Source organism: Manis pentadactyla, chromosome 6, assembly GCF_030020395.1.
Source record: "Manis pentadactyla isolate mManPen7 chromosome 6, mManPen7.hap1, whole genome shotgun sequence".
In the NCBI taxonomy this organism is placed as follows: Eukaryota; Metazoa; Chordata; class Mammalia; order Pholidota; family Manidae; genus Manis; species Manis pentadactyla.
This window is the reverse complement of record NC_080024.1, coordinates 53,437,570-53,581,748: the sequence shown is the minus strand read 5'-3', so window position 1 is coordinate 53,581,748 and position 144,179 is coordinate 53,437,570. Positions and strand designations below refer to the sequence as shown.

General features: G+C 35.7%; 1 protein-coding gene and 1 long non-coding RNA gene across 3 annotated transcripts; one reads left to right on the top strand and one right to left on the bottom strand.

The window, feature by feature from the left end:
• Window positions 1-24,185: 24,185 nt before the first annotated feature.
• NCKAP1 (NCK associated protein 1) lies at window positions 24,186-143,087 on the bottom strand. 2 transcript variants are annotated; one of them, XM_036879382.2, is made up of 32 exons: window positions 142,608-143,087; window positions 130,046-130,063; window positions 128,885-128,995; window positions 101,859-101,951; window positions 101,610-101,666; window positions 100,755-100,897; window positions 100,581-100,671; window positions 97,833-97,970; window positions 96,996-97,044; window positions 85,052-85,208; window positions 82,559-82,615; window positions 81,158-81,254; window positions 80,684-80,790; window positions 79,816-79,948; window positions 77,230-77,311; window positions 75,687-75,745; window positions 70,815-70,960; window positions 68,935-69,067; window positions 64,773-64,892; window positions 63,993-64,132; window positions 63,011-63,142; window positions 59,297-59,515; window positions 58,953-59,083; window positions 58,590-58,687; window positions 44,693-44,786; window positions 38,381-38,463; window positions 37,857-37,937; window positions 28,850-28,943; window positions 27,728-27,844; window positions 27,031-27,140; window positions 26,083-26,172; window positions 24,186-25,094 (listed from the first exon to the last, which is right to left on the bottom strand). In XM_036879382.2, exons 1-32 carry the CDS (start codon window positions 142,713-142,715, stop codon window positions 24,978-24,980), a joined length of 3,405 nt encoding a protein of 1,134 aa, XP_036735277.1. In that variant the 5' UTR covers window positions 142,716-143,087; the 3' UTR covers window positions 24,186-24,977. The 2 variants fall into 2 exon arrangements, with proteins under 2 accessions (XP_036735277.1, XP_036735279.1); XM_036879384.2 differs by lacking the exon at window positions 130,046-130,063 and having other exon boundaries at window positions 142,608-143,086.
• On the top strand, window positions 131,068-136,740 carry LOC130684103 (uncharacterized). Its single transcript, XR_008998245.1, has 2 exons — window positions 131,068-134,117; window positions 135,896-136,740. It is a non-coding gene; the product is annotated as an uncharacterized LOC130684103 (long non-coding RNA).
• Window positions 143,088-144,179: the final 1,092 nt, after the last annotated feature.

Genomic DNA, 144,179 nt, shown 5'->3' with positions numbered 1-144,179 from the left:
GTCACCTTGGGGAAAAGGCCTGGAAGCTGGCCTCCTGTATATTCCTGGAATAACAGCAAAGTGAGGCCACAAAATCATGGTTATTTGCTTCTACAGTCCTTGTGTCCTGGATGCATCCTGCTGGCTGCAGCTGCCATGTGATGGCTGGGATGGACAAGTTTTGGACTTAGTCTGCATGGTACTTTGAACCTAGCTGAATCCTCTGGCTTGAAAATTATCATGATTGTGTTGCCGTTGTCAAGAAAAAAAATGCTTAAAGAGAGGCTTGACTTTGTCTAATGTTTGGTAAAAGTTTTGTGAGCAATGTAGCATGGTTGTTAAGAATGAGTAAACAAGTGTAGAAACATATTTTGTGCTTAGTAAGAGATTGTGCTGTAAAGTATATTTACTTAATCTGCATAGAATGAATCCTCTGGCTTGAGGATTATCACGATTTTATTGCTGTTGCTATTGTATGTCATTAGTTTGGTTGGAAGAGGGGAAACGAGTAAATTGTAAGGCAAGATTTCTGGAGGGGTGGCCTGTGGGTAAAATTGTAGTATTTCCAGAATATCTCGCCTTGTTTTAATATATCTGCATAACAATAGGTGTTAAGAGGTAGAAAGAAGTATGGCTTTAGTGCATTTGCATCATCCCTGAGGGGTGGAGAGAAGTTCATCTCTGTATCAGTGGGTATTTGCCTGGGCAACAGAGGGCTTATCTGTACCTGAGAGGTGAGGGGGAGGGCCTGTTTTGCTTCTGCTGGAGCAGGAAAGAGAGACAGCCTGGGACTGCAGTTTGTAAGCAATAAATGGGTTTTAAAACTTTATTTCTCCCTTTGACTGATTTCAGCTTTTAGAGGTATTTTGCCCTGGGATTTCCTCTCCCCGGACTTAGAGATGCTCTCTTTCTGGAGCATGTCCTCCATCTAAATTATTTTTATGCAGTTGTAGGGTCGGAGGTCAAAGTTTATTTCTGAGTCTTTTGGGCCTTTATTGATCTCAACTCTGAAATAATCTGTGCCCTTGGTTCCTACCCAAGAATGGCAGCCACCACTCAAGGGCAGCAGACCCTTGGGATGCCTACCTCTGCCCAGACCATGTCTGTCTCTATCACTATCTACTTTCTTTCCATATAGCATTTTCATGTGTTTTGTTGATATTCTACATCACTCCAATGCAGATTATTCCATTTTACAGTAACTCCTGGAGCAAATCTATCCTGAGTGTGCAGCACTGGTGTCATACAGTATATCTACACAGCAGTCTCTTAGTGCGGCTTCCTCTTCATTGCAGGTAGTTTGTGAAGATGCCAATAAATACCACAGGTCATTATTTTAAAATGTAACAAAAATTAGTGTTGAGTAAATTCTGGAATATGGTAGAGTTAGCAGAAACTTCAAACTATTTTTCAAATGTTTTGTGTATAGCAAAGTGCATTTTTCAACCAGTACAATTCCCTTAAGTCAATGATTACTGTCAGAAATTTAATCTGTATGTTCTTATTAGTTTTGTTAGGCAGAAAGACAGATATGAGAGGGATGAAAAGAGAGGGGCCCACCAAGAACTCAGGGAGTTAATCAGATAAGGCCAGAGAGCCAGAGATAACTCAGAGGATTAAATGAAGCTACAGTGACTGAGAGTGACGTGAAGGACACAGGCACTCCCCAGATGACAAACATTCCCCAGGTAAAGGTGTCAGTGCGCAGCCCATGTCTTCAATCCTCCAACCAGCTCAAGCTCCCAAGGCCAAAGAATGTCAGTCAAGGACTTCTCTGCCTTGCCAAAAACCCCATAAAAAGAACCCTCACAGTAAGCATCCTGCCTCTGTCTATCTTGACTCTGGCCCACTCTTTCCTTGCAGTATAATCAAGTAAACCTGCTTTTATCCTTGGCTCAAGCCAGCTCCTCCTTTAGAGTGTATTCAAATAAAACTTTCATTCTGCTTCACTACTGTGTCTCTGCTTTTCAATTCATTGTTGCAGTGGGGACAAGACAGAGGAGAACAAACTCAACCCCCAACAGTCTGTACTTGACTCACCAAAATATTTAATAGATATTTTGATATCCAGGAATTTTAGTTGCTTTTTACAGGTTCTCTTTAAAACCTATTTTGTCCTGGTGACAGGAAGTTGCCCTTCCCTAAACTCTCATATACTAGAATTTGTTTTGAAACCATAAACTGAAGAATTTTCTGAATATTATAAAACGAACCATGCTACTCTTAATTAAAACAGCAGCTCTTTTAATTATAGTTAAATGAAATTTTTGCAATATAGCTAAAAGAAACATAACTGGGAAGTTAGCTGGCCAGCAGTCTTACTCTTAGTTTTTGCTTAACCTAATCTTAGTTTCCTGTTTTAGCCAAATATTGAATATTCTTCACTAAACCAAGCATAACAACCCTTTTCACTCCCCTGCCTAATGCAGAAGCTATTGTTAAGTGGATGTCTGTGTGGAATGTCAAGCTGTTTAGATAAAGAACAGCCTGTGGAAACTTAAAGTAATATTTGGTAATGAGGCAGGGAAGCAGGGCCTCTCAAACCCTCCTGGTGGAAGTGGAAATAGGAACAACACCTGGAAGACTGTGACATTGAATAGCAGAAGCCTTACAATTTGGACTCATACTTTCACTTCTGTGAATCTATCCAAATAAACCATAGGGGATTGTAAAAATTATGCTGTATGAAAACTATTATTAAATCACTAAAAATGATTTTATAGACTATACAGTAGTAGAAGAAAATGACATGGAAAAATGTTCAGATGTTAAGTTTTAAAAAGTTATCAAATGGTACTGCATGATCTCACATAAGTGTACACAGATGTATCAATAGATCAACAGATCAGTAAATTGATGTCTATAAGTAGATATAGATATATTTGTAGATGTAAATGTAGACATCAAAAATACACATAACCCTAGAATGTATATATGTATGTGAGAATATCTTTATAACTAGATAAAATGTTAATAAAGATGGGATTTGAGATGATTTAACATGTTTTTTCTTCACTGTATTTTTCCTTAATAAACATGGAAATTCTTCAATAAATACATGTGTTCCCTTCAATAAACAAGTTTTACTTTATAATATGGAAAAATTAGTGGATGACACTAGGTGAAAAAGACATACAAGCCAATTAATAGACAATACCATACTCACTGAAAAAGAAAAAATTATTGTTCATATTTTTATGTGTTTAGACTTCTCAAGCCTAAATCCTATGAATGTAGTCTCCTGCCCTTTGGCCTTTGTTGCAGGCAGAGCTGTATCTCCGGTGCCATACAGCCCCATGGTCTGGGAATGGAGTTACACCTGCCATCCCAGGCCTCACGTCGGGAGCAATTGCACTGGCAGCTTCTGATCTCCTCGGACCTCTTGAGGTGTATCTGACTTCCCACACAAATTCTAGCACACTGAGCTACCCATCCTTTGGAACATAATAAAAAGGCATTCAATGGTTTGCTTTAATGTACTCTAAATTCGTCTGGGAAACATCTTCAGATTTTTGAAGTGAAGATGAGCCTGATTCCATAAGCAAAATGGCAAGTAAAACGGGAGCTAAGCTGTCAGCCCAATACTCATGCCCGGGTAGCACAGGGAATAGGAAATTTGTTCTGGCATCTGATTCCTTCTTGTTTTATCCATTTAGGACTGCCTCCCCAGTTTAATAATAAAGGAGGAAATGTGGTTACTCCATTAGGGAATATCACCTTAAAGACATGTATTTCTGGTATAATATCCTCTCTGTAGAATGTTAGCTCTCAGGAAGAATGCTTAAAGAAATAAACATGGAAGTGTTCTTTTTCAGTTACAGCAGCATGGGATTTAGCCTGATAATGACAGAAGGCTGGATATTGTGCATGAAAAATATGAGACAATTACTGAATCCATTTTTTTGTGTTATTATTTAGCCTAGAGTATACCCTAAGTTCAGCATAAAGTTCTCATGGAAGGACATTCTTTTTAATTCTTTAATTTTCTTGAATTTGGTTTGTGGGTTTTTTCCCCTACTTTTATGAGACTCTCCCTAACTTACGCTTGATGCATATAGTCATGAGGCAGCATTTCCTTCTGAACTCGGGAGAAAGCTAAACCTTTTGTTAATAGTCTTGCAGCTTCTGATATTTGTTGTCTGTTTGCTGTTCATAAACCACCTCACTATGACTGTAGCCACAATCACAACGTTCAGAGCACGGACGATAAATGAAAGTAAATGCAGGCTGTTGAAAGGTTGATTCTGAGTTTCTTCTGCATGTATTTGATACTGAAATCCTGAATTTCTATTTGCACTTCAATTTTTTTTTTTAGTGTAATGCCCCCATGATGGAACTAGTCTTCCATTTTTATGAAGAAATGTCCCTTTTCCTTCTCAAGAAACAGACTTGTTTGCAGCAAGACTGACAATTACTACTATCACATATCAAAATCTTACACTGGAGATGCACAGAGCCCAGGCTTCTCTGCAATTTAAAGACAGTAAACTGGAATCTTCCATAGTGTCCACATAAGGGATACAGTTTATAAGTCTCATCTTGATAACCATTCACTCTTAATTAGGTCATAGCTCAGCAATGCAAAGGCATAAGTAGGAGAGGCAGTACAGGTATCAAGAAACATGACCAAATTTGGCTCTGAGATGCATAGACTGACTTAAGCAAAAAGAGTTTGGTTCAAATACACATAGTATGGTGACTCCAATATAGGTTTTTCAAATGAATTGGATTAAAAAATTAATTATTTCTTCTTTCTTTTTTAAATGTTAATTTTCTGGTGGCAATTGAAGAATAATTATAGGGAAGTTCTCTTGAATGGGTAAAAGAAAGATGGTGTGGGCATGATTTAGATCATTGAATATACTTTCCCCTAATCCCCAGGTTCAAAAAGACTCCTTGAAAAAAATATTGAGCCAATAAACCATATTCTTGAAATATTTCTTAGTGTTTAAGTCACCTATTTTCTATTCAAACTAGTAAAATGCAATAAATCATTCATTGTTGGTTTAATTTGCTAACAGAAAATCCTATTACATATGACCTTTTTCACAAACTCAATGTCAAATGCCTCTTTTCTCCTTCTGTCAATATCACAGTTAATCATATGCTAGCTACAGTGCAGACACAAGCTACTATTACAGAGAGGTGGCAAAGATACAAAGCAGGTTATTATTCAGCAGAGTCTATTTAGTAATACATAACTTACAATGTAATTTACTTGTTTCCCCAGTTACATGACTACTGCAAACACCATAAAACAGGTTCACCTCCAGTCATAAAAGGGAGATTTATTTTATATTTCCTGTTTCAGCTGAGATCTTATAGATCCTACAGGTAGACAAAACAAAGGGGAATTTTAACTTCCTTTAGTAATTGCTCTGACTTGAATGTAGCTAACTGAGAAGGAAATAAGAACAGGCTATGAGTATATTGTACCCACTGGGTGTTTGGGAATCTCTGGTTTGTATTTCTAAGTTGATATTTAATCACTTTGTCTTTTTTAAAAAAATTATTAATTGTGGGGTTTCTTATCCTAAGAAAAAAATGAACTAACTTATTAAATTTTACATAATACATTGAACTATATCACCAAAGCTAGATTTCCTAAGCCATGTTTTAGGTCCTTTTCTTAGCAATATATACTTGCTTCTTAAACAAATAATAAATAATAATAAGAACCACTTTCCCAAGCACCTCAGTCTAAAATTACAGCTGTATTTGGTTATTTGGATGGGAAATAGGCCGGTTGCTTTTCTTCTAGGCCTCCAAACCTTGCTCCTGAATCCTTTCCATGCACACTACTCATATTTCAAAGAGAAACCCCACTGGGAAGCTAGAAGACCTAACTGTGAGAGAAGGAAGCTATGCTAATTTCCCACCCCCAAAGACACCGGCGACTGTCTGAAATACTTGCAGTTTAGGAGAAAAAAGTCTTCAGTCTAGGGCATTTCAAAGTTCTGTTATTACACTTGGAAGTTTTCAGGCTCTGCTGTCTCACCCCTTCTTTCCCTCTCACCAGTGCCTTGCTTAGCCAAAAAAATAGTGTTGCTGCCTGAGGAGCACAGCCAGGCTGAACGGGACCCACAGTGTCCCTGTGGGAGGCTGGGCGCCGTGTAACTGAGGCGTGGATGGCTGTGGTTCTGGCCGCAGTGCAGCCTGGCCCTCGTCTGGGGGACCAATGGCCCCTGGAGTGTTCAGGCCACCATTCTGTGTAGTTTTCTGACATTTAGGTGTATTTTACCTCTTGAACTTGAAAGATTACAGAAAAAGGGAGCTGGAAGCTCTGGAAAAAGGAAACAATGTTTTAAATGTTTATACATTCATTTGCTGATGGCAAAATAAAAAACTCTTACCTCTGTTAGTTGAGGAGCTTCTAATGGAGAAGTCTTACAAGAAGAAAAGGTATGTATTACAAAAAGTCTTTCAGGAAGAAATACAGTACAATGCAACCATCCATTCAACAAATACTTTATGTCATACAGTGCAGTAATTCTTAACTTCTTTACCAGCTTTGAAAATCTGATGAACAATGTGAACTACTTCCCCGGGAAAAACCACATACATATATATATACAAAACTTATGTCACAAACCTCTGCAGTGGCATCCACAGCCCTTGGCTGCTGCTCCCGAGCTGAGAGCCATGGTTTCAATTCCAAGGTGAGAGTTATGATCTCCCCACTTCACTTACAGCCTTAAACAGCATGACAGGACCACCAAGTAAACGCTCACAATCCTGAAGGTACAATTACCAAGCAGCATGATGGAGAAATGTCTTGTTCATCCTTTTGTGCATAACTAGGAACACCAAAGAATAAAGTTTTTGGAAGAAAAATATTTTATTGGGATGGGGCTCAGGATTTCTGACAGGTGGGCAATCTTCAAAGAAGGTCACCAATAAGAAGGTGTTTGCTATGTATTTATAAATCCAAGACTTAATCTGTATTCATGTTCTGCAGGCCCAACGTTACTTCCAACATGCCAGGCCAAGGAAAACCTATCTGTAGTTTGGTTCAAGCAGAACTCTATCACAAAAATATGTTGATGCTGTCACACTGAAAATCACTACTGAATACTTGCATTATAGTCATCCATCTTACAATACTTCTATAAAATAAAATTTGTAGTATTTGTGAATGAGAATTTCACCAAAATGAATAAATTAAGCAGTATATGAAACTTGACCATTTTCACACACAGAAGGTAGACCAACATTACCTGCTATATTTATTTGTGTAATATTTAACCACGTCCAAAGGAACTGTATATATACTTTTATATTGTGTATTGGAAAGCTCAAATTTGGAGTTCAAATGATTGCCTCTCCTCTAATGAGCCTTGTAACCTCTTCCTGTGGACTCCTGGGCAGCAAGTATACATCTGTTTACATGTAACACTGCAGTGGCACAACTTATATCAGTGAGTCCAATGTAGTGGAACATAGACCCCCATCCACCATAAATGTGTAGAGAGCTTATTTAACCAATATATGTGTTTATTAGTCACAATCTTAAGGATTGTCACCATCCTCAAGATGGCAAGAAAAACAGACAACTTTGATTTAGAAAAAGACGAATTTAGTGAAAGGATATTAATCAGCATATCACTGAACAGCCAGAAGGCCAGAAAACCAGACTTGGACAATGGGCTGTCAGAAGCAGTCAAAATCAATGGAATGGTCCAGAGAAAACCCCACTGATACCCTCTAAAACATTAGACAACACGGCTTGCCAGTCCTGGACTCTGGAAACCACGGTTAACAACGCTGCTTTCTCCTGCCCTGGGAAATTGGATGAGGTTAGCCTCCTAGCTGCCTGTAAGGATTCTTTGGGTCCTTACCTTCTTGCATCACTTAGTTCCCCATTCAAAACCTGGGTTCCATCCGATGGGCCTGAGTTGAGTGCCCCACAAAAAGCTCAAGGGGGGAAAAAAAAAAAAAGCTCAAGGGAAGCTAGGAAAGTAGACTTCTAGAGTAGAAAGTAGCCTTTCATCCACCAAGCCTTAATGGGGAATTCAAATACATAGAAATGGGTTAATTCATAAGACTGCTTAAATTTATAAATGAAATTAAAAAATGGCAGTTAAGTTCATGATCATTCACTTATAGTTGATGTTACAACATAATATTTATAAACAGACTAAAAAACCTGACGCCTAACATCTGAAATCATGAAAACATATATGAAGTCAGTGTTGTGAATTTTTAAGTCACCAATCAATGGCCATCATCCTGACTTGGCAGTAACAAAGTCAGATCAATTAGTTTTGTAATTTTCTTTTTCTTCTCTTCCTCAGCTGTTTTAGCTTTTATGCTGAACAACACCTATTTTTTCATTTGGAGAAAAGACCGCTTCTGGTGGGGATTTTGTTTTCAAATGGCAGACATGACATCACCAAAATGGCAACATAGGAAGCCCCGAGTCTCCATCACCCCACAAAGATCCACAATTAGCTATTCAAGAACAAAAGCAACTCTGGAGTACATTTAAGAAACAAGCAACACAGTGGAACAAAAAATCTGAGAATATTCACAGAAAGAGAAGGAAGAACAGCTCATTATACCTACATCAAACCATACCCAAGCCAGCACTGCTTGCTGCTAAGAGGGAACTCCCCACCAAGAAAACATTCCCCTCCTGAGGAAAGGAGTTGTGTAGTGAGTGACAAGCTTCCCCAGCCCCGGGGGCACCACAGGAAGGTGTCACTTCAGTTTCACCCCACCTAGAGACTGGCAAAGCTGAGACGTATAGAGATAGATAAGAAGAAGGAAGAAGAGCAAGGGCTGCCAATAGCAGCCACGCAGTGGAAATGATTGACAGTGGTTCACAGTGACCTGCTATGTAGACACAATCAGTGGATTTCACCACTGAAAAAATTAATGCCAGAAGAGCCGCTGCAGACCCCCTGCAGATTTCACCAACTTTCAACCCACAGGTATTTGCAATTGCTAACACCAGGTGCCTGAGTCCTTCCTTGCTACCTCCTCCCTCACCAACTGGGAGCTGAGGAGCCATAGTGACAGCCGGCCCAGGACTCGCAGCTGCATGAGCACAGGATGCCCATCTAGACCCCTATAGCTGACCTCCACTATCTAGTGTGCACAGGGGCATGCCCCTCCCCAGCTGTGTACTCACACACTGCTAGCCAGAAGCCTGTCACCAGCCACCAGGGCAGGGCATACACCCAGGGCAGACTATGCAGCCTCAGAGGAGCATAATGACAGCCAGGGCCCCTGCAGATGCTTGTGGGCTCGCATTAGACCTTGACTTCAGGCACTGCCCCGCACCGCTGGCACAAACTGCAGCGCACCTCCAGCTGCGCACTTGCATGTCCCTGGCCTAGCCCTCATCACTGACCTCCGCTACTGAACACAGACTTCAGAGGAGACTGTGCACCACAGGAAAACACACCAACAGCCAGGAATTCCACGAGGCCATTGTACCCATTCTTGGCCCAGCCCTTGCTGCCTGATCTGGCCCCACCACCACACAGGTGTCCTCATCTGGTCCCAGCCACTACACAAGCACCTGCAGCTGGCCCTACAGCCAAGTGTATGCACACAGGGGCCCCAGCCACCATCACTGCCTGCCCTGGTCACTAGCTGCTGGACCTAGAGGTGCCACTAAGGACCCCAAGAGCCCTTACAGCCACTACAGACCCCCCACACTGCTCACCAATGACCATGCAGGTGCTGATACTGTGGGCCCCAGAAGCCTGAGCCAGAGAGGCATCATGCATGCCTGGATCCGGTGCTGTTACACACCCCCACACTTTGTGAATTCTACCAAACATTTAAAGAAAAATTAATGCCAATCCTTCTCTTCTCAAACCCCAGAACACTGAAGAGTAGGGAACACTCCCAAACTCATTTTACAAGGTCAGCATTACATTGATACCAAAGCCACAAAAGGACAAAAAAACTACAAATCAAATTCCTGATGAATATTGCCACAAAAATTCCCAACAATCAGCAAGCTGAATTCAACAGCACTATAGAAGGTTCATACACTCTGATCAGGAGGGATTTATCTCTAGGATGCAAGGATGGTTCAATATATGCAAACCAAGAAATGTGATACACTCATTTAATAGAATGGAAGAAACCATATGATCATCTTAATAGATGCAGAAAAAACATTTTACAAAATATATCCTTTTGTGATAAAAATGCTCAACAAATTGGGTATAGAAGTAACATACCTCAACATAATAAAGGCTACAGGTAGCATCATACTCAATGGTGCAAGGTTGAAAACTTTTCCTCTAACATCTGGAACAAGACAAGAGTGCCCACTCTTTCGACTCCTATTCAACACAGTAGTTAAACAATCAAGCAGGAAAAAATAAAACTAAAAGGCATACAAATTAGAAAGAAAGAAGTAAAATTGTCTCTGCAGATGATATGATCTTACATATAGAAAATTCTAAAGACTTTACCGAGAAACTAGTAGAAATAATCAACAAATCCAATACAGGTGCAGGATACAAAATCAACATACAGAAATCAGTTGTGTTTCTATACACTAACAGCAAAAAATCTGAAAAAATAAAGAAAATCCCATTATCAGTAGAATCAAAAACAAAAAATACTAGCAATAAATTTAACCTAGGAGGCAAAAGATCTATATACACTGAGAACAGTAAGTCACTGATGAAAGAAATTGAAGAAAACACAAATAAATGGGAATATGCCCTGTATTCATGGATTGTAAAAATTTGTATTGTTAAAATGTCCATACTACCAAAAGGAATATGTAAATTCAATGCAATTCCTATCCAATGGCATTTATCCAGTGGCAATCCAAATTCCAATGGCACTTTTCACAGAAATAGAAAAAAACAATCCTAAAATTTGTATGGAACCACCAAAGACCCCCAAATAGCCAAACCAATGCTGAGAAAGAGCACAGCGAAGTGCATTAAACTTCCTGATTTCAAACTATCCTAGTAAGTTATAGCAATAAAAATAGTATAGTTGTAGCTTAACAATAGACATAAACCAATGGAGCAGAATCAAGATCCCAGAAATAAACTCTCACATATATGGTCAACTAACATTTGACAAGGGAACCAAGAATACTCAATGGGGAAAGGATAGTCTCTTCCATTCAGGGCATTGGGAAAACTGGGTAAGAACATGAAGAAGAATGGAATTGGATGCCTATCCTAATATCATTCAAAATAATTAACTTGAAATGGATTAAAGACTTAAACATAAGACCTGGAACTGTAAAACTCCTAGAAGAAAACAGAGAAAAAGCTCCTTCATGATGGTCTGGGCAATGATTTTTTGCAATATGACACCAAGAGAAAAAGGAAAAAAAGCAAAAACTAATAGGTGGGACCACATCAAATGAAAAAGCTTCTGCACAGCAAAATAAAAAAATCAACAAAATGAAAGGCAACCTATGGCATGACAGAAAATATTTGGAAATCTTATTATCTGATAAAGCATTAATATCCAAAATATATAAAGAAGTCAAACAACTCAATAGTAAAAAAAATATATATATATCAATTTAAAAACGGGCAGAGTAACTGAATAGACATCTTTCTAAAGAAGACATACAAATGGCCAACAGTTACATGAAAAGGCTCTCAACTTCACTAATCAGGGAACTGCAAATCAAAACCACAATGAGGTATCACCTCACACCAGTCCAAGTGGCTACTGCCAGAAAGATGAGAGAAGTGTTGGTAAGGATGTAGAGAAAAGGGAAACCTTGTGCGTTGTTGGTAGAATGTGACAGCCACTATGGAAGCTGGTATGAAGAGTCAAAATATGAAAAAAGAACTTGCGTATGATCCAGCAATCCTATTTCTGGGCATATAGCTAAAGGAAATTAAAATAGGTTCTTGAAGCAGTCTGTACCCCCATAGTTATTACAGCATTATCCATAATAGCCAAGATAGGGAAACAACCTAAGTGTCTATTAACAGATGAATGGATATGTGGTACATATATACAATGGAATATTATTCAGCCCCGAGAAAGAAATTCTAACATTTACAACATCAATGAAACTTGCGGGCATTATGTTAAGTGAAATATGTCAAAGAAAGACAAATACTCTATGACTGTCACTTATACGTGGAATCTAAAAGAGTCAAAGTCATAGAAACAGAGCAGAAGAGTGGTTTCCAGGAAATGGGGGGAAGGGTGTGAGAGAAATGAGGAGATATTGGTCAAAAGGTACAAAATTCCAGTCATAAGATGAATAAGTTCTGGGGATCTAATGTACAGTAGAGTGATTATAGTAAATAACACTGTATTAGATATTTGAAAGTTGCTCAGAGAGTAGATCTTAAGTGTTTTCACCACAAAAATGAAATGGTAATTATGGGACATAATGGATGGAAATATCAGCTAAAGCTATGGTAGTAATCATTTTGCAATATTTAAGTATATCAAACCAATGTGTGTACACCTTAAACTTGCATAACGTTTTATGTCAAATCTCAATAAAGCTGTGGTAGGGGGAGACTTTGCTGGGGAAAAGATGTATTTCAGGGGAAACCTTTCCTCATGTACTTATAACTGCCTCAACCTATTTGAGATGTTTATACTTTTTTTCAGATAAGTTTTTCATGATTTTATTAGAGACCCATAAGTGTAGTGGTAGCATTTCTGATAGTCCACTTGAGAATTCTGCATTATTCATGCATTTTTCACAATAGACTCTTCATCTATTTGGGTTCTTTTAGTTGGGGTAGGAAATGCAAAGAAATCTGCAAATGGATCTAGCCCTTGGAAGCTTATGTCCAGCTGAGTAGTTATGATATCAATTATATCATGAAAAACCCCCTTTACCTAAAAAACCACTGTAGCTTGGAGGATTACAGTACTTTTTGCAGCACAGGACAGACTGGAAGAGAAAATGTAGGCTCCTTTAAAATAACTTTGGATGTTGCCAAATTATTTGGGGAGCTCTTTGATATGAAAAAAATATGCATTTGCCTTTAAGGCAACATGTTGCCCATTATGTACTAATAAACTGGCTTCAACAAAGACTTTCTTATCCATTGCTAAAAATTGAGCACCACAGTTCTGTTTTTGCCAGTGCCAAAAAGACTTCCAATCCTTTCAGATAAAAAGCCAGCAAAGATCAAAAGTTTTCACAAGAACTCTACATGCCAGTGAGATACAAGTGCTATCCTTTAGCCCATTACAATAATCCTATTGTGCAATAATGTACTCTTTTCCAATGGCCTATAAAAATTATGTATTTGAGAAGGTTTTTTTCCCCCCAGCTCAAGAGAGACAGTATGAATTAGGAAAAGTACATTTAACAAGTTCAATGACCCATAGTCATAAGTTAATACACTTTTTTCTCTTTCTGTAGAGTTCAGAAATGTAAATGCTTGGTTTATTACCCATAATAGAGACAGAACTTAAATGTTACATGCAACTTAACAAAATTACATTACTCCTTAGTAATTGGAATAGAATCCTCTAACATTTACAGCTTTTCACTTATTTTGTTATGCACATTCTGCACCAAATTAAACATGTGCACTAGCACAGTATTGTAGCCTGATTTCAAAAGGAAAGAAAGGCAGGCAGGCAGGCAGGAAGGAGAGGGAGGGAAGGAAAAAAATCTAGCCGAAGTTGAATTCTAGTTAAGTTTACTTATTAATTATTTGCCAATCATATCACATTACTTTTCTAGTGCGTTCATATATCCATTGGCCATGACCAATAGCACTGAATGAACTAAATGGCTCACTGGCGCCCGTTTAGTTCTGACACTACAACACTGATCAGTCATTGTTTTACCATCTGCTTCATGTGTTAGATGGTGAGTGCCAACACTTGTTCTTTGGTCAAGATAGAATAGGTAAAATCTGTTCCCTCCACCATAATGGTAACTCTGTGGTGTCAGGGAGCACATCTGCTTCTTGTACACACCAAGCATTAGGACACAATGCCCTGTGTATCCATTCTTTCAAAAATATTGACTGAGGACCTTCTCTGCACAGGAAAGGTTATAAGAAATATAAATCTATTAATTAAAGTGAAAAAGAGTCTGGATGTTATATCATCCTCATCCTTTCATGGTTCTTTGCTTTTCTCTGTGCACCCACGTATTAAGATCAGAGTGTATGATTAATCACAGAAGGAACCCCCGTTAGGAGTATTCCCCTTAGATGAAGCTGTGCATAGGGCATGTAACCACAGACAAGTCTAAGTACTCTGTTTTAGTTTAGTTATTATTATTTTTTTACTATTCTGTCCCAGGTATCTGACACATAGTAAGTATTAAAAAGATACTTATTGAACTTATGCTAGGAATATGACAAACTATATTAATGGAGTATATCCAGAGTTTTGGCTTTCTGTGGTTTCAGTCATGCAGGGTCAACTGAGGTCTGCAAGCAGATGATCCTTCCTCTGACCTGTCATAAGGTTCAGTAGTAGCCCAATGCTACAATCACAATGCCTATATCATTCACCTCACTTCATCTCATCACACAGGCATATTGCCATCTCACATCATCACAGGAAAGGTGAGTATTGTACAATATTTTGGAAGAGAGAAAAAAAAATGTTTTTTTATAAATAAATTAAATTAAATAAATTTAAAAAAAATAAATTAAAATAAAACTTTTATTACAGTATGCTTTTAAAATTGTCCTATTTTATTATTAGTTATTATTGTTCATTATTGTACCAATTCATAAATTAAACTTTATCATACTTATGTATAGGACAGAACATAGTATACATAGGGTTTGGTACTACACACAATTTCAGGCATCCACTGAGGGTCTTGGAACCTATCTCCCAAGGATAAGGGAGACTACTGTATTTCTTTTAAGATTTGTAATTATCTGGGATGAGGAAGGAAAGTAGAGAAAGATGGAGTAACAGTTGCTAAAGTTTTGGACTCTGGAAAGATACATAATGCTCCCAAGGATAAGTAGAATTAAAGTTGCAAATTTCTGTTTATCTTTCCTACTCAAATGAAATGAAAACTCTCATCAAATCAATCTTTTAAAAATCAGAACAGAAAATGGAGACTCTAGTATATAAGTTCTCAGAAACTCATTGTCCACTATAACCATCTTTGAAGACACTCCATATTTTAAAAGTGCTACAATGCTGTTTCCTCCTTTTCTGATTCCCTTTAGAATTTAACTTATTTAGAAAACTTGAAAGGTTCTATTATCAATTTCAAGATTAAAAAAGGAAACAAATCCCCTTCTAGTAAATTTCCCACCCTTGTGAGATGAAAAGGCTGATGGCTAGACAAATGTTACAGAAATCCGGTACAGAGATGCCCTTTGCTTTATAGTGGAAGCAAGTAATTATTTTTCTCTTTGTTCTTAGAGGGGCCCTTCTAGTGCCCAGAAGAGCATGTCTTAGTCTTTCCCTCCCTTCCTTGCAAATAAATCAAATTTGTAAAGGGTGATAAAACCAAGACCAGATGTGATCACTTAAGCTGAGAATCTAACCCGCCAGTCATCAGAGCATGTTGTGAGCACCTTGCCCAGGGTGCCCCCTGCCAGGAATACAGGTATACTCAAGGCCTCCCTCCCACACAGAGGCAGGGGAACTCAATCTGAAGACTCACTCTCCATGAACACTTTTAGGAACCTCAACATCAAAAAGTACAATGAGGTTGATGTATGAAGCAAAGCAGAATTCCTACTATAGGTTTTACACAGGATGGCTTAGGGGATTCAGAAGCTGTTCTCGATACACATCTATCTTCCAACTGTAGCATTTTGTATAAAACTCAAATGTTCAAACTGCTTTTCTAGAAGGTGGCATGGCTCACAGCTGAGAAGAGTGTAGTTGAGTTGTGTGATCTGTCCTTCAGTCTGGAGTTACGAAACTAGTGTACTCGGCCAGCAATCCTTGGACTTGGGATTGGATGCGACAGGAATAGCAGAACTTAACAGAAGCCATCAGCTGCTTGTCCGATCGCTTTCTGGGTGCTGTGACCTCCAGCAGCAGAGGCATTTATTCTCCAGGGATGTTCTGCCATCTTGAAAGTCCATGAGCCTTGCCGGTTCTCCCTGTGTGATCAGCTGCCAAGGGAACTGACAGTGCAGTCTCGGGAACAGATGAGAAGTTATACTGATAGGATAACATTTCAAGGCCTACTAATCCTTGTGCCCAGTGACACGAGAAGATCACCAGATTGGCTTGAGTATGGGGAGTATTTTTGCAAAGGGATAAGATTACGGTTAAGTGTCTCAAAGCTCATGCTTTTTTTTTTTAATGATATACTGACTCTAGAGGTCAATCACCAGATTGAAAGGATCATTTCTCTATTTCAGGACAGTGACCTGAGCAGCCACTTTGTAATTTCTCTAACGGCCCCCTCCTTAGCCCTTGACATTTCACTTACATTTCCAGATTTTTAAAAAATTATTTTCCTGTAACACAGGACATTAATTTTTTAAATCTTCCACCAATGCTCCTACCCTTATGCCTATTTATATAAAGAGCTCAGATTCCATATATTCTCCTTCAAATACTTCAGATGTGTGAATCATTTTGAGAAATCACAGAAATCACTTCCTGGCACACTGAGCTACCTCCATTACAGGTGCTGGAAATCCCCATGTCTCTGTACCTCATAATGATCTGTCTGGTCTTCCACAAAAACAAAAACAAAAACAAAAACAAAAACAACCACTTGCTCCCAACATGAAGCAAAGGGCATCTTTATCAATGGAGTTCTGTAGCATCTGTTTAAGCCATCAGCCTTTTCCACTTTACAGAGTATTTTCTGAGAGCTGCATATGGTTAGGGGTTTGATTAAACAGAAAGATGGAATAAACATGGATCCTGACACCTCAGGGCATTCCCAGAATCAAAGAAGACACAGATATGTAACAATTATACTATGATTCAATTAATACTATAATAAAGACATTGTGGATAATGTGAAGGTTCCTATAGCAAGGAGTCTCACCTGGCCCTGGTAGACAAGCTCACTACACGTGTGGGCAATAGTCATTGACTATATAAAAGAGCTCCACCCAGTGCTCTGGGCAACAAGGTGGCACGGCTGCAAGGCTGCAAGGGAGCAGCACTGAGGACAGAGACTGAGACAGCTGCAGGGACAGAGAGGCCCAGATGCAGAGACCTGCTTACTGCATACAGACTCACTGTGAGTGGATGGAATTCTAGTGGAGTAAAGTTGGGTATAACCATTTCAGAACGTCCATTGTCACTCTTTGGTCTTACTGAATCCACAGTGAACTTGCCTGGGGCTGAAATCCATTGGAAAGACAGACATCTACAAGATTGAAGAAGAAACAAAGGATGAAGTATTGTGGTAAAAGGTGATGTTTGAGCTCCCTGTTTACAGTACGATCAGGAGTTTGCCAATCAGAATATAAGAGAACATTCCTTTCCAGAGGCAGGTAACATGAGGAAAAGCACAGAGGCTCCCAAAGAGAACAGAAACATTCTTTTACATCAGTTGTGTATGGTAGACACAGAACAGTATTAAGTATATATAGTACAATCTTAAAATTAACTTTAGCATTTGTGGATAAAATGAGAGGTCCTGTGGCCAGGATTCTCACCTGGCCCTGGTTGGCTAGCTCACTGCACACCTGTGGGCAATACATGGTTGTTGACTCTATATAAAGAGCTCTGCCCACTGCTCTGGGTGTGACACGGTGGCCGGGCTGCAAGGCTGCAGGAGAGCAGAACAGAGGCTGGAGTGGTGGCAGCACTGAAGACAAAGGCCCAGAGGATGGCTGTGCAGGACGACTGTGCAGACAGAGGGGCCCGGAGGACGGCTGTGTGGGTGGGCAGAGGGACCCAGAGGCAGAGATGGCTTGCTGCATGCAGACTTGTTCTGAGTGAATGGGATTCTAGTGACTGACCTGCCACGGTGGAAGTAAAGCTGGGTATAACCCTTTCACCCCAAGAACGTTTTGCTGTCAATTTCTTTGGTCACATTGAATCCACAGTGAACTTGCCTGGGGCTGAAACCCGTTGGCAAGACAGCATTACTTTATGTTAAAGTTACATGAAGGAAAAAAGAAGAGCAACTGTCAAATCAAGAATGTCATAATGTGAATTAAATCTTAGAATGTTATGACAGCTGGTGATAAAAATATGCAAAAGTCCATAGAGTTTGAGAAACAGGATGAAGAAACATGTGGATATTTGAGGAGACTTTACTGGGTCCAGCCACATTCCTTTGATACCATATAAAGCTACCTTTAGGAACAGAAATAGCTGGCATGGGAAGACCAGTCGGGGCTTGTTCTCGCTAAGTGGAGCTTTTATAATATCCATTCCAAAGCCATTTACTTAGTGTGTGTTCACATCACACTCTCACTGCACAGTACACACCTCTGCAAAACGGAGCTGGGAAGTCCCACGTTGCACCGTTCTCGGGGCTCACGATGCAGGTCAGAACCGCATGCCCCTCCAAGATTTGGCCGGAGAGACAGCTATACCGGATTTTGTCTCCTATATTGAATCTTGTTCCATGGAGAACTCCCTTCAGTATTTTCCCAGGATTTCCACACGTGTGACTAGGTAAAACTATTAGAAACAGAAAAGAAAGGAGAAAGAAAGAAAAGTTAAAGAGAGATATTCTATTAAGATCAACTTATGACAAAAAATATGTACCGCATTTGAACTATTAAAATGAGCAAACCTAGCACAAAAATGTATTTTCAGTTTGCCTACAAATTAAACTGAGAAAATGTATTTGGGTTTTCTAATACCTGATTTAATATCTTATAAAGACTCTTTGGGATGTATACATAAATGCAGTTTAAGAGGGGAATTTTTGCTCTGCTTAGACTCAGTGTTTAGATGATGTCTAGATTATTTTTCTAATTATGAGCTTCTACAGTCTCAGAGATTAAGCAGCCAGATAACAGTAAGATGTAGACACAGGAAAAAGTGGTATAAGAAATACAGCATGAATGTTCGTGGCATATTTATTCTTCATTCCTCTAGGACCAGGCCTGTCTGACATATCACTGATCAATCCTGGAAGAATAAACAACTGAATTAAAGACTTAAAAAAAAAAAGTTACGTGAAGGATAAAAACCTCTTTCCCATTTAAGATATTCTAAAGATTTACAGACTAGAGCTGGAATATAGGCTGACACAAAAATGTCCCATTCTCATGAATGCCAAATTGTGATGTTATACTACTCATACAAATCATGACGGATTTTTGGAAGGCAATTTTATGATGCAAAACCAAAGTGCCTAATAATATCAGAAAAAAAAACCCATTAACTGAATGCCAACTATGTGGCAGGTCCCAATTTCACCAATTTTTTATATAATCCCATTTAATCCTCACAATAGCCCTTTGAGGTTCATATTTATCCTATTATACACTTGGAAAAACAAACTCAGAAAAATCAAATAATTCATCCATAAGTGATGGGATTGAGAACACAGGTTTTTGATGCCATGGATTCATACCTCACATCCACCCCTAAATCCTACCAGGAACAAGCAAATGTTCATTATGATTAAGACTTTATGACTTCTTAGCTATAAGCACATATATGGCAGCATGGCATAGATTACTATACCAAGAATCAAGAAGACAATATTCTACTCCTCACATGACTTCTTCTATATGACTTAAGACAAATTACTTAACCCTTGAGTAGGTTGAACTCAATTTATTGCTAAAGCTGTATCCACTTGTGTAGAAAATGAAAGTTCCTGTGGCCAGGATTCTCACCTGGCCCTGGTTGGCTAGCTCACTACCCCCACGTGGGCAATATGCCATTATTGACTCTATATATAAAGAGCTCTGCCCAGTGCTCTCAGTGACAAGGTGGCATGGCTGCAAGGCTGCAGGAGAGCAGAGCAGAGGCTGTAGTGGTGACAGTGCTGAGGACAGAGGCCCAGAGGATGGCTGTGTGGGCAGAGAGGCCCAGAGGCAGAGACCAGCTTGCTGCATTCAGACTCACTCTGAGTGAACGAGATTTTAGTGATTGACCTGCCACTGTGCAAATAAAGTTGGGTATAACCCTTTCACCCCAAGAACATTCTACTGTCATTTCTTTGGTCACATTGAATCCAAAGTGAACTTGCCTGGGGGTTTAAACCCATTGGCAAGATACCACTATGACTAAAGTGTTACATCATTACAATCATTGCTGCAAAATGGGTTGTCCATTCAAGGAACAGCTATTATTCTGAAAATAAGCTCATCTCTGTCTTGCCAATGAGTTTCAGCCCCAGGCAAGTTCACTATGGACTCAATGTGACCAAAGAAAATGACAGTAAAACGTACTTGGGGTGAAAGGGTTACAGCCTACTCTTATTTCCACAGTGGCAGATCCATCGCTAAAATCCTGTTCACTCAGTCTGCATGCAGCAATCAAGTCTCTGCCTCTAGGCCCCTCTGACCTCACAGCCGTCTTCCGAACCTCTGTCCTCGAACCACAGCCTCTGCTCTGCTTGCTGGCAGCCCTATGGCTGTGCTACCATGTCGCCCAGAGCACTGGTCGGAGCTCCTTATAGTCAGTCAATGCAACATATTGCCCACATGTGTGCAGTGAGCTAGCCAACCAGAGCCAGGTGAGAATCCTGGCCACAGGAACTCTCACTTTATCCACACTCTCATAAAGGCATAATTGTTCAGTCAGTCACATTTGGAGCTCCCTACAGTAAGTCTAATGCTAGGCCAGGCATTGCATATTCCAAAGTGAGATATTAAACAGCTAGGTTTTTTCCTACTGCATGGGGCATCAGCACCCCTAACCCCTGCATTGTCCAAAGGTCAACCATATAAGCAAAGAACAGATGAAGAATGCAGGCAGACCAGAAAGGTAAAGGGCTACCTAGATGTCTTGCCTGAGGGCTTCAGCCCAGGGGTGATTCACTATGGATTTGGTGAAACCGAGAAATGACAACGGAATGTTCTTGGGGGTAAAAGGGTTTATATCCAGCTTTATTCTCATGGCAGTAGGTTGAGCACTAGAATCATGCCTTGTGGGGAAGTTGGGGTTCCTATGACCAGGATCCTCACTGAACTTAAGCCACCTGATGATGTAACTGGCCTGTTGCTAGGCTACTGCTTCCACACCTTTAGGCAATAAGCTACTATTGCCCTATAGAGCTCAGCCCAGTGCTCTGGGTGGAGGCAGAGACGCTAGTGCTTGACCTACCGCTGGGAGAACAAGCCAGGTAATAAACCCTTTCACCCCAAAGAACATTTTGCTGTCAATTTCTTTGGTTACATTGAATCCATAGCGAACTTGCCCAGGGCTGAAAACCCATTTGCAAGGCACACCTACATCCAGCAGTTTGCAGGTCCATAATCCACCTGACTCTGCCTCCTCCCAGAGCACTGGGTGGAGCTCTTTATAGTGACTCAGTCAGTAAACTCATTGCCTACAGGTGTGGAAGCATTTGCTGAGCAGAAGGTCAATTATAACATCAAGTAGTTTAGGGTCAGGTGAGGATCCTGGCCCCAGGAACTTCCCTATACTAGCCCAGTGAAGCTTCTAGAGGAGTCTCAAGTGTTCCTGGTGACACAAATGCTAACTAGTACACTTCTACTTCACATACATACCAAGTTTGTCCTTGCCTCCTGGGCCTTTGTTTTCTGCCCATTTTTGGTTCCTTCTCATTCTTCCCATACCAGCCCAAATGTTTCCCCTATGGAGGCCTTCCCTGATGACACATTCTAAGGTAGTGACTCTCTCCCCCACCTCCCAGCCCATCAGCTTATATATTTCCCTATCATAGCTATCAGAAATTTGCTCCTTTACTGTCCACCATCATTGAAATGCAAATGTAACTGTAAAAGGGGACCTTCTCTATTTCGCTCACCATTGTATCAAGGCATCCAGCAATAACTGCTGAAAATATGAATGGAAAACTGGTAGAAAATGATTAGAAGAGTGCCAATGACTAAGGTAATCCAGAGTGGGAAGTACACATGCCAAGATCCATGATTATCTGTGGAAAAGAGAAGGGAAAATTGTGAGGCAAGTTGGAGAAAAGAAAAAAAAAGAATAAATGAGTCTAATTGAAAAGGAGGGAATCCCTAATTTTAACTGAGGCACTGTTTTACTAACTGGGGAAATAAAAAGACTAGGTAGGGGTATTGCTGGCTTAACTAAATTTACCTTATCCAGCCAGTACTGCTCAACTGCACACACACACACACTTGCAGGTGTTAAAACTGATACAATCTTATTGGAGGAAAATCAATGTGTACCAAAGTTTAAACGTATACATCCTTCCATCACCCAATCTTAATTTTGAGAAATTATCCTAAAGAGATAATAGGACAAGTTCACCAAGGTACAGTTACAACATATTTATGATGAAATATTAATGAAAAAAAGCCTAAATATTCATCCAAATGAAATTATTAAAATAGTTAATGGCATATATGGAGGCATTAAAAAGAATACAAAGAACTTTTCTACTACTGAGTGAAATAAGCAAATTACAGGCAAACATACATGATATGATCACATCATTGTAAAGAATACAACAAAACCAGTATGTTAAGTTCAGAAGATAAAATGTTAAAAAGAGTAGTCAATTCACTTTTTACCTTTAATTTTCCAAGTTGGCATTGTCTTTTTTTTTTTTAGTAGAAAGATTGTCTGTAAAGAATAATCAAACAGTACACCAATCAGTCAGTCTGTATGGTGTGAGAAAAAAATTGGGGCAAGAAAAACTTCACATGACTATGAAAGAGTATTCTTTTCTTGGCCTGAATAGGGGTAAATAATGGCTTATGTACAATCTGTGCCTTTCTATGTATTACCCAAATCAAAGTACACATACTCAAATGCCTATCTGACCTCTCAGAGTCTCATTATCAACAATTACTACCACTCTAGGATCCCAGTATTTCAAAACAAATAGCATTTGATCTATTCAACTGTTCACTGTGTCATTAGGCTATATGAAGTCTAAAACTATCCCATTTAAAAATTCCTTCCCTTTTAAAAAACTGCCACAGAATCCACTGACATTTTTCAATAGGTAGTGACAATTATTTCCTGGGGAAATCATACACAAAATAGCAAAATGATAATATTGTGGCACATCAGTTTCATTTCACTCCGTATCTGAACAAGAAAAACATTACTGATTTCATAGCAGCTTTGTCTTAGCGCAAGCTGACAGCGTATACGTAAGAAGCCATGATCAACAGAAACTCTATATGATATCTAGATACAAAGTTGAGAAACAGTACAATGCAAAAGAGCAAAACATTTGGTTAGTTTTCAAACCTGCCCTGCTATCCACTAAGCAAGAAGCCCTTTACGCCTTTCCCTTTCATTACTATTATTGCTCAACACTTTCACTCATTCCATGACCATTCAATTTTTTCCCATTCTTTCAAGTAACTGTCAGATACAATAAACAAGCTGAGGAGAATTTAATAATGTGGGTAACTGTTGAACCATCTTTGTAAACTTGAAACCAATTTAAGATTGTGTATTGACTATACTTCAATTAAAAAAAAAGCAAGCTGATGACATATGTTTGCTATAGTTTTTAATTTTTAAAAAATGTTATGTAATAGCATAAAGGATAAAGGGATATGAACTTCCAATTATAAAAAATAAGTCATAAGGCTAGTGGTTACCAAAGGGAAGCGGATGGGGAGGATGGGTGGGGAGGGAGGGTGAAGGGGATTAAGGGGCACTATGATTAGCACTCAATATAGGTAGGTCATGGGGAAGGCAGTATAGCACAGAGAAGACGGGTAATGACTATAGCATCTTACTATGTTGATGGACAGTGATTTGAGGGGGAGACTTGATAATATGGGTGAATGTTGAAACCATAATGTTACTCATGTGAAACCTTCATAAGATTATATATCAATGAAACCTTAATTTAAAAAAAAGTCATAAGGATGTAATGTATAGCATAGGGAATATAGTCAGTCATATTGTAATAACTTTGTATGGTGACAAATGCTAACTACACTTACCGTGGTGAGCATTTTGTAATGTAGGATCACTACGTTGAACACCTGACACTAATATGATATGTCACAACTATATTTCAAAAAACGTTATTTGTAATTTTATTATTTTTTACATGGGAATGTTTTTCAAAATAAATAATCTTGTAATAGCTGAACTGATATCAAATGCTATACTTAGACATTCCTAAATTAAAGTTTATTTTGAACTAAGCTTAAGCTGAACTTTTCATATTATTGAATAAATTTCTGAGGATCTCAAAGAAATCATTCAAAATGTGATCCAGTCTAGTGTTTATTTTATGTTATGGCAGATACACTTGAATTTCAAAAATTTAAACATATAAAAAGTGGTTAAGGACTAACATTTGTATCAACAGTTGATAAATGTCTAAGATTGTTTATTATACAGCAGGGTACAATGGTAGTGCTAATGCCAACAGGGCACCATGGAAGTTAGTCTAAAAATTATCACTAGGCTTTATACAAGCAACAACATATGCTGCTGTTTCAGAATTTTGGAACACAGTCTGCTTCTAATGCTAAGCAGTCCTTTAACATTTTTAATGTTATACAGTGTTATAGTATTTAGTTTGGCAAATGTTTCAAAATAAAGTAGAAATGTATTCATAACATCACAGAAATGCACATCCAGTTTTTGTTTTCAATAAGAACCATAGGTACAGATCAGAACTCTTCCCTATATGAAATAATTTACACACAGATGAATGCTGTAATACCACTATCTAAAATAATCACTAAATACAACTTTTTTCAGAAATAAACAAGCAAAGGGTTTTTTTCATTATCAAATATCAAAAACATAGAGATAACATTTTCCAAACAAATGATACTCTAAAATTATAGGAATAATTTCAGTGAATGTGCAACCTAAATCAATCAAATACTGTAATACAACCATATTACTAAACCAATGATCACAAAATACAACCGTGTGAAAGAAATTTATAATGCACAAAACTGTTTTTCAGGCCTTAAGGTAAAAGAGATCCACAGTTTACAGGTAAAACCTAGGTGACAAAAATGCGTGCTTGTCTTCAATAAGGAGATACTTTATGCAGAAGATGTAACACTTTGCTTGTAGACAGCATGGTATGCATTTCTCAGCAAGACGTAAGGAAAACAAGACTCCAAAAGATCCATTGTCAGAAACGGGGATTCTTGCACAATCTGAAAAATGCCAAAAACACAACAGAATTCACTATTTTCAATGGGAACATTTACTGACAACTAGCAAACCATATTTTCTGCACTGTTCTTATTAGAAATAGACACAAGTTATATTCCTTTTACTTTAAAATCTGAAATGTAAATATGCCATGTGTATGCTATCAAAATGTTTAAAATCACTACTTTTCAATTAAATGAATTAATCAACAGGAACATATTGAACACTTTCATTGCCCTCAACAATATACTAAACATAAAAGACAAGTTTAAATACAATCATGTAAAATATGGTCCGTATCATCAAGTTTAATGTGGGAACCTAGCTCTAATAAGCTAGAAAGCCAAATCAAACATAAGGTCAACTACAATTAAGTGGGAAGCTATAACTTGTAGGGAAGTTCAAAGAGGGAGGAAAGATTAATGTAGGCCACAGTAATCAGGAAAGTCTACCTGAAAAAAGGTCTGAGCTATGGAGTATGCGGAGTCATCAGGATAGACACAGATCTCTGCAGGTAAACGAAATTATTCTAAGTGATGGAAAAGGCACAGGGTAGAAATAAGCACGGCTGGTTCATGGTGAAAAGGAGGAACTGACTAGGCATCGGGAATTACAGGAAATTACATAAGATGGGCAGAACAGAGTCAGAATATAGGATATTTGGAAAACTTGAAGAGTTGAAACTGACACACTGGGAAAATATAAGATCAAAGTGTTTCCCAACAGGTTAAAAAGCTATTCATAAAAGAGTGCCCAATAGTAATGCTAACCTTTTATTTTGTTTTTTGATATGATTACCATACAGTAAAATACAAATGGTATCAGTTTTTCAACAATTTTCGGAAAGTGTGCAACTTGGGTGGAATGAACAGAAGGGATCAAAAAAGTACTTCAGCTCTTATTGTTTACTTAATCACTAAAATGCCAAGAAAGACTATCAGGAATGACTGGAACTTTATTGTTGTTAAAAAAAATTAAAATGAGACTTACCATATCTAGCAGTAAATAAACAGATTCTCTATTTCTTGTTGTTGTTTTATCTGTCTCCTGGCCAATTTTCAGTAGACTGGAGGATGCAAGCTTAAAAGCATATATACTTTGGGTAAGTTTTTTTAATGAATGTTTACGAGTTACTTGTTTATTTTCGGTATGTTCAACTTGCAATACATTTCAATAATTCAATGGCTATTTATGTTAATGAGCAATTATGAGCTTAGATTCTTTATTTTCAAGCAATAATTTAAAGAGCTATTAAGATATTAAAAAGATAATCAAATATTCTTATTGGTCTTTAAAACTGATTTTTTTCATAACAAGTCTTGAAAAATATATCCTTTAGTACTATATTTATTTAAATTAAAAAAATAAAAAATTTACAAAAGCTAACAGGATTTTACCTGAACTTGACAAGAATTATTCAAGTATTCAAGCATTCATTATAGCGTGGTGCATCTTCCTTCAATAAACTATGGAAAAGGTACACTAATAAGGAAAGACTAACAGACCACACTAACAGTGCAACTAAGAGCCATATTTCATGAGGCTAGAGTCAGTACTACTACCTACTTTTGGCAGTGAGCAGTACTCTTATTTATGAGCTTGTCACTGATAACAGCTTTTCTCTAAATAAATGGAAATAAGTAAAATATTATTTTCTCCCTTTGCTTGTTTCATTTTTTTCCCCTCAAACCCTAGGCTAAATTCTAGGGCAGTACAAACATCAGCTTAGAAAAAAGGTCATATTGCAGAGCTCCAGAAATGAGAGACTTCTAAGTCAAAGGGAAAAAATGGTGAACTATGTCCTGATTTTAATGCTCTGCCTTTACCTGTTGTTCCTTCCAAAAAAATTAAGAGAATTTATTCTGTGACATCTCACTGTTAGGATGCTAAATTTTCCTTATAAAAGTTTTATGAGCTTTGTTATTTGACTATACATACCGCTAGAAATTCTTTAAGACGGTCTTCAATGCTTCCTTTGTGGATTGTAAACAAAGCTGCAGCGATCTGGTTGATGGCTTTGGCCAAGCAATGTATGTTGTTGCAGTGCCCTGAGAAAGTAAAAACAGGGTTTGTGGTTTCTGTGTGACCCCAAAATACCAAATAATACATAGAATGCAAATCTTCAGTTACGTCACCATCTACATAAGTAGTGGCATGATCAAAAACAGAGTTGAGGCACAACCTGCCTTGCTCTCCTTTCACTCTCCTAAGAACTAGTGCTTTTAAAATCAGTGTAGAAGATACTAACAATTATGTCTGTGTCACACAAACTATAAAAACCCCTAAAGGAAATCACACATCAGTTTTACATTGTCTTGAAACTAAAAAGGAAGTTCTTAGCTGCTTTACAAACATCTTTTCATATTCAATCCTTAAAATAATTCCAGGAGTTGGCCTTTCCCTCACTGTCCCCTGCCATGCACACATTCAGGCGCCACAGGCTCACATACACACATTTCCTTCATCAAGAAACGGGGGCTCAGAAAAATAAAAAATCAACTGTTCAAGGTTAAACAGCTAGTAAGTGGCATAACTTAGCTTACATTTATTATAAATGAACACCAACTGTTTGAAAACTATCATCATCAAAACTCATGACTTTTCCATTGCCAAAACAATTTTAAACTACTAGTACCTTCTATAGCAGGGCTATACTGAGACATCACATTACTGGCCAGTGTTGGCAAAGAAACTGCCACAAAGACCATGAGGAGGCAAGCAATCTTATATTCTTCTTCTGGACTTATGTTTTCTAAGGGAGAAAAATTAAAAATAAAACCAAGGTATTTCTTCAAGATTAGTTAAGAACAAGCAAATTTTAATTTCTGTATAAAGTATTTTACTGAGCTTCCACAGAACTGACCACAATTTGGTTACATGAAATAGAAAATAGAAAAATGTAATTACTAATGTCTACTACTCAGGCATTATTTCAAGGAACGCTAATAAAATAATTAGGCAAAAACAAATTTTTTTAACTGTAAACATCATGGGCAGAAAAGTGATTAGGATAGTTGGAATCCTAAAATTTCCTACTGAAATGGTAACAAATAATTATTTAAAAAATTCTGTTCACCACAGTTTTGAAAATTTACTATATCATAAATTATTCTTCAAAATCATCAAAAAAATCTTTACTTTTCCTAAAACGGGTATGAATGTGATTGGAAATTTATTATTTAAAAGATGCAGATATGGAAAGTCAACTGAATTTCCACCTCTCCATTTTAGAAGACAGAAAGAGACTGTCATAAATGAAAATAACTAACAATGCCCAAAGACTTTTAAGATATAATTATTTCCAAAGTACTTATAATACATACTGAAATAACTGGTACCTGGGATTCTAGTTATACTCCTATTTACCACAATATTAACTAAGAATTTGAACATAAGAGAAAAACCAGGATATGTTTTGAAAATTTGGTTGATTATGAAAAACATAGCTCAAGAAAATTAATAGTAAGTATCCATGTGACTATAACCAACACACTGTATGAATGATGACAAAACAGCGATGTTAAGTAAAAAAAAGAACTGATGATTCAGTCAAACACCACACTACATGCAAAAAGGTAGGGGAGGACATTTTAGTATGAAAAACAGATAAAATGTTATTCCTTTGTAGATAAATCTAGAAATATCTATAGCATTCTGGTGGCATACTACATAGAGCAGACATCTGAATTAATAGATAAGCACCACACCTATATATATATTTCTCTACTAAAAACTAAATATTTATGATGCATTTTACCTGATTTCTGTGAGGAGAGAGCTACCACCAAGGCAGGATCAATCTCACAAGGTAATCCAGCAGCTGAAGATAATTCATACACATTCATTGCAACCTGATTTTAAAAAAAAGAATCACGAAGTAAGAAATACTCAAACAAATTTCTGAGAAATCTCACTTTGGGTAAAACTACAACATTTCCAGAATCTCTCACCTGGCCTTAGTGCATCTCCATATCAATAGGTAATTACAAGGGAGAGTGAGGGCTTATCTGGACCTGAGAGGTTGGGTGGGGTCCCCTTTTGCAGCCAGGTGGCAAGGCATGGGTGAGCAGAAGTGGACTGCTTGGAAGCAATAAACGGCTTTCTCCCACTTTATTTCTCCCTTTGACTGATTTCGGTTCAAAGGTGTTTAGCCCCGGGATGGAAAAATATTTTCCCCCCAGCGTTTACACTCACTTTAGTAAGGAGAGATAAAACTGTTTAAGTTAGATTCTGCCTACACAACTGCCTACACAACAACACTCAAGAATCTCAGAAACTGGGCTAAAGCAGGAACTACAGCACAACTAACCTATATTGAACAGCTGAGTTAATACTTTGGGATGTGCTGCTGATTTTAACTTCCTACTATTAGACCAAACAAAACTTTTGTACCCTCTACAGCAAATTCCCACAGAATCATTCTAAAGGTACTATTTTTCTTGAAGCATAGATGTAAAATATCAAGCCAAAAAAATGATCAAAAGTAAATCAAAATTACTGGACTTATGTTTACATCTGTACTTCCTTAATGAAAAATTTTAAGTGCTTCAATGACTAATCATATCTATGAATATGGTAAATTACTTTTTATAATATATTTTCTAAGGAGTACTCATTTAAAAATCTGATAAATGAATTTCTAATGACCAAATTTTGTCTGGTAACACAGATTTCAAGTATTTAAGATATTCTGACTGCTGAATACCTCAGTTTGAAAACCACCTAATTTGTAAACTAACTGGTTCCTTGTGATATTGTTACAAAAAAAAAACCTCTCAAGGTATAAAATACAGAGTAAAACTGTGTATCTTAAAGTAAATGGAAATTGGCATAAATTAAGCTCTAGATGAACATCTGTGATCCATTACTCCAAACACAAATATTAACTCAAAATGGATCACAGACCTAAATTTAAGAGCTAAAAAACTATGAAATTCCTATAAGAAAATATGGGTATAAGTCTTTATGACTTTGGATTAGGCAACTGTTTCTTAGATGACAAAAAACACAGAGGCAACAAAAGAAAAAAACAGATAAATTGGACTTGATTGATACTAAAAATTTCTGTGCTTCAGAGGATACTATGAAGAAAATGAAAAAACAATGCTCATGAGGAAAGATTTGCAAATCATGTATCTGCTAATGGACTTGTATCTATAATATATAATGAACTCTCAATTGCAAAGTAAAAAGGCAAACAACCCAACTGAGGAATAAGCAAAGGATCTGAATAGACACATTTCTCCAAATAGACATAAACAGCCAATAAACGCATGAAAAGATGCTCAGCATCATTTGCCATAAGGAAAATGCAAATCAAAACAATGAGATGCATTTCACAGACACCAAAATGGCTATAGTTCAGACAAATAACAACAAGTACTGATAAGGATATAGAGAAATAGAAACCCTGATACAGTGCTGGTGGGAGTAGCCACTTTGAAACCAATCTGGCAGTTTCTCAAAAATTTAAACATTGAGTTTCCGCATGACCCAGTAATTACAGTCTTGGGATATACCCAAGAGAAATGAAAGTATATGTACACACAAAAAATTGTGAAAAACTAAAAACAATCCAAATGTCCATCAATTGATGAATGAATAAATAAAATGATATATCCATACAATATTGTTCAGCTATAAAAAAAAATGAATTACTGATGCATAAACTTTGAAAAAAATGCTAAGTTAAAGAAGTCAGTGTCAGAAGACTACCTATACTATAATGATTGGCATAAAGTGTCAACAATAGGCAAAACTAAATATTGAGAAAGTAGATTGGTGATTGCTTAGGTCTGGAGACTGGGGGAAAATGGGGAATTGGGGAATGACTGCTAATGGAGACAAGATTTCCTTTGGGGTGATAAAATGTTCTGCAACTAACCATGGTTATAATTGCACAACTCTGTGACTATACTAAGATCCACTGAATTCTACACTTTAAAAGTAAATTTACTGGGTGGAGCCAAGATGGTGGCGTGAGTAGAGCAGCGGAAATCTCCTCCAAAAACCACATATATTTATGAAAATATAACAAAGACAACTCTTCCTAGAAAAGAGACCAGAGGACACAGAACAACATCCAGACCACATCGACACCTGCGAGAACCCAGCACCTCGCGAAGGGGGTAAGATACAAGCACCGGCCCGGCGGGACCCGAGCACTCCTAACCCCAGCTCCCAGCAGGAGGTATCATCATGAAAAGACAAAATTACAGGCAAACCAAGATCACAGAGACAACACCAGAGAAGGAGACAGACCTAACCAGTCTTCCTGAAAAAGAATTCAAAATAAAAATCATAAACATGCTGATGGAGATGCAGGATAATATACAAGAGCTAAGGGATGAAGTCCGGAGAGAGATTACAGAAGTGAAACAAACTCTGGAAGGATTTATGAGCAGAATGGATAAGATGCAAGAGTCCATTGATGGAATAGAAACCAGAGAACAGGAAAGCATAGAACCTGACCCAGAGAGAGAGATAAAAGGATCTCCAGGAATGAAACAATATTAAGAGAACTGTGTGACCAATCCAAAAGGAACGATATCCATATTATAGGGGTACCAGAAGAAGAAGAAGAGAGAAAAAGGGATAGAAAGTGTCTTTGAAGAAATAATTGCTGAAAACTTCCCCAAACTGGGGGAGGAAATAATCGAACAGACCACGGAAATACACAGAACTCCCAAAAGAAAGGACCCAAGGAGGACAACACCAAGACACCTAATATTTAAATGGCAAAGATCAAGGACAAGGGAAGAGTTTTAAAGGCACCTAGATTTACCTCGGAATTTTATCAGACACGCAGAGAAGACATAATACACCTTCTCCTTAAAGTTTACCAAAAAATAGAAGAAGAGGGAATACTCCCAAACTCATTCTATGAAGCCAATATCACCCTAATACCAAAACCAGGCAAAGATGCCACCAAAAAAGAAAATTACAGATCAATATCCCTGATGAATGTAGATGCAAAAATACTCAATAAAATATTAGCAAACTGAATTCAGAAATATATCAAAAGGATCATACACCATGACCAAGTGGGATTCATCCCAGGGATGCAAGGATGGTACAACATTCGAAAGTCCATCAACATCATCCACCACATCAACAAGAAGAAAGACAAAAACCACATGATCATCTCCATAGATGCTGAAAAAGCATTTGACAAAGTTCAACATCCATTCATGTTAAAAACTCTCAGCAAAATGGGAATAGAGGGCAAGTACCTCAACATAATAAAGGCCATCTATGATAAACCCACAGCCAACATTATATTGAACAGCGAGAAGCTGAAAGCATTTCCTCTGAGATCGGGAACTAGACAGGGATGCCCACTCTCTCCACTGTTATTTAACATAGTACTGGAGGTCCTAGCCACGGCAATCAGACAAAATAAAGAAATACAAGGAATCCAGATTGGTAAAGAAGAAGTTAAACTGTCACTATTTGCAGATGACATGATACTGTACATAAAAAACCCTAAAGACTCCACCCCAAAACTACTAGAACTGATATCGGAATACAGCAAAGTTGGAGGATACAAAATCAACACACAGAAATCTGTGGCTTTCCTATATACTAACAATGAACCAACAGAGAGAGAAATCAGGAAAACAACTCCATTCACAATTGCATCAAAAAAAATAAAATACCTAGGAATAAACCTAACCAAAGAAGTGAAAGACTTATACTCTGAAAACTACAAGTCACTCTTAAGAGAAATTAAAGGGGACACTAACAGATGGAAACTCATCCCATGCTCGTGGCTAGGAAGAATTAATATCGTTAAAATGGCCATCCTGCCCAAAGCAATATACAGATTTGATGCAATCCCTATGAAACTACCAGCAACATTCTTCAGTGAACTGGAACAAATAATTCAAAAATTCATATGGAAACACCAAAGACCCCGAATAGCCAAAGCAATCCTGAGAAAGAAGAATAAAGTAGGGGGGATCTCACTCCCCAACTTCAAGCTCTACTATAAAGCCATAGTAATCAAGACAATTTGGTACTGGCACAAGAGCAGAGCCACAGACCAATGGAACAGACTAGAGAATCCAGACATTAACCCAGACATATATGGTCAATTAATATTTGATAAAGGAGCCATGGACATACAATGGCGAAATGACAGTCTCTTCAACAGGTGGTGCTGGCAAAACTGGACAGCTACATGTAGGAGAATGAAACTGGACCATTGTCTAACCCCATATACAAAAGTAAACTCAAAATGGATCAAAGACCTGAATGTAAGCCATGAAACCATTAAACTCCTGGAAGAAAACATAGGCGAAAACCTCTTAGACATAAACATGAGTGACCTCTTCTTGAACATATCTCCCCGGGCAAGGAAAACAACAGCAAAAATGAGTAAGTGGGACTATATTAAGCTGAAAAGCTTCTGTACAGCAAAAGACACCATCAATAGAACAAGAAGGATCCCTACAGTATGGGAGAATATATTTGAAAATGACACATCCGATAAAGGCTTGACGTCCAGAATATATAAGGAGCTCTCACGCCTCAACAAACAAAACACAAATAATCCAATTAAAAAATGGGCAGAGGAACTGAACAGACAGTTCTCCAAAAAAGAAATACAGATGGCCAACAGACACTTGAAAAGATGCTCCACATCGCTAATTATCAGAGAAATGCAAATTAAAACCACAATGAGGTATCACCTCACACCAGTAAGGATGGCTACCATCCAAAAGACAAACAACAACAAATGTTGGCGAGATTGTGGAGAAAGGGGAACCCTCCTACACTATTGGTGGGAATGTAAACTAGTTCAACCATTGGGGAAAGCAGTATGGAGGTTGCTCAAAATAGACTTACTATTTGACCCAGGAATTCCACTCCTAGGAATTTACCCTAAGAATGCAGCACACAAGTTTGAAAAAGACAGATGCACCCCTATGTTTATCGCAGCACTATTTACAATAGCCAAGAATTGGAAGCAACCTAAGTGTCCATCAGTAGATGAATGGATAAAGAAGATGTGGTACATATACACAATGGAATACTATTCAGCCATAAGAAGAAAACAAATCCTACCATTTGCAACAACATGGATGGAGCTAGAGGGTATTATGCTCAGTGAAACAAGCCAAGCGGAGAAAGAGAAATACCAAATGATTTCACTCATCTGTGGAGTATAAAAACAAAGGAAAAACTGAAGGAACAAAACAGCAGCAGACTCACAGAACCCAAGAATGGACTAACAGGTACCAAAGGGAAAGGGACCGTGGTGGATGGGTGGGTAGGGAGGGATAAGGGGGGGAAGAAGAAAGGGGGTATTATGATTAGCATGTATAATGGGGGGGTGGGAGAAAGGGGAGGGCTGTACAACACAGAGAAGACAAGTAGGGATTCTACAACATTTTGCTATGCTGATGGACAGTGACTGTAAAGGGGTTTGTGGGGGAGGACTTGGTACAGGGGAGAGCCTAGTAAACATAATATTCTTCATGTAATTGTAGATTAATGATAACAAAAAAAAAAGAAAAAGAAAGAAAAGGGGGTTACTCCCTGATAGGATAAAACTAACTGCAAATCACCCATTAATGCATGCTTTAAATATCCTTAATTTTGATCATTTAAAGGGTGCCAGATGATCAGCTATGGAAGTACATTTTTCTGATAATATTCCTTTCTCTTAGGAAAAAAAAAAAAAAAAAAAGCAGTTCCTGTGTGGTGATCTCCAATAAGTTCTTCACAATGGTATAAAGGGCATAACAAAGTGTGGGCAAAGGGTTTGTTTGTGTTTATACAGAGGATAAAAGCCTAATTTGGCTATCCAGAAAACGAATTAAGATATGATATGAAGAAGAACTTCCAACATCAACATTCTCTGGAAGAGTCATTCCAGAAGATGATCATCAAAAAACTTCAACAAAGATCCTGGCGCTGTTGCAGTTGTAGCTGCATTCATCCCACCGGTTCCTGGACTTGCCATGGGAATGAAGAAGGAGATATCTAAGCTGGCCTGTGCATACAGTAAAACAACAAATTTGACTGGAGCTATACTGTCGGAACTCAACCAACAATTAGGAGAAGTGCAAGTAGCAGTGCTCCAAAATCTTGCGACTATAGACTATCTACTGTTAAAGGAACATATGGGATGTGAACAGTTCCCAGGAATGGGTTGTTTTAATTTGTCTGATTTTTCTCAAACTATTCAAATTCAGTTAGACAATATCCATCATATCATTGATAAGTTTTCACAAATGCCTAGGGTGCCTAACTGGTTTTCTTGGTTTCACTGGAGATGGCTGGTAACTGTAGGTCTGCTTTGGTTATGTAGCTGTATTCCTATTATGTTAATGTGTGTACGCAATTTAGTTAGTAGTTTAAAACCTATACATGCTTATGTTACTCTACAAGAAGATATGTCAAAGAAATAATCAATCTTCCCATGTTTTCTTCCGTCTGCTACTTCTATAGCTTTTCTTCTTCCTTCCTAATTACAATCCTTAAGTAGAATTCATGCTTCATATCGAAATTACCGAGTATCATAATTCTTCCAAGTGGTAAAGATACCTCAAGACAAATGCTGGGCATAGAAGCCACAGGGCATAAATCTGCAAAGAAGTAAAAAGCTAACCTTTTCAAACAATATGGCTTCTCTCTCACTTACCAACTTTACCTTTCCCTGTATGGCCCCAGAAGATGACTGGTTAGCCAGAGACAGGTAAGATTCCTCAAGGGAGGAACAACCTAAGACAGGCACAGTCGCAGGGGGGCGATCAGGTGAGAAATTGGGGATCAACAGAGGTGAGGCTTAGAACCTCACCCCCCCTGTTTTGAGAGAAATCTTCTGCATCTGTGGATGTTTTGTTGCCCTTGTCTAGCTTGGATTAATACTTCTATATAGGCACACACCTGATCATCTACATTTGCCCTCTTACAGCACTAAACTATGTTTTCTACCTTTATCTTGCGTCTACCTACCAATTCAGCATTTTATTTAAAAAAATAATAATAATGATAATAATAAGAGAGAAATGTGGGATTCACATATAAATCAAGTATAAAAATCAAACGAATAATCATATTTGACCTGATTGGTCATAGTTCATGATGCGTGATCAAAACCGAAAGTTTCTGTGATGACTGCCCTTGCACTGTTCACCATGTAAGAACTTATTCACTATGTAAGAACTGGTTCACCATGTAAGAACTTGTTCATTATGCTTCAGAAGATTGGAGACTGTTGAGAATCAGGCTTGGGGTTGATTAATGATTGTGCATTGAGTTCCCTATACAGAATTTTATTGTTGTTAACAACCATTTGATCAATAAACATGAGAGATGCCCTCTCAAAGAAAAAAAACAAAAAAAAAGTAAATTTACTGTACATTAGTTTTATCTCAATAAAACTATTACAAATATATATCTGATTACAAAAGTAAAATTCTGTTGAAAATTTGCTGAAAACTACAATTATGTCAAGCACTAAGAAAATTGGATGGTTGCTTAATATAGTTGAGGAATTATAGTATTCTCATAATCTACACACCAGTGTCTTCTCAAGGACTGACTACTTCTTTAATGTTTTCTTAACTTTTTTTCCTATTATTTCTACTTAATAATTTTGTGCTATTCATACACAGTTTTTAATCATAAAATCATAGGACAATCATTGATCTCAAATATTTATTCTGTGTAAAGCACTCTGAAATAAAAATAAAGAAAACAAGGTCTTGGTCTTAAGAATATTTACAACCTATTTTAATTTAAGTGGAAAAATGCAACTACGATATAAGACAGAATGTATTTAATTCCACAATGAAAAAACAAAAAGTTCTCTGATAACACTAAAAAAGAAATACTTTATCATTTGGGGATCAAGGAATATTTCTTATAAGATGTCAACTGAACCAGGTATTAAAAGATAGGCAGGATTTCAATGGGCAGGGAGTGAAAAAGGCAGGATTTTCAGGTAGAATAAATTAGAGGACAAAACAGAGAGATGTGAGAATGCACAAAGATATAGTTAGTTCAAAGGGAATATGAAGAGAGTGACAGTAAGAAAGTGAAGAGTGTGGGAGAAGGATGAAACAATGTACGGAAGCTTCAACAAGTGAGTGGCATCAATCTAAGAGACTTCAGTGTCATACAAACAAGTTTAGACATAACTTTTCTCAGTCAGTGCTTTTCAAAATTTGAGAAAGAAAATAATCTTTCCCAGAAGAATGAAAGCTTAGAAACATAAATATGAGTGTCCCAATATGTCACTTACTAGATATGTAACAATGATACATACATGATTTACAAGGCTACCAACTCTGTCTTATATTTATTAAAAAGTATTTATTAAAAAACGAGATAGTAAAAAATTTTCAATTATAGCTTACAATTTACATCCTTTTGTAAGACTTTTAACATCAATTTTTAAAAACTGAATTTATTTTTATTTTAAACAAAACAGTTGTTATTTCGCTGGCTTATCTTTCTCATTCTGCGTATGGCCACATATAAACAACTATTAGTTTAAAGTAAAAAATATCAGTATCAACCCATGTATCAATCATACATTGCTATAGGTATCAAGGATGACTGACTTTCAAAATACCTACAAGCATTTTGGTGCTGAGTCCTTAAAGATGCATTTTCAAAGGCAAGTATGTTAACTGATCATTCTAAAATTGAAACTTTAGAGTAGCTTAGGATTTATTAAGTTGTATTTCATACATAACTTAAATATTTCATTTCAGAAACTGTTAAAACCCAAGTAGAAGTTTTGTTACCTTCATATCCGTTTCCCTTGGAATGTGATCCTTGAAATCTTCAATTGAACTTACAAGAAAAGGAATGTGGTAGGATAAGACCTAAGCAGGACAACAAATAAGAATGTAGAATTATTTTTAAGTGGTGACCCCTAACTTTATGAAATATTGCCTTTCAATTTCTTATAGTTTTCATAAAATTTTACTTTTTCTATTTTCACGTGACCTTCTAAAGTATTTGGATATGGAGAAAGGCAATGTATTTGATGCCAAACTGAGTATATAGTCAAAATGTGAAATGCTTTATTTAATGAAAAGTTGAAAAAGTGGTGCAATATGCAGGCAAATTATACCTCCTGGATTTCAATACCAAAGCAAAAATTAGTTTAAATAACTTAATCTCTGTATACTTTATTATATATTACTATGAAAACTAGACTTAATTATATCACTACCAATTGTAAATTTAAAGAGTAACTCTTAATTTCCAGGAAATTAACAAGGATTATTTGGATATAGTATACGTGCTTATAATGGTTTCTTACATCTCTAAGCGCTTCTTGTGCCAATGATCTGAAGGATAAAATTACACCAATTATTGTCATCCTCTTCAAGACACTGTCAACAGCTGAATTTGAAAGAAGGGGAAGAGAAGAAAGGAATGTGAATTGGATTCTTTCTTAACCTTGGCAAAAACTCTTAGTCATAAAATCCCCACAAAAAAAGGCACAATTAACAGCAATTTGACTATGACAAATAATAAAAGGGCAAAGGTATTGAAAGCTGATATATTAAAATTAAGGAAATTATAGTTTTTTCAAATTAAGTACACTCTTTTCTTTAAAATGGTTTAGATAGTTCAGCAGAATCTTGAAATAGTCATGTAAGTAGCCACCTCAGAAATGGCACAGTTAAGGAGGTAGGAGAGAGAGACCAGGGGAGAAAGAAGAAGCTTATCAGAATGGATATGAGTTAAATCCTCAAATGCCCTGGAACTTAAAGACATTTAAATTCTTAAGCTGTTGAGGTCTAGGAGTCAAGAAAACAAAAATGACTACTGAGATCACCAACACTGTGTGCAAGACCAGGTTGCTGAAGACTGTGAGTGGATTTGATCACTTACGCTTTGGTTAGGGAACACTGTTCTGAAAGTTATTATATATTCAATATTATATATCCAATATTAAAACTTGGTTTACAAAATCAAGGAAGATTAGGACTGGAAGGATCAATACCTTTATATTTTGAAAAGCCAACAAACATTTACTGATTTATTCCCCATAAACAAGGCACTGTACTATGTAATAAGAATAAAAATATAAACAGAATAGTGAGCTATACCTTAATAACAGTCTAAATGGACTGTCAAAAAAACTAAGAAAATATTATTCTATTTATGTGAGAGAAAAGCTACACACATACATATATATGTATATACAACACATTTCTAGAAACATATATAGAAAATTGTTAAATGTAGTTACCTTCGAGATGTGAAAATGGAGAGAATTGTTTTTGAGTTTCTACCTCCTGTGTGGTTTTAAACCTTTACTACAAACATCTTTTATTAAAACACATAATAAGACACAATATAAGCCAAAATGTGATGAATTAAAATAGTAGTATTACAAAATGATGTAAGGAACAAATAAGGTTATAAATTCCACAAGAGCAGGAACATAAATTAATTTATAATTAATCTTTTTATCTATCTCTAGCACTCAGTAGAACATCTCCTACTTACTAGTAGAAGACCAGAAGATACTAAATAGAATGGTTATTCAAGAAATGAGACCAGGAAATTGTTACTGTCCAGAAAAGGAGAGAAGAAATAAAGGTGAAAAGAAAGATTTCCCTGAGAAAATGTCATCCAAGAAGGGCAGAGGAGTAAAGAGAAGGGTATTCCAGCTCAGAAAACAAAATTACAAACAGAAAAGGAATAGCAGGGAATATGGTGAATAATCAGAAAATAAGTAGTGTGGTATAATCATGTATTATCCAAAGGATGTTACCCAGAATTTAATCAAATAAGTTCGCAAAAATTATATCCTTTAACCTTCTCTTGAATATGTATGTACGACAACGATGATACATTAAAATTTCTGAGAAATTTCAAAGTAAGAAATCTTACTTATCTTATTGTTTAATAGATTATTTGCCAAACCTATTTGACCACCGGCACCTCCTCGCATCTCCCATGATTTCGATTAACATTGTGCTAAGGTCTGAATGCTTGTGTCCCTACAAAATTCCTATATTGAAATCCTAAGCCCTCTACAGCTGATGGTATTAGGAGATAGGGCCTTTGGAAGGCACTCAAGCACCTTAAGGATGGAATTCTCATGAATTCAGTTAGTGTCTTACAGAGGCTCCAGTGAGATCTCTGGTCTTTGGGTCATGTAAGAATACAACGAGAAGTCAGCTGCCCCTACCCCGAAGAGGGCCCTTATGATGAAGCCGGCACTATCAGCTCAGATTTCTACCCTCCAGAACCGTAAGAGATAAATTTCTGTTGTTTATAAACACCCAATCTGTGGCATTTTGTTGTAGCAGCCCAGACTAAGATACACCTCAAGGAACTAATAATATTCGAGCAGTGGCTATGTGGGTTTCAGACCTGGCAAGGAGAAGGCAGTGGGGGAAAGAATGGCTGGGTATGAGATTAACCCAAATAATGGTTTTTCAATGCCATGCTCACAAGTTTAAGCAATGAGGGAGTTGCTCTGGGTTTCTGAAATATGAGGAATGATACATAAAGAAATCATTATAAATATGACCCTCTATGTGGGAGATAGGTTAGAAAGGGAAAAATGGACATACATTAGGAAGCCATGACTGTAGTTCATGAAACAGTGAAAAAGCCTTAAAGAGAACCACAGGAATAGAAAGGAATAGATTTGGGGCATTACACTTAAAAGGTAAGATCTGTAGTAGGAGTTACAAGCTCACATACCAACAGCAGATAACATAAAATATTGAAGTAAACTAGGTATAAGACTAATGAGTGGGAGAGAATGAAGAAAAAATTTAAGGGTGCAAATGCTACTTAGCTCCAGCCTATCATTGTCATGTAGGGAGATGCTCAGTATTTGGGGGGAAGGCAGAAGTTTGGATTTTTATGTGAAATCTCCCATTTTAAAAATAATAAGCAAAAAACATTATTTTAATTTAATGTAGTATAGGGTCAAAGACAGTCTTTGGGTCAAATGTGACCCATCAATTTTCAAACTCTCATCTGCAAGATACATCTGTTGGATGTGGAATGTGATTATAGGAAAAATCAGGGACAATACCCAAGTTTCCTTGTGCAACTCACTGAGTGGATGGCATGGGAGGTAATAAAATGGTTAATAAAGAAAGAATATCAGGCTTTTTTTTCCTCCCTATCCATTTGCACCACTCATGAGGGGATGATCCTTCCCATTCTAGAAATGTTGTGAAATATCTGTGGGTTAAATATAGCTGAAGATTTCTAACAATGTTTCTCAAACTTTAGTTTGATTCAGTTGGTCTGGGGTGGGACCCAATAATTTACATTCTTAACAGACTCCAATGTGGTGGTGTTGCTTGTTGTTTCTAGTCCACAGACCACAGTTTGAGAAGCCCTGGGTCAAACGAACACTTGGTATTAAACTCCTGGAGCTCATAAGGAGAAGTCAAGGCTGGAATGAATATTTAAGACTCACTGATAAATAAGACTGGATAAGTTTTCCCAGTAGCATTACAGAACAATACTAAAAAAAGGTAGTGATAAAAACCAACAAATGAAGAGAATAAAGTTTCAATGAAAAGCAGGATAAAAGAGATAAACACTATAGAGAAATCAAGTAAAACAAAAGAAGGGAAAGAGGACCAGATTTTGCAAATGGGTAGTCACTATGACTTGTTTCCGAGAGGTTTCAGGAAAGTAGCCATATTACATTATACTGAGAGTAGAGAACTGAGACAATGAAACAGTGAATGTAAGCTAGTCAAAAAGCTTAGCAATGTGAAGAGGGTGGGATGAGCAAGAGGTAAGTTATAGACTTGAGAAGTGTTATTTCACAAGCAGTGCCTGGCTTCAAGGAGCAAGAGGCTTCTCCAGAATCAGGGAAATTGTGTGGGATGATGAATGTAGCAGAAAGTCAAGGATGTAACAGCAGAGAGAAAAATGCAACTAAAGTAACTAACAAAATTTTACTTAGTTCAGAATGGCTAAGGAAGTAAAGGCAAGAAGAAACTGATTGGAAAATTAGAGACATCAAAGTTTCTATGAGCAAAAAGTAACAGGAGCAACGAAATGGGAGAGCTGGATGCCATGCCTATAGTCTGAGAGTCTGAGTGTCAAATTCAAGATTTTACTGGTACAACAGTTTTAGGTAATAATAATATCCAAAGTACTGCTGAAGTAAAGGTCTTTGGAGGCAACTTATAGGTTTATAGATGGTGGCACGGTCAGGGTAAAAGTGAATGGAATGAGTTTTAAAAAGGAAAAATTACTACAGGGAAACTAAAAAAGAAAGTCTGGAATAAGGAAGCCAGTGAAGTGATAAACTTAACCCTAAAACAGTGTCAGAGAACAGAAAGTAAGGAATAGGGACATTATTAGATTTGCTCAGTCACATAGTTAAGTTCCAAAACTGAAAATTAATTCCAGATTGCCTCCTGATTTAGAGCCACTTTTAATAAATCATACTGCTTTTTCTTTGTAAGAGTATTTAGAAGAATGTGTTTGTTGACTGAAAATCATACTACTACAAAAGTACATCAACTTCTGGATATAGGGTTAAGGAAGCACAATGGCATGAATCAGAGACCAAAAAGAGTATTCTGGAAAACAGTTCAACTGAAAGAGCAGCTTTCTCTATTCCCCTAAATAAGCCACTCTCAAGCAGATCTTTTTCCAAATCACAAAAAAAGATTTAATAAATTCTCTTTAAAGACAAATTTGATATATACGGATCATTGTGACTCAACAATTCAATTTTTATTTTGGCCAATTCTACAAGCCGTGAATGATAATTATATACAATGTTCAAGTAAATAGAATCTAGATAAAGAACTTATGGTTTTATTTTGAAAACTTGCAAATTATGTTAGGAATTTTAACGTTTTGCTTCAATTCCACAAATAGGAGAGCTGAAGTAAACAGGCATTGAACACTGAAGTGGATTAGTTGCTTCTAACCAGATGATACAGTCAAAACGTTACTTATTAGTAGGAGGGCAAGTTGGGTTATGGATAGGCGGTCAGTCAAATGAGTATTAAAAAATGGCAGAAGCATGAAAAAACAATAAAAATAAAGGAAAAAGGACCAGAAAACATAAGCATATAGTAAAATAATGAGATCCAGTAGAGACTTAAAAAATGATTTCCTACTAAGTATTTATTCACACTCCTCCTCCCTATAATGCTACCAAGCCAATCTTTCATTTTTCATTTTTTTACCTTCATTTTTAAAGCACCATATAGTAAACTTGGCCTTTTTTTCCTTGTTGGTTTGCAGCTGTAGGAAAACAATTTTAACACATGCAGATTCATGTTATCACTATCACCATACATGTGCAGATTCATGTTATCACCATCACCATGCTGATGAACAGTTTCATCACCCCAAAGGACTCCCTCATTGCTTTCCCTTTATGATGCTGGCAATGCCATTGAGCTGTTCTTTAAAGCAAACTGTACTGTAGTTTACTTTTATATTAATGTTTTGAAATAAATTTGTATTTTTAAAGCTGGATAAGATAGACTAATAAATTGATTCTCTAAATTATTTTAGTTTTCTAGAATTTGATATAGCTACAAAGAGAAAACACCAAAGGGGAAATATGTAAAATATATGCATGGCTTTAATTTTCTTCAGGATTATTTATTTGGGAAAATAAACTCTTTCTCTGGTTTTCCCAAATATGAAGACTGCTTTATTTGGGATTTTACTGTTAGGAAGGATTTAAATGAATCAATAAGAAGTATAACTTTAAAATAAAATAATTTTTAATTATAAATTTGAGTTCAAGTACAAAAAGCAAATGAAAATAAAATTAATTCAAGTGCATCTAAAATATTTACCTGGCTAAAAATACTTTAATAAATATTTAAGACTCACTCTAATTTCAGAATATACCTTCTACAAAAAAGATCAGTGTCAAGAAGACATTAAAAAATGTTTTTAAGTTGTAGGCTCAGGCATGCAACGAAAACTAGCTGGCAATAAGAAGGAACAAATTACTGATTCACTTAACACGTATGGGTCAATCTTAAAAGCACGCTAACTGATAGAAGTCAGACACAAAAGAGTACACACTGTGATTCCATTTATATAAAGTTCTAGAACAGGCAAATTCTGTAGTGATAGACATCAGATTATTTATCTAGGTTTGGTGACTTGGGGTGAGAAACTGACACAGGGACATAAGAGAACTTTCTGAGGTCATGAAACTGCTCTTTATCTTGATTATGGTAACGGTTACATGGATATACACATTTCTCAAAACCCATCACACTGTTCACTTAAATGTGTGCAACTCATAAGTAAATAATACCTAAAACTGATTTTTATTAAGTTACAGACTCAAAAGTTAATTCTCCTTTAATCTAATAGCATATTGTACTAAATTTAATGTGTTCATGAACTGATAATGATAATAGTCGTGAAATAGTTGACAGATGGTACTAAGAATATGTTTTTTAAAAAGTGTGAAACAGATAAGCCATATATTTATGTTTAAAAGATCCTTTGTATGCAAAAATTTTCTAGTCCTCTTCCTAAACTACTTTTCACAGCTTACTATTTATTTTTACAAAATTTGAGCAAAAGCTAACTACTGAATATCAAGTCTTCTTAAGGCTTATAAAAAGTATCATGAGCTACCCACATGATAATCTTTTAAAGAGTGCAGCCATCTGGTCTGGTTTGTCAAAGCTGGTCCTCATTTGCGTGAGCACATCAACATTCTCCACCACAAGTTTCTAAAAAAGAGAAAGATCTTAAGTCAGGCAAGGACATCCTTGTGTTAATGAGATAAGAGCATGCTTGAAAATTACAATCTGTCAAGTAGGAAACAACTCATAAAATCCAGATGCTCTATGCTACATATTTTTGTTATTTTAATTGAAGAGTCTTAAAATTATTTACATAGGATTAGTGCCTTTTTCAGTTTACAAACTCAAGAAGGGAGGAATTCAGGAAAAAGCAATAAAGATAAATAGTAAGATAAAGGATTACCTTATGCTAGATATAGACAGCATCGATAATAAAAAACAGACACTGAAGTGGATATAGAAAGCAATAAATTCCAACAAAAACCAAAAGAACTTGCTAAAGTTGAAGTTGGCCAAAGACAGCTTAGAGTTCATCACTGGATATATGCAATTGGAAGGGGAATACTTGTCCAGATATGATAGCACTTCATGGGAATTATAATACAGCCATGTTTCCCAGCAAAAATTTATAAAATGGAAGTAACAACTATCTACTTTTTCAGGGACCACTGAGAAAAATGAAGAGAAAAGAAGGAAGGGATATAAATATGGGTAGGGAATGAAGGGTATACTCAAGAAAGTATAACTCATTAAAGAATGTTTTTCTTAAGAAGAATATTAGAAAAGTAATTTAGTTTAAAAATTATAACTAAAATAAATACAATTGATTTGAGTCTGGCAGAGATAATGACTATATGTATTTAAAATATCCAGGGCAACATATATCCAGGCTTCATCCCTGAGTATTTCAATTCAGTAGGCCTGTGTGAAGATGTGGCAAGCATATTGTTTAAAATGCCATAATGGATTTGTTACAAACCCAAGGCTGATGACAACTGATTTAAGGGGGGCATGAAACACTCTGCAGAAAATCTGTAAACATCATTTTTCCTGTACTAGTATGAATTTTGTTTAGGTTACCTGATATGACAGGCATACCCTGGAGATACTGCAGGTTCAGTTCCAGACCACCACAATAAAGTAAGTACCACAATAAAGCAAGCCAAATGAATTTTTTGGTTTCCCAGTGCATATAAAAGTTATGTTTACACTATACTGCAGTCTACTAAGAGTGCAAATAATATTATATAAAAAAAAGTACACATACCTTAATTTAAAAATATTTTATTGCTAAAGATGCTAACCATCATCTGAACTTTCAGTAACCCATAATTACTGATCACACTTCACCATAAGAAATGTAATAATAAAAACGTTTGAAATGTTGTAAAAATTACCAAAACATGACAAGGACACAAAGTGAGCAATTGCTGTTGGAAAAACGGTGCCAACAAGACTTGCTTGACGCCACAAACCTTCAGTTTGTAAAAAGCTCACTATCTGTGAAGTGTAATAAAGTGAAGCACAATAAAACAAGATATGCCTGTACTTCAGATTATTTCTTTTTGTTCCAATCAAATGTTCAGCTCCAGTTACTTTATTCACTAAATTCAACTTCTATAGTCTCTGATTAAGCTGCTCTTCTCTCTGGGGCTAATATACTACTTGTCTCAGTCTAAAACATAATTCAAACAATGTACACTCAAACTATATGCCCAACCCTGACAGTGTCCTGTACCTTGAATATAATGTCACATATCAGTGAATTAGATACCAATGAATATTAAATGCACCGTTATCTTATATGCCATTAAGAAAAAACTGTACCAATTAAACTGACACAGTATTTTCTAATCATTTAACTTTGACACATACAATTTCTGAAATATTAATATAGAATAACTATGTTTTAGAATCAATAAATTAGAGTATATATTTAATAGTAAGAATATGGAAATCACTTTCAAACTCCTATACTAGGCAATTTACAAACAATCCCATAACCCTGATCCAAATGAGGTGATATTCCAGTTTTACAACTGAGGAAACTAAGGTTTAGAGTGGTTAGATAACTTGCCTAAAGTTAAAAAGATATAAAATAGTGGAATATGAATTCAGGTATGTCTGATTTAAAAATTCATGCTCTGAACCCCTAAGGAAATGGTTTCCGACCTTCAGTGTATATCAGAATGATCTGGAGGGCTTATTACTGAAAACACACACTGCTGGGTCCTAGACCCTCAAGTTCTCATTTAGCAGGTCTGAGGTAGGACTGAAAACTGTTCGTTTCAAACAAGTTCCAAGTGCTGTTGGTGCTGAAGGCCACACTTCAGGAGCTGTGACACTAAAGCAGGTGTTTGTACATTACTCTTTGAAAAAAAAAGTTAACAATGTCTCCTTTTGAAAGTAAGTTTATATATTTACATTTTTCCTTTTCTCCTTCAATTGCATCCTGAAACAGAGAGCCCTCTACATACATAAAGCAGTGATGAGTATCACTGGTGAATGGAATGAAAAGTGGAAATAACAGGAATTACTGATTAAATGGTTCAGAATAAGCTAAAAACATTAAGTAAAACATCAAGAGTACTAAAAAGTTTGGTTTTCTGTTAAAAAGAAACTGTTGAATTCTTAGCACATTTAGTATTTAAATTTCCTATTTCACTTGAAAAAAACCTAATAGGACCCTGTGAAGAAGTAGAAGAACTGATATGTAAAATACCAAAACAATTCTTTTGGCAGTATTGGAAAGAGAAATTGACGCAATGGGCACAACTCCAAATGAAACACCTCAAGAATTCGATAAGGACAGAAGACTGGTTGTTTTCTTCCTCAGAAAGTAATGTACCACTTTTTACCATAAGAACACTGCAGAAGTGTTGACTATGTCTGACACACAATTTTATTCACAACCATTAAATACAATGAAGCACTTCTTTCTGTCTTGGCACACAAATTTACTCTTTGAAACAAAAAAGTTCTCAAGGTAAAACAAGAATTAAAACAATTAAAGGCTTCGTTAAGATAAAAAGATGCAGCCACATAATAATTAGTTTATGTTAATTTTAGATTAAATATAAAAAATGAAATAGAGAAAAATAAAACCTAAGAAGTTATAGAATAATCTTAAAAATATATAATTACACACACAAAATTTTATGCCCTAATTTCAAAAAGACTAAAATGCTATTAGAGGCATCATCACGCTCTAATGCATGGAGTATGAGCTACAATTTCTTCAGAGAGATATTTGGCAGTATCAGAAGGAATCTGATCCACTTAAAAAAAATCATTCCTATAGAAATGCTCAAGTAAGTATATAAACTATGTTGAAGTTCTAGTTAAATGTAGAGAATTCTATACATATGTCTAAAACTCTGCTTCCAGAAACCCACTAACTTTTGAGAAAAGAAAAGAAAGGCATAAACCTACAATAACAAAGAAAATAGTTGAAACAAGACCAAATGAGAGATGTGAACAAATTTCTAGAAGATGTAAAGCAGAGCAAAGAATAAGTAGAGATGGGAAATTATCAGCAAGCTCCTGTAGGAGAGATATAATGTAGTAGGCAAGCTAATACATGCCTCAAGATCCAAGCAGGGCTCAGAAACCGTAGCAGTGTAATGGAAACGAAAGACTAAGATTGAAAACAGAAGTTTTTACATGTCTGTAGGGCTGGGGAGTTGTCAGGTGTTGTTACACACCTAACTTCTCACCATCTTAAGAAGACCAACAAGGAGGACTAAATTCAGGAACACCAAAACAGAAGGTGGCAGAAGAGAGAAGGGGAGAGAAGGGCCTAAGACAGCCAACCAGATGTACTGACCTACCTACACCCTCCACTGATTTCCAATAGACTTCCCTATCTAGCTGGAGGTCAGTGTTAGACAAATTATTTGAAGGATTCACTTGAAGCCTAGAATGAAGACACCTTTCTCCAAAGAGGATTTTTGTTAGCTTCTGCCATGCACCTTGGGACCCTACTAATAATCTAGGACCCCTTAATCAGGTTCAAGACAATAGACTCCTTGGAGCACAAACAGGGTTACAAATCCTGGGGTAGGGTGAATCATTTCTACTTCACTGATACCATGGTGGTATAAGAACCCTTTGGGGTGTCTATGTAAAGGTGGAAAGGAATGTAGGCAGACTTCCCACTCCCCACTTTGGGCAAGCTTTGGGTTTTTATTATTGACCCCTTTGCTCAACAAGGCCACCAAAACTTACACCTTAATTTCATAAATGTTATTGCTGGAACAGCAAATGTCCTCAGGTCAAAAGGGGCTTCCAGTTAGGCTTATGTGTCTGAGCTCCCACACTCTCCTTGCTTTTAGCTTAGAAATACCTATCTTTTTAGCTCATCTTTAAAAGATTCTGTTTCTTCATATGTCTCTCCAGTTTTTCAAGTTTTCATTAAGAGAAAAGGTGCTCTAAATAACCTAGTCTAATACTGGAAGCAAAAATCTATGTTATTTTGACTCTGTAATTTCATAAATTAGGTTATTCCAAGGAAAGCAATTTTATGGCACACAAACTACAAAAAAAATTAGAATCATCACCAACAGACTAAGTACTTTTGGAGATTTATCTCAATGACATAGAATAATATACAACATACTGAACTTGTTTATATGAAATAATATATTACATTTCTTATGTAATAAAATACAAGAATACACATTAAACTATGCCTCAGTGCACAGAGGCTGAGAATACAAAATCATGAATAACACCTTCTCCAGTTGTTAATAATACACAAGTAGCTGAATCCAGAGAAATCAAGATTACATCTTGGGGTTGTTAAGAAGGATATCTAAGAAAATTGTTGTCAAGCACTGTGGAAACCCAGAAAACTGAATCCTTAGGACTAGCTTTGTTTTGAAGAAACCTAAATGATGAAGGCTCAATGCTACAAATGTAAAGCTTTCATATTTATGGTTGACCACATGAAGAAGACTTTTGAAAAATGTTTAATCAAATTGGGATTTACTACTTGAGAAGCAAAAAGTAAAAACAGAAAGCCCCTAAAGACTAAAACATAATCATATGGTTTTTATAAAGTGTTCCTACAACTAACAATAAATCATTAATAAAATATCCAAGTTTTTATGATGCTAAAATGAAAAGTCACATCAAGTAAGAAGAATCATGTAAGATTTCTAAAATGATAAAATCAAAAGTTTCAGAGAAAAAAGTTTTAGTATCCTGAACCATCTTGGTTTTGGAGCACAATAACATATAATAAGAAACCCAAGCTAATTCATATCCATGTATTCATCAGAGACAATGAATCTAAGCTCTTACACAAAAAGTTTCTTATCTAGGCTTTTGATGCAGTTTTAATATTATCAAATATTTGAAAAAGAATTCAACCAAGAAACAATACTCTAGAGTCAGAAAATTCAACAGCATTAACAAAGAAGTCAACATCATTTATTCTTATCACATCACTTTTAAATTGCAACAAGATCTCAGAAAGAAAATACAGTCACCACAAGATATAAGAGAGTTAATGTTAAAACATAAGCTCCTTCCATTTCTTTTCAAGACCAAGAATGTATCTGATTAACATTAATACTTAAGGACAGTTAAGTATTAACAGCTAAGACAGTTAGTTGAGTGTACAAAACGATTACTAAAAGATTATGACAAAATTGGAACTAAAAAAAAATCAGGAAAAGATGCACAGTATCTAATGAGATCAATTTTTAAAAGCAACACTTGGGTCTGAAAAAAAAAAAACAACTGTACAAAATAAAGATTTGGAGAGCTAAGGTTCAAGGTCAGTGTAAGTGGGGGAAAAATAAACGAAAACTTATCTGATTGTACATTGACTCTGAATAGTATGGTACAGATACCAAAAAAGGCTAATGCTGTCTAAACTATATTAGCAAGTACAACATTATCAGGAGTAGGCAAGTATATGCTCACTAATCAAATCTCTAGATAAAGTTTATCCTCAGATGAGTACTGTAAAGGACTCACAGACAGACATTAATACAGAGAAATCCAAATAGGCCAATATTTATTACTACATCAAAATACTCAACACCCACATTAAATGGCAAAGAAGCACTAAAAACACTAACAATCCTTTAAGTACCTATACATTTAGTCTGAAATAAAAAACAGTTGGGGAAGGGCAGAGAAAAGATGGCAGTGTGAGTAGTGTGGTGGAAATCTCCTCACAGAACTATACATATTTTGAAAATACAGCAAATACAACTATTCCTAAAAGAGTGACCAGAAGTAATGGTACACCAGCCAGTCTACATTTGGGAGAAATCAACATCTCACGGAAGTGGGTAAAGTAAAAAGCCGTAACCCGAGCACTCCCCCAACCCCACCCTACCAGTGGAAGGAAAAGAATCAGAGTGGGGAGGAAGTGGAAACACAGGACTGCTAAATACCCAGCCCTAGAATTCTGCCCTGGGAGCACAGATCCACATTACATGGTGCTCTGGAGATTACAAGGGCTGAAAACCAAAGTCAGAGACTAAGAGACTGTGAACAGGTTCCCACAGCCTGCTGACCTGGGAAAAAAGTAGAGCAGGCACTTTGAAACACTTCTCAAGAGTCAGAAGGCTGCTAACGGGGCAAGGGTTTAGAAGGAACAGGTGGACATAATCGTCCTGGCATACTCAGCCCAGGAGCTTCACGCGCCTTATCCCCCTGGTTAGCAATGCAGCCCTGAGGCCCCTCATGGCGATAGACAGCCACCTCCCACTCCTTCCTCCCCACCAGCACCTGCATGGAAACCAGCTGTCCCCACCATGGCTACAGACCAGCTGCGGGAAGCCCAGCCTACAGCAACTACACAACTTAACGCACAGTCTTCTTCCTATGCGTGCCTAACTGGGCCAGACCCAGAGGCTTCTCCCTGCATGCGGTTAACTGGCACAGACAGTGGAGACAGGTGCTGAGACCAGAAGGCACGAAAGGACTTTGTTCTCACAGCAGAAACTGCGCCGTTCTCCTGCAACCCCTGCCATTACCCTAGGCCATCCCAACGGCCACCCTACCATGGGAGTTTAGGGGATTAACCCAGAGGCCACTCCCTACATGGGGTAAACCAGCACAGACACCGGAGACAGGCATGGTGACCAGCAAGCAGGAAGACTTTGTCTTCACAGCTGACACCTGTGACACTAGCCAGCAACCACTCCCATCACTCCAGGAAAAGGAAGAAGAACCCTGTTCGATCCAAAAATCCCTCAAACACCAGAGAGAGGGTTCGGTGGGACTGGAATCACCAATCTTCCTGAAAAAGAATTCAAAATAAAAGTCATAAGCATACTAATGGAGCTACAGAAAAGTATTCAAGAGCAAAGGGACGAATTCAGGAGGGAGATAACTGAAATAAAACAATTAAGGGATTTAAAAGCAGGTTAGGTGAGATAGAGGAGACAGTTAATGGAATAGAAATCAGAGAACAGGAATACAGAGAAGCTGAGGCAGAGAGAGAAAAAAGGATTCCTGGGAATGAAAGAATATTGAGACAACTGAGTGACCAATCCAAAAGGAACAATATTTGCAATATAGGGGCACCAGAAGAAGAAGAAGAGAGAAAAAGGGATAAAAGTGTCTTTGAAGAAATAATTGCTGAAAATTTCCCCAATATGAGAGAGGAAATAGTCTCTCAGGCCATAAAAGTCCACAGATCTCCCAACACAAGGGACCCAAGGAGGACAACACCAAGACATATAATAATTAAAATGGCAAAGATCAAAGACAAGGACAGAGTATTAAAAGCAGCCAGATAGAGAAAAAAGATCACCTACAAAGGAAAACCCATCAGGCTATCACCAGACTTCTCAACAAAAACCTTAAAGGCCAGAAGGGAATGTCATGATATATTCAATGTAATGAAATAGAAGGGCCTCGAAGCAAGAAAATTCTACCCATCAAGTTTATCATTTAAATTTGAAGGAGAGATTAAACAATTACCACATAAGCAAAATTTGAGGGAATTTACCTCCCACAAACCATCTCTACAGTGTATTTTAAAGGGACTGCTCTAGATAGAAGTGTGGCTAATACTAAATAGCTGTCACCAGACAAAATAAAACAACAGCAAAGGAAGTAGACAAACTAAATAGTAACCAAATGCAAAATTAAATCAGCTATCCACAAACTCAGCCAAGGGATACACAAAAAGAACAGAATACGATACATAACATATAAAGAGTGGAGGAAGAAGAAAAAGAAGGGAGAGAAAAAGAATCATCAGACTGTGTTTTTACTACCATAATAAGTGAGTTAAGACCACTAGATAGTAAAGAAGCTGCCCTTAAACCTTTGATAGCCATGAATCCAAAGCCTGCAATGGTAATAAGTACATGCCTATCGATAATCACCCTAAATGTAAATGGACTGAATGCACCAAACAAAAGACAGTTAGAATGAATAACAAAGCAAGACTCATCTACATGTTTGCCTACAAGAGACGCATTTCAAACCCAAAGACATACACAGATTAAAAGTGAAGGGATGGAAAAAGATATTTCCTGCAAACAATAGGGAGAAAAAAGCAAGTGTTGCAGTATTTGTATCAGATAAAACTTCAAAACAAAGAAAGTAACAAGAGACAAAGAAGGACATTACATAATGATAAAGGGGTCAGTCCAATAAGGGGATATAACCATTATAAACATCTGTGCACCCAACACAGGAGCACCTATATATGTGAAACAAATACTAACACAATTAAAGGGGGAAACAAAATGAAATGCTTTCATTTTAGGAGACTTCAACACACCACTCACTCCAAAGCACAGATCAACCAGACAGAAAGTAGGTGACAAGACAGCGGCACTGAACAACACATTAGAGCAGATGGACCTAACAGACACCTACAGAACACTCCACCGAAAAGCAGCTGAATACACAATCTTCTCAAGTACACATGGAACATTTTCCAGAATAGACTAAATACTAGACCACAAAAAGAGCCTCAGTAAATTCAAAAAAAAAATTGAAATTGTACCAACCAACTTCTCAGATCACAAAGGTATGAAACTAGAAAAAACTGCACAAAGAAAACAAAAAGGTTCACGAACACATGGAGGATTAACAACATGCTCCTAAATAATCAATAAATCAATGACCAAATTAAAACAGAGATCAAGCAATATATGAAGACAAATGAAAACAACAGCGCAACACCCCAACTTCTGTGGGATACAGCAAAGGCAGTTCTAAGAGGAAAGTATATAGCAATCCAGGCCTACTTAAAGAGGGAAGAACAATCCCACATGAGCAGTCTAAATTTACAATTATTGGAACTGGAAAAACATATGAGGGCCAAAGTCAGTAGAAGGAGGGACACAATAAAGATCAGAGAATAAATTAATAAAATTGAGAAGAATAAAACAACAGAAAAAAATCAATAAAACGAAGAGCTGGTTCTTTGAGAAAATAAAATATATAAACCTCTAGCCAGATTTATCAAGAAAAAAAGAGAATCTACACACATAAACAGAATCAGAAATGAGAAAGGAAAATCACTATGGACACTACAGAAATACAAAGAATTATTAGAGAATACTATGAAAAATTATATGCTAACAAACTGGATAACCTAGAAGAAATGGACAAATTTCTAGAAAAATACAACCTTCCAAGACTGACCCAGGAAGAAACAGAAGATTTGAACAGACCAATTACCAACATGGAAATTGGATTGGTAATGAAAAAATACCCAAGAACAAAACTGCCGGACCAGATGGCTTCACTGCTGCATTTTATCAGACATTTAGAGAAGACATAGTACCCATTCTGCTTAAAGTTTTCCAAAAAAAGAAAGGGAGGAACTAATTCCAAACTCATTCTATGAAGCCAACATCACTCTAATACCAAAACCAGGCAAAGACATCACAAAAAAAGACTACAGACCAATATCCCTGATGAACATAGATGCAAAAATACTCAACAAAATATTAGCAAACAGAATTCAAAAATACTTCAAGAGGATCATACATCATGATCAAGTGGGATTCATCCCGGGATGCAAGGATGGCCCAACATTAAAAAATTCATCAATATCATCCACTAGATCAATAAAAAGGACAAAAATCACATGATCATCTCCATAGATGCTGAAAAAGCATTTGACAAAATTCAACATACATTCATGATAAAAACTCTCAACAAAATGGGTACAGACGGCAAGTACTTCAACATAATAAAGCCCATATATGACAAACCCACAGCCAACACCATAGTTAACAGTGAAAAGCTGAAAGCTTTTCCCCTAAGATCAGGAAGAAGACAAGGATGCCCACTCTCCCTGCTTTTATTCAACATAGTACTGGAGGTCCTAGCCACGGCAATCGGACAAAACAAAGTAATAAAAGGCATCCTGATTGGTAAGGAAGAAGTTAAACTGTCACAGTTTGCAGATGACATGATATTGTACATAAAAAACCTGAAAGAATCCACTCCAAAATTACTAGAACGAATATCTGAATTCAGCAAAGTTGCAGGATACAAAATGAATACACAGAAATCAGTTGGATTCCTATACACTAAAAATGAACTAGCGGAAAGAGAAATCAGGAAAACAATTCCATTCACAATTGCATCAAAAAGAATAAAATACCTAGGAATAAACCTAACCAAAGAAATGAAAGACCTTTATCCTGAGAAGTAGAAGACAACTTGAGAGAAATTAAAGGGGACACTAATAAATGGAAATTCATCCCATGCTCTTGGGTGGAAGAATTAATATTGTCAAAATGGTCATCCTGCCTAAAGCAATCTACAGATTCAATGCAATCCCGATCAGAATACTGACAGCATTCTTCAATGAACTGGAACAAATAGTTCTAAAATTCATATGGAACCAAAAAAGACCCTGAACAGCCAAAGCAATCCTGAGAAGGAAGAATAAAATGGGGGGGATCTCACTCCCCAACTTCAAGCTCTACTACAAAGCCACAGTAATCAAGACACTTTGGTACTGGCACAAGAACAGACCCATAGACCTATGGAACAGACTAGAGAGTCCAGATATATACCCAAGCATATATGGTCAATTACTATACTATAAAGGAGCCATGGATATACAATGGGGAAATGACAGCCTCTTCAACAATTGGTGTTGGCAAAACTGGGCAGCTACATGTAAGAGAATGAAATTGGATTACTGTCTAACTCTATACACAAAAGTAAACTCAAAATGGATCAAAGACCTGAATATAAGTCATGAAACCATAAAACTCTTAGAAGAAAACATAGGCAAAACTCTCTTGAATATAAACATGAGCAACTTTTTCACTAGCATATCTCCCCAGACAAGGTAAACAAAAGCAAAAATGAACACATGGAACCATATCAAAGTAAAAAGCTTCTGTACAGCAAAGGACACCATCAGCAGAACAAAAGGGCATCCTACAGTATGGGAGAATATATTCATAAATGATATACCCGATAAGGTGTTGACATCCAAAATACATAAAGAACTCACGCACCTCAACAACGAAAAAGCAAATAATCCAATTAAAGAATGGGTAGAGGATCTGAACAGACACTTCTCCAAAGAAAAAATTCAGATGGCCATACATGAAAAGATGCTCCACATCACTAATCATCAGAGGAATGCAAATTAAAACCACAATGAGATAGCACCTCACACCAGTTAGGATGGCCAACATCCAAAAGACAAATAAGACAAATGCTGGTGAGGATGTGGAGAAAGGGGAACCGTCCTACACTGCTGGTGGGAATGTAAATGAGTTTAACCATTGTGGAAAGCAGTATGGAGGTTCCTCAAAAAACTAAAAACAGAAATACCATTTGACCCAGGAATTCCACTCCTAGGAATTTACCCTAAGAAAACAGATCACAGATTCAAAAAGATATATGCATCCCTATGTTTATCGCAGCACTATTTACAATAGCCAACGTATGGAAGCAACCTAAGTGTCCATCAGTAGATCACTGGATAAAGAAGAGGTGGGACATACACATAATGGAATATTATTCAGCCATAAGAAGAAAACAAATCCTACCATTTGCAACAAAATGGATGGAGCTAGAGGGTATGCTCAGTGAAATAAGCCAAGTGGAGATAGACAAGTACCAAATGATTTCACTCATATGTGGAGCATAAGAACAAAGGAAAACTGAAGGAACAAAACAGCAGCAGAATCACAGAACCCAAGAATGGACTAACAGGTACCAAAGGGAAAGGGACTGGGAAGGGTGGGTTAGAAGGGAGGGAGAAGGGAAGTAAGGGTCATTACGATGATCACACATAATGTGGGGGGGCATGGGAATGGCAGTACAGCACAGAGAAGACAAGTAGTGACTCTATAGCATCTTACTGTGCTGATGGACAGGGACTGTAATGGGGTATGTGGTGGGGACTTGATAATGGGGGAATGTAGCAACTACAATGTTGCACATGTAACTGTATATCAATGATACCCTAATAAAAAATAAATAAATAAAAATAAAAAATAGTTGGCAAAAACACAATTACTGGGCCATAATTCTTTTATTATCTCCATCTCAAAGGAACACAAGAAAGTAAACTGAAAATGAAATATTTGTTACTTGAGAACAGTGTATAGAAAAGAGATCATGTACTTACAGGGGAATGAGTCTAATAATAAGAATGACATTGGTTATAAAGAACCAAAACTAACTTTCAACATTTGTATTTTTAAAACTATATAAAGTTTGTATATTTAAAACCCTCATTTATAAAGTATCTAAAACTTGACTTTTATATAAGACTTACAGAACATTCTTTTAAAAAAGAACAATGAGAGAATAAAGACATTATGAACACCAAATAATATTTACTCAGAACTTATTGTTTGTCCGGCATGGTGCTGAGTACGAAGCATCTGACATGTATTATTACCTCATATACTTCTCTCAAAGTAAAAGCTTAGTGAGCTTAAACTTTGCCCAAAGCCAAAGCTCGTAAATGATAGGACTGAAATTCAGGACAACCTGACTTAAACACTTGAGTTCTTAACCACTGAGTAATAACGCTTTTCCTTTCAGTCATGCTGACTCCTGTCATCTGTTACTCACACAACAAAATATTATTTGCCTTGCAGACATCGGCCTATCCAAATATTTGTTCAATTTTCAGTAAATCAAGATTATTACATTTAGACCTCTTGGTGCTACATCAGAAATGCCATGTTCTTTATCAGTGCTACGTACCATATTCTTAATAAATTTAAAATGCAAAGTCAAATTTATTTGATAAATTAAAAATACAAGTAACCACCAAAAAATTTCACAAAGAGAAAGGCGTGTTTCAAAACATGTTTTTTCTATTCTGTTCATAAGTTCAAAAGTTTTAGTGGCCCAAATTCAAATTCTTTCAAAGAGTAGATAGCTATTAAATACACAGATTTATTCAATATAAATCACTTTAGCACTGGGATATTTCTAAAAGGCTTTAAATAAAAGGTAATTTAAAATGTGTTGCTTCAGCTTTTTTACATCTTTATTTAAAATGCTAAGTATTCTAAAGACATTTTTTATCCCATTTAAAGAGCATAATGTAAAGGATGTTTCATAAGAAAATATAAGTAAGCCTAATATTTGTATTATAATCTCTGTAAAGTCACACATTCAAATTACAAATTTAAAAAAATGACTGGCTAGAATTTTGAATGTGGTCATTCAAAGTAAAGCATCATGGTACAACGGAATGAAGACTTGTCCAAAAGTCAAAACTGAATTTCAGACTCCTTTAAGCAAGTGAACTTACCTCTGCCGGCTTTTTTAGTTTTTTCATCTCTCAATTAGAACTATACAAAGATGCTACTGAAAAGGTGATGCTAGCTCACTAATTTTATTTACATCTGAGAACTTTCATGTCAACATAAAGTAATTAACACTCTAGACTTGCTGCTCATATTCTTGAATTGTTCTTCAGAAATTGTTTAAGAGTTAAAATTGATTTAAAATAAACTGTATTACCTTAAGTTCAGCAACTTGTGAAGAAATATGCCACATAAGGCTTTCACTTAGGAACTTCATACCATATGGGCCTAGCAGTTCTGATAATGACCTCATTTCTGAAAGGAAATGTTATTCATTTTATACTCTGAGCAAATACACAAGAAAATGAACTTAACATACTGGAACATTCCATTACAGAAGCAAATTATTAATGCAAAAACCTGAGGAAAGTCTCTAAAATAAAAAAGGTAACACAAATGCAAAGGTTAAGTCTAAGATACAATGTATGTTTATGCATAACTGAATGAGAATAGTCATAACAGAATTAAAAGCCAAAGAAGAATGAAATCTTCATACTCCAAAACATAAATTATTATTCACCTGATATGTCAGAATATTCCTCTGCATTGAATGTTAATTCATTTTCTGTAGGTAAGTTCACAAATGCTTTCATCGCAGGGAAATAAGCTATATGACCATTGCTGACTTGTCTTAACAAAGTTTCCAAGTACCTAAGGAGAAAAGTAAATTTATAACCAGGAGAAATTAATTGCTTAATTTAAAATTTATTAGGGTATATATTCCTGTATATACTTTTAAGTTGACAGGTAACTTAACATGAATGATATTTATCCTTAAAACAAAAACTTTCCTAAGTAGTTCATTTTATAGTTAATAACAAGGAAATTTTGTTATTAATTCAAATTTCTAAATGTATTCCTTACCAATTTGTGTATAGACTTGTAATAGTTGGCTCTCCATGACTGTCTAAGTGTTGTGTTTGTTGAAGAAGAACATTATTAAATACTCTTGTAATATCAATTTGCACATAGTTTTCTATGGACTGGAGTACAGTCATGTAAGCTCTTACACTTGTTAGAAGCTCTGATGGTTTTGCAATTTCCTGTGTGGCTTGGTTATACATAGTCATTCCAACAATTGACCTGGGGGTGGTGGGAAGAAGAAAAGAATTCTGAGTTTTGCAGTTCCGTAAATATGCCACTCAACCTAGGACCTCTAATAGTAAATAAATGATAAAGTTAATTTTAAATAGAATTTATAACAAAGCCATGAAATTGCTACTATCATTATCTTATGAAGAAACAAAGTAACAAAAGAATGAACACCTAAAAGCTACAATGAAATGGGAATACAAGTGCCTAAAAAATTCTAAGGACATCAGTAATAAAAATGACTTAAGGATACAGAGTTAAAAAAAAATGTTTTAATATGATGTCTGTAACAACTACAATAAACTATTTAGTCTATAGATTGAGTCATCTGGCACTGCAATGTACTACCAGTTTTTATTTTTTTAGGCTTTACATATATTACCTATAATCCTCGTATTTAATAATCATACTATGTAGCTGTTATTGTCACCATTTCACAGATGTAAAAAACTAAGATGCAGAACTAGTAAACTGATCATGATCACTTTATTTGCAAGTGGTAGATCTACGGTTTGACTCCACATCTGCCTGCCTTAGTGATGCCTCTCAACAAAATGCATGAGAGTCAAAACAACTGAACAAATACAAAACTTTATTGTCCTTTAATCACTCACAGCACATAACACAGTTCTGCTTGGTTTATATCCCAAGAAACTGTATAAGCCTAAAAGGAAACACAAATTTATGAAATATTTCTCTATGTGACCTTTTCTTATATTTGCCACCCTTATTTTCCCTCCTTAAAATTCCCTGAGCATTACTGTAAAGATCTTAGACTTGTATTTCTAAGGATGAATCTGAAGAAAACAGACCAGTAAAAACCCCACCAGTAAAACAGTCCCAGAAGAACTCAAGACAAAATTTGCTATCCTTGTATACAACTCCCAAGTCCTAAGATTGTGCTGAAGTGATCAGCAAAAATCAACCAACTAATATAAGCTCTTTGTCCTGTCATAAACATCTTTCCCAAGTAAACAACTTCACAGCCTTGCCATGATCCTGATCACGAAGTAATGTTTGTCAAAAGAACATTTGTTTCTCCATAGATTAACAGACCAGATTATTTAAAAAAGGAAAAAAAAGGGAGTTGTAAATTGAACCCAACTTTCCGCTCCATTCTACCACTCCACACAGTTGAGAATAATAAATACCAGAGGGCATAATATCCCCTTGGTCTAAATATTAGAGCATCTGGGCTTCCCTGTCAGGACACCTGCCTAACTAAAGGAGGGCAAAAACCAGTCTATGTTCAACACCACACTCTTCTCTAATCAAGTGAATACTTAACACTCAATTTAGTGCCCACTTACACACTCTCCTATTTTGTTCTCTAATTATTGTAATCTTCTCACCAACTAAAGCTCTAAGTTTTATCTCTTTCATTACTATTCATAGTACTTAACACAATGTTAAGCATATAGTACAAATACCACACTACAGATACGGTAACAAATACTTGCTAATGACTACAAAACTTTGAAAAATCTTTGGCAATTTATAAATTGCTTAAAAGCCTTCAAGAACAATTCATCAAATCAGTATTTTCTTTAATAAAGTGTGACTTCAGAAAAAAGTTGAAGCAACATTTATAAAACTAAAGTTTCTAACATCACATGCAATATTATTTCAAGAAATATATATATATGCAGCTTATAAAACCCTAATTAGAATTGAGTGCTTCAGGAGTCTAGAATTCCACTGGCATAACAGGATACATTCAAATTCAGAAAGAGTTCATTCACCTAGTCCTGAGGCTTTCAAACATTTGACTGTGACCCACTTTAAGATATGAATAACTTAGTACATATATACATATACATAACTGAAAAGTTTTCATGAAGCAATATTTGTAATATATGCAATACACTGGTTTTTTTCCTTTCCTTCCCTCCCACTTCTTTCTTTCCTTAAATGTTGACTAGAACCTTCTAAATGTGATTTCAACCAAAAGGGTTGCCAACTGCCAGCTGAAATATACTAATTTGCTTCAATCTTCTCATTTGGCTTACAACTAAAGCTAAAAGAAATTAACTGGCTTATCTAGTGTTACAACTAGTTAATCACAATTATGGGACAAAAATCTGGGTAATTTAAGTAATTCCCAGTTCACTATTCTTCATACTTCCTGAGGTAAAGCAGGGACATGAGACAAGTATCATGATTCAATTTTTCCTGCTTTTGACTAAAAAAGCCAAGATATAAATAGTATACTAAGAACAGGAAGGACTCCATCTTAAGGCTAAGATTCTATATTAAAAATCAGGGAGTCAGGAGGCAATATTCCTAACATACTTTATGGTAATTAGCCAACAACTGACCCTATCTTAAGGTAGGGCAAGCAGTCCTAAATGACATGTTTCCACTGCTTGAGGGTAACCACTGTCTTGGAGAAGAACAGGTTTGATGAACTCCTTAATTTTATCTTACAGAATATGTAGATGACTGACTATGGATGATGACATAGTGTCCCTCACCAGGGATGGACATCAGGAGACCACATATCAAGCCTATGTCTCCCCCATCCCCACCCCCTTTCACCCCATTCTGAAATCCTTAGAAGACATAAATCCTAAGCCTTTAAGCACGCCTCCTCTCTGAGGTTGCCCGCAGTCCCCTTTCTTTGAGTGTGTACTTTGCCTTAAATAAAGTCTTCTGGATGCTCAACTTACTACGTTTTGTCTCTGTGCTCTTCCAAACCTCTTGGGAGATTTGTAAGAAACCCCTTTTCCCAGTGGTAAGTGTCTTTGTTACTTCACTATTTCATTCAATTTTCTAGACTTGAGCACAAGTCTTCACTCTCTCTGTCCTACTTCAGGTAAGTAGGGAGGGGCTACTGAGATCTCTGATGTGGGCTGGCAAGTTCCCATCACCTGAGTGACCCAGATGTGTCTGCAGCTTTACAATCATGTTCTTTTAGCAGCCTGCCTGAAAATCTCCTTTCTTTGCTTTGGGGAAGTTCTCAAAACTTAAATGCACTCGACCCAGTGCTCAGTGGCTGCTCCAAATCTGGGATGTTAGGGGCTTAGTTCCCAGGCTGTGCAGACTCAAGTGGACACTGGATGCCTGGTGACCCTGGCTTCAGGAGCTGGCAAGGCATCTGCCCTATCCCAAGCAAGAGTTCAGTGAGCTCTGAACTCCCTCTGTTCTTCCTTGCTCTCTGCTGCCTGAATGGTTGCTGCTGTTCACTACTACTCTCACTTTCATGTATTTCTTCCTTACCTATCCTCAACCAACCTGTCCTGAATTCTTTCTCGATCAGAGTCAAGAATACACCCCTGTCCAGGCTGAGGTTTCACCTACTGTGCATGGAGACACCTCCCCAGAAGAGGCTGCCCAGCAACATTCCTGGTTCATTATTTTTTTATACTACATCAGTTTTACTAATATTTTTCTTCGTAAAAGGAGACACTGTACAGATATGAAGAACAAATACAATAAGCTCATTAACTGAACCAACAAAGAAAAACAGTTTATATTCTTTCTTACTTAGTAAAGCGGATTTCCAGGTGAGAAGTTAAATATTCTCTTGGGGTAAAGGTATGTTCCCAAACCACCATGTTTGGTACATAATTTATAGAGAAACACAACTCAGAAAGTGCAGTGTGCAATTTGTCAAGGCTGAAAAAAATTAAGCAGTAAATAAAAGTTTCAACATTTCATCATAATACAAAATTAATTTTATAAACAGACCATATCCCCATAAACATATTTAGGGACAATAAATTGCAGAATTCAGTTTTTTTCTCTCCTAAACTAACAAAGTTCAAAATGTTTACGGATATCACTAACATAGAGCATTTCCTAAAGAACATCACTCATTTGTTTCTACATTCAGATGGTAATGACTATGTTGACAATATACAAGGAAGAGCTTATTTTACTCATAAAGACAATCATCTCCAAATCCTGCTGTACTTTTGTTGTAGAGGAACAAAGTTGTGTACAGAAAAGCAAATAGCTTGCTCAACATAGGAGGCAAGGAAGTAGGATATCTATTTTAAACCAAAAAAAATTCACCTATTACTGCCCACCTATGCCTCCCGTCCAAACAGACAGTCCTCAATGTATCTGTATTCTGATACGTTAATTTTAAAATAATGGTATCAGGCATGTTCTAATGGATGACAGCATGCCAAAATAGTCTCTGATTATATGATTTTAAATAAATAAGAAATTATATATTGCTTACAGTGCACTCCCAATTTTTTTAGACAAATTCTTGGCTTTCAGTATTCAGTATATGAAGACAAATATAATCTACTACATGTATTTACTTAAAATATCCAGCATCTGTATTTTGGGATGAAATGCACACTAACTGGCTAATCAAGTTCACAAAGGTTAAAAAAAAAATGACTGGGAAATGAAAAGTTTACAATTACTAGCATTTCCTCAGCTCTAATGCCATATATAAAATGAAAAAACTTCTACCTGTAACAAAAGAATGTAACAGAAGTGGATGGCTTACTTGGTCACTACCAGTCTGTTTTTCCTCATGCTCTCAACTCCTGGTTTTTCCCTTTCAGGTTCCCCTTTCTTACCAGTCTGTTTTTTTGACTTCTTATTCACTGCTTGACTAATGGTTTTGGCACAATGCTTGGGCAGCAACTAAATTTAAAAAGATACGAAATCTTAAATTACACCAATTACTTTGAAAACACATTAATTTTTAAGCAGACCTTATGTGAATCCAGACTATGTAGCAAATACCATGTCAGCACTAAGAACAGAGGTAGAAGTAGGAAGCAGAGATTACCTAGCTAGTTTGGGGAGCCCACATAGCTTGATGTAAAACAGAAATGGGCAAATCCTGTGTGAAGAAACACTTCACAGGAAATTATATCAAGGCTGTAGTTTAATGGAATAAGTAAAAACAGAGTAGATAAGCAAAGAATGAGAATGAGTATTTTATTGGCCAAAAAGACTGCCTATGAAGAACAAACTTTATTAGGACATAATGTGTTCAGAATCTAGTGAAAACTACTACATGATGAGGCATAAAGAGCAAAGTAGAGTAGAGTGGTTTGAGCTATCAGGAAGGGACTTGAATGCCAGGTTGGTTTTTAAACTAAGTAATCCTAAAACTAGTGGCAATTGCTGAAAACCCTAAGGAGCTTTACAACAAGAGATAATGAGATTTACTGAATTTGAGAATAAAGAAATGGAAAAATAAATAACTGGCTAACAGTTAATTCTCAGGCCTTCACACATAAATTTCCCATCTGTATGGAAACATTTAAATTATTACCTGATCACTAAGAGTACACTGTTCTGTGCAAATATCAGTGATGAGATTTCGAGCTTGTTTGGCCATTTCATCCAGGAACATATTACATAAGGAAAGACTGCGATCTCCAATATGATGTCGCTGTTAAAGCAGAATAAAGATGATAATAAAAGTTGTATATTTTCTCAATACAATGGGGTAAAAAAAGACAATCACATTTAATTTTTGTATATATGTAAAAATACACACTCAAATCCATCCATCTTGATCTACAGGATTCTGTATCTTTTTAATTTTGGTGGGTGTTGCAATAGTTTAATAGGTTTTTCTTGTCAGTGGTAACAGGAATGTTGAGTATATAATGCTGTAAAATTTTGCACTATACATTTGTAATACTTTACAAAGAGAGAAATTTTTTAAAGTTTTCCTTCCTGGACCTTTCACAATTATATAACATATATAGAGATTATATACACTATTTCTATGTGGTTAAAATATAATATATATAAATTTTACATATAAAAGATAATATAAAAGAATATAACTGTTCCTAGATCTAACCATGATACCTTAATGTTTTATTTAAAATGTCCTTTAAAACTTAGAGCCAACCAAAAGGGACCTATAGGCCAGATACAATAAAAAACTGGTTCACTTTACCTAAGGGAAAATTTCAAATTATAAACAGTGTTTTATTTAACCAAATTCCAACTCCTAAAAGATAAAACATATTCCTTGTTATTATCACTTCTTCCTGAAAAACAGAATACTGGACTAGCCTGCTTCCAATTTACTACTTACTTAAAATAAAGATCTTATTTCTCTACTCCCCTTCAGTGACTCAGAAATGCTAACACTGGAAAACAAAAGAAATAAAGCTTCCTAAGGTGACACAAGTCTCTCCATGATCTGCTGAGAACAGACTTTAGAAGAACGGCAGAAGCAGAGAGATCATTTAGGAGACTATTGACAATAATCTGGGAAAAAGATGATGTAGCTTGGAGAAGACATAGGAGTCTGGATTATATAAAGGTCGAACCAAAGGTAGAAAAGGTTCCAAGGTTGGGGGTGGAGAAATATGTGAAGAATCTATAGTTCTTTCTTGAACATGTTACATTTCAGATGAAAAATACCTAATGCAGCAAGACACAGAGGAAATCTAGATTTGAGGGAAAAAAACTGGACTAGAGATAAAAATATGAGAGACATCAGTATAGGGAAGATTTTTAAACAATGAGACTGGAAAAGATGAGTCAACTACTATAATGGATGGTACAGACAGAACAACACAATCACTAGTTTGCCATTATCCAGGGATCCTATTGACACAGCAGGGTGTGAACTGCAACTCTAGTTCAAAAGCACTCTTTTTGCAAATTTTTTAAGTACTCTAGGTCAAACTGAGGCCTTAGCATTAATAAGTTATTCTAGAAGCTTTTCTATATTGTCTCTTATCTAAATGAGCTGAGACTAAAATTACAAAGTCAGACTGCACTAAGAACTATGCACACCAATTTATTCTATTCTCACTCTTAGGTGAACTCCCTTAATGCTCCCAAAGTGCCTCACATATTTATTTCTACAACAGCACAGATTATCTAATCAGGGACTTGTCAAGGAAAGAGACCATGTCTTCACATTTTTATCACAGGATTTAGTGAAGCATCTAGAAACTAACAGGCCTTAACAAATTAGCTAAATGAAAAACAGAACAGGGCCACTTACTAGTTACATGACTATAGGGACAGAAAAAAAAAATTCACCAGAGACTTTCTTCATCTGTAAATTAAGGATAACTATCAGCAGTACTGTACTACACTGTCACTTTGTTGTAACAATCAAATGCCAAAAAAAAGCTATATAAAAATTTTATACTTATATAAAGACATTAACTACTTGTAATTATTATATTTAATAAGAATTAAAGTCTTATCCTATTCATGACCTGTAACTTAACCAACTAAGTGGGGCAGAAACATTATAATAAGTGGTACAAGGTAGATAATGACAAATAATGATAAAGTGCTACGGCAAATGGTAAAGGAGGGACAAATTCTAACTGGAGAAATGCTAAAAACCTTTTTGGAGGAGGTGGGATTTAAGCTGAGCATCGAAGAAAAGGTAAGGCTACAAAAGGTGGAAGTGCAGCAGAATGAATTTAATATATGAGGAAAAGCCATTAGGAGGCCAAAAAGTAAATAAATAAGCATGGTTTGCATAAGATGGGCTACTTATAGTTAGTAGGGAGTAGAAAGTAGAAGATAAGAATGAGAGCAGAATCCATCAACAGGTAAGTGAATAAACAAAATGTGGTAGATACATACAATGGATTATTATTCCACCATAAAAAGGAACTTCTGATACATGCTGTAACATGGCTGAGCCTTGAAACATTATGCTAAGTGAAATAAGCCAGACACAAAAGGACAAATACTGTGTGATTCCATCTGCACAAACTATCTAGAATAGGCAAATTCATTGAGACCAAAAGCAGACTAAAAAATACCACAAGTTGGAAGGATGGGAAGTTACTACATTAGAGTTTCTGCTTGGAGTAATGAAAGTTTTGGAAATGGACAATGGCGATGGTTGCACAACACTGTAAAGGTAATTAATGACACTGAACTGTACATTAAAAAATAACTAAAAAGACACATTATATATATATATACACACACACACATATATATATTAAATTTGAAGTTTTCAGAAAACCAAAAAGAACAAAATAAAACAAAAGAATGAGGGTAGAATCAAATTGTAAGAAATTTTACTTTCTGCATATACAGTGGAGAACCACTGATGATTCTTTAAGAAAGAGGCACTCTGGTGGCATTGTATGAGTCTTAAAGGCAGAAATATTGGAGGCAGTACATATGAATATTGAAAATCTGAGCTACAACAGTGACTACAGGAATGGAAAGTAGAGTATGGATTTAAGAAAAGGTAACACAAATACAACGAAGATTTAATGGGTAATTTAACAAGAAAGATGATGGTGATGAAAAATAATAGTATTATCTTAGGTGTAAAGCTTGGGGAAGGACTCTGTTAAATTTTAAAACTCTAAAAAATCTATTAAAATTGGTGTTATTAACATCCTCACATATATTAATTCCAAAAGCATTCCCTAATAAACTTCCTGCACATTAATCTCTGCCTCAGTCTGCTTCCAATGGAATGTACAACCTGCAACCTGTTATCCAATGTTTAAAGATATTCAATAACACTACTGCTACTTGTAAGTTTCTTTTCTACCAGTTCTGCTAGACTCAACACTAAATTAAATTAAAAAGAGATACAGTATTTATTTTTAATATAGATTCTTAACACACAAAGCAGTATTTCTTCTTTAAAGACTGTAAGAAAGATTGAATACATTTGTGATAGATACTTGGTCCCAATATAATAGTGAGTAGTTTGATTATTCAGTAACTTGTGTGCCTGCATGCTTGTGTGTGTATGTCTTATAAATACCAGCAAATCTGGATTTTGCTTACTACATCTACTACATTAACAACTTGGTGAAATTCCTCTTTGATGCTGTTTATGTTATTCAGTAATCTGTACATTCATTTTCTAAGTCCTTCCAGTAATAATTTCAGAGGAAAACTAAGCATGCAGAATCAATTACTGTATATAACTATACCATAAATATAAATATCAAGTGACTTTTTATGTTCTTATAAAATGTATGTATATTTACCCACCCATCCAAACTAACAGTGTATCTAATCATATATCCATTCAAGCATTCTACTGATTCTGCATAGAGATAAACTAGGTGGGAAGCTAGATTAGGTAATTATAGTTAATACTTGAACAATGTGGGTTTGAACTTAAATGCAGATTTTTTTCAACAAATACATTGGAAAACTTTTTGGAATTTGAAAAAACATCTTCTCAGTTCATTGTAAGAATACAGTATATAATGTATATAACACAAAAAATATGTGTCAACTGACTCTTTAATATTATCAGTATGGTTTCTAGTTAACAGCAGGCTATTAAGTTGTTGGGAGTCAAAAATTACACATGGTTTCTCGACTGAGCTGGGGGCTGGTACCTTTAAGCCCTGTGTTGTTCAAGGGCCAACTGTATGACTGTGAAAATCTGGAAGTCTACCTGTTTAACCTAGTTAATTCTGCATACCGTATAAATCACAGTACTACTCTTAAATTACCTCTTCTGGACACAGTTCATGTGTGCAACTCATAAAATGAGTGCAAAGCAATGGAAACGCAATTGAGTATCTTGACTGAGAGGGTAACTCCAAACATTGTTGAAACATCTTCTCAAAAGCACGACTATAAAAACTATACAAGGAAACAAATTAAAAATTAAGTCACAATTTTTATAGTTAAAATAAAACTTTTATGCTGTAATACCTTATAGTTAAATTAATTTGATTCAAATGAAGGAAAGTTAATGACTGATAGCATTTATTTCTTTAGGAATAGTTATTTACCAAAGATTATCTCTTACACAGCAATAATGATTCCACAGTAATAAAAATGTTATTTGTGTAACATTTACAAATTTAAAAAAAAACTTTAAATGAAAACAAACCATATCTATGGCATATGAATATATGACATTCAATCTCCTATCACCAAATTTCATCAAAGCTAAGTCATCAACTGTAGAAACACCATTATTTTAGGTATCACTAAGAATGGTAAACATTATCAATTAGCGAATGACATACCATCAATTTTAAATTACTTCTGGTTTTAAGAGATGTTCAATGTGAAAAACTTTGAATTGGTAAAATACAGTAATCTCAGACTAAGACAAACAGAAGCAATAAACATGCATTTATTTTGGATGTGGCAGACAAAATGTGATTATGAGAAAAAAGGAAAAGAAATTAATATAACTAAAACTTACAAATTTAAAAATTACTCTAAGTACTTTTACTTCTAAGAAAGGGAAGAGAACTTTCTAACTGCAGTATCCTTTTTAACAACAGGATCCTTTCTGTAGCTCCAAAATACATAAACACAAAATGTTCAATTTTCTTTCCAAGGTGGGCTTTGGGTCAGACAATAGTGTATGGTTCCAAAAAATCATAAAGATTCTTGCAAATCTGATGTGATATAGTTCTTGAAATCCTATAAAAGACCCCTTATGCTTTCCCTGCCTGCCTGACTTGGATTTCTTGTATATGTTAATTAAAGCCATCCTAACAAATTGCCAAGATGAGGGTGGACTGGGTCACTTTCCAAAATAAAAGCAAAGAAAAGCTTTTCATAATGATAGCTACTCAATACATGGAAACTACTAACATTACCCACTAGATTGTCTCAGCATTTTAGAAAAAAAAGGGGCATACAAGATTATTCCAATCAGCTTCTCTAAGGGAAAAAAGGCCAAGGAGCAGAAATAGAGTTAATACTGTACCCCTTTGGAATCAGAAACTTGAGTTTGAATCCTGGCCCCACTGTTTATTAATTTAATCACAATCAAGTCACTTACTCATTCATATTTATTATATACCTACTATGTTAGACACTAAGGAAACAAAGACACAACCTTCCTTCAAGGACCCTGTTTGTGGGGAGAAAAAGAGGGAAGAAAAGTTGTGAACTACTAAGTTTAAATAAAGAGGCCATGATAGAAGCAAAAGAGAGTGGAGCACTACGGTGGGAGTAGTCACCACATCATCCTAATACTGTCTAATTTAATACTGTAGAGTGAAATTATTTGGTATTTCATTTCCAACATTTGTTCTATTTGGCTCTGATCCACAACTTTTTTCTCCTTAATCTAATGATGCAAAAAGAGGTCCTCAAAAGCAATTTGAAGTAAATGTCTTTCTTTCTTCTCCTCAAAGAAAGTGTAAAACATAAATTCACATCAGCAAGAGTTGTTCTACAGAGAATTAAAAAGATATAAAACCCCAACCTAAGTTATTTTTGTTATAACAGCAAATTGTCCACTATTTCTTCTTAAGAGTCTGTTACTGCACTGTCTTAAAGACTGTAACATAAAAATAATCACGAAAAATCTCTTTGGATAATAAATATTTCAAATTCTGATTTACAGAAAATGACAACATACCAAAATATGGAGAGATCTGATGTTTCCACCAACATTTCCACCAAGGAGTCTACCATTTTTGTATGAAAAATTATCGTATTCATCATCTTTCCAAGTTCTCTGTGATCTGCAAGGCTAAGTGAAGCCTTAGAGACACTAGTATATGCCTGTAAAAATACAGCAAAAACAAAAATAGTTTAACTATAGACCAGTAACTTTAGCCTTGTCATTCTACAGGGAAAAGAAACACCACTATTGCCCTCTTACAGCACTAAATTATGTTTTCTACCTTTATCTTGCATCTGCCTACCACTTCAGCATTTTATTTAAAATAATAATAATAATAATAAGGGAAAAATGTGGGATTCACATATAAATCAAGTATAAAAATCAAACGAATCATCATATCTGACTTGACTGTTTATAGTTCATGATGCGTGATCAAAACCGAAAGTTTCTGTGATATGACTGCCCTTGCACTGTTCACCATGTAAGAACTTATTCACTATGTAAGAACTGGTTCACCATGTAAGAACTTGTTCGTTATGCTTCAGAAGATTGGGGACAATATTGAGAATTAGGCTTGGGGTTGATTAATGATTGTGCATTGTAGTCCCCTATACAGAATTTTATTGTTGTTAACAACCATTTGATCAATAAATATGAGAGATGCCCTCTCAAAAAAAACAAAAAAACACCACTATTGAAAAACAAAGTTTAGAGACACTGTAACAGTAACATTACCTTTTAAAATTGTCTAAAGTGATCCAAACTTGAAATTCCTATCAAGAATTCGTCTATATAAACAAACTACTTATACTTCCGCCCATAAATCAGAATAGAATAATCATTCATCTTGAACCCCAAAGGAACTGAAGTTACAATATCAAAAGTATAAACAGTGAATTGTCATGATAATCCTAGCAGAAGAAATTTTCATTCTAGTTTAAGAGAAGCATACGCAGGGAACAGTCAGATGATAGTATTACACACATTGATTCAGTGAGGTTTTAGATTATACTGAATCACTCAAAACTGGATAGTATAATACACTGTACTGATTGATAAGATTCTAGAAAAGCACTGAAGATAGTAAAAATTAGTGCAGATTGGCCAAAAATGTGTTAGGACTTAACCAAAACCATCAGGATAGGTTACAGGGAAAGATATTCCCCTATAGGGGTACCAACCACAAAAAGCAGAATTCTGTCCAACAGTGGGCATAAAGGGCAGAGAACAAAAATAAGAGGGGTGTCTATAGCTTAAGCACTCTTCACTATGGCTACAATTTGAGTGGAAAAAAAAAAAAAAAAGAAGGGAAATGGTGAAAGAAGCGATTTAACCAGATCATGCAGACCTTTGTATACTATTTCAAAACAACTGAAACTTTTTGGTGAACCACTGAAGGTTCTGTGTATAGCCAACTGCTGTTTTAGAAAGACTTGTTTGTGGAGAATGTAATGGGAAAGGATGGATAGAAAGCAAACAGGAAGCAGAGATCTGTTAGAAGGTAGTGGTGGCAATAATCCAGATATGATTATGATGGTCTGGTTTAGGGCATTGGCAGTTTTTGAAAAGAGTTTAATCTGGGAAATGACCAGATGTGGTGGATATCATCCATTATGGATGATGGCCAAGGTTCTGGATTCTGGGAGAAACTACTCCATGGAGGAAACTCCTCGTGTGCACCTACACATCTTGGATATGCCAAGAATGGAAGGGCAAGACCACACGTTATTTGACCATTTCTCAGGGTTGTATTAGCAGCCACCAAACTTCAGGAATGAGGTAATGCCTCCTTCTGGAACAAAGAAAGTATGCTTACTGTTGATGATACAATAGAGGATTCATCCAACTTTGTGTTCCTTAGATAAACTCACTGCATACATAAAGCATTCATCTTGGTCCCTCTGCATCACCCCATGGGACAAGGAAGCAAGGGAAAATGATGCATGTATGCTGATGCTCATGCTGCTTCCTGTGCAGCACCTAAGTCCTTTGTCTCTGGTCCAGATGCCCCATGTCTCTTGCCAATTTCCATAAAACAATATGAGACTAGATAATTACCACCTTATAAGTAGGATAAAAATTTCAGCCCCTAAAATGGCAAGAGGACACTACATGGATAAAGTTACCACTCAATGAGATACAGGCTCCACAAAGAAAGCAGGGTTTCATGTTTTGTTGTTTTATCTGCCAGAAAGGGAAGAGTATGAGAATAATGATGGCAATATTCTGATGGCAAGATATAATGTAGACACTTATGACAGTCTAATTGAAGTTTAATTAATTTTAATTAGCTTTGGAGTATAAAGAGGAACCATTTGTGGCCATGAGTTCAATGAAGACTTTCATTACTTGAATTTCACTTTAAAAGTTCTGAATTAAAATATTGCTATGAAAATAAATTCAGATGAAATGGATGGTGACAAAGTGAGATTTAATTTAAAACTTATCTGAAATGTTTCATAAGAATGGAAGGAGAAACATGTTACTAAAAAAGGAGGGGGGGCAATGAGATGCCTTAGGAAGTACAAAAAAATTATAAAGAATACATATGGAGAGAAACTCTTCTTTTAAGATTAGAAAAAAAAGATCAAGGGGATCGATAAAAAGCCAATGACATGATGATCAAGATTGGAGAGGACTCTAGTAAAGGCATAAAACATACTATAGAATTCTCCCAAAGGCTTATCTTTCTGGCCCTGCTCTACTCAAGAACTACTGATATCTAAACAACTTTACACCTCTCTCTGGCCAGCCATGCACTTATACCTAGTAACTGTTGTCCTCCTATCACTGATCAAAGTCAGATCATTTACATCTCTTGTGAAAACGTGTTCCTTCTTGTAGTTAATATTTTACGCTTAAAAAGTCTCTTTACTTGCCCTTTCCTCACTTTGCCATTTCCTGTGCAAGCTATTTTCCTGTTCAAATGCTACCAATCCTTTCAAATGCTCCCTGGACAAATGCTGCTTTCTCTATAAAGCCATTACTAGCAATTCCAAATTGAAAAAAGCTTTCTCCCTTCTGAAGAAACTGTAGTTAATTTCTCATCATACTTGTGGCCTCATTTATAAAATCATCTTTAAAAATATACTGCTAGGGAACACAGAACAAAGGAGAGAAAAAGTGCCTATATATTTTGAGGTTAGAAGGAAAGATCCTAAGAAAAGCAAAAGCACCTCAGTGAACTAAGCAGACTGCCAAAAATGTACGCTCTGCCTAAGAGTCCTTCCTGACACTGTACCCATCTAAAAATCTTTTCTGCAAACATGTTCTGCTTACATTTTCACTTTCTAATTAAGCAAATAAAGATTTTATTTTTTTAAGTTGCAGAAGAGTATATAGCAGAACCCCACTTATATCTCTGAACACCTAACAGGATATAGACCAGTTTTAGAAGTATTTCCAGAGAATGAGACTGTGAAAGGTAAACTGTTATTTTTTACTTCACCTGTGGATACTTTAACTTTTTATAGTGAAAACAGACTATTATTATTTTAAAGTATACATATTTTGAAAACATGCAGTTATTAAAAATACTGAGCCACAGTTTTCCCATAATTCCTAGAAATATTTAAGGGGCAATTAAATTCTATCATTAAATTTACAGTACATACACAGATTTCAGGCTTGACTTTTAAAAGTCCTTAAAAACTATTTATGTGAGAGTTATATATTAAATGAAAACTTTTAAAGTCTAATACCACTTATTTCTGTATTTCGGAAAATGGAGTTTTTGGCATCAGATTAGGAAATGGTCACTATGGCCTGTGAGCTTACTGCTGGCTACTCTTCTTTTCCAAAGATACACAGATGGCCAACGTACATGAAAAAGTGTTCAACATCACTAATTATGAGAGAAATAAAAATCAAAACTACAGTGAGACATCCACCCCACACCTGTCAGACAAGGATCCCTCATGTGCTGTTGGTGGGAATGTAAATGAATGCAGCCACTACAGAAAACATATGGACGTTCCTCAAGAAACTAAAAATAAAAATACCACATGATCCAAAAATTCCACTTACAGGTATCTAAAAACTACTACTACTCAGGAAGATATTTGTACCCCCATGTTCATGGCAGCATTATCTACAACAGACAAGACATGGAAACAATCTAAGTGTCCACTGATGGATGAACAGATAAAAAAAGTTGTGTGTGTATACATACATACAAAAAGACACACAAACACATAGATGCACATGGAATACTATTCAGCCAAAAAAGGGGGGAAATCTTGCCATTTGCAACCTTGGATGGACTTTGAAGGTATTATACTAGGTGACACAAGCCAGACAGAAAAAAGACAAAGAACTTACGATCTCACTTACATGTAGAATCTAAAAAAAATTAAGAAAAAAAACTAAACTGAACTCATAGATTTAGACAAAGGATTGGTGGTTGCCACAGGTGGGAAACTGGATGGGCAAAATGGGTAAAGGTGGTTAAAAAGGTGTAAACTTCCAATTATAAAATAAGTCTTTGGGATGTAACGTATAGCATGGTGACTATAGTTAATAATACCATATTGTATATTTGAAAGTTGCTAAGAGAATAGATCTTAGAAGTTCTCATCACACACACACAAAATTTGTAACTTTGTGCAATGACAAATGTTAACTAGACTTATTGTAGTGATTATTTCACAGTATATACACATACTGAATCATCATGTTGTAAACCTGAAACTAATGTAATATATATTAATTGTATCTCAATAAAAAGCTTTTTTCTATGAATTAAAGACTATGGTTAGTTATCCAAAAAACTCTGTCCAACAGGTAGACAATGAGTATTTTTTCAAGTTAAATAATGTTTTCATGTTAACTAAGGTATTCAATAAAAAAACAGAATGACAGTGGAGAGCATTAAATTAATCTTACCTGTAATCTAAACCAATCTAATCTCATTCCTCTGAAATCAAATACTTCCCCATCTTCAACTACAAAGAAAAAAAAAAGAAAATTAATGTTTTCACAAATCTATAATTGCATTTTAAAATTTAAGAGCTAAAACACTTTCACTTCTGGCCATATATGCACAATAATTAAAAGTAGGGTCTTGAAGAGGTATTTGTTACAACCATGTTCACAGCAATATTATTCACAAAATGTGGAAGTAACCCAAATGCCCATCAACAGATGAATGGATAAAAACGTGATTCCTCCCTTAAAAAGGGAGGAAATTCTGACATACACTACAACATAGCTGAGAACATTAGCTAGTGAAATTAGTGACTACATGATTCCATTTATGTGAGGTATCTAGAATAGTTGAAATCATAGAAATACAAAGTAGAATTGTGGATGCCAGTAGCTGGGAAGAAAGAAAATTGGGAGTTGTTATTTACTAGCTGTAGAGTTTCAGTTTTACAAGATGAAAAAGTTCTGGAGATTGGTTGTACAGCCATATGAATACATTTAACACTAGTGAACTATACACTTACAAATGGTAAGGGTTATTTTGTGTTATGTGTATTTTAGTACAATTTAGAAAGAATTAAAAGCTAAGAGAACAAAATAATTCTCAAGTCCTATAAAGATGATGATAAAGGAGCCATTTATACCAGGAGAAGTGCAAAGTACAGACTGCTCCAAAATGCTATGATCCTCAGTGTGCTTACATGTCATTTGAAGGAGCTTAACAGAGCTTAAAGAATCTTGCAAATAGCAACTTTGGATAGCATGCTGAAGCCCCTCAAAATAACTATATATACACCAAATATCACCAGGCAAGTTTACAATACTTTCATTACTTAAGTATGATAACTATAACAACTGATTAAACTAAAATAAATGTATTTATTACTCAGAAATTTTCAAGGTTTCTGACACCTTTTACTTAAAGATTACAAAAGCAAAACATCATATCAATCTATTGAAATGGAGTAGTCAAATAATGGAGAGGCAGGTCTATTATACAACATCAGCTTTTGAGATTGACAGACCTGAACTTAAAATTTCGATTCTAATCTTTAATACTTGTTAGAGCATGGGCAATTCATGTTAAATAACTGACAGATTAACTCTCACACCTTGAGTTTCTGAATCTGTCAAATAAAAGTAATAACAGCTTTTTAAAACTGATGTGGATTAACCAGAATAATAAATATAAATGCCCGGCAGAGACTAAACATTTTATCAGTGGTATCCATTTTTTTTTTAATTACAAAATGCCTTTTTTCCCTCCTGAATAGGAAGAAATATCAAGCTATAATTCCTATGATTTTTATAAATGTCATCACATAACTGTTTTGCAAAGTTTTTCTTCAGGGAGAACAAAATTAATTTAATAAAATAAAACAGATTAAATATGTCCAAAAATAAGATAGGTGATTCTGTAAAAATTACTTGTTAAATCCTCTCCTTAATGATCAAATCTGAAACTTAATCAGAAGAAAATATGCTTTTTCTTAAGACTTATTACCTTGTTTTACACTTAGGGAAGTCATAGTATTAACAAAAGAGGACATGATAATTGATTCATCTTCAGGGCAAACAGAAAGATTCTGGAAAAGGAAGAAAAATAATGTAATGTTAAAAACATCTAATTGGGAAGCAATTCCTATGTGTATCAACTGGTGGATGGATAAAACTGGTCTATCCATACTATGGAATATTTTTTATTTAGCAATAAACAGAAATGAAACGTTGCTACACACAAAGACATGGATGAATCTCAAAAATACAATGCTAATTCAAAGAAATAAAAAACAAGTCAATATGATTCCATTTTATATGAATTTTTACTTTCTTTTTAAAGGCAAAAGGTGACATAAAGCAACAAGTATTTGTTAGAGGTCTTTAGAGGGAATAAACTACAAAGTTGCACATGAAAACTTTTAACATCTTGACTGTAGTGGTGGACACATGAATGTGTACAGTTGCCAAAATTTAAACCTACATTAAAAATGAGGTGATTTAAACTATATCTCAACAAAATTAGGACCAAAAAAAAAATCTCTCTCAAACTGGCTAAAAAATGAATACTTGATAAGCTACTTCTGAAATCGATGTCAAATAATAATTTTTTAAGTGGATGCTTAGCTCACTAACAGCATAAACTTTCAAAACATTAAGACCTATACAACAACATGAATATACATCATGTCACTATACTCTGCATACTTAAAATGGTTAAGTATGATAAATTTTATGTTATGTATTTTGCCACAATAGAAGAATCTAACAAGTATTACAATGGACTACATTGGCAGGTTAATCTTATTAGTCCTAAATTTAAATCCTAGAAAATGGTTAAAAACACCATGTCTACACTTCACAAAAACACCATGTCTACACTTCACAACAGAAGGGGGTGGTAAAAAATTTAGGTGTTGGAGTTAAGACCCGAGTTCAAATACTGGCTCTATTATTTATGAACTGTACGATACTGACCAAGTTTCATAAAGTCTTTTCTATTCAACAGCTAAATGTGTAACTACACCTACCCTCACAGAATTGTACAGATATAATAAAATGTACTATCAATAAGTTTTATCATTATTAATACTAGCATTATTGTTGCTACTACTACTATTACTATAATCCAGAAAAAATAATAAATTTTCTCAGTATTGTTAAAATAGTTTATTTATAAAAAAGACACAGTGACTTAAAAATGTTAATGCTGTAAAATAAACCTGTAATTTATTAACAAATATCCAACCAGCCACAAGTTTCAAAGTGACATGAAACTAGGAGTCAGGTTTACTTTTTAGATTGTGATAGAGTGCACACAATGCAGGGATAAAGAATCACTCCCTGCATTGTATCCACTCTGAGCTTTGTACACACTTAAAGCATAATGCCTTTCACACTGGACTACAACTAAATGTTATCTCCCCCTAGGTGATGACTGGTTTATCTGAGAAGTAATAACTATTCAAATAAAATTGCAGCCAAGCAATACCTTCTAGGGATAAAAACAGATTTTCTTCTATCCGCTATTTAAATGGACACACTAAAAGGAAGCATATGAGCTCCACCTAGTGGATGAAAGAAGAAATACACTAGGACAGTTATATATAAATCAAGACCAGCTATTATACAATTTTTCTTTTTTGCATTTTTAGGTCGGTTTGAAAAAAATTAGCATTTCATAGTATTATTATTCCTCTGGAAAACCAGTGGTTTTAGAATAGTCGTAATAGCAAGACAATTCATCTTGTTCTTCCTTTATACTATATGTTAGTTAATGGTATAGTTTTTAGGTATCTGTGATTCTGTAAAATGAGGCAAAATAAGAAATACTACCTTCCTTACAGCCAATTTATTTGGAACAAAAAAAAATTTGTATCAAGATAAAAAAGACTTAATAAAGAAATTAATTAAAGCAAATAACAAAAACAAAAGCCCTAAGACTAAAAATCAAGAGAAAAACCCAGATTGAATAAAAATTAGGACATTTAATTAAATCAGACTATCTAGATTTCTTTTTTTAATGGCCATATTCTAGTACACTATGCAAAAAGATTTATCTTCTACCTTTCCTCTACTATTTTGTTAATTATAATGTCTCCATCATCTTTTTATTTCCATAGTCATTGTCCAAGTTTAGGTTCTCATAAACTCTTACCTAACCTACTGCAGTTATTTTTTCTTCTATCTCTCTGACTCCTCTCTTGGCCCCAGTAATCCATCATCCACACTGAACTAGGGTGATCTTTCTAAGTAATGTATCTGATTTATGATTAATTTCCTCTTCTGCAAGGCCCACTAGAATGTGGATACTGTACACCTCCACCCCCAGGATAAAGAATCACTCCCTGCACTGTGATCACTCTGAGCTTTGTACACACTTAAGCATAATGCCTTTCACAGTGGCCTACAACTAAATGTTATCTCCCCCTAGATGACTCTGACTCTGACAAGATATGGCCGTGACTTATTTACATTTGTATCTCTACCAACTTGGCACAAGATTTTATTTTATAACTATTTGTTCAGGAAACAAATCAGTTACTGGAAAGGAGGAAAGGAAGGAAAAAAAGAAAATAATATGAGTTTTTACCTGTACAAGTTCATTGAGGACAACAGCATCAAAACCAGAAAGGTACTGTACATAATACCTCTGCATTACAGGTCCATATTTTCTTACATGTGCTCTGAGCTCTTCCATGTAAAATATTAATTCAGCAATGTGCCTTTTTAAAAAACCCAAGAAAAATATTTCAAAACCTAAATTGTTATCAAGGAAAATACAAAATGCCTTTAATACTGTAGGAAGTTTTTTTTCTTAGAAAAAACATTGTTAAATGTTTACTGTCAATTACTAAAGCATTTCATATGACTGAAGAAATTGTGAAAAGCAAAAAAAAAGCTAAAACTAAAAATTTGACAGAGGAAAATCCAAAATAAAAATAACATTAGGACATTTCATAAATACAACACTAAAAAATCAAAAATGAAAGAGGACAGAGGATTAGAAATAAGATTTTTCTGTATGCTCTCATTTCTCTGCTTCATTTATGTAATTTCCTACGGAGAGACTGGACTAAAATGAAAAACATTTCAAATGACACACTTGGTTGCAACACTACTCAGTATGAGTTCCTGTTTAAATTTTTGTGTAGTAAATCATTTAAAAAATGAATTCCATAGGAAATAGTACTGTATATAGCAAGAAAACAAACAGGAACTTTATGGCAACTTAGAGCTCTAGAGAGAAGACATGTTAAGAGCCCGAATTGTAAGCTAATGTTGACCTTGCATTTTAACTCATATCATTTAATGATACATTACAAACAGTCCTCTATTATGACAAATATTAAAAGCCCTAAAAAAAGACTTTTCAAAATAATTTTACTTCAAAGTCCCCAAATTCCATAGCCCATAAAATCAAAATATTCAAAAAAAATTTTTTAATGTTGATAACTTACTTATCTATAAAGTCATCTGCACTCTTCTTTGGCATGTTATCTGCATGACGAAGTAGCCAGATAATTTCATCACGGGCAAAGGATAATGCCATAAAAACAAAAAGTGCCTAATTAAAAAAAAAAACAACATTGCTTACTCTTATGCAAAGATTAAAAATATAACCCATTCATAATCTTTCTCTAAGTGAAAAGTATTTGGCAAGAACTCATTAATAATCAAGTTCTAAAGAGAAATGAGAGGAAAGAGGAGAACTTGGAAATATGTATCAGGGAGAGCATGCATATAAGCAAGATGAGAGGAAAACACAGGAAGGTGTGACATATGAGGGTCAACTCTGAAAATTCATTCTCAGTTAAGTATAAAATCCTTTTATGTAGTCCCTGACTCAAATTTTGGTAAAATTCACTAAGAATTTTTTTTTTTATTTTAATATGAAACACTTGCAGTTGAAATAAGAATTAAATCAATATTACCTTGGGACCCAGCAAGCCAGGTTGATCAGAAAGAACAGTAGCCAACTCTTTCAGTGCAGACCTTAAAAACTTGCGTCTTTCTCTGTGCATTGAACCACTACAGGGGAAAAAATGCTACTATAATTTACCTGTTTCCACAATTAAGTAACATCATTTCAGGGTCAACTTTCAAAGACTTTTCAGGAGGCAGAAGCTCCTACAAATACCTTCTTTGTGTTATTAAATGGCTTTCCCATCTTTTATTTATCCTAGCCTTTATTGTGCTATTTTTATAACCATGTTTATTATTACTTTCCATCTGTCAAACTCCTACCCAAATTTCAAGACCAATTCTTTGAGAATTTCCCAATACTCAGCTGTCCATTTCTGAATAATTTCTGCAATTTTAGTACCATATATCCTAGCTTTATAAACTAGACTGTGAAATTCCTGAAAGCAAGCATTGTCCTACTGTATATATTTTTGTCCCCTGACACAGAAATCAATAAATATAACAATGAATATCTGATTATCCATATCCCTGTTTATTAAGTATATTCCTATTAAATATATAAAACTGATTAAATAAGAGCCATAACTATAATAAAGATATTGGCATAAGATCTACTTGGCACTCTTATTCAAAAACAGAAAGATAAGGAAAGAATAGTCATAAATATTCATGCAATAGGAATTTTAAAAATAAAATGTAAATTAGAAAAAATTTACTCACACACATTAACATGAAAAAAAACCAGAATATTCTAAGTATTCCAAATCCTCATACTATACAAAATATACACGGCTCCAAGAACATTTTAAAGTTTACATACATACAAAAAATAAAAGGCCACACACATAATGAATATGCCAAAAAAACAAGTATAAGGGGTATACAATGCCAGAAATTTAGCTATCACACAATAGATTAGTTTTAGAAGATGCAATTAAAATCCAACCTTTGTTATATGAACTTAGGTTTCTACCTAAGTTTCAGTCTCTCATCTATAAAACAGGGATGATGACACCTCCCTCAAAAGATACATCCTACATGACGTCTGATGATATAGAACTTTTACAATGTTACTTTAATTCCAATGACGGGTTCTTTTTTATCTAACAATGAAGTCATCTAGTATAATTTCTAATAAGAAAGTGGAAGTAAAAAGACTTGAATGATAACAAAAATGAAAGTCCTTTGTATAATACTTCCTTAAGAGCATTTTTATCAATACTTCAAAAATATCTAAAACCTATCTGTACAAACTCCAAGACTGTTAATATACTGTTATATTATTTCCCATTGATTGAAAGTCCCCCACTTCTACCACATTTTGCACACAATTAACTTGCACACATTTCAACAAAATAATATTTTAAGAAAGGAATTATTGATTAAAAGCAGAAAAAAGAGCTACTTACGCATGTGACACAGCTGCCTCTTTGCATTCTCTTATGTCATTAATGCGCTTATTATAGCTATGTGCAAAAAAAATAGAACCATGTTAATCTTAATTTGATCAATAGTAGTCAAGATTATTCAAATACTGAAGTCAATAAAAAATGACTTATTATCAACAAGGAAAACTAGTTCTCAAACTGGAAATGCATGGAAAAAGTCTACTCACATCTTTTCCTAGCACCTTACAGATACTATCATCTTAGGTAGCCTTAGTATAGTTATTCTCCTAGAAAAGTTAACTCTCATATTAAATCTAACAGCAACATTAAACTTCACAATGTAGATCTTTTAAATATTTTAAATATGTAAATATTTTAATATTTAATATATTAAACATTTTCACAAAGCCTGAATAGAGACATTAAAATTGTATTACCAATGTAATTAACAGGGATTTCTAAAAATCTAAAGTACTGACAAAGTTATTAGTTCTGACTTTTTATGCTACCTCATACATATAAAAATAATTCAGGCAGAACACAGAATAGTGATCAGCACTAGCCAATGTTTGATGATAGGATTTTTCCAGTAGAGAAAACTGGCAGGAAATTATTTGACTACTTTAAATTAAAAGAAACAGAACACACCAACATCAAACACTTAAAGGTATCACCTGAAAAATAAACCCTAATAAATGTATATTAAATTAATAAATGTTACATAGAAAAACTGAAAATTCCTAAAATGTTCAAGAAAACTATCTTCCTGACAATCTGGCTAAAACCACTTACACCATGAACTCCAACTTCTAAATTAAGTACTCTAAGATTTACATGACTTTTGAGTAAATGTCCAAAATATACTAAATCTGCAGTCACTGTATTCTATAATGAGTAAACTCTTATATTTATGGTCTGACTAGTAACTACTATAATTCACATTTTAAATTGGATTGATCACTCACAATTTAATAAAAAATTAAAACCTCTCAACTTTAGATACAAAGACTCTTAAATGGAAAATTTATCATTAAAAAATCATAACAAAAAGACAACTGCTTCCATGTCATTACATTTACTCATACTATATGTAACATAAGCTCACTCAATTACATAGGCTACCTAGTTCTAAATGTTGACATATATTTAGAAGAGGGTTATCAATATACTAAGACATCATACGAATTTCATAACTTTCTATCTGAAATAACTAGAAAATGACAAAGCCTATATGACACAGGATATTTCCAGGTACTGCACTACCTGAAATAAAAGCCAAATTAGGAGTTGAAAAGTACATAGGGCACTGTTTCTCCTATTATGACTGAAAAACCACTTTCATGATAATGTCAGAATCAGCTATGGTGACAGATATCAGAACAATGGTCATGAAAAAGGGGCAGGGGGGAGGGAGACCAGGGGAAGCAGGACTGAACAAAAAAAGGCACAAGAGAATTTTCTTGGGACAATATTCTGTATCTTGATCTAGGTGGTGACCTAGAGGATTGATATGCAAAGTCACTGAGCTATATATACACCTAAAACTTATGTAGTTTTGTGTTTGTAAATTTTAGCTTAATCAATTACTAGGAAGAAAAAATGCAGATTCCTTTAACTCTCTAAGATACACATATAAGAGATACAGATTAGGGATGATGCCCAGGAACCTCAACTTTAATTTGCACCCCAAGATAATTCTTATGCACACTAAAATCTGAAACATACTGCCTTAAATTATGGTAGATGTATCTTTACTTATAAATAATAGATGCCTCCTTTTATTATTACATTACTTATTTATAATTTCATTACTAAATTGTACATGAAATAAATGTAGGTAAATTTCATTTCTATCTGAAGCTAACAAGCCCAACATAATTATTCAACACTTTCAGGTATAGGGGGTCCCAGGATACTTTAGATTCTCCTAATTCCAAAAGATTTCATATTGCTCCCAAGTCTTACCTCAACTCCTGTTTTATATAGACCCTCATGTGGAAAGAAATGCAGGCATTAAAAATTTTAAGAATTATTGAAATTTCTAAAAATGATTTGCTTTATAGGGAATGAATGTAAATGAATCACTTGGAACACCTTCCTATTAAAAGGTAACAAGGTTTCTTTTATGCAGCAGTCTGATTCTATAATTGCTACAATTAATTTAATAAAGTATTTTTTATCAATTCATATACCATTACATATGCACTGTATTCTAAAATACCACTTCTAAAAATTTCAAATTCTAAAATCTAAATGGTGTTCTTAGTAATATTTGTTTAAAAGCATATTATGATTTGCAAAGGCAGATACATTTTCTTTTCCTAGAATACAAGTTTTGAAAAGGCAGAAACACTAGATATTTTAATTTGTGATGTTACTTGTAAAAAACATAAATACTACCATAACAGGATGACTGTTAAAAACAACTGATATGACACTTCTCTCTTCTCCAAACTTAATCCACTCACTACCCTTCTCCAAAAAAAAAAGACAAAATAACTGAAAATGCCTTACCCTCTTATGTTTACAAATAAGTCTTCTGCAGCTTTATGAATATGGAAAACTTCATCTCGAAAGAGTGAGAGGCAAGAGCTACTTTGAAGAGCTAGCTTCCAAAGGTTCAGTGCTGTCGCATCAGTATTTAGGATTCCATGACATAAAATAAAGCCAACTTTAAATAAAAAGAAAATAAACACAAATATAAAAGTATTCCAAAGTTAAGTTCTTTCAGTTAAAGGGTAGCTTTACAAAAATACAGAAATGTAAACATAGACACTAAACAGAGGCTCTTAAGTGACAGGTAGTAGTTCATATACATATAAAATGGCAACAATATTTCTTTCAGTAATATTCTGTATTCTGCAAAATCAGTTCATGAATCCATACTGATGAAAATATGTCACTTCTGGATTGTAAAAGAAGTCATTTTAAAGAGTAAAAGACATTTTCAAAAATATTTACAAAATGTTTTAAGAGATGGTAATCTCTTAAATCTAGTATTTCAGAGATGGTAAATTAGCAATTAACATATTATAATCATGACAATTGTTAAAATAAAGCTAATCTACTTTTCTAAATCACCAGATGAAACATCTTACATTTTCATAGCAATTTATAGTTTACTAAGTCAGTCTTTTTACATATATTAGCTCACATGATCCTGTGAAGTAGAATGAACAGGTGGTATCCTTACAGAGCTAAAGGTTTAATGACTTGCCTAAATTTATACTATTAAAGTATTAGAGCTAGACTTAGCCTCAAGTATTTACCTTTAAAGTCTAATATTCTCTCACTATATTCTTCTGTTCTCTATAATATGAATTCAAGTATCTATTTCACCTGGAAATCCTACACAAAAGTGTAATCCTATACAAACTTGATGTCCTCTTTAACCATCTATACTAGGCCATAAATATTCATGTTTCATTCATTCATCATTTACCAATGCCTACTATATACAAGTTACTGTGCTGCGCTGGTTACAAACCAATATTTTCTGTGAGATTTCCCTTCAATTCTCAAAAGTCACTCCCATCTTTAAGACATGAATCATTTCATACAACTTGCCATTTATCTTTTTATTCTTAGATCGACCTTTCTATAAAAGGGCCACTACAGAGAGAGGAGCCAAGATGGCGGGGTGAGTAGGGCAGTGGAAATCTCCTCCCAAAACCATATATATTTTTGAAAATACAACAAATACAACTATTCCTAAAAGAGAGACCAGTGGATACAGTACAACAGCCAGGATACATCTACATCTGCGAGAACTCAGCACCTCATGAAGTGGGTAAGATACAAATCACAGCCTGGTGGGACCCGAGCTCTCTTCCCACCCCAGCTCTGGACGGGAGGAAAGCAGTCAGAGCGGGGAGGGAGTGGAAGTCCAGGACTGCTAAATAAACAGCTCCAGTAATCCGCACTGGGAGTGCAGACACACATTGCAGGCTGTGCTGGATATTAGGGAAATGGAAAAGTACTATCTGAGAGCGGCAACCTGCAGCTGGCTCCCCTGGGATAAAAGAAAAGCAAGTAATTTTTGAAAGTCTTAAAGGGACAGGGGCTCACACCTGGATGGAACCGTCCTGGCACACTCAACAGAGCAGGGTGGGAATTCTGAGGAACTTGGGGTGCCCCAGTCACCTGGGTGGCAACTCATCCCTGAAGCCCCTCACGGTGATAGACAGCCTGCCAGTTGTTCCCCTGGCCAGCAAGGCCCCAACAGAGTGGCCGAGCAGCTGGAGGGTGGTGGCGTCCACCTGGAGTAGCAGCGCACACCCGCAGTAGCTTAACAGCCTGAGAGCGGACGCACGTGCAGGTGGCAGCCAAGCAGCTGGAGAGCGGCGCACATGCCCATAGCGGCCACGCGTGCCTGCATAGGCGAAACAGCCAGAGAGGGGCCACGCACACAGCGACTGTGTCCACAGCAACCGCCCAGAATCTCCTCCCAGTGCGCAGCTGCCAGGGCCAGACCCAGAGGCCACCGCCGGCGTGCAGCTGCCCAGCATGGGCAGAGGAAACCAGGGCAAGGCACAAAGGGGTGCCATTCTCACAGGAGAGCACACCCAGCATGCCTGCCACGACCCTGCCCACAGCAGCTTAGGGGATTAATACGGAGGCTGCTCAAGGTGTGCAGGTAACCGACACAGGCAGCAGAGAAGGGCAAGGCTACCAACAAGCAGGAAAGGACTTTGTTCTCCCAGCTGACACACGTGCTACCTGCCTACAGTTACCTCTATCACCATGAAAAGGCAGAAGAATTTGGTCCAGTCCAGAATTACCCAGACAACCCCCAAGAGAGGGCCTGGGGAGATAGATTTAACCAATCTTCCTGAAAAAGAATTCAACATAAAGGTCATAATTATGCTGATGGACCTGCAGGGAAATACATAAGAGCTAAAGGATAAAGTTGTAGGGGGAGAATACAGAAATAAAACAATCTCTGGAAGGACTTAAGAGCAGACTGGATGAGGAGGAAGAGGCCATTAATGGAATAGAAATCAGAGAACAAGAACACAGAGAAGCTGAAGCAGAGAGAGATAAAAGGATCTCCAGAAATGGAAGAATTTTAAGAGAACTGTGTGACCAATCCAAACGGACAATATTCACATAATAGGAGTACCAGAAGAAGAAGAAGAGAAAAAAAGAGATAGAAAGTATCTTTGAAGACATAATTGCTGAACACTTCCCCAATCTGGGGGAGGAAATAGTCTCTCAGACCATGGAAGCCCACGGATCTCCCAACACAAGGGACCCAAGGAGAACAACACCAAGATTTATAATATTTAAAATGGCAAAGATCAAAGACAAGGACAGAGTATTAAAGGCAGTAAGAGAGAAAAAAAGGTCACCTACAAAGGAAAACCCATCAAGCTATCATCAGACTTCTCAACAGAAACCTTATAGGTCAGAAGAAAATGGCGTGATATATTTAATGCAATGAAACAGAAAGGCCTTGAACCAAGAATACTGTATCCAGCATGATTATCATTCAAATATGAAGGAGGGATTAAACAATTACCAGACAAACAAAAGTTGAGGGAATTTTCCTCCCACAAACCACCTCTACAGGATATTATAAAGGGACTGCTCTTGATGGAAACACTCCTAAGGCTAAACAGATGTCAACCAAGAAAATAAAATCAAAACAAAGAAAGCAGACCAACCAAATACTAAGTAAAGGCAAAAAATAAAATCAACTACTCACAAAAGCAGTCAAAGGAAACAGAAAAGAGTACAGAATAAAACACCTAACATATAAAGAATGGAGGAGGAGGAATAAGAAGGGAAAGAAATAAAGAATCATCTGACTGTGTTTATAATAACTTAATAAGAGAGTTAAGTTACACAGTTAGATAGTAAAGAAGCTACCCTTGAACCTGTGGTAACCACGAATCTAAAGCCAGCAATAGCAGTAAGTACATATCTTTCAATAATCACCCTAAAATGGCGAATACATAGGCAAGCTCTTTAAGTCGCCATATATTGTGCAGTCACACATACAGTAGTATATTTAACTTCCTTGAATTTACTGAAATATATAAAAATATTTGTTATAAAACAGGGCCTTTAATTTCAATCCAATTATTTGCTCTGGTACATAACCAAAGAAGAATGCATCTTTGGAAATTTAAAGAATCCTCAAGTAAAAGTTTATTTATATAATAAGATTTTTGCTTTATGTACTTTTTACTCTAATCCTCAGTAAAATGAGAATAAAATGAGATATCAGTGTCTAATACCTCACTGAATACTAAGATTCACAAAACTGCTGCTGGTAATAAAAGGCTGAATAAGGTGTTACATTATGGGTTACTATGCATTTTATTTTTTTAAGATACGGGTTATTTTATAAATGAAGCATATTCATTTGTTTATGAGAGGATAAAAAAAAACAAATTTAAAATAGACTGTCCAAGATAGGAGTTTGGTTTATTAATCAAACCACATATTAGCCTCTTTTACTACCATGGTTCAATGAAAGAACAGAGAGAAACGTTTTTAATTTTTTTTAAGTCTTAAAAATGTTGAAGAACAAGATAGAAAACAAATGGAGAAAATCTTTAAACACAGAAAATAAATAAAACTGCACCATCAATTTCAAGAGATAGGAATTCATAATTCAAAACTCCAGAGATGAAAAGAGATCTTTTCCGAGAAGTCCTCTGAGCCCAATCAATACAGCAAGAATAGACCATGAAAAGCACATCAGGGTAAGTTATGTTATACCCGTATTCCAAATAGCTGGATCCTCAACATTCCAAACCCTCAGTAACTCTTGGCTGTAGGCTATAATTAGACGGGAATCCTCAAACTTTAATTGGCATCATAATCACTAAGAAGGCTTATTAACTCACAGACTGCTGGGATCCACCCACAGAGTTGCTGATTCAGTAAGTCTAGGAAGGAGATCAAGATTCTGCATATCTAAAAATTCCTAGTTGATGCTGCTGGTCCAGGGACCACACTTTGAACTAAAGAGCTAAGGAAAGTAGAATATCTTCCTATAGAAAATTCCTAGTGTGGATATTGGGGTCAAAAAGATTACTGTGGAGGGGAGGAGCCAAGATGGCGGGATGAGTAGGGCAGCAGAAATCTCCTCCCAAAAGCATATGTATTTTTGAAAATATAACAAATACAAATATTCCTAAAAGAGAGACCACAAGATACAGTACAACAGCCAGGCTACATCTATATCTGCAAGAACTCAGCGACTCACGAAGGGGGTAAGACACAAGCCGTGGCCTGACAGGACCTGAGCGCCCACCCACCCCAACTCCCCAGCGGGAGAAAAGGAGTCAGAGCGGGGAGGCAGAGGGAGCACAGGACTGCTAAATACCGAGCCCTGTCATCCACACCAGAAGCGCAGACACACAGTGCGTGGTGTACTGGATATTAGGGAAACGGAACAATAAAACCTGCGGAGCAATATCTGTAGCCGGGGCCCCTGGGACAAAAGAAAAGCGAGTGCTTTCTCAAAGTTTTAAAGGGACAGGGGCCTCACAGCTGGACGGAAGCATCCCAGCACACTCAGCTCAGCAGCTGGGAATCCCAGGGAACTCCGGGTACCCTAACCCTCTGGGAGGCAGATCAGCTCTGAGGCCCCTCACGGTGATAAAAAGCCTCCCGTCCGTTCCCCCTCTGGCGTGGCCCCTCCATAGCAGGGAAGCAGCCTGAGAGTGGCCACGTTCACAGCAACTGCCCAGAGCCTCTTTCGCAGCTGCACAGGCCAGACTTAGAGGCCCCGTTGGCAGGCAACTGCCCAGCAAAAGCCGCTAGGGGGTTGCCATTCTCGCAGGAGAGGAAGGCGACCATCAAGCGGGAAGGGACTCTGTTCTCCCACCTGACACATGCGCCAACTGCCCACGACTACCTCTATCACCAAGAAAAGACAGAATTTCATCCAGACAAGAATAACCCAGACAAGCCCTGAGAAGGAGCCTGGGGAGATAGATTTAACCATTCTTCCTGCAAAAGAATGCAAAATAAAGGTCATAACCATGCTGAAGGAGCTGCAGAGAAATACGCAAGAACTAACAGATAAACGTGGGAGGGAGAACACAGAAATAAAACAATCTCTGGAAGGACTTAAGAGCAGACTGGATGGATGAGGTGCAAGAGACCGTTAATGGAACAGAAATCAGAGAACAGAAACACAGAGAAGCTGAGGCAGAGAGAGACAAAAAGGATCTCCAGGAATGAAACAATATGAAGAGAACTGTGTGACCAATCCAAAAGAAACAATATCTGCATTATAGGGGTACCAGAAGAAGAAGAAGAGAGAAAAGGAATAGAAAGTGTATTTGAAGAAATAATTGCTGAAAACTTCCCCAAACTGGGGGAGGAAATAGTCTGTCAGACCACAGAAGCCCACAGAACTCCCAGCAGAAGGGACCCAAGGAGGACAACGTCAAGACACATAATAATTAAAATGGCAAAGATCAAGGACAAGGACAGAGTATTAAAGACAGCCAGAGAAAGAGAAAAGGTCACCTACAAAGGAAAACCGATCAGGCTTTCGTCAGACATCTCAACAGAAACCTTACAGGCCAGAAGAGAATGGCATGATATATTTAATGCAATGAAACAGAAGGGCCTTAAACCAAGGATACTGTATTCAGCACGATTATCATTTAAATATGAAGGAGGGATTAAACAATTCTCAGACAAGCAAAAGTTAAGGGAATTTGCCTCCCACAAATCACCTCAACAGGGTATTTTAGAAGGACTGCTCTAGATGGGAGCACTCCTAAAGCTAACTAGATGTCACCAGAAAAAATAAAATCACAACAAAGAAAGCAGAACAACCAAATAATAACTAAAAGCAAAAAATAAAATCAACTACTCACAAAAGCAGTCAAATGAAACACAAAAGAGCACAGAATAAAACACCTAACATATAAAAAATGGAGGAAGAGGAATAAGAAGGGAGAGAAATAATCATCAGACTGTGTTTATAAAAGCTCAATAAGTAAGCCAAGTTAGACAGTAAGATAGTAAAGAAGCTACCCTTGAACCAGTGGTAACCACGAACCCAAAGCATGCAATGGCAATAAGTACATATCTTTCAATAATCACCCTAAATGTAAATGGACTGAATGCACCAATCAAAAGACACAGAGGAACAGAATCGATAAAAAAGCAAAACCCATCTATATGCTGCTTACGAGAGACGCACCTCAAACCCAAAGACATGCACAGACTAAAAGTCAAGGGGTGGAAAAAGATATTTCAGGCAAACAACAAGGAGAAAAAAGCAGGTGTTGCAGTACTAGTATCAGACAAAATATACTTCAAAACAAAGAAAGTAACAAGAGATAAAGAAGGACATTACATAATGATAAAGGGCTCAGTCCAACAAGAGGATATAACCATTATAAATATATATGCACCCAACACAGAAGCACCAACATATGCGAAACAAATAATAACAGAATTAAAGAAGAAAACAGAGTGTAATGCATTCATTTTAGGAGACTTCAACACACCACTCACTCCAAAGGACAGATCAACCAGACAGAAAATAAGTAAGGACACAGAGGCACTGAGCAACACACTAGGACAGATGGACCTAATAGACATCTATAGAACTCTGCACACAAAACCAGCAGGATACACATTCTTCTCACGTGCAAATGGAACATTTTCCAGAATAGACCACATACTAGGCCGCAAAAAGAGCCTCAGTAAATTCAAAGAGACTGAAATTCTACCAACCAACTTCTTGGACCACAAAAGGATAAAACTAGAAATAAATTGTACAAAGAAAGCAAAAAGGCTCACAAACACATGGAGGCTTAACAACATGCTCCTAAATAATCAATGGATCAATGACCAAATTAAAACAGAGATCAAGCAATATATGGTGACAAATGACAACAACAACACAAAGCCCCAATTTCTGTGGGAAGCAGCAAAAGCAGTTCTAAGAGGAAAGTATATACCAATCCAGGCTTATTTAAAGAAGGAAGAACAATCCCAAATGAATAATCTAAAGTCATAATTATTGAAATTGGAAAAAGAACAAATGAGGCTAAAGTCAGCATAAGGAGGAACATAATAAAGATCAGAGAAGAAATAAATAAAATTGAGAAGAATAAAACAATAGAAAAAAATCAATGAAACTAAGAGCTGGTTCTCTGAGAAAATAAACAAAATAGATAAGCCTCTAGCCAGACTTATTAAGAGTAAAAGAGAATCAACACACATCAACAGAATCAGAAACAAATAAGGAAAACTTACAACGGACCCCACAGAAATACAAAGAATTATTAGAGAATACCATGAAAACCTAGATGCTAACAAGCTGGAAAACCTAGAAGAAATGGACAACTTCCTAGAAAAATACAACCTTCCAAGACTGACAAAGGAAGAAACACAAAATCTAAACAGATCAATTACCAGCAACAAAATTTAAGCGGTAATCAAAAAACTACCCAAAAGCAAAACCCCTGGGCCAGATGGATTTACCACGGAATTTTATCAGACATACAAAGACATAATACCCATTCTCCTTAAAGTTTTCCAAAAAATAGAAGAGGAGGGAATACTCCCAAACTCATTCTATGAAGCTAACATCACCCTCATATCAAAACCAGGCAAAGACCCCACCAAAAAAGAAAATTACAGACCAATATCCCTGATAAGCATAGATGCAAAAATACTCAATAATAGTAGCAGACCAAATTCAAAAATACATCAAGAGGATCATACACCATGACCAAGGGGGATTCATCTCAGGGATGCAACGATGGTACAACATTCGAAAATTCATTAACATCAGCCACCACATAACCAAAAAGAACAAAAACCACATGATCATCTTCCATAGATGCTGAAAAAACATTTGACAAAATTCAACATCCATTCATGATAAAAACTCTCAACAAAATGGGTATAGAGGGCAAATACTTCAACATAGTAAAGGCATATATGATAAACCCACAGACAACATCATACTTAACAGAGAGAAGCTGAAAGCTTTTCCTCTAAGATCAAGAACAAGACAGGGATGTCCCCACTGTTATTCAACATAGTACAGGAGGTCCTAGCCACGGCAATTAGACAAAACAAAGAAATACAAGGAATCCAGATTGGTAAAGAAGAAGTCAAACTGTCACTATTTGCAGATGACATGATATTGTACATAAAAAACCCTAAAGACTCCAATCCAAAACTACTAGAACTAATATCGGAATTCAGCAAAGTTGCAGGATACAAAATTAATACACAGAAATCTGTGGTTTTTCTATACACTAACAATGAACTAATAGAGAAATCAGGAAAACAATTCCATTCACAATTGCATCAAAAAGAATAAAATACCTAGGAATAAATGTAACCAAGGAAGTGAAAGACCTATACCCTGAAAACTGTAAGACACTCGTAAGAGAAATTAAAGAGGACACTAACAAATGGAAACTCATCCCATGCTCTTGGCTACGAAGAATTAATATCGTCAAAATGGCCATCCTGCCCAAAGCAATCTACAGATTCAATGCAATCCCTATCAAATTACCAACAGCATTCTTCAATGAACTGGAACAAATAGTTCTGAAATTCATATGGAAGCACCAAAGATCCCGAATAGCCAAAGCAATCCAGAGAAGGAAGAATAAAATGGGGGGTGATCTCACTCACCAACTTCAAGCTCTACTACAAAGCCACAGTAATCAAGACAATTTGGTACTGGCACAAGAACAGAGCCACAGACCATTGGAAGAGAATAGAGATTCCAGGACTCCAGACATTAACCCAAACATATATGGTCAATTAATATATGATAAAGTAGCCAAGGACATACAATGGGGAAATGAAAGCCTCTTCAACAGTTGATGTTGGCAAAACTGGACAACTACATGTAAGAGAATGAAACTGGATCATTGTCTAACCCCACACACAAAAGTAAATTCGAAATAGATCAAAGACCTGAATGTAAGTCATGAAACCATAAAATTCTTAGAAAAACATAGGCAAAAATCTCTTGGACATAAACATGAGCAACTTCTTCATGAACATATCTCCCCAGGCAAGGGAAACAATAGCAAAAATGAACAAGTGGGACTATATCAAGCTGAAAAACTTCTATACAGCAAAGGATACCATCAATAGAAGAGAAAGGCATCCTACAGTATGGGAGAATATATTCATAAATGACAGATCCGATAAAGGCTTGACATCCAAAATATATAAATAGCTCATGCACCTCAACAAACAAAAAGCAAATAATCCAATTAAAAAATGGGCAGAGGATCTGAACAGAACTTCTCCAAAGAAGAAATTCAGATGGCCAACAGACACATGAAAAGATGCTCCACATCGCTAGTCATCAGAGAAATGCAAGTTAAAACCACAATGAGATATCACCTCACACCAGCAAGAATCACCACCATCCAAAAGACAAACAACAAATGTTGGCGATGCTGTGGAGAAAGGGGAACCCTCCTACACTGCTGGTGGGAATGCAAAGTAGTTCAACCATTGTGGAAAGCAGTATGGAGGTTCCTCAAAAAGCTCAAAATAGAAATATCATTTGACCCAGGAATTCCACTTCTAGGAATTTACCCTAAGAATACAGCAGCCCAGTTTGAAAAACACAGATGCACCCCTATGTTTATCGCAGCACTATTTACAATAGCCAAGAAATGGAAGCAACCTAAGTGTCCATCAGTAGATGAATGGATAAAGAAGATGTGGTACATATACACAATGGAATATTAATCATCCATAAGAAGAAAACAAATCCTACCATTTGCAACAACATGGATGGAGCTAGAGGGTATTATGCTCAGTGAAATAAGCCAGGCGGAGAAAGACAAGTACCAAATGATTTCACTCATATGTGGAGTATAACACCTAAGAAAAAACTGAAGGAACAAAACAGCAGCCGAATCACAGAACCCAAGAATGGACTAACAGTTACCAAAGGGAAAGGGACTGGGGAGGATGGGTGGGAGGGAGGAATAAGGGGGGCTTGGGGGGGAAGAAAGGGGCCATTAAGATAAGCATGTATAATGTGGGCGGAGGCACGGGGAGGGCTGTGCAACACATAGAAGACAAGTAGTGATTCTACAACATCTTACTACATTGATGGACAGTGACTGTAATGGGGTTTGTTGGGGGGACTTGGTGAAGGGGGTAGTCTAGTAAACATAATGTTCCTCATGTAACTGTAGATTAATGGTATCAAAAAAAAAAAGATCAGTGTGGAGTTTGAGGTCACTCAACCTCTCTATTATTAACACTACTCAAGAGTCAAATACATGAAAGCAACAAAACAGAGTAAACAAAACTTCCTTACTTTGACAACTGTGGTTATTCCAAATTTGTCTGCTTTCCCATGTCCACACACCCTCCACTGGGATAGCCTGCCTTCTGACCTACCTCCCTGCCTATTATACAAATCCCTGAAATCAGCATTCCCATTTTAAAGTAAAGACTAGGGGAAAATAGTGCTATGTAAGTCTAGAGAGGTCACCCATGACAACTAGCTTTACTAATCACCCCAGTTGTATAGCCATACATCCATAAACATAGAATACAAACATCACTACATGTTTGAGCAAAATCAATTCTCTGAAAGTTGTGTTTTTTAAATCAGCCATCAAAGCATTAAACTCTTAACCAGCATTACAGAAAAAAACAAATATCACAAATTTGATCAATGTAAAAAATATAATTAACAAAAGTAACTAAGGGCAAGGAGTATATGCTAAATTCTTCCTCATTCATACTAATAACTGTGTTACTAAAAGTTCATGTGCATAATGGGATTAAGCAGAAAGTATTTAGAAACTTTAAAAAAAATTTGACAGTGATTGTGTGAGTAAAACCTAATAATCTACTTGCTGGAAAGTCAACAAATTCTACCTCAAGGTCAATAAATCAAGAAACAAGAACTGTAAGAACTAAAAAACAAATTGGTCAAAATTATTCCCCTCAGTCAGGACCTGGGGGTTCTAGAAGGAATTATATTACAGTGGTTCTCATTCAGTATTATGTCTGTGTGTTTCTGTCTATTTTCCCTACAGAAATAGAATAGAAATAGAGCAGAAACTAATAATTTTACCCCCCATGCATATGAGTCATTTATTATATGTACTAGAGTAAATTAAAACCAAAAATCTTAATTGAATAAATGTAATACTTAAAAAAAATCATTAAAAACAAAACAATTTAGTTTTGACAGCTATGTTAAGAGGAAATACTATGCAGACGATGAGCTTTGGGGTTAGCCTGGATTCTTTGTCACTGACTAGCTGTGTGGACTAAGTTTCAGATTCCTTATCTATAAGACACACTATCTACACTGACAGAGTTAGTATGAGGAATGAATGACCTAACTGCACATAGAAGGCTCAGCACAGTGCTTGGCATAGAAGTAATACATGTTACCTGTCATTTTTCTTTAAAACTTAAAACCTGAAGAGTAATCACAAACCCAACCAATTTTACTTACATATAATCCACTTTTCCATTGCATCCAAAGAGAGGTATTCACAAGGCATCTTAAAAAGACAAAACATAAATTTATGGTTCAAAGATATTTTTTAAAAATCCATATTTAGTCACTTTCCTTGTCTTTCACCTGAAAATTCTTACTATTTCAATTTTTAGCTCAAATACCACAACAAATTTGACAAGTGGGATAAAACTTTCATAACCTGTATTTAAACCTGCAGTCCATAACGGGCAATGAGAGTTGTGCCCCTTCACATTTACACATCCCTGAAACCTCTCTTTAAAAAATACTATTGCTAAATTGTTTTCAATCTTCTAAGTGAAAAATTCCAAATTTCCCAAATCTACTCAGTTTGCATATTCCAAAGGACAGTATTTTAACCAAGTTAAAAAAAGATTGATGTACACAGATGCTATCTCACCCAAATTGGTAATGACATATGTGTATGTTTTCCATATGCATACCATCTATATTAATATACACAGAGAAAAGATTGAGGAAAAATAGAATAACAATTTTATGTAGTTAAATAAGATTTGGGTGATTTTTGTTTCCTTATAATTTTCTGCATCTTCCAAATTTTCTACAATAGAACAAAACAAACACTTAAACTTAAAAGAAAGTACTCTTACAACTAATGGTATTAAGTTAACATTAGAATCTAAGAATAAAAAAACCTAAATAGTATGACTTAACTACTGAGCATTTTACAATGCTTTACTGATAGGCTAATACTAATTAGAAGAAAAACTCCAAGAGCATTGCTTAACTGCTATTTTTTTGTAAAAATCAACTTTATTATTTTTATTCAAAAAGGGAAATATGGACCCATACAGTGTCAGACTGTGCAGGATTGAGCATTGTACTGGGTGCACTGATGAGACTCAGTAATTGGGCATTTCTCCACTGGTCAGCTGACAGATTCCTTCGAGGATACACCATCTGAAGAGAAATTAGTGCATCTGAAAGAGACTAAAACAGGAGAAAAGAAAGTTGAGGAATAAAACGTTTTTTTTCTTTTTCAGTTAAGTTCAAGCTACAAACTGTTGTGCATTTCTAACTGTACCATCCTAAGACAAAGAACCTATTTACAACTATGCTCCATATAACAACTGAGGTGGGTCCTGGCTACCCACTTCTAGATCTTTTTTTTTTTTTATTTCATAAAGCTCTGTATTCCTGGAAAGGAACTTAGCTCAGGAAATCACGTTACTTTCTTAAAAGTTAAAATGTTTGGCTTGGGATCTTTATTTCAAAAGTGGTGGAGAGCATAGTGTCACCCTTCTCTGTATCATTTTCTACTCTGATGGCTCTCAGTGAAAGAAAAAGCTAGCAGGGTTATATTACTAAATTAACAGAGTTCAACATGTTTCCTGGTTCTCCAAAGAATGCCTTATAAAAATAATTCACTGTATTCTCTTAATTACTTCTATTTGCCATTTAGTCTATTAATTACAGCTTTATCATCAAGGTATTTAATGTTTCACCTCATCTACTCTTTGCTTGTTTTTAACTGTCCTTTGATATTCATCCTGCTTCCTAAAAATTCTGTACAGTGATTCTTTCATCCAGCTGCACATAAACTGCCAGAGGTGTTTGTTCAGAATAAAGATTCCAGGGCTGTATATGAAACTTAGTGAACCAGAACCTCTGGGAGTAGAATCCAGGAATCTCTGTTTTTATTACATTCTACCAGTGATTCTGAGTATGTTTCAAAATTAAATTAATTTTAACAAATCCTAGCAAATACCTGGCTGCCTTTCTATCAAAACTGTGAGAGACCACAGAAGATGGTAAAAATCAAGATGGGATATAACTGGTCTAATCCAAATGGATAACTCTCCTCAAGAAATTATTAATAGTCATGCTCAGTGAAATAAGTCAGGCAGAGAAAGACAAATACCAAATGATTTCCCTCATTTGTGGAGTATAACAATGAAGCAAAACTGAAGGAACAAAATAGAAGACTCACAGACTCCAAGGAGGGGCTACTGGTTACCAAAGTGGAGGGGTGGGGGAGGGAGAAGGGGATTATGGGGTATCATGATTGGTGCACATGGTGTGTGTGGCGTCATGGGGAAGACAGTGTAGCACAGAGAAGTAGGGACTCTGTGACATCTTACTACACTGATGAACAGTGACTGCAATGGGGTATGGGGGGGATTGATAATAAGAGTGAATGTAGTAACCACATTGTTTTTCTTGTGAAACCTTCATAAGAATGTATATCAATGATACCTTAATAAAAAAAAAAGAACTTAATAGTCTAGTGCATGCTAATAACTATGGAGAACTTAAAAAGAGATCCCACATCCTTTAAGGAAACTTTAATCACCTAAGTGGGTAAAGAACCAAATCTGAAGTGGCTAAAGAAACACAAGGCCATATCTGACTGGCAAAAAGTAAGTAACAGATCCAGAAAGAAAACAGGAATAGGGAGACACTCCTACGTAAGAACACAGCACTACCAAAATCAGAGACAGATAAGTGTGATATGCTCAGCACTTTGAGGAATCCTTATACTTCCATCTATAATGATGATTTTTTACTTCAAAACTGGTTATCATCCACCAGCTTCTTCAAACTAATGATTCAACTAACTCCAAGACATTAAACCTATATAAATTTGTGGGTATAATCAGCATCTAAAGAAGTTAAACTGGAAAACCCATCCTCAGAATGTTCATGGGAGTAAGACAATTGACAAAAAATTCGTGTTAACTATGCCAAAAAAAAAACACCCCCCAGATTCATATAAAATAGTTACTATTAAAAAGTCTGTCATCAAAGAGTACAATGAACCACAGTTCTTGTATCCTGAGTTTTAGCTCTGATTTTGCCACTGTTGTTGCCAAATGGCTTACTTTGTCATGTCACTTCTCCATGCTTCAATTTCCTTATCTATAAATAATGAGGTTGTATGAGATACCTATAAACTTCCTTGATGTGCTCAGAAACTATGGCTTGAATCAGTCCTACTGCAGACAAGTCATAATGGCAAGATTCCTTAGAACCAAAATTATTTCATTAAGAACTATCTTTTTATATATTATAAAAAATATACTCCAAATTACTTCCACAAAACTCCCGCAATTTTTTGTAAGAGCCTATATTAAATGTAACTAAAATGTATCAAATACTATGTATCTAAATACTTTTTATGAAACAGCTCATTTAATCCTTGTAACAACCGTATGAGACAGGTACTACTATTAACCCATTTTTATAGATATCAAAACTGAGGTATAGTGAAGTTGGTTAACTTACCTGCCCAATATTACACAGTTAGTAATTGGTAGAGTTAGTATTGCACTCAGGAAGTCTCATATGAAAGTAGACAGTCTCAAATACTAAACTTCACTACCTCTACACCCTATACTGAAGCTAAAACTATAATGGATCAATATATTTCTAGCTCTCTGTGTACTATTTGGAACCTAAATGATTAGTTCTTTGATTTACAATTAGATAAAACCATGCACAGCTATTATTCACATCTCATTATAATTATTTTCCTGAAAGAAGTTCATCTTTACACTATCTCCTATACCTATTAAAACATGTCTAAAAACCAGCTCTTACCTTGCTATGGGGTACAAATTCTTCCATCATCTTCTTTAAAGGGTTTTCATAATCCACGATCATCTGACCAAGACGTGGGTATTCTCGGTCACTTAAAATAGACATACCAAATTTCACTGAGTTATAAGCCATCAAACTGAAAATTTCACAAACTGTTTTAAAATGTATGTCTACCTTGCTCCGTGGGTCATTTCATGCGCATAGTTGTATAATCCAATGATTGCCTTCCTTTCTTCAATTCGAGACAGCAGGATCATTAGTGTTGTATAGGTTATGATCAAATCTAAGTAGTTTTTTGTTAAATCAAAGTTTACAGTCTAGAAAAAAAAATCAAGTTTAATTCCTTCTATTCTGCAAACTTTTCAACACATACACACAACTTCATGGCAACTACTCAAAGCTAGTAATTTCTACAGTTATTTATTTTATCTTTATTTCTGAAATTCTAATTCCTTTCACCAAAAATATGCCAAATATTTGGGAGTTATAGATAACAACTATGTGTTTGTGACACAATTTTATGGATAAAATAGAGAATCACCCTATTTTAAATCGGTAACTGTTTACAAGGGTAACCAAAACCAGAATAAAAAGAAACACTAGAGCCAATCTCGGTAAGCAAGAACAGGAATATTAAATATGTAAATAAAAAGGCTTGTCATGAAGTCAATGGAGACATTTTTCACTTTAACTTCTTGCACCTAGCAATTGTCTTACTAAGGAAGTCTATCAAATTTGCCTTCTACAGAGAAAAATTACTATTTACTTAACTTTAAAATTGGGCCTACTAAAATAAAACACTGAAATTAACAATATATACAATGCTTACTATATTTAGTGATAAACAAGTAAAAATAGAGAATGCTAGAATTCCTTACCTTAAAAAAAAATAGCTACAAAACAAGCCAAATAAGCAGTGCTAAAATTTTATACACTAGTCTTATAAGTTTTCTCTTAAAAAAAAGTTCAGTCCCCTTAGTTCTACTAGAAAGAGAAGAATTGGAATTCTTTTCTGAAAATAATACTTACAATATCAAAGAAGACTTGGCAAACATCAATAGTATTCAGCAATTCACAAACATGGTCCTGAAAATAAAAGCTTCTTTTAATTTTTTACCTATATAAATATACTAAATTCAGAAAACACAAATAAAATGTATTTTAAATTTTAGTTCTGGAATAATTCTAATTTTATCATCTATAAATTACAAAGCAATCTATACAATTAATATCAATCTACCTTGAAAAGTTATATTTTTGTATTAAAATACAACACACCTTAAATTCCATAACATCTACAAATGTGAAGTAGTATAATGCCAAATTTTTCAGAATCTCAGATTTTTCTTTCTGAAGTTGTGCAAGCTGTTGCTGTAAAAACAAAATTAAAATGCATTGCTCATTGAGAACACAAATATTTAATTTTACTATAAACTATCTTCTTTTATGATTGCTATATGGAAGCACAAGCTTTTAGAACAATATTTCTAGATGATTAAGGCTTTTTTAAAAAAACAAAATACTTGAGACAGCAACTGCTAACAGTGGTCAGCAACTGACAGTGTGAGGCTATAAAACGAATCAAAGCAGATTAGTACCAACTGCACTACTATTAAGGAAAATAGGAAAATATTAGGAAAAAAATAATTTTCAAATGACTCTTTAAAAAAATTAAAACATTTGATGAGCATGATAACATTACTAGAAATGGGAGAAAAGAAGGTGAAAAACATTATAACTTACACTACAAAAACAATGTGCTTTATAAGTTTGGAACTTACCAAAAAGAACATCCAGGCAAAGCCACGTTACGCATGCAAAATAAAATGTAGATACAAACATAAAATACAGTAACGGTTCCCTGACCAGATCACAAAACACAATAATACACTAAACAAAAGCAAAAACCACAACAAAAAATAAATGAGAAAGTAGCAAAAGTAGAGTTAAGACACTGGTAAACATATGGAAGAGGGAAATGAGAATACAAAAGACAAATATTATTTCAATCAACTTATTATTGAATTTATAAAAGTCCCATGTTTTCTTTTTAAAACAACTGTTAATGTAATTTCTAAAAGAATCCAGCCACATTTAATGCCCTATATCATAAGACTGCCAGAATTCCAGTAAGTCTCTAGAATCTTGATACTTTGAATGTAGTCTACAGAATAGGAACTTTCACATCATTTAGGAGCTTGTTAGAAAAGCAGAATCTCTGGCCCACCTCAGACTTACTGAATCAGAATCTGCCTTTTAACAAGATTCCCAGTTGACCTGAATACACATTAAAGTCCAAGAAGAATTAGTTATTTAGAACATGAGAAAACTAGAAAATGAGAAAGTAGTTCAAAATATCAAACTTACTATCAAAGTCTACACAATTTTGAGGCTCTCATGCAGTTCTTACTTATAAAGGAGGGTTAGGGATATAAAGTATATATATAATTATACATTGTAAATGCATAATACAGTTATGTATAATTGTATTGAACCATTACTAAAAGTCAGAAAATTTATGGCAGTGAGTATGACATCAAGGGATAATAAAAAAAAAACTATTGAAGACTATAAAACAGCAAGCATAGCAGTCTGGTAGACCCAGCTATTGAGGGAAAACTATTTAGGATAAACTGCCCTAAGTACTGCAGTCCCTGAAGACATTTAAAAAATGACTGTTTGGAAAATATGCATAAATGAAGTACTCATTACTTCCTTAAATGCCAGACAAATTAAGGTATATACTTACAGTGATATATAACTGTTTCTAGCTTTATCTATGAGAGTAGCTGACTTTATTTTGAACGTTTCAAAATAATTCTGCTTATATGCACATTTTTTTATCATCACCACTCACATCAAGCAGATAAATATTTATTTTAAAATGATTGTTTCCTCAGATCATACTATCTCAACCTTGTTCAACATTAAACATTTATGACTGTATCTTGGTCCTCTTTCCTGCTTTTCAATACTTTAAATTTGAGTTATGAAATATAACAGGTGACAGTAGAGTCACATAATAGGAAAAGAAGAAAAGAGTATATATTCAGTTGATACTGGGCTTAATTATTAATAGTGCCTCTTTTCAATTTCAGTATCCTAGTTTGGACAAAAAAATGACACAGAAACCATCTCATTATGGACCTTAACGATCTTTTACATAAACCTTCATTTTACATATTAAAGAGAACCTACAGAATTTAAAAGAACCTTCCCAAAGTTATAAAACTACATAAGGATAGGGCTAGGATTGGAATTTTCATTTCCTTAGTCCTAATAGTGTTCTTTCTACCATTCTACATGCCCAATCCCTTTTCAATAAAATCTCACTGTTTATATGCACATTTTTTTTTTTTTTTATAATAATTATTTTTTATTGAAGGGTAGTTGACACACAGTATTACATTACATGAGTTTCAAGTGTACAACACAGTGGTAGAACATTTATATACATAATTCTAGGTTCCAGCTATCACCCTACCAGGCTGTTACAATATCTTGACTATATTCCTTATGCTATACATTACATCCCGGTTACTAATTTATTTTACCATTGGAAGTCTGTCCTTTTTTTTTTTTTTTTTTTTTTGTGAGGGCATCTCTCATATTTATTGATCAAATGGTTGTTAACGACAATAAAATTCTGTATAGGGGAGTCAATGCTCAATGCACAATCATTATTCCACCCCAAGCCTAATTTTTGTCAGTCTCCAATCTTCTGAGGCATAACAAACAAGTTTTTACATGTAGAACAAATTCTTACATAATGAATAAGTTACATAGTGAACAGTACAAGGGCAGTCATCACAGAAACTTTCGGTTTTGCTCATGCATTATGAACTATAAACAGTCAGTTCAAATATGAATACTCATTTGGTTTTTATACTTGATTTATATGTGGATACCACATTTCTCTCTTTATTATTATTATTTTTAATAAAATGCTGAAGTGGTAGGTAGATACAAGATAAAGGTAGAAAACAGTTTAGTGTTGTAAGAGAGCACATGTAGATGATCAGGTGTGTGCCTGTAGACTATGTGTTAATCCAAGCTAGACCAGGGCAATAAAACATCCACGTATGCAGAAGATTTCTCTCAGAACGGGGGGGTGAGGTTCTAAGCCTCACCTCTGTTGATCCCCAATTTCTCACCTGATGGCCCCCTTGCGACTGTGCCTGTCTTAGGTTGTTCCTCCCTTGAGGAATCTTACCCGTCTCTGGCTAACCAGTCATCTTCCGGGGCCATACAGGGAAATGTGAAGTTGGTAAGTGAGAGAGAAGCCTTATTGTTTGAAAAAGTTAGCTTTTTACTTCTTTGCATATTTATGCCCTGTGGCTTCTATGCCCAGCATTTGTCTTGAGGTATCTTTACCACTTGGAAGAATTATGATACTCGGTAAATTTGATATGAGGCACGAATTCTATTTAAGGGTTGTAATTAGGAAGGAAGAAGAAAAGCTATAGAAGTAGCAGGCGGAAGAAAACATGGGAAGATTGATTATTTCTTTGATATATCTTCTTGTAGAGTAACTTCAGCATGTATAGGTTTTAAGCTACTACTTAAATTGCACACACACATTAACATAATAGGAGTATAGTTACATAACCAAAGCATATCTGTAATTACCAGCCATCTGCAGTGAAACCAAGAAAACCAGTTAGGCACCTTAGGCATTTGTGAAAACTTATCTATGATATGGTGGATATTGTCCAAATGAACTTGAACAGTCTGAGAGAAATCAGACAAATTAAAACAACCCATTCCTGGGGACTGTTCACATGCCATATGTTCTTTTAACAATAAATAGTTTGTAGTTGTAAGACTTTGGAGCGCTACAATTTGCACTTCTCCAAATTCTTGGTTGAGTTCCAACAGTATAGATCCAGTCCAATTTTGTTGTTTTACTGTATGCACAGGCCAGCTTAGATATCTCCTTCCTCATTCCCATGGCAGGTCCAGGAACTGGTGGGATGAGTGCATCTACAGCTGTAGCAGTGCGTGGATCTTTGTTGGGGTTTTTTGATGATCATCTTCTGGCATGAGTCTTCCAGAGGGTGCAGATGTTGGAAGTTCTTTTTCATATCGTATCTTAGTTCATTTTCGGGGTAGCCCAATTAGGCTTTGATCCTCTGTATAAACACAAACAGACCCTTTGCCTACACTTTTATATGCCCTTTATACCCTTGTGTAGAACTCGTTGGAGGTTACCACACAGGAACTGCCCTTTTTTTTTTTTTTTTTTTTTTTTTTTTTTTGCTATCACTAATCTACACTTACATGACGAATATTATGTTTACTAGGCTCTCCCCTATACCAGGTCTCCCCTATAAACCCCTTTACAGTCACTGTCCATCAGCATAGCAAAATGTTGTAGAATCACTACTTGCCTTCTCTGTGTTGTACAGCCCTCCCTTTTCTCCTACCCCCCCATGCATGTTAATCTAAATACCCCCCTATTTCTCCCCCCCTTATCCCTCCCTACCCACCCATCCTCCCCAGTCCCTTTCCCTTTGGTACCTGTTAGTCCATTCTTGAGTTCTGTGATTCTGCTGCTGTTTTGTTCCTTCAGTTTTTCCTTTGTTCTTATATTCCACAGATAAGTGAAATCATTTGGTATTTCTCTTTCTCCGCTTGGCTTGTTTCACTGAGCATAATACCCTCCAGCTCCATCCATGTTGCTGCAAATGATTGGATTTGCCCTTTTCTTATAGCTGAGTAGTATTCCATTGTGTATATGTACCACATCTTCTTTATCCATTCATCTATTGATGGACATTTAGGTTGCTTCCAATTCTTGGCTATTGTAAATAGTGCTGCAATAAACATAGGGGTGCATCTGTCTTTCTCAAACTTGATTGCTGCATTCTTAGGGTAAATTCCTAGGAGTGCAATTCCTGGGTCAAATGGTAAGTCTGTTTTGAGCATTTTGATGTACCTCCATACTGCTTTCCACAATGGTTGAACTAACTTACATTCCCACCAGCAGTGTAGGAGGGTTCCCCTTTCTCCACAGCCTCGCCAACATTTGTTGTTGTTTGTCTTTTGGATGGCAGCCATCCTTACTGGTGTGAGGTGATACCTCATTGTAGTTTTAATTTGCATTTCTCTGATAATTAGCGATGTGGAGCATCTTTTCATGTGTCTGTTGGCCATCTGTATTTCTTTTTTGGAGAACTGTCTGTTCAGTTCCTCTGCCCATTTTTTAATTGGGTTATTTGTTTTTTGTTTGTTGAGGCGTGAGAGCTCCTTATATATTCTGGACGTCAAGCCTTTATCGGATGTGTCATTTTCAAATATATTCTCCCATACTGTAGGGATCCTTCTTGTTCTATTGATGGTGTCTTTTGCTGTACAGAAGCTTTTCAGCTTAATATAGTCCCACTTACTCATTTTTGCTGTTGTTTTCCTTGCCCGGGGAGATATGTTCAAGAAGAGGTCACTCATGTTTATGTCTAAGAGGTTTTTGCCTATGTTTTCTTCCAGGAGTTTAATGGTTTCATGGCTTACATTCAGGTCTTTGATCCATTTTGAGTTTACTTTTGTATATGGGGTTAGACAATGGTCCAGTTTCATTCTCCTACATGTAGCTGTCCAGTTTTGCCAGCACCACCTGTTGAAGAGACTGTCATTTCGCCATTGTATGTCCATGGCTCCTTTATCAAATATTAATTGACCATATGTGTCTGGGTTAATGTCTGGATTCTCTAGTCTGTTCCATTGGTCTGTGGCTCTGCTCTTGTGCCAGTACCAAATTGTCTTGATTACTATGGCTTTATAGTAGAGCTTGAAGTTGGGGAGTGAGATCCCCCCTACTTTATTCTTCTTTCTCAGGATTGCTTTGGCTATTCGGGGTCTTTGGTGTTTCCATATGAATTTTTGAATTATTTGTTCCAGTTCATTGAAGAATGTTGCTGGTAGTTTCATAGGGATTGCATCAAATCTGTATATTGCTTTGGGCAAGATGGCCATTTTAACGATATTAATTCTTCCTAGCCACGAGCATGGGATGAGTTTCCATCTGTTAGTGTCCCCTTTAATTTCTCTTAAGAGTGACTTGTAGTTTTCAGAGTATAAGTCTTTCACTTCTTTGGTTAGGTTTATTCCTAGGTATTTTATTTTTTTTGATGCAATTGTGAATGGAGTTGTTTTCCTGATTTCTCTCTCTGTTGGTTCATTGTTAGTATATAGGAAAGCCACAGATTTCTGTGTGTTGATTTTGTATCCTGCAACTTTGCTGTATTCCGATATCAGTTCTAGTAGTTTTGGGGTGGAGTCTTTAGGGTTTTTTATGTACAGTATCATGTCATCTGCAAATAGTGACAGTTTAACTTCTTCTTTACCAATCTGGATTCCTTGTATTTCTTTATTTTGTCTGATTGCCGTGGCTAGGACCTCCAGTACTATGTTAAATAACAGTGGAGAGAGTGGGCATCCCTGTCTAGTTCCCGATCTCAGAGGAAATGCTTTCAGCTTCTCGCTGTTCAATATAATGTTGGCTGTGGGTTTATCATAGATGGCCTTTATTATGTTGAGGTACTTGCCCTCTATTCCCATTTTGCTGAGAGTTTTTAACATGAATGGATGTTGAACTTTGTCAAATGCTTTTTCAGCATCTATGGAGATGATCATGTGGTTTTTGTCTTTCTTTTTGTTGATGTGGTGGATGATGTTGATGGACTTTCGAATGTTGTACCATCCTTGCATCCCTGGAATGAATCCCACTTGGTCATGGTGTATGATCCTTTTGATGTATTTTTGAATTCGGTTTGCTAATATTTTGTTGAGTATTTTTGCATCTACGTTCATCAGGGATATTGGTCTGTAGTTTTCTTTTTTGGTGGGGTCTTTGCCTGGTTTTGGTATTAGGGTGATGGTAGCTTCATAGAATGAGTTTGGGAGTATCCCCTCCTCCTCTATTTTTTGGAAGACTTTAAGGAGAATGGGTATTATGTTTTCCCTGTATGTCTGATAAAATTCCGAGGTAAATCCATCTGGCCCGGGGGTTTTGTTCTTTGGTAGTTTTTTGATTACCTCTTCAATTTCATTGCTGGTAATTGGTCTGTTTAGATTTTCTGTTTCTTCCTGGGTCAATCTTGGAAGGTTATATTTTTCTAGGAAGTTGTCCATTTCTCCTAGGTTTCCCAGCTTGTTAGCATATAGGTTTTCATAGTATTCTCCAATAATTCTTTGCATTTCCGTGGGGTCCGTCGTGATTTTTCCTTTCTCGTTTCTGATACTGTTGATTTGTGTTGACTCTCTTTTCTTCTTAATAAGTCTGGCTAGAGGCTTATCTATTTTGTTTATTTTCTCGAAGAACCAGCTCTTGGTTTCATTGATTTTTGCTATTGTTTTATTCTTCTCAATTTTATTTATTTCTTCTCTGATCTTTATTATGTCCCTCCTTCTGCTGACCTTAGGCCTCATCTGTTCTTCTTTTTCCAATTTCGATAATTGTGACATTAGACCATTCATTTGGGATTGCTCTTCCTTTTTTAAATATGCTTGGATTGCTATATACTTTCCTCTTAAGACTGCTTTTGCTGTGTCCCACAGAAGTTGGGGCTTAGTGTTGTTGTTGTCATTTGTTTCCATATATTGCTGGATCTCCATTTTGATTTGGTCATTGATCCATTGATTATTTAGGAGCGTGTTGTTAAGCCTCCATGTGTTCGTGAGCCTCTTTGCTTTCTTTGTACAGTTTATTTCTAGTTTTATGCCTTTGTGGTCTGAAAAGTTGGTTGGTAGGATTTCAATCTTTTGGAATTTACTGAGGCTCTTTTTGTGGCCTAGTATGTGGTCTATTCTGGAGAATGTTCCATGTGCACTTGAGAAGAATGTATATCCCGCTGCTTTTGGATGTAGAGTTCTATAGATGTCTATTAGGTCCATCCGCTCTACTGTGTTGTTCAGTGCTTCCGTGTCCTTACTTATTTTCTGCCCAGTGGATCTATCCTTTGGGGTGAGTGGTGTGTTGAAGTCTCCTAGAATGAATGCATTGCAGTCTATATCCCCCTTTAGTTCTGTTAGTATTTGTTTCACATATGCTGGTGCTCCTGTGTTGGGTGCATATATATTTAGAATGGTTATATCCTCTTGTTTGACTGAGCCCTTTATCATTATGTAGTGTCCTTCTTTATCTCTTGTTACTTTCTTTGTTTTGAAGTCTATTTTGTCTGATATTAGTACTGCAACCCCTGCTTTCTTCTCACTGTTGTTTGCTTGAAATATGTTTTTCCATCCCTTGACTTTTAGTCTGTACATGTCTTTGGGTTTGAGGTGAGTTTCTTGTAAGCAGCATATAGATGGGTCTTGCTTTTTTATCCATTCTGTTACTCTGTGTCTTTTGATTGGTGCATTCAACCCATTAACATTTAGGGTGACTATTGAAAGATATGTACTTATTGCCATTGCAGGCTTTAAATTCGTGGTTACCAAAGGTTCAAGGTTAGACTCTTTAGTATCTTACTGCCTAACTTAGCTCGCTTATTGAGCTGTTATATACACTGTCTGGAGATTCTTTTCTTCTCTCCCTTCTTGTTCCTCCTCCTCGATTCTTCATATGTTGGGTGTTTTGTGCTGTGCTCCTTCTAGGAGTGCTCCCATCTAGAGCAGTCCCTGTAAGATGTTCTGTAGAGGTGGTTTGTGGAAAGCAAATTCCCTCAGCTTTTGTTTGTCTGGGAATTGTTTAATCCCACCGTCATATTTGAATGATAGTCGTGCTGGATACAGTATCCTTGGTTCAAGGCCCTTCTGTTTCATTGTATTAAATATATCATGCCATTCTCTTCTGGCCTGTAGGGTTTCTGTTGAGAAATCTGACGTTAGCCTGATGGGTTTCCCTTTATAGGTGACCTTTTTCTCTCTAGCTGCCTTTAACACTCTTTCCTTGTCCTTGATCTTTGCCATTTTAATTATTATGTGTCTTGGTGTTGCCCTTCTTGGATCCTTTCTGTTGGGGGTTCTGTGTATTTCCATGGTCTGTTTGATTACTTCCTCCCCCATTGTGGGGAAGTTTTCAGCAATTATTTCTTCTAAGATACTTTCCATCTCTTTGCCTCTCTCTTCTTCTTCTGGGACCCCTATAATACGGATATTGCTCCTTTTAGATTGGTCACACAGTTCTCTTAATATTGTTTCATTCCTGGAGATCCTTTTGTCTCTCTCTATGTCAGCTTCCATGCGTTCCTGTTCTCTGATTTCAATTCCATCAATGGCCTCTTGCATTCTATCCATTCTGCTTATAAACCCTTCCAGAGTTTGTTTCATTTCTGCGATCTCCTTTCTGGCATCTGTGATCTCTTTCCGGACTTCATCCCATTTTTCTTGCGTATTTCTCTGCATCTCTGTCAGCATGTTTATGATTCTTATTTTGAATTCTTTGTCAGGAAGACTGGTTAGGTCTGTCTCCTTCTCTGGTGTTGTCTCTGTGATCTTTGTCTGCCTGTAGCTTTGCCTTTTCATGGTGATAGGAATAGTCTGCAGAACTGGGACGAGTGACGGCTGGAAGGACTTCCTTTCTTGTTGGTTTGTGGCCCTCCTCTCCTGGGAGAACAGCGGCCTCTAGTGGCTTGTGCTGCGCAGCTGCGCGCAGACAGGGTTTCTGCTTCCTGCCCGGCTGCTATGGAGTTAATCTCCGCTGTTGCTGTGGGCGTGGCCTGGCTCGGGCAGCTACTCCAAAATGGTGGAGTCGCGTTGGAGCAGGAGCTGCTGGGAGGCTATTTATCTCCGTAAGGGGCCTCCCTGCTCCCTGCAGCCCAGGGGTTAGGGTGCCCAGAGGTCCCGGATTCCCTACCTCTGGACTAAGTGGCCCGCCCTGCCCCTCTAAGACTTCCAAAAAGCACCCGCCAAAACAAAACAACGACCACAAAAAAAAACAAGAAAAAATATTTTTTTAATTAAAAAAAAAAAAAATTTTTATTTAAAAAAAAAAGGTGGTCATTCGTTTTTCTTTATTCTCCGGTGCCAGCCTCAGGCCTCTGCTCACCGGTCTTTCTGCCCTGTTTCCCTAATATTGGGGTCCCTGTCCCTTTAAGACTTCCAAACAGCGCTCGCCAAAACAAAGCAGCAAAAAAGCAAAAAAAAAAAAAATGGTCGCGCGCTTTTCTTATGCCCTCAGTCGCCCAGCCTCCAGTGCCTGCTCACTGTTCTTGCTGCCCTGTCTTCCTAGTATCGAGCGCCCTGCACTCCGGCCCAGATGGCTGGGGCTGGGTGTTCGGCAGCCCTGGGCTCCGTCTCCCTCCCGCTCTGCCTGCTCTTCTCCCGCCGGGAGCTGGGGGGAGGGGCGCTCGGCTCCCGCGGGGCCGGGGCTTGTATCTTACCCCCTTCGCGAGGCGCTGGGTTCTCTCAGGTGTGGATGTGGTCTGGATATTGTCCTGTGTCCTCTGGTCTTTATTCTAGGAAGGGTTGTCTTTGTTATATTTTCATAGATATATGTTGTTTTGGGAGGAGATTTCCGCTGCTCTACTCACGCCGCCATCTTCCGCCCCCTCTATATGCACATTTTTTTATCATCACCACTCACATCAAGCAGATAAATATTTATTTAAAAATGATTGTTTCCTCAGATTATACTACCTCAACCTTGTTCAACATTAAACATTTATGATTCTTGTTCCTTTTTCCTGCTTTTTAATACTTTAAATTTGAGTTTTGAAATATAACAGGTGACAGTAGAGTCATAATAATGACTTTTATTTTCAACTTTATTTCCTCACATACCATATTTAAGAAGCCTCCACAAGGGCTAAAAAAAATTTACTGAGCTAATGGATGTCTGAATTCAAAATACTGAAGTTTTCAAGGCCCTACACAATTTGGCTGTAACTTACTTTTCCAATCTAAATTTCCCCTGTACCCTTTCACACACTATACAGAAGCCAAAATCTATTCACTATTTTCTATACACATCTGTTTTCTTTACTGTTTTTCCTCTATTGAGATGTCCAAATTCCACCACTCATGTATGTCCAAACCCTACTACTTCTAAATCACTCAGTTTAAATGTTAATCCCATTTTCAAGAAATTATCCCTGATTCAACTTCCCTGAATGCAAAGAACATCTCCCTCCTCTATATATATGCAATTTCTAATAGTATCATTTTCTTCTTTGTATCATAGCTATCCCCAATACTCTTAGACAAGGTGTCAAACTCAATTTTTTAATCTTTACAGCTCTTATCATACAGCTACGAACATAAAGAAGTATCTAGTATAAACATCAGATGACTGATTAGGACAAATTTAAATGACCTTTTTATGTCAGTGGCAGATAATCTGTTTCAGTTGATGCTATAAAGTTTATCCCTTTTTGTGCGACCATGACTAAATGACTTCTCAGAACCTAATACCTTCATCATCAAAATGGGAGCTGATGTAGACAGTTAGCCAAGATAACATGCTTGAGAGCATCTAACAATGTGCCTGGAACTCAGAAGCTTCTCATTGGGTGAGTAACAAAGGAGATTCACAGACCACTTGTTCAAATTAAGCAAAAATAACAGTATTTTAAATAATTTCAATACTACTCTTGGTATTTCTAATAAGAGTTGATATAGAGCATGCACTCTTGCACTCTTTGCCAGCTGTTGTTCCAAATATTCTACAAGTATCTCATAATCCTCTCAACATCTCAATGAGATAGTTACAATTATGTTCCCTAATTAACGAAAATAAATTCCATGAAGCTTCTGCATGAAAAAATCCAAGTGCAACACAAAGAACCCAAGTGTCCACAGCTCTTAGGCTTCAATTTCAAAAAAATGCTACATTTTTCTTCTTCAAGTGAAGGAGAGTAGATACGACCAAAAGTACTTAATTTTAGGTTCAACATCCAGAATAAGGTTTTCTCTATTTGTCATCTCCTCATTTTATACTAAACAAAAAGCAGGAAATGATTTAAGAACATAGATCAGCAGTAAATTATTTGATGTTACAGAACAAACATTAGAAATGTACAATTTTGAGAAGAATTGATTCTATTCACTAATTTTTAAAACCATATCATGGACACATAGATTAACTATATATATAAGCAAAATATTTTTAACAATGCTTTCATTAAAATCTTTAATTATGGATCATTATTCTTAACATCCAAGTAAATGTGTAAAAATTGAAAATAAACAGGACAAACATTAGCCATGCAAAATAATGCAAAATAAGATTATATCTTTGCACTGAAAAATCTTAGTAATCTTTGTATAATTAAGAATCATTTTCCACACAAAAATAAGTATCTAAAAAACTGACTGGAACCTAACCAAGGAAGTGAAAGACCTATACCTTGAAAACTACAAGACACTCTTAAAAGAAATTAAAGAGGACACTATTAAATGGAAATTCATCCCATGCTCAGAATTAATATTGTCAAAATGGCCATCCTGCCTAAAGCAATCTACAGATTCAGTGCAATCCCGATCAAAATACCAACAGCATTCTTCAAAGAACTGGAACAAATAGTTCTAAAATTCCTATGGAACCACAAAAGACCCCGAAGAGCCAAAGCAATCCTGAGAAGGAAGAATAAAGCTGGAGGATCACGCTTCCCAACTTCAAGCTCTTTGATACAAGTGGGACTGTATCAAAGTAAAAAGCTTCTGTACAGCAAAGGACACCATCAATAGAACAAAAAGGCATCCTACAGCATGGGAGAATATATTCATAAATGACATATCCAATAAAGGGTTGACATCCAAAATACACAAAGAGCTCATGCACCTCAACAAACAAAAAGCAAATAAGCCAATAAAAAAATGGGCAGAGGATCTGAACAGACACTTCTCCAAAGAAGAAATTCAGATGGCCAACAGGAACATGAAAAGATGCTCCACATCGCTAATCATCAGAGAAATGCAAATTAAAACCACAATGAAATATCACCTCACACCAGTTAGGATGGCCAACATCCAAAAGACAAACAACAACAAATGTTGGCGAGGATGTGGAGAAAGGGGAACCGTCTTACACTGCTGGTAGGAATGTAAATTAGTTCAACCATTGTGGAAAGCAGTATGGAGGTTCCTCAAAAAACTCATAATAGAAATACCATTTGACCCAGGAATTCCACTCCTAGGAATTTACCCTTAGTATGTAGGATCCCAGTTTCAAAAAGATATATGCAACCATGTTTATCGCAGCACTGCAATAGCCAAGAAATGGAAGCAACCAAACAGTCCATCAGTAGATGAATGGATAAAGATGTGGTATATATACACAATGGAATATTATTCAGCCATAAGAAGAAAACAAATTCTGCCATTTGCAACAACATGGATGAAGCTAGACGGTATTATGCTCAGTGACATAAGCCAGGCAGAGAAAGACAAGTACCAAATTATTTCACTCTTCTGTGGAGCATAAGAACAAAGAAAAAAACAGAAGAACAAAACAGCAACAGACACACAGAACCCAAGAATGGACTAACAGTTACCAAGGGGAAAAGGACTGGAGATGATGGGTGGGAAGGGAGGGATAAGGGAATTAAGGAGTATTATGATTAGCACACATAATATATGGGAGTGGAGGGTGCGGGGAAAGAAGTATAGCACAGAGAAGACAAGTGGTGACTCTATAGCATCTTACTATGCTGATGGACAGTGACTGTAATAGGGTATGTGTTGGGGAGTTGATAATGGGGGGAATCTAGCAACCACAACGTTGCTCATGTAATTGTGTATTAATGATACCAAATTATTAAAAATCTAAAAAAAAATTGACTGAAATTTAGTATTTACTGGTTTTCATTCAAAGAAAAAGTATTAGCAAATTACAATAAGGAACAAATGTCTAAGAGAGCTAACTCACTGATGATCAGTGCAAAGGAAGGTGGCTACAGTTCTTTATTCCACCCATTTCAATTATTGCCTTCTTTCATTATCGAAACAACTCACTCCTAATAAATCATTTTTCTTGGTCTTTATTATGCCAGTATTTTGCTCCTTTTAAAAAACAACCTAATGCAGAAGTTTAGTTTCAGGGAAACCTTTGTACAATTTCTTAAATCTTTCTAAACCAGACTTTTTAAAATAAGCATTCTGAAAGGCTATTTGGGTAAACTTCTTTTAAGGAACTGTCCAGCTACAACCCTAGTCATCAGCTCCCACCTAGACTACTACAGGAGCCTCCTAACTGTTCTCTACTTCTGCTCCTGTCTCTTCAGCAGCAGCAGAAGAGTGAGCATCAAACTACCCTGAAAAGACAATTTCCAATGATGGTTAGGAAAGATGTGTTATTAACACTGGATGAAGTAGTATATGGCAACTCTGTACTATTTTTTGCTAATTTTAAGTCTCATATTTATTCAAAATAAAATATTTTTAAAAATCCAGTGATTTTTCTCTCACATTTAGGATAAAATACGAAGTCCCCATCAGTGCCTCAGAACAAAATCTAAATAGGACCCCTGCCAATCTCTAAGACCTCATCTCCTTTTCATGCTCCTCTAGGGCCACTCAGTAGCTGTCATACTGGGCCTTCCTACTATGTCCATCAAATTCACCAAGCTTGGTTCCACCTCAGAGCCTTTGCACTTGCTTTTTCTTATGCCGGGAAGCTCTTTGCCACTTTGCATAGCTCACTCCCTCATTTCACATCTCTTTAGAGAAGCCATTGTTGAGCGTTCTCATCTAAAATAGTTTCACCCTCGCTACTCTAACTCTGTACCTTGCTATTTCTCCCTACCACTCATCTCCAAATAAAAGCATTTATTCACTTTAGCTATTTTTTTTGTCTAACATCCCAACTTGCATTTAAATGCCATGAGCACAAGGAAGTTTGTGTTATTTCCTGTTATAGTTCCAGTATCTAGAATACTGGTACATAGTAGATACATTATAAATGAACAAATGAATAAATGATCCTCAAGTTTCTCAATATAAAAGCCATGGAGTCAATTTTTCAACTACACTGCTGATTATAAATGAATCCAATACCAGGTATATTAATTCATACCTCAAAAGAGTTTCTGTATCCTAACACAGATACAATGGTATTCAAATTTCTTGAATAAATTCCCTTAGTTGGGCAAAATATTTCATTTTGTCCTTCCAAGATAGAAAAGCATAAGAGAAGGAGATGGGAACTATCTAAAGAGAATGACTTTAATATCAAATTATCAACAAATCACCTCAGATTACCTAAAAATCCAAATTAACTCAAAGACTACTTATCTTTAAAAAGGTTCACAGGAGTTTGTAGGACTTTCTTTTTATCATGTGTAAAATGTTTCTATTGGGAGTCAGCTGTATTTCATAAGTGCACTTTTCTGAGCAAAGGGTGGCAAATAAATTTTAGGGGAAGTTATCCTAACAGTAGCCTAGTAAATAAGCAGTACAGATTATTTAAGATTTCTTACTAAATTTAATCCTTATAACTACTTTTCAAGGTACATTTTTTATTGTGCTAAATATACATAACATAAAACCTATCATTTTAACCATTTTTAAGTGTGCATTTACACTTAAAAATGTACCCACATTGTTGTACAACCATAACCCCCATCTATTTCCAGAACTTTTTTCATCTTCCCCATCCAGATATATTTTTATCCTCATTTTCCAGATACAAACACACTAGAAGAGAATCAGATTCCAAAGCTCGAAATGCCTCTTCAGCACATTTCAACAATCAAGTTGCTATACAATGACACAAAAGTAGCATAGGGACAAGCAAAGCTAGAGCTGTTTTCTTTTCAGAAAATACTATTTAATTGTAGCCTCATCAATATGACATATTGAAGCTTCTAAGAACTCCTCTAATTCAACTTCATTTTATATATCGAAGTGATCTTTTCCAAGTTTATATTGCTAGTCACCACCTGTTGAATTCTAAAAAGCAAAGAACAGAAGGGTTTTATATTTTTAAGAACAGAATGGGGAAAAAAAAAAAGACTGTAGCCACGCCTCCTTGCAATAGGACTTTATTGTCCTCCCATCAAGAGTTGTGTTGTTTTCCCATCCTTCCTTTCTCTATCTGGCCTTGTCATGTGCTTTGAGCCATAGAAAGCAGCAAAAGTGACAGTCTTAACTTAGGCCTTACAGCTTCAGATTTTGCTTCTTTTGGAACACTACCCTAAAGTGCCATGTGGGAAGAAGCCTGCGATACCACATCACATGGGAAGAGAGGTTCAGCATCTTTTTCTATCCCAGCTGGGCCCACCTCCCTTGCCAACCCACCAGCAGAATGTGGCTGTGACCTAATGCTAGTGAGAACAACAGAGGAACTGCCCAGTCAACCCACAGAATGAATGGTAAGTATTAAGTTGTTATTTTCAGCCCACTAAGATATAGGATGATCTGTTATGTAGCACCAGGTAACTGAAACAAAGATTAATATAAACATCAGTAATACAAATTAAAACCATCTTTATTTCACCACCTGAGTGCATTAACTTGCATCAGAAAAAATCCTGGAAGTTTAAGATTTCTGTCATAAGACAATCAAAACACAAAGTGAGGAAACTAACTTTATCATTAGTACTAGAAAATCACTAATTATATGTTGTGTGGTTAGTCAAGTATAACATCTTTGTATAAAATATATCACATTGTGTTAAAGCTAATACAATTTACACATACAATGGCATCATTTTCCATTATAAATGGATATATAAATGAAGCCAGTCATTTTACACTCAGTTTTAGTAATTTAAAAAGGATCTAACATATAACTACCTTGCTTTCATAACCTGGGTACACAGAAATAAATAAAAATAAAAATAAACTTCTAATTGCCATCAGGGTAATGGATAATTATAATGACTATTGATGTCAAGATGGCCTCAGGTGCTACTAACACGTGCAACATAATTGGCCAACATTAAAACAGTTATTGGGGGCTATTTCTCTTACTTTCTAAAGATTTTGTTTATCTTCCTGCTAATTATCTTTTGCTCCTGATTAGTACCTTTTAATGTACAATGGGTTAGAAACAGACATTTCAGTTTTGTCTAAGTAAACTCGACAAACTTGGGCATAATGAGAACCAAATAGCTTATTTCTGAATAAACCTCAGTTTTTCTAAAATAACCATTTCTGGTTGCTCAAAATTGCTTTTTACAGCTTTATGGAGGTACAGTTTGCATACTATAAAATTCATCCATTCTAAGTGAACACTTAGATAATTTTAGTAAATTTAGAGTTGTGCAATGACCAACCCAATCCAGTTTTAGAACATTTCGATCATCACCAACAGTTCCCTTGGGCCTATTTACAGTTAATCGACTCTTAATCCCAACCCTAAGCAACTACAGATCTGCTTTCTATCTCAATAAATTTTCTTTTTCTAGACATTTTCTATAAAATGGAATTACACGGTATGTAGCTGTTTCCATCTGGCTTCTTTCACTAGCCTAATGTTTTTGGAGTTCATCCATGCTGGAACATTTATCAGTATTTTGTTTCTTTTAATTGCTGAATAGAATTCCATTAAATGGATATATCACTATTTATTTATTCATCAGTTGATGGGAATTTGAACTGTTTCCTGGTTTAAGCTATTATGGATTATGATGAACAATGAAAAAAGATATTATAAACATATCTTTATATGGACAGGTATTTTCATTTTCTTGGGAAGATTCCTAAGAGTGAAATTGCTTCCTTTCTAGTTTTCAAATGTGGTTCAGAGGCAGTGATATGAAAAGTGACCTATAGATAAGTGAGGAGTTACTCTAGTAATACATTTTTCATTTAGTCAACAAATATCTAACCTAGTAATTATCTTGCTATCCTGATATCATCAGGCATTGTAGAGGGAGCGGGGAGTAAATCTATAACCCTAACCCAAAGTGAGCAGTCTAGGAAGGAATGTACATGTAGATATTCACATAACTCACTTTTTTTAAGGTAAATATCCAGTTTTAGAACCTGGTTACACCACAACTAACTTCTAGGTGCCAGGTTCAAAGATCACAAAAAACTACAATACTTAATTTCCCACATGCCCTTCAAGACAAAGCTTCTCTCACCAACTGGTAATAACATGAAAGAGGTTTAAAATACACACACATACAAAGTATGAACAAGACCATAAGAAAGATCGGAGCTTCAAAGGATGATGAGGTAGACGGAGGAAGTTAAAGGAGGGCCTAGAATTGAGAGGGCAGGCACCCAGGGATTATTTTTGCCACATGATCACATATTGAGAGTGTGATGGCTTTTGTTAAATTTCCTCAAAAGGCAGACCTGTAAACAAGAATAAAGTTTATACTTCAGCTGTCTTAGCTTCCTTCTGGCCTTTTTGGACATCTGCTATTCTTTGGAGATTTGGAGACAGGTAAAGTGGCATCAACAGGAGAAAAATCCCCACTTAACACCTCTAGTACTCTCAATACGCTATTTCCTCATCAATTCTTTGAACCCAAAGGGACCTCCTGTCTACTCACCCTGCCATCTTTTTACTGTCACTCACTCTACTGTGGCCTGTTTCTTTTTTTATCCATCTTAAAATTAAATAGTCCATGATTACTCCCTTGTCCCTCTCTCTATCTTAACTACTTGAAAAAGCCCACAATGGAAGAAAGCATATACCCATGCTCACTCAATCTCAACCTGAATTCATGATCATAACTGAGTAGTAACATTACTCCATTTTTGTTGTCAATTCACTCTTCCACTCTTCTCAATGATTATTCCACTCCTTCTCCTCTCTCTTACAACATCCAATAGTTCCTCTTCAACTTGATTCTCAGCTTAATGCTAGCCTGAATTCTAGACATATATACAATTAGCTACTCAACATCTCCACTCAGATTTTTAAGTAGGTCTCTCAAACTTAATGCATCAAATATTGAGCTGTTGAATATTATTCCTTTTATATCCCACCCCAAACCTGTTCCTCTTGCATCCTCACCCCAGTAAATCTTGATTATCTGTTCAAACCAAAAACCTTGGGGGCTTTATTTTTCATTGTCTCACCCCATAACCAATGAATGCATCAGCAAATACTGTAGACTCTCTCTCAAAATATGTGCTCAGATCTGAACATTCCTCCTCTACCAGCCCATCCAAGGTACTATCAGTGCTCATGTCAATGACTGCAAATTTCCTAGTTTCCCTTGCAGACTATTTTTAACTCAGAAGCCATAATGATCATAGGTATATCACTTCATTCCCCTGCTACTCTCTAAAGACATCTCAACACACTCAGGGTGATCAGCCAGTCCTTACTCTGCCCTAAAAAGCCCTATGTGATATGCCTACCCTTTACAATCATCACTGTTCTCATCTCCTACCACTCTCTTCCCAAACCCCAATCACTTTGTTCTACTCGTAATGGCCTACCTCCTGTCCCCTGAACATGCCAGGTGTGCTCCCACCTTGCCTTTGCAGCTGATGCTCCCTCAGCACAGACAGCTCCTCCCTCAACTCACAATTTCCTTCCTATCTTCAAATCTCTTCCCTAATGTTTTCTCCTCAGAATAAGGCCTTCCCTGGTCACCTTAAGTAAATTAGCATCCCCCCACTATCACAATTATTCATTTACCCTTCTTTGTTTGTCCTCTTAGAACACGTCTCTACCTGTACTATGTTCCTATTCTTTTTTTGGTTTATCTCTGTCCAGTAGAATGAAAACTCTACAGGAGCAGTGACTTGAATTGTTTATTCACTGCTGGATCCCCTCACCCAGAACAGGATTTAGCTCATAGAAGGCACTCAATAAACGTTGTAAATAAATAAATGAATGATAACTGGAGGGGAATATGGAAACACATGCATGCAGCACTTAATTTGAAAGGGCTGAAGAAAGCTTCTCTGAAATCGTGACATATAAGGATAAGACCTGAAAGACAAGTAAAAGTTAGTCTCATAAAATATGGGAAGGAAGGATTGTTCTGGATAGTAAATACAGTATAAATAAAGGTACAGAGGCAAGGAAAAGCATGGCCATTTGTGACATGCAAGTGTACACATACTCTTCCAAAAGAAAATACTCCTCAAAAAATAAAGCAATGAAATATACTTCCTCATGTCCCATATTCTATCCTACACTAGACAGTGAGGACTAATACAGCATACTGTTCTATATGTTGCTTGGCCAAAGTCCATTGGTATACACATTTAAAATATTTTTAGCCAAGATGGCTGCTAAGAAGAAAAACAAAGGAAAGTATTTTGCAACATCTGTTATTTACTCCACTGCAGTTTCTTTTGTTGTCTTTTATTTTAGACCTTGGCAAATAACCTTGATCTGGCAAAAGGTTAAGACTAGACCTGCCATGAAAAATAATAACGAGATACCATGCTAAAGGTATTCAAAGGGTACCAGATTAAAAGTGACTAAAGGACTCTTCAAAGAATGACCAAGAAAACAAAACTTAAAGATCAACAGGTGATTAGATATTGGTAACATCCTTTGCTATTATGAAGGGCATCATAATCACCATTGCAGCCAAAGGGCTGTCTAAACAAATGTTTGAAGGATAGCTGAAAACTATCACTAAAGGTAAGATATAACAATAGAAATTTGAAGAAAATGGAAAGATGACTGCAAATGCTGGGAATGAATCTTTGTGGACTAAGCTACGAAACCCCAATTTAATGTTCACTGGCAGTCTCATTTCCAGGAAGACACGAAGCACCCTTGAGCTGAAGAGATTATGATTGTAGTTTAGTATGATTAGAATATACAGTGATTCACAAGATGATGTTATTATAAACATTATTATTTATTATTATTAATTATAATATATATTATTTAAACATCTGGAATCATAGGGACTACCCTTGAGAATAAGACAAAAACTGAAAAATACATTCATACACAAACTCTATACGCAATTTCAGGTTATTTCCAAACTCTGTAAAGACTCAGTGTGAAAGCCCAGTTGAAAACCATTACACTTAGGACAACAGAGAGAGAGATGGTCTCAGGATGAATGCTATGCAACAGACTTATGCAAACTGTCCAGAAGGGAGTTAGAAGACACAGAGTTATAGAATAGTGGGCTTCAGAAAAAAAACGAGGAGGGTTTATACAAAAATGGTGTGATTATCAGATTAGATAAATTTAAGAATTCTATAAAGGTACATAACTGTAATTTCAGAAAGTAATGATATACCTACAAATATAACTGTAAAATAATTCTGGAAGAAATGATCTACTTTACTTTAATACTTAATGTATGTATAAGTATAAATAAACAAACTTATAAAGTCCAAAGTGTGACAATGGAGTGAAGCAATGCAAACCAAGCATTCAGGTCTTTAACATTTTTCATTTTTAGAGTCAACATATACTTCAATCTCAGACTGATTCATGATTACAGAACCAAAAGAAAGCAATAATAATTTGACAACATAAGAGTACAAATGACCAAGGGTGAGGGTGTAAAAACAGAGAACTGTATTATTTAAAGTTTAAAAAGGAAGTAACCAAACATAAAAATATATTAACAAAAAAACTCCAACATAAGGAAGAAGGGAAAGGCTAAGAAAGGGGTAGGAAATTTAATGAGCTAACTCCTCAAATTTTGTAGCAAAGAATTAATAGACATTGTCTAAAGTTGGTAAATGAATATAAAAAGGAATGAGCATATTCCTTATAGTTCTGGAAGTAACCTCTAGTAGACGCATGTAAAGTAGAAATTTACTCTGAGTAGTATGATTTGGATGGGAAAGAATCCCTTAAGATATGTATTTGCTTTTCATCCTAAGTTCTTTCGGACAACTTGATTCATTACCATGTATTTGTACTATCTGGGTAAAAATTAAAACTAGAAGAAAATTTGAACCAGTTTATATAGGTCATCAGTAATGTAGTAATTCTCTGCCAGCATTTAACCTATTTCAAATACTTATCAAATATATCAAATAAGCAAAGCTTACTTGTATTTTCTAATGAGGGGTTCATTCTTTTATTTATTCTGTTCATTCAAGCTAGAATTAAAGACTATTACATGTGGAAGGTATATTAACTAAATACTGATGATATCTTTTTAAAAGAACATTAACATTTTAGTTCTCATTGTATTGAAATTCTTTGAATCTTGGCAAAGTTTACATGGTCAAAATCAATTATATATTTAAGTTTCCATTAGGGTCTACACATATGTATAGAGATATTTACTCACAACAGAGTACATCTCAAAACTCTGTTACATTTTACTATATGATTCCTTTTCAAGACAAAGTAGTTCAAGCCTACTTCCTAATCAACAGGGATTCAAAGATGAGTGCATGCTCCAGGAAAACAGAAATGTGAGTTACCATAGGTAATAAATTAGTTTTGCTTTGTTCTGCCACCCCTAGTAGAGGCTGTAGAGAGGAAGGGGTGGGAGTGGGGGGGACAACAAGGGGAGGAATTGGGCATCATGAAAAGCAGTTTGGATTATCATGGCATTTGACCCAGTAGGAGATACAGACCTGAAGGGAACAAATGCAGAAGACATTATAGCATTAAACTAACAAGCCCTAAATGACCAGTTTGACATTTTATACAAGTCAAAGGGGTTTCCAAAGGTTCTAGTTTAGGTAACCAAGAAAATGGTGATGGCTCAAGGAAGAGAACACAGAAAATAAATGGAGGATAATCCTGTTCAATATTTGACACAATTTGGCTGTTTAGTTTGTGAACCTGTCAAAAGGTAGCTGTAAGTTAGATCTAGAACACAGACAATAATTGCCTATTACTTAGCTGAAGCCATGGAGTACATGCTTTTATATATATGGAAAAAAATAGGGTAACTCAGAAATATCCACATTTATAGAGTAGCTAGAAGGAAAGCCAGTGAAGCAGACCAAAAGTCAGAGAGGTAATATAAATAACGGCTTCCATCTTTCAAAAGCAATTTGTCATACATATCTGCTAAATGCTTTAGGAAATATTAAACTGCTTCTTAAGATTGGTGTTATCACCATTTTAGAGATAAGAAAAATGAGGCCTTAAGATGCGATATGATTTGCCCCAAATCATTCAGCTGGTAAGTGGAAAAACCAAAACTCAAATTTTGATTTATTAACTCCAAAGTCCATACCTCTTAACCAGTAAACTATCACATCATAATGGAAGCCTGACAAGGCAAGGAATGCCCTCTTGCAGATTAACCAGGAACGAGAAAGTTTCCTTTCCTCCTAACTCCTAACTAAACCACAGTGCATGTGTCAAGGGCCTCTCCACACCCATTCCCCAAAACTGCCACCCCACCCCCAAAATACATTTATGCTTTTAAGAAGCTGACACTCTTTTTTTTTTCAGGTTACTTTCAGTAATATAATTAATGAGATGTATTTGTGTAGCTCTACCAAAAAGCACAGAGTTTTGTGAGTTTTTTTATTAATAAAATAATGAAGTTTTATACAATAGTGTTGGTAAATTTTGGGCCTGACATAAAACTATGACAATGTTCGAATAAATGAAGGCTAGCTAAGTTAAAACATACTAATTAGGTTCATTAACTCATCAAACACATATTCTGTGTCTTATATACCACACACTAAGGATAAAATGGTATTTAAAAACAGACTTTAACGCTGTATCTCTGAACCAACTTTACTGGCAATTATGACACTCTGAAAATTGCTTTATTTTGCCTTTTCTTAGGTGCTAGTTAAAAAATATAACATTAATAGTATCTTATAATACTGTGTTCCTTGAGAAATGGGATAAGTAATATCTATAGCACAAAATATACCTCTAAGTTTGAAAATTTAATTTTCAAGAGATTTCAATAATGGCCTGTATCTCAGTCCAGAATCCATGTATTAATCTTGTGGCACTCTACTCACTAACAACGTCTTCATTCTTATGGAGTCAAGATCAAATTTAATATATAAAGGGCAGTAATTTATATCATTTTCCCACTAATTTGGGAATCAAATCCAAAATGTTATACTAAAATGTACAACATGCAAATTCCATAATGACACTTTTGGGCTAGATATTTTTAGTGTTTTGAAAAAACACAAAGTAGCTTTTAGATATAAACACCACATAGGAGGAACAAAGGAGGAAAAATTAAGTCTAAAACATTTTAGAGAAAAATTTCATCAAGTTTTAACATATAGCTAAACATCTGCTTTAAAATGCCTTTTAGAATTTCTTGGGCAAAACAATTTTTACCTGCTAATAAAATAAGGAATTTTCTTTATCCAGGGAAATAACACATTTCCCTCTATTTATTCATGAGAAACATCTGGAAAACAAACTATAAACCCATTTGACAGTCATATAGTCATATTTTCAAAATAACAGGAGGTATCATGTTATATAAATTAGGGAACAAATGCAGGTACAGCCCCGTCCTGGCCCCCCAACCCCACCCAGCTTAACACGCAGGGACTGACACTGTGTGTGTGCTCCGGGCTGGAGCTGGGCCCTCTGGCCCTGGCACCACTCTAAATAAATTAGACAATGAGATAATTACCTAAGAAATGCTTTCCTTAATCTAAAATTAAGTAAGAAAACTTAGTAATTCTATTAAAATACATAGTCTAGCACATATAAGATACTCAATAAGTGGCTATAATTACAAAACTGGTATGGTTTTTATTCATTTGAATTTTACTTAATCAGCCTGCTTTGAAGAATATGTGCATTTAGTTAAACATATTTACCCACAAAAAAAGAAATTCTTGGTTACCCAGAATTAAAAATAAGAAAAGTTCCCCTAAATCCAGAACTAGGGGTAGGGTGAGTGGAGGTATAAAAGTTTACAACTGGTAAAAAAAAAAAAAGGGTCTGATCAAGACAGTAAAAGTGACTCAACAGAATTCAACATCCTCATGGTTGAAGCTATGTTAGGCAACAATGCTGCTGTTGGCAAAGCCCTCCTTTATCGTAAACCAGGTATCTACGTGCTCACAGCTTTTACTGGGATTTAAAAGCATGGCAACAGGAATGCAGCATATCAAGCAAAGAATCAGTTAAGTTTTTGGCTGCAAAATAATGTTAGCCTTTAAGAAGATCAAAAAAAATTTTGCTGAATTTTTCACCGAACCAATTGTTTTTATGACTTCCTTTTCTGAAACTGGGGACAAGTGGTACTTACATGAATGACATGAATTAAAACAGAAATAGTGCTGAGCAGTAATCCTCCCTGACCCCTGAGATAAAGTAAGCTCTGTGACACATATTTATACAATGACCCAAAGCCCAGGATAAAGGAGGATAAAAAACCTGCTACATCAATACCATTTCTTCAGTGCACATAGTGGCCAGAAATCCACAGGCTCCTATAAACCTCAGATGCTACTGTCATTCCCAGTCCTTAACCCTCCACTAACTACTTTTAAGGAATTAAAAACTAATCATAAAACTGAATTCATTTCTCATTTCTTAACCCAAGCTGGCTAGGAACTTGTCACAACGATTTTAGCAGGCCCAGATCAAAAATGAGATCACAACTTCAGTTACCCAGGTACATGGTACTTTAGTAAGTAAAAAACAACAGAATAGCATTACACTGTATAGTTGTAAAGTCCATCTGACAAAATTCAGACTTTGCAAACAAAACAGAGTAAATTCTGCAAGTACTCATATAACGTTCAATAACACTGTACATAGATTTTATAGGTTAAACAGAATTACCACATGACCCAACAATTCTACTAGGTATATAAATCCAAGAGAAATAAAAACACATGTTCACACAACTTTTACACAATGTTCTTAGCAGTATCAATAATAGTCAAAAAAGTAGAAACAACTGAAATGTTCATCAACTGATGATGGATAAATACAATATGAAATATGCACACAATGGAGTATTTTTTGGCAATAAAAAGAAATTAAGTACTAATACATGCTACAACTTGGATAAACCTTGAAAATATAATGCTAAGTGTAAGAAAGCAGTCTCAAAAGGCCACATGTCACATGATCCTATTTATGTGAAATCTCCAGAGTAAGCATACAGATAGAAAGTAGATGAGTGTTTGCCTAGGCCTGGAGGTGGGCAGGAGAAACTGCTGATAGGTCCAGGGTTTTCTTTTTGGGGTGATGAAAATGTTCTAAAATTGACTGTGGTAGTGTATGCACAGTTCTGCAGATATACTAAAAAACACTGAATTGTACACTTCAAATAGGTGAACTGTATACATATGAACTGTATCTCAATAAAGTTCTTATTAACAATCAATTCTGTGCTACAAAAGCTGACAACTATTAAAAAACAAAAACAATAGCATTATAATAAAGTTTGCCCAGCAAATCAAGAAGAGCTAAGATTCTTAATAATTTACTAACAAAAAATTTTACTGTTATGAAATAGTGAATATATATGTAATCTTATCTGCTAATAAGAGACCACCTAATTTTCAGGAACTTTGCTTGTTCTTACATGAAAATTTATACAGACATACAATTATAAATTAAACTTCAAAGATTCTCTGAAGCATTCATATCACAGAAATTGTACAATCCATGAAAATGGGAAATGTGTATGAAATTAAATGTTAGATTTTCATTATAAAATCTCTTTCCTTCAGAGTGAGTATATAATCTCTCAGACAAGTTAACTATAATTAATGTCAGTAACTACAAAAGTGTTAGCCAAACAATGTTCTTAAAAAGTATGTGCTTTGAATCACCCATTTGTAACCAGGGACTAATTGTGATACCTCACATACTAGTTACAAAACACAATCTTCTATGAAACAAAGAAAGACCTCTCTTAACCTCTACTCAAAAATTACTTAAAAAAACATTCTTTAGAAAGCACTTTACCAGACTTCATTAATTCTGACTGGTATTTTCACTCTACATTAAAATATTTTTTAAGAGAAAGTAGTATCAACAAGTTAAATACAACTCTTCCATGAATATACACTATTTGAGGGAACCAAAAAGAGACACAACACTTCCAAAACAGAATTTCTTAAAGGTAGGGAGACCATATGTAATAGGAAAGTTCTAGACTGAGTTTGTACATTAAGAAAAAGGGATAGCACAGATAATAACATGAGACTAATTTTCTAAAATTATTCACCGAGTTATTATAAGGAACCACCAAAAAATATGAAACACATCAAGAAGATTCTGAACATAAGTGTATAAGAAAAAACTCTCCAAGTAGTCTTATAAATATTTGGAATATATACATATCTATTGCCTTCCTGTCTGTTGCAACTTGAAAGAAAGTGTATAAGAAATTAAGATCTTGTGTTTTCCACAATCAAATGGCAATGTAGCAGAGTCACTTTTTCTAGTTTCAGAGTTAAGAATATTGTCTGTAAAAGCCCTTAATCAATGTGTGTAATCTACCTGTCAAAATATAGAAAAACAAGAGCTATTTCAAGAATTATACTAACCATTACTTTCCTTACAGATGGCTAAAATAAGTAACACAAAAATTTAAATGACTTACATTGTTGTTGCGGGTTTCTACAGCAGGGAACTTTCTGACTATGAACTTCACAGCAGATTCCAGGTTTTTGTCAATAAGGTAGGACGGTTTTGCCTTGGGGTCTCCACATGCCTATAAAACAATAGTAATAAAAAAGAGTGAAATGCACCCTTCTCCTAAAACTAAGAAGTAATAGCAAATCTGTAAACAGAAATTAGAAAGGTATTTATTGTTTTTGGTGAGCAGGTGATAAAATGAATAGGCAAAGTGCAGGGATTGTCACAGCTGAAATATGCAATGGGAGACAGTACAGAGATGTTCTTCTACTGAAAAAAAAAATGCATGGAAAGTTTCAAAGCAGTTAACGCAGAACAGCAGTGAAGAAAAAAGCTCAAACCTAAAAGAAAAAAAAAGAAAAAAAATTCTTGGTTTGAGGTAGGATTGTATTCATCTGAAGCTAATAAAATATTACAAAATTAAATATTCAGTAGGGTACTGGAAATGTTTGTGTTATAATATAAAAGTTTATGTTTAAATGTCTTTTCCAAAATGTTTTCCTCATTCACTTTAAACATTTTATAATACAAGAGGCTAGTTCAAAAGAACTGGAAGCTGCTAAAATTGTTTTTATAATACTAAAGTGTGTTCATGTTCTGAATATTTTGAGTTAAAACAACAGTGTTTTCCATCATACCAGAAGCACTTCAAACAATGAATCTACATCTGTTCTATATCTCATAAGCACAGAACAAATGGAAATGTTTACATTTTGACATCAGCAGAACAGCACTCTCTGTAGCAAACTGTAAAGCATTATACAAATGTAAGAGAATACTATTAGAAAGAACTTTTTATCTGAACTATTAGCAGTACAGAATACAATCTTCAATTCTGTTCACTGTTTCATTATGTGACATTTAACTCATTTGTGAGATGTTATTTCTTAGGGAATTACTAAAATTTTAACATTCCTATTTAACTTTTTATTCAATTTTAGAAAGGATGATATGTCCTTTGAAAAGTTTTTCTCTATTATGTATGAGGAAATAAAGTATTGCAATTTGATGTTTTATCATTGCTTACTATGGCTATGTTGTGAATTGCAGAAAGAGAAGTTATGAAACATGAAACTGATCTGAAAGCGGGCAAGCGGGCAGAGGGAAGGTGAAAAGCTTTGCAAACCTTCCAAACTTGTCCTTGCTGGGAAGCATTGTAATAAAAAGAGAGAAAATTACGTGTAAACAATGATTGTCAAACTATGACATACGTTTCAGTAGAAAACTTATGCACTGCAGACTATGAGTAACAAAACAAGATTAGAACTCTATGGTGCCACAATTTTAAAGGTATTCTAAGTAGCGAGTTGTAGTATACAATAGATTTATAGAGTTTATAGTATTCATATATATTTGAATACTACTGTGTAAGTGTACAACCATGTCAGTTCTTGGGGCTCTTTCTAAATCAATTCAAAATAATACTAGAAGGAAAAAATAAAGACTACATGCAACTATAAAAATAGGAGCAAAACCATCAGTGAAATTTTACATACCTTAAAAATAAACGGTAGCCAAGAATAAAGGTAAATCGTTATTGGATGACTTTTGCACTTCAACTCCAATTGAAACTATTTTTCAAGTCTCACCTAATTTCCAAGCCAAAGTATGAAAATCAATGTAAACATTCCTATTGCTATCCAAATGGAAAAAGGAATGCAGTAAGAATCCACTTAATTCTCAAATACACTTAGATAAAACAAAATTAACTTTAAGAAATTTAGAACTACATAATCCTTAAACAGACTGACACAAGTCTACTACGTAAATTCCATTTCAACTTTATAAATATTAAAAATATCTGTCTTTTCCTCCAAGTAAGCCATTATTTAAGGTATTATTTCTCATAAATTAGTCTTCCAATTAATCCACTTCCCCAAAAATATACTACAAAAATTACCAAGAACCACATAACTAAGAATTCGTCCAAACACAATTAGCTACAGATTAGCATTTCCTTACATCAATGATATAATGAAAATCAAGTTTCATAAACATGTCTGAGGTAGAAGCATAAAGTAATTCCAAATTGTTCAATTTTTTAAATATGTATTACTTTCGTATTCTAATTATTAAAAAATTTAGTTATCAGAACATTCTAATATAAATGACTATCGAATAATTAAAATATCAATTACCATACCCATTTTTCATGATCACAAATTTTACTGTGTAAGAATTTAATTAAGTAACTAAAGATATATAGATATATGAGCAGCTCTTCATTCTTACACTGAAAACAAAGAGAATGGAATTTCATTGCAATGAAAAAATAAATGGTTGTATAATCTTTCTTTGGAAGTGATTTACTTTTTCCACACTGCTCAGTGAGCCATATCTAAACATGTTACAGTAAGAATGGGTATGCCATAAAAATTAAGAATATAGACTCTGGAATAAGACTGATTGGGTTTCAATCTACTACTTAACTAGCCATGAGACCTTGAATGTATTATATAAGATCTCTTAGTCTCGGTTTCTTCATGTGTAAATGTGGAAATTAGTACTTACCTCATAGGGTCATTATGAGGATTAGAAAAGAGACAGATAAACCATATACAGTATTTAGTAAAATGACTGGCACTTAAGTGCTCTAAAAATGTTAGCTGTTGTTAATAACAGCTATAATAATTATAATTAATGAAGTAAAAGCCTCATATGAATTGTAATCACAGATAACCTTTATCACAGTATAGAACCAGCAATTATGACAATTCCCTCTCCCAATCACATATTTCCTTTATTTACTCCGAGTCTAAATATAACAAATTTGTTGTATTTTTATGAAGAGGTTAGCCTGGTAGTTAACATGAGTTCTCAGGTAGGCTGTCCAAGTTCAAATACTGACTCTATCACTTCCTAGCATGTAACCAAAAGCAAGTGATTTTACTTCTCTGTGCCTCAGTTTCTTCATCTGTTAAGCAGCTGACAACAATAATTACCACCTACCCTAAAAAGTTTTTAGGCCCATTACATGAGTGTCTGTATGTGCATGCAGAATTCACAAGGCTATTCAACATATCATGAGCACTAAAAAATGCCAACAAAAAAATACAAGGTTTATAAACACTATACAAAAATACCAGTCCCCATTTTTTTCCTGAAATCAACCTCCTTGATTTATTAATACCAAAAGAGATACTTGTGTGGGATATATTCAGACAAAAAAGAAAAGGCACAAGAAAAAAACAAACTATGACTTGACTAAAAGTAACATCTAGGTAAATTCATCCTGGCAAAAAGCCATACTTAATTCGGTTAAAAAGGGGTATACCAAAGAAATTCCAACTAACCAGATGCCTCAATTTATAAAGATCAATCTTCTTCCCCATCCTAACTCAAAAATTTCCTTTCAAAGACACTGAGGACAAAGAAATCATTAACAACTTGTATTTTAAGAACACAGCCTGCAGTTGATACACCTGAAACCCTATCTCATCCTACTATAGTTACAATATTACAAAAAATTAATCTTTCACTCTTAAAAGTATTGTCCTTTGAAATACTACATTTAAGAAAATGAAATATACTACCAAGTTATCAATATATTTAGACTAATACGTTTAAAAAAAGGCTTACCATGAAATCATGTTTAACAAATTACCAAATCAATTAGATAAAACTTTTGAATATTTCTATTCCTCGCCCCAAAAAATGAAAAAGCAAAAAGTTAAGTACAAGGCAAAACTGTGTATAAATCTCTGAAATCTTAACAGTTCTACCAAAACGTTTTTCCCCAATTGGTTAAAAGGGATAATTCACCAGACAAAAAAAAGAAATTATACCTGAATGATAGAATTAAATAACAAAAACAAAAACACCCCCACCAAAATCTTGTTTTACTTAATCTTGACTCAGCATGCTTTGATAATGCATGAAACACTATAATTAAAATTCCAGAAGCTCCAGAACAAATTTAAATATTTTTATACTTAAATTTCCAGTTCTCAGAATTGGAACTTTATTTTCCATGAATATTCTAATTATCTTTAAATAATCCTAACTTGGTTCAATTTAATGTGGCAGATAAAATTACACTAGTGTTAGAGGAAAAACTTAAATATAATAATTAAGAACTCTATTTCTTAGTCAAGTAGATCACAAACCATTTGGCTTTAGGCAAGTTGCTTAACCTCTGAGCATCAATTCTCTGATCCATAAATTAAGGATATTATCACTATCTACTTCATAGGGTAGACTACTGAAATTTTTATAAGACAAAATGCACATAAAGTGCTTATTCCAGTGCCTGGCACATAAGTACTTATAAGTAAATTCTAAATGATTATCTTTCTTTTTTTTTAATAAAACTTTTCAAATCACATGGATATCTATAGTGAGTTCCCAATTATCAAAATAAGATTTTCCATTTAACCAATTCTAGATTAGTATTGTCATTTCAATATCTTCAAGTTCATTTTTTCATAAAACACAAATATAACATTATTCAAAAATAAAGAACAAAGATATTTCAGAAAAATAATATTTTATTTAAGCCACAAAATAAATGTCTTTGACTAGAAACCAAGATGAGACTTTGTATGATTTTTTAGGTACAACTTTAAAACAATTCTTTCTGTCAAAGTGCCACCAAAACCCCTTCCCAACTTCTTTCCTCAGGCTGTCACAACATAGATTTACATATCACAGCTTACTTTTACATGGTAAATGTTACTATTTTTTTAAGAACTTACCATACTGTAAAAATCAAACATAGATGGAAATAGTCATCTATTTATTCCTAAGAGATTAATAAAGCAACAACCAAGAAAAAAGAAAACTATTAAAGACACAAGAGTGAGAAGCAAAAAGAATGTTTACTGGGTATCTGCTGTGTTTAAAACACCTATGCTTTATCTAAAGTATCACTCAACAGAAGGGAGAGGAGATTGAGAGAAGTTAAGTAACCTGCTCAAGGTTGTACAACTTTAAGTACCCAAAGCACTAAAAATAAATGGTCATGTAAAAGCATATACTCCCCCCACCACCACCAAAAATGTATAGGAACATGGTTCACTCTTTTAATACCTCAGCTGCTTCACTGGAGTTACGACTATCAAAGGAAAAATCTGATTAGTTCAATCAATTTTATTTTGTAAATATTTTTTAAGTCTAGTCTAACTTAGCAATAAAACACATTCTTTTGCCAAAATACTGAGACTGAAATGATTTTTTAAATAACATAACTGAAAAAAACGGTAACAAACTCCCAGGGATCATATTGAGAATGCTACTTGTGAGAGCAGAGGAAAAAAGAATGGCCCACCTAAATCATGTCAGGGAAAAGGAGAAAAACACAGAATATGACCAGTTTTTTTACTGGAAAGAAGAACTTAATTTTTCCTCAGTTCAACAAAACACAAGTTTTAACACAGGTTCTGCAAAACTGAGGCATAAAGGGACCAAAATTCTCCCTTGAGTCTTCAAGAAATTGAAACTAATGCCTAAAGAAAGAACAGACATCATCTAAGATCATGGACCATAAAAGCAACTTACTTATCATTCTTTTATTTTCTAACTTTAAAAATAATGAAACACAGGGTGAAAATTTTCAATAAATACTGAAAAGTCTATCAAGGGCAAAACAAGTCTCAAAGTAGTATTAGTGGTTAATTTTCCAATCACTTTTTTCTTATGTATCACCTATATTTTGGCCAACAAAAATTTACATCTAAATATCTGTGTGAGCTTAGGTAGATTAATACATATATATATATATATATATATATATATATATATATATACACACACACACACACACACACACACACACATATATAAAATAAACCACCTCCACAGTGTGGATTAAGAGGCTTGATAGGAATGAATACTGTTAATTATTGGAAATGCTTTAAAATTAACATAATTTTATTAATAACTGCCTCTTAAAGCCAATTAACAGCAGGTTTAAAGACATACAATTATGGTTATTGTTTTCTAAGCATGAATTCTGGGAAAATCATGAACTTAAATATTTCATCCCATTATATATTCCAATACTCAATTACTGAAAATTTTAGTGATTAGGTGAGTTACTGTGCCACTGTTGCCCTTAAACATTTTTCAGCTTCCATTATACAGAAACATCTCAGTTTATAAAACAAAGGTGTTCTGTTAGTTTTTTCAAAGTGTTGTATGTGGTCACACTTTTACTGTTCTAATGAAGTTGCTCTTTAAAGGACTACTGAAGAGCATACTTCTGAAATTCCAATAGTAATGTTGTATTAGCAGTACTACATAGCAGTATAGATGCTAAACTGTAATATGAGGTAGTAAAAAGGAACACTTAAGAACTGTTTCCCAAAACCATTTCCTAAAATGGTCTTGAGCTAGATTTAATTGGAAAAAAATGAGCATTTATTAAGTGCCCACTATGTTTTAAACCCTGAAAATAGAACTAATAACAAAAGCATACATTTATTCACTTCTTACTACGTGTTAGGCACTGTACTAGCACTCTGTATGAATTAACTCACTTACTTCTCAACCTTGTAAGGTTAAAGAGTATTCTGCAAATGTGGGAGAACTGGAATTTATTTAAGATTTCAAGAATTAAAATCAGTAAGACTAACATGGCTTAGGAAAGCAGAAGATATAACTTGGAGCATACCAGAAACTGAAAGAAAATACCCTGTAAATTGTTTTTAAAGTAGACAGCCTATGCGCAGCCTAGCATTCTAGAAGTTTACTTATGCTCCAGAAAACAAAATTAAATCACTACAGTGAACAAGTACAGAAAAAGAAACCAGAGGTGTTAAGAACTTATATTTGACTTATTTGGATCAAGATCCAAAAAGTGTATACTTAAAAAACCCTAAAATGATTATACATTAGTGTATATCCCTGGTTGAGAACCACTGTCTCCTCTTTGATTTATAAACTATAAACCAGAAAGGTTAAATAACTTATCCAGAGTTAATTTTTTTTTTTTGTATCAGGCCTTTAATCTAGAATCTAGCTCTCTCGACCCAAAGAGTACACTACAAATAGGGAAAATGATAGGGAAGTTTATAGAGGCCAGCAAGGGCATCAGACATTAGTACAGTATTTTATAACCTTATATATATTTTGTATCTTTATATATTCTACTGTACAGAAGTTCTGGGATCTTAAATAATGACTGGCTACTCCTTGGCATTGCCTGATTGGAGCTTCTATTCAGACTTCAAAACTAACCACAAAAGTCACCATCTCTTCTTCCCATCCCCTGCAGACTGGATCTTTACCTCCTTTCTTAAGACTCCCACAACCACACTTAAACCATACTGCATTTTAGTAAAGTATCTACATATTTCTCTCATCCACTAAAATTTGAATTTCTTGGCATTGGAGGCTATTATAGTTTCTGTTGTCCCCCAGTCTAGGAAGACATTCAATAAATGAAGACTGAATGAATGAACAAAAAGGAAACCCACAATATTACAGACTGAAAGAATAGCTTATATGACTTAGAAAACAATTTTAAAGACGCAGTTTTAATACTGTCAGCTATCTAAAATAATAAACTATTCAATTACAAAGTATTTTCCACTATAGGCTTTTTTACTTAAAAGATTCCTTTGAAATTGGCATTATGTACAATCCTACTTACAAACTAATGATTCAAGAGCGTATGAAGTTTCTTAACTGAAGTAAAACATCTCAGTACAGTATTATTTGAAGAAATGACTAACCAGGAGATTGTCTCATCACTGTCAGATTATGTAAACAATTTACCAAAGTGTAACTGCAGTATTGCAGTTCCTAACAGAATTACCAAAAAAAGATTTTATTGCATTTACTAATAAAGACAATATTAAAACAGTCACAACAACAAAAAAACACATCTTAGGAACAGAAAGAAGCACTACTAATTTTGTAAAAGTCCAAGAGAGACAAAAACACACTTACTGATCTTACTTTTCTAACAGCATTTCTTGCATTTCATGTTACAGGGTTTTTCTATGTAAAAATGTTACCATTTGACTTTAGAAACAAAAAACTGTATTTGAAATTTCAATTATAAACATATCTGCAAGTGAGGAAATGATTGTATATGTCCTTAAAATTAAGGAAGATAAATGCTATTTCGCTATTTCTCTTACACCTCCCTCGCTGCTTTATATATACTTTTCCCTGAGTTTAAGCAAATTTTGTTTATTTTCTTTAGTATTACTTGTATGGTTAGTATTTTCAGTTTGTAATGTTTTAATATGGGACTAAATTTCATTCAGGCACTATGGTTTAGAAATAATCACAAAGGGGAAGTGCATGTAACATGAAAAGTAAATACAAAATATATTTCGCCAAAATTTCTTGAATTGAATCTTAAAATTCCTAATTCTAAACAATTTCTCATTTTAATACATTATTAAGCTAAACAGAAGTATCCATTAATAATCACTCTGGTACACTATGTGATTTCAATGGTCTATTCATACAAATCCACACAAACTTCATACAACAGTAGACAGGAAGATTATTTCTATAATATAATTGCATTATTTATTTAAGGTTATCGTGGGTTCAAAATCTAATTATATCGACAAAAATTTCACTAATAACTATAAATCTAGTAGCAAAAACAGTTTTATTAAGAGCCCAGACTTAGGGGTCAAGAAAAAAAAGTGCCTCTCCAAATTCTATTGCCTTATTTATAAAACAGGTACCTATCTACATCACCGATCTAAGGACAATTAAAAGAAAAAATACACACAGCACAGTGAAATCTCAAATAAATGTCAGCTAGCATTACTTTCATTACATATTATGTTTATTACACTATAAAGATAATCAACTATTTAGTCCTAGTGACATGTACACCTATTGAACCTGACCCAAAATTATTGTTAGAATTTTACTTAATGTTAACATAGCTAGTAAATTATCAACAACATGAATTTAAGATTTTCAATCATCCTAACCAGTAAGGACAAGAACTTTCAACACAGACACATTTTTTTCATCTGGCCTCCTCATTTTTAACATACTGGACATAGCTATGTCCATTTATATAGTTAAATCCATTCCTTTAAATTTTCTTAAAATGTTAAGTATACAAGCAATAGATTAAGGGCCCTAATTCCATTTATGTATAAACTGCACCATGTTGCTGCAAATTAATTTTTATAAAGAATCTAATTTAGTCATATAATAGAATATGCATGCACATATGTTGGTATTTGTACAAAAACAATTTAAGTATACAAAGCTTATTTTTAAACATGGGAGATGGGCAGGCAGATAATTTTTGAAACCACACATCGATGTTTAAGTTTTTGATAATAAACGTGTATTCTTTTTGTAATCATAAAAAATTAATATTTAAGCTGTTTAACAACTCCACAAGAGAAACACAAGACGGATAAATGTATCGGTACCACTTAAAAAAAAAAGTTTTTCTTAAGTATTTTTCAGGGATATTTATCTCCTCAGCCTAACATCTAGCATGAGAAAAACTATTATGAAATGCTCAGTTTACAAGCAGCTTCCTTGAAAAATAAAGTTATAGACATAGTAAGATTTGTTTAAATAAATAATATATATATTACTTAAATTCAGATTTATGGAAAGATGATGTTTTCTTCTAAATATATTTAAGGGCTCTCACTAGTGAAACCCCACTGGGAGAAAAAAAACTACCTCATACTACTAATACCTATTAGTCTAGAAGCTGCCACAGACAATCTTTGAACATTCTTCTGATTGACCAACAGAGAAAATAACATCCTAAATGAAGAGAAATTTTAGCCCTTACAGAGAAGACTGAAGTTTGTTCCTTTCCTTTACCTTGCACAGCACCCTCCGCATATATCTTCCTGCCCCACACCACCCATTAGAGAAGCAGATACAGCTAAGTACTTTCTATTTTACAATGCAATTCTACTAATTTTTTTCTTCATGAAATAAAAGTAGCATTGGCAAAGGACTGTGAAAAAAAATATTTCTCTAATTAAAAAACAAAAAGGAAGTGAAGTACGATGAAATCTGCAAAAATACTCCATTAAAAAAAGTTTGTAATATTTGGGTGGGTCTTATCTCCTTTCTGTCCTGTAGAATTGAGGTAATAATTTAATAAGTGGAAAAATATGCAATTATTAACTGAGACCTTTTGGTACAGAATTATCAAGTTCCTGCTGGTGACAATATAGGAAAAGGAGACAGAAAAAAACAAGTAGTAAACAACAAAAATAAATATTTTTAAATTCAGCAAAAATGTTTTCTTTGGGCTTTGGGAATGTGTTTGCTTAAAAGGAGTAAAATTTCATAAAAACAGATGTTGCCCAAAAAAGTTGTTGTGATTCCTAAATAAATACTATCTTACATTCATAGAAGTTTTAAACTATTTTCATAATGTTACTTTTACCTTAAACATTTCTGTGAAGTAGGCAGAGGAGGTATTACTATCGCTGTATTATGGAAAACTAAAGTGAGCTCAGTTAGTTTTTTAAATGGGCCATAACTTCCACTTGTAAAGATAACATAATCAGAGCTAGAATAGACTTTAGCCTTCCTTTACAGTTAATTTTCCCCAATTTTACAGAGGAGGAAAAAATGAAGCTCAGGAAAGTCAAGACACCTACCCACTGTTACAGAACTCTCAATGAAGGGCTGAAATTGGAACGCAGGTCTCTTAACTTCTACCCCTGTATGCTCTACTTCCACTACCAAATGGTCTGCCATGCCACAGTAACAGATATAAAAGTAGCCTGAAAAATGTTAAAAATTACTCTGTACATGAGTATCATTATTAGGTCTGGTAAAGGGAAGACATTTTCAATAAAAAATAAAAATGTTAAGGAATTAAAAAACAAATAAAATGTAAGACTACCTACTACCACCTTCAGCTCTTTCCCCTAAAATCCTTTGTGTGTTCTTACACCCCTGATTAGACTACAAGGGCCTTAAAATTTCCATGAGCTGTACATACTAAGTTCTAAAAAATTTTTCGACTTACGAGATTTTCTTTAAAAAGCAAAACATTTTTCAGCAACCATGTTACATTTCCCAAGTATTAAAGCATATTATTCTTGATTATAGTAACTTATTTTACTTAGGTCACTGATGTATTTTTCATTTCATCATGTATGTTCACTAAAATATTTCCATTGCAGACTTCCAATCAAAACAGAGTAATAAGATCTGACTGATAATCTAATGCATACCTGTATTAATAAAAATGTGGTAATTGGGCAGACATGTATGATGCAGTCAGTGGAAGTGTTTCCTTCAGGACTATAAGACATTGACATTGAAAAGATCATGTGGTTTATACTGTCATCAAAATGCAGACAGTACGGACCTTATATACACATGGTGAACAGATCTTACTCACTTTTTGGCAAGTTATTTGAACAAATGTTTCAATCCCTAACCAGCCAGGAAGATATGCCAGTCTTATAGACAACAGTCTTTTACTGATAGGCTGAAAGAATCAAAATCTGATGCATTTGTATGCAAAATTAAACAAGGAGAGCAAACCAAAAGCTATTATTAAAATTGGAGCAAGATTATATACATACTTATATATATGTTAAATATGCATATATATATAATGTATATATTATAAACATAATATACATATTACATTCATCCATTTCAACAAGGCTTAACTGAAGGCCTCATGGACCAGATGTAGTGATTTAAAAATGTGTAACTTGTCCTTGCCCAGTGCAACTCACAAAATCAAGCAAGGTAGACAAAATATTTCTCAACAAACTATAAATTTGTGTTCAGTGCTGAAATATAACACCTCCATAATTCAAAGTATTTGATGTTTGGAAATAATGATCATTCAATTCATTTGAAATTTTACTAGTTCAGTAATACAAGAGCCTTAAGTTTCTCAAAACAGGAAATGAAAAAAATATGCTTTCGAAAAGGCAGTGAAGTAGAATTGTAAGTCCAAATACTTAACATTTAATCTTACATAATTTACTAAGGTAAAATATGTAAAGTTTGATTGTATTTCTACCATAAAGACGTTTAATGAATGCTTACAAAAAAATATTTTGCCCAAATACCCAAATCACTTTTGATGTTACTCTCACTTCCTCTTCTGGAAACCAGCATAACCATTTCCTTTAACCACAATACCACAGGTCTAGTAACTTTTAGTAATGTTTGACTTGCTCATCTTTTGGACAAAGTTCACAGAGGAACCAACTTCCAAGTCTGTTAAGGAGCATAATCTCACAAGAAAAGTTCATGTCAATACAATCTGTAAGTAATACTGTCTAAAATTTAATTACTTCTAACCTACATAAATTTACAACCAAGGCTCTTTCCTAAATGCAAAGGGTTTCTCTATGACAGTAAACTCCAGCCACATCAAATGTAACAAACTGAACAGGCATGTGGCAGTTACTCTCCAGATTGCACCGAGTTTAAGAGTCAAATCCTTGCATCTACTTGAGCAACTGCAACTATCCTTGTATAAAATTTATCACTATTAAGGTAGGACAGCCTTCTCCTTTAGAAATTAGTGTTTCTATCAAACTGTTGAAATAAATCACTTTTACACTTTAACCCTATGATACGAATTTCAAAAAAGTATTTCTTTAGCAGCCCTACGAACAAACATTATAATTCTGTTATGACTAAACCAAAAGGAAATATTGGTGATTATGTCAACACAACAAAAATAGATATGACATTAAACTGGAAATTCTAAAGATCTAGATGGTACCAAAAAAAAATCTCTCAAAAATTTTTTCTTTATTAAATTCTTTGAAACTTACTAGTCTTGTCTTAAAAAGAAAAGGAATTTGGTTGTTTTCTCCTAAGATAAATTAATGTATTTGTTCTATCTTTACATCTGTTTTTAACTCCAACTCAGCCTTCCACTCAATCTGCTGATTTTGAATGGGCCTATTGGCTATAGTTACTCAAATTATAAGAATATGCTTTCAATCATCAGTAGTAGCCACGTATCTACAGTTTTTATTTTGCACCGACACCGAACTTCATGAAACAGCGTCTTGCCATCATACAAAGCTGAGAAAACTAAGATGAGGAGGAGTGAAGAGTGAAGGGAGAGAAGGTTATTCCTGTTCTAGTGACTCACAGCCCAGAAGTATTTCACAAGAAAATTCGTTCCACCCTCAATTGCCCCACTCCCCACCTTCAAAATGAAATAATTCCAAATCGTCAACACGCTCTCGCCCGGCTTTTATTTAGCAATCTAAAATAAAGTGGCAAAGTGGCGGGGATAGGGGTTCACCCTGATTAGCCATTCCCTTCCCACATTCCCACACTTAAAAATAAAAAACTTGAGGAAAAACTGCTCCCGTTTCCGCCAGATTCCTCCCATTCAACCGCAGTTGCGGATCGTCCAAGTTTTCCTAGCCCCTTGCAGACCTCGCCAACCCCCCACCCCCTCCCCCCTTTCCTGAGGACCCCGTCCCAGGGCCAGGATCCGGGGAGCAGCGGCGGCGGCGCCCCTCACCCGGCGCGGAGCCGGGCCGGACCGCGCCGCGGGAAATGGCTTCTCTCTGCCTGAGGCCCGCCCGCGAGCCGCCGGGGAAGGCGCCCGGGGCTCCGCATTAGGCCGCGACGCAACCCGGCGACCCCGGGCAGGCCCCGACGCGGCGACGCCGTGATGTCGGCCCTGGGCACCGCCTGCTGACCCATCCCCGGTTTCCCCCCGGCCTCCAACCTTCTTCAGCCCGCCCGCCGCCCCCGCCGCGGCCTCGCCGGCCCGTGCGCACCTTCTTGATGTTGTAGAGGCGGGTTAGCATGCCGACGCCGCGGTCATTGAGGATGGTGAGCTTCTCCGCCAGCTTCTGCTGACTGGGCTGCAGCACCGAGCGCGACATAGTGGTGGTGGTGGTGCCGCCGCCGCCGGCCGCCTGGTGCCCAGTCACGGGCCCGCGGCTTCCGCAGCAGCCTCTCGCGGGCCTCCTACCCTCCTGCCCGCGACCTCCGCCTCAGGGGAGGGCGCCCATGGCCCTGGCGCCCCAGTCCGCGCGGGTGACAGACGAGCCGCGGAGGACACCTTGGGGTCCCTTCCCCAGCGGCAGCCCGCGGCCCAGCAGCCTCCTGCCTTCCTCCCGCCGCCCTTCCGTCCCCACCCCCGGCGCTCTCCGCCCCAGCCCCCACCGAGCCGCCTTCCCGAGCTCCTCCACTAGGTGTGGCGGCGGCGGCGGCGGCGTCTCCGGCGGCTGAGAACGAGGCCGCTTCCCGCAGCCCCGGACGAGCGCTCGGTCACCTGATCGGCCGCGCCGGCGCCCCCGCAAGGCCTGACGGGGAACTGCGCCGGGGGACCGTAGCCCGCCGCGCCTGGCCTCGCGGCCGCCGCCGCCAACGCTGAGGACCCGGCTTAGGCCCCAGACTCGCCCCGTCCCGCCCGCCCACTGTTCGCGATCCCGGCGTGGGAGTCAAGTAGTTTTACTTCAGTTAAGAGATTTCTGCTCTTGGCCCCATACTTAAAGATCATTAAAATTATTATAAGCCTTCAGACAGATGTAGAAAGTAAATGATAGCTTCATATTTATAATAATCTTTAGAAAATTAACTAGTAAAGTTAACTAGTATAGGCTAGTATGCCTAAAAGAGTGTGAATTATACTGTATGCAAATTGTATCTAAGTCAATCTGACTTTTAAAAAGTTATATATCTATGTTTGAAAAATTATTCATTAAGACAGGTACAAGAATGGGACCCACTCTAAGGAAAGTAAGCATTTAAAAATCCAAACTGGAAAATAATTGGAGATGGGGTGAGGTTGGCTCTATAGAAAAATTTATAATAGAATTACATTTTGTGGCCCCCAGATCTATTTTACAATGATTCAATTATGAAATTCCACTCATAAAATTTCCATAATAAATCTATGACATGCAGCTTTTTATATATATATTAGAAAACTTTCAGTCACTTATAGTAACAATCCTCTGTGGATTTAAAGAATATTTTTCAATTCTATATAATACATTAAACAACCAAATACTTAAAATGTGCAAAGTACTGTTGTTCTAGAAGGAGATATGATACTGTAAAAGGTGCAGATTTTGATCTCCTCAAATTGACATCCTGGGGAGAACATATGTATACCTAAGGAAATCTAATATAAGAGAGCCTGAGATACAGGGCTAAAAAGAGGACCTAGAAAGAGCAGTCTCAACCTGAAGTTTCTAAGGGCCCTTTTGGAATAACTTACATTTGAGCTTTGAATGAGCACTAAGTCTTGGACTTATAAACTTGTAGAAAGGTTCAACTTTAGTAAATGCAAGGTAGTGTGAAAGTGCGGAAAAATATTAGGAATGTTAATTACATACATG

What these genes read in the sequence shown, in the direction of transcription:
- NCKAP1 (XM_036879382.2), bottom strand. Translation starts at nt 142,715, where the DNA reads ATGTCGCGCTCGGTGCTGCAGCCCAGTCAGCAGAAGCTGGCGGAGAAG. An exon ending in GCCAAGTCTTCTTTGATATT is followed by an intron (nt 100,898 to 101,609) that starts GTAAGTATTATT and finishes TTTTTTTTCTAG; the next exon opens with ACTGTAAACTTTGATTTAAC. An exon ending in TTCCCTAAGTGTAAAACAAG is followed by an intron (nt 75,746 to 77,229) that starts GTAATAAGTCTT and finishes TTTTCTTTGTAG; the next exon opens with TTGAAGATGGGGAAGTATTT.